The 144,179-nt window shown below is 39.3% G+C and overlaps 1 protein-coding gene and 1 long non-coding RNA gene across 4 annotated transcripts; one reads left to right on the plus strand and one right to left on the minus strand.

The window, feature by feature from the left end:
- Positions 1-27,931: 27,931 nt before the first annotated feature.
- polrmt (polymerase (RNA) mitochondrial (DNA directed)) lies at positions 27,932-116,136 on the minus strand. Of its 2 annotated transcripts, XM_061887929.1 has the most exons (21): positions 115,942-116,136; positions 114,918-115,016; positions 112,182-113,173; positions 110,258-110,391; positions 104,357-104,546; positions 98,893-99,042; positions 97,183-97,350; positions 96,912-97,082; positions 94,970-95,209; positions 90,366-91,151; positions 89,033-89,155; positions 87,137-87,259; positions 80,876-81,055; positions 80,118-80,204; positions 73,732-73,845; positions 58,795-58,847; positions 52,868-52,966; positions 50,191-50,263; positions 44,189-44,280; positions 40,474-40,547; positions 27,932-29,100 (listed from the first exon to the last, which is right to left on the minus strand). In XM_061887929.1, exons 1-21 carry the CDS (start codon positions 116,096-116,098, stop codon positions 29,051-29,053), a joined length of 4,155 nt encoding a protein of 1,384 aa, XP_061743913.1. In that variant the 5' UTR covers positions 116,099-116,136; the 3' UTR covers positions 27,932-29,050. The 2 variants fall into 2 exon arrangements, with proteins under 2 accessions (XP_061743913.1, XP_061743914.1); XM_061887930.1 differs by lacking the exons at positions 27,932-29,100; positions 40,474-40,547; positions 44,189-44,280; ... (4 more) ...; positions 80,118-80,204; positions 80,876-81,055 and adding an exon at positions 86,442-86,549.
- On the plus strand, positions 79,939-113,318 carry LOC133543390 (uncharacterized). 2 transcript variants are annotated; one of them, XR_009804369.1, is made up of 4 exons: positions 79,939-80,177; positions 107,932-108,264; positions 110,788-110,882; positions 112,164-113,318. It is a non-coding gene; the product is annotated as an uncharacterized LOC133543390 (long non-coding RNA). The 2 variants fall into 2 exon arrangements; XR_009804370.1 differs by lacking the exon at positions 107,932-108,264 and having other exon boundaries at positions 112,164-112,316; positions 113,045-113,318.
- Positions 116,137-144,179: the final 28,043 nt, after the last annotated feature.

Consider the following 144,179-nt stretch of genomic DNA (forward strand, 5'->3'; position numbering starts at 1 on the left):
CCTGCACCTATATTTATTTATTTTCCTTCTCCTATGATGGTTGTTTAGTCCAGAGCAGAGCTAAAAGGTCAGTTAGTATTGGAATTCAATCAGGAGGCTGGCCAGTTCATGTTTGCTGGAATCACAAGTAGGCATTGGCCAATTTGTCAAACAGTTTCTCTTTATTAAGGAGTACATATCCACCATGATACAAGTACAATTTACAAGAATAATGTCTGAAATTCTGAATGTTAGAACACAATTGTGTTTTTATTTTTTCTATGAAAGTTAATACGTTAATAATGTGATTAATCACAAAACATTATCATGAATAAACACAGATTAATCATGCATTTTATTTTGCTCGAACATTCTCCTCTACCTTAAAGGCGGAGCAAGTTACTGCGGACAGTGTTTGGGTCAACGCATACGTCGGTGGAAAGATCTCAATATCCTTTAAAACAGGAGTCTCAGACACGCGGCCCGCGAGACGTTATTTTGCGGCCCCCACCTTAATAAGAAAGTTTAATGTTAGTTCGGCCCGCAAGTTTTATATGAATGGCGCTTGACTGCGTTGTTATTTGGGTCCAAAATGGCTCTTTCAACGTTCTGGGTAGCCCACCCCTGCATTAGTGGAAAAGCGGCAAATGAGTGAAAGCGACGTTGCCATGGAGACGAGGGTTTTCTTACGTGCCTGGCTGCAGTCGCACCGTGACACCTGTCCGTCAGTGATAACAGTCCCCGATAACTTGGACTTTTTATTGTTTAATTTGCATTGCCTCACACGATCAACACTCCGGGAGGAGTTTGCAAATTTTTTTTTAAAGAAATCTTTTCTTGCGGCCCAGCCTCAGCCAGACTTTGCATCCAGTGGCCCCCAGGTAAATTGAGTTTGAGAACCCTGCTTTAAAAAGTGACAATTTTCTTGTCAAATCCCGACGTTATACTTAAAAAAATATTTTTTTTTTTAAAGAATTGTATCAAGATGTTATTATTTTTTTAAACAATATGGAAATATTAAGACATTTTCTTACAATTCTATGACCTCTCAGAGTACTAAAACATTTGTTTCTCCAATATTACAACCTACAGTCGATTTTTCCATACATGCAAGATATTTGGAAGAATGGAGATAGTTTCTTTCTAAAGAATATTTATTTCCTGATTACAATTTTTTATTTTTTTTTTCCTGAAATGTTTTGACATTCTAAAAAATCAAGACTTCCTGGTAAAATATACAAAATATTTCCCACATGATATTGGTTTTATTCTGGTCAAATCATGACTTCTGGTATGAAAAGCTTATACTTGTAAAATGACAACATTTTTCTTATTTGTGTCAATTAAATACTTCATTCTATTATCCTTTAAAAAGTGCCAATTGTCTTGTTAAATTTTGACATTATACTTAAAATTCATTAAAAAAACAAAAACCAATGATATCAAGAAGTTATTTAAAACATTTTAAACAGTCTGGAAATATTAAGACATTTTCAAACGATTCTATCACCTCTCAGAATACTAAAACTTTTTTTTTTTTCTGCAATATTACAACCTACAGTCGATTATTCCATACATGCAAGATATTTGGAAGAATCGAAATACCGTTTCTTTCTTAATATATTTATTTCCTGATTAAAATAATTATTTTAATTTTTTTCCTGAAATGTTATGACATTCTAAAAAAATCAAGATTTCTTGGTAAAATATACCAAATATTTCCCACACGATATTGGTTTTATTTTGGTCAAATCATGACTTCTGCTATTAAAAGCTTATCCTTGTAAACTGACAACATTTTTCTTAATTGGTTTCATTTTAATACTTCATTCTAATCTAATACCAAGAAATTATTGTAAAATGACACCTTTTTTTGACTACGAAACAATACATTTTAAATCTAACTTATGATTAAACATAAAAAATTCCAACCGGTTATGGTATTTTTGGAGCAGCTTTGCTAATAAAACAACTGACCACAGGTATTATTTTTTGTTATTGCTGAGTTTTTTTCATGCCCTGGTGATCATGTTTAGTTTGGCTATGTTCTGTTTGGTTTTTGCACTCGGCCAGTTCCTGTTTTTTCACTCCCTGCTTTGTTTCCATGACAACCCCTCAGTTTTCACCTGTCCTCATGTCACGCACATGATTCATTTGGACTCGCGCACCTGTCGTTAATCACGTCATCTCTATTTAAGCATGTAGTTGCCAGGCATTCAGCCTGGCGACATCACCCGCTACACACCCTTATTCATGCTGATGATCCATGCTGCGCTTTTTCATGCTCGTTTCTCGTTCCAAGTACGTTTTCTTTATTCATGCCATGGTTTGCAAGTTTTGTTTTATGTCCATAGTTCTGCCTTTGTGCGAGTTTTTGTTTTCTTAGCCAAGTTTTGAACCTCTGCTGAGAGCGCCTTTCGTTTGTTCCTTTTTTTCGAGTTAAGATTCAAATCCTGTTTTTACCTTCACGCCGTGGCCGATCCAGTCGCTTTGCACCACGGGAAAACTATTAGCACTAAAGTCCACGCCATGAGTTTTTTCTTTTAATTGTGGCTCCAACGCTCTGACCTTCTACCAATAACACAAATAATCCAACATTTTTTTATCAAAAAATACTCAGTGGTCTTGTGGTTGGAGTGTCCGGTTGCGAGTTAAAAAAATTCACTATTCACGTATAGTCCTACCTAAGACTATAAAAATGGGACTCATTATCTCCCTGCTTGACACTCAATTGGGGGTTAAATCACCAAAAATGATTCCCGGGCGCAGCCACCACTGCTCCCCTCACCTCCCAGAGGGTGGAAGAAGGGGATGGGTCAAATGCAATGGTTAAAGGCCTACTGAAACCCACTACTACCGACTACACAGTCTGATAGTTTATATACCAATGCTGAAATATTAACATTGCAACACATGCCAATACGGCCTTTTTAGTTGACTAAATTGCAATTTAAAATTTCCCGCGAGGTTTCCTGTTGAAAACGTCGCAGAATGATTACGCTTATGTTGACGCGTGCTTGTGATGTTATTGGTAGGAGCTGACATTTCAGCCCAGCACAACTCACAGCTAAAAGTCGTCTCTTTTCATCGCATAATTACACAGTATTTTGGACTTTTGTGTTGCTGAATCTTTTGCAATTTTTTCAATTAATAATGGAGACTATAAAGAAGGATGCTGTTGGTGGAAAGCGGTGGATTGCAGCTGCCTTTAGCAACCGAAACACAGCCGGTGTTTCTTTGTTTGTTGTGAAGCTTTAACACAGAGCGGTCAAGCAAACATGTTTCTCTACGTCAACCAGCAAGTTTTTGGATGGGAAAATTGTGATATTAAGTCGGCTCTTACCGGAGACTTGAGTGGATTATGCGACGTCCTCCTGCAGCTGTCAAAAAGGCAGCTGTGATCTTGGCTTCTCTCAGAGACACTGGCGTTAACACCGCAGCCCTCCGACTTTCAGGTATGACTTTATAATCTCACTAAAACACAATTACCACAATAGTCAGATAAGGGATTTTCCAGAATTCTTCTAGTAAATGTGTCTAATAAAATCTGAATCGCTCACACTGCCGTCGCCTTGAGCCGTCGCCTTTTCATTTTTAATTTTTTTTTAGTACTTTGCTCTAACTTTCCTCATCCACAAATCTTTCATCCTCGCTGAAATTAATGGGGAAATCGTCGCTTTCTCTGTCCGAATTGTTCATGCTGCTGGTGGCTATTATTATAAACAATGTGAGGAGCCCTACAACCCGTGATGTCACACGCACATCGTCTGCTACTTCCAGTACAGGCAAGGCTTTTTTATTAGCGACCAAAAGTTGTGAACTTTATCGTCGATGTTCTCTACTAAATCCTTTCAGCAAAAATATGGCGATATGACCAAGTATGACACATAGAATGGACCTGTTATCCCCATTTAAATAAGAAAATCTCATTTCAGTTGGCCTTTAAGTTCACCACACCTAGTGTGTGTGACAGTCATTGGTACTTCAACTTTAACATAAAGTGTTTCTTAACAAGGTTTACTTAGCAGTATTTTTTTTTGACAATTGGCATTAAGTAGATATGTAGTAAGTAAGTTGTAACTTAGTCATTACAAAGCACTGCTCGTTGAAGCTGTCAAAATGAAAACAATTCTAAAACTGCACCATCAAACTGTAATTCCACTGTAAATTATTTTTCATCACCGGCACTCTGGCCTGGACTGTAAACACATAATCGGCTCTGCATGCGCTATACGGTCATTAATGGCCCCAATCGTCGGGTGGGACGCCAACCTTTTTCTCTCTGCTCTCTGGGATCTAACGTTCCATTCCCCTCATCTCCCTAATGCCTCCACCATTCCTGGCTAATGAGAGGAGAAAATGGAATCTCTCGGGTCTGTTTGGGACTCTTATTATTCGCCTGCTATTGGATTTTCTTATTCAGTGCCAATAACAACATTTTCAACAATGGGATTTTTTTTTTCCATTCTTTTGTTTTTGTTTTCTACCTAGAGACGTTCAAAACAGGACAAAGTGGAGTTTTTTCCTCCCCTCTCTGGATTAGTTTTTGAGGCCAGTTGTGTGTTTTTGTTTATGCCCAAATTATACCCTGCGGAACTTATTTGGGTGCCGAAAAATAATTGGTGAGTGGTATATTAATGTGTTGTTTACTAATCTTAACAAAGTAGGGCAATAGAAAGCGGGTGGATCAATAACACCGGGAAAATTGCTTTTACAATAATAACAAACATCCAACAAATCATTTTGCAATTTTGATATTAAACATATAAAACCAAAGATTTGATTTTTAAATATAATTCTTTTTATTTTAAGATATGATTGTCAGCATTGCCAATAAATCAGCAAAAATAACACAAACAAATCCGAAACCTTTCAAACCTACAGTCGTGGTCAAAAGTTTACATACACTTGTAAGGAACATAATGTCATGGCTGTCTTGAGTTTCCAATCATTTCTACAACTCTTATTTTTGTGTGATAGAGTGATTGGAGCAAATGCTTGTTTGTCACAAAAAACATTCTTGAAGTTGGGTACTTTAATGAATGTATTATGAAAAAGTGACCAAATCTGCTGGATCAAAAGTATACATACAGCAATGTTAATATTTGGTTACATGTCCCTTGGTAAGTTTCACTGTAATAAAGTGCTTTTGGTAGCCATCCAAAAGCTTCTGGTTGAATATTTGACCACTTCTCTTAAAAAAATTGGTGCAGTTCAGATAAATTTGTAAGTTTTCTGACATAGACTTGTTTCTTCAGCATTATCCAAATTTTCTCAATGGGGTTTAAGTCAGGACTTTGGAAGGCCATTCTAAAACCTTAATTGTAGCCTGATTTAACCATTCCTTTACCATTTTTAAAGTGTGCTTGAGGTCATTGTCCTGTTGAAACACCCAACTGCGCCCAAGACCCAACCTCCGGGCTGATGATTTTAAGTTGTCCTGAAGAATTTGGAGGTATTCCCATTTACTCTCTGTAAGGCACCAGTTCCATTGGCAGAAAAACAGGCCCAGAGCATAATACTACCACCACCATGCTTGACGGTAGGTGTGGTGTTCCTGGGATTAAAGGCCTCACCTTTTTTCCTCCTAACATATTGTTGGGTATTGTGGCCAAACAGCTCAATTTTTGTTCCATCTGACCACAGACTTTTCCTCCAGGTCTTTGTCCGTGTGATCAGCAGCAAACTTTAAACGAGCCTTAAGGTGTCACTTCTGGAGCAAGGGCTTCCTTCTTGCATGGTAGTAGCATAGTAGATAGATAGTACTTTATTGAAAATTAAAATTTCCAGCAGCAGTGTACAAAGTTGAGATCGAATTTAAAAAGTAAATGATGGGGGGTATAAATGAAAACAAAATAGAAAAATATTACAATAAGAATAAAAATAAAAAGCAACAATGAGAGGAGTTGTACAGTCTAATGGCGTGTGGGACCAAGGAGTTTTTGAGTCTATTAGTCCTGCACTTGGGATGAAGCAGTCTAGCACTGAACAGGCTCCTCTGGCTACTGATAACGCTATGCAGAGGGTGACTGGCATCATCCAGGATGCTCAACAGTTTGTCCACAGTCCTCTTCTCTGCCACCGTCACCAGTGAGTCTAGTTTTATTCCTGATCAGTTTCTCCAGTCTGGAGCTGTCCTTCATATTGATGTACCCCCCCCCCCCCCCCCCCCCCCAGCACTCTACAATGTAATACAGGTAGCCTCTCAATCCAAGGTGATGCAAAACCCGCTTGACTGTGGACGCTGACACCTGTGTTCCAGCAGCTTCCAATTCATTAAGGACCTGCTTTTTGGTGGTTCTCGTTGACTCTTGATCATCCTGACCAATTTTCCTCTGAGCAGTAGGTGATTGCTTGCATTTTCTTCCTGATCGTGGCAGTGACAAAAAACTGTGCCTTGCACTTTATATTTACAATTGTAAGCACAGTTGCTCTTGGGACCTTAAGCTGCTTTGAAATGGCTCCAAGTGACTTTCCTGACTCGTTCAAGTCAATGATTTGTTTTTTCCAGATATGTGCGGAGTCTAATGCATACTTGCCAACCTTGAGACCTCCGATTTCGGGAGGAGGGGGGTGGGGGGGTGGTCGGGGATGGGGCAGAGGCGTGGTTGAGAGGGGTGGCGTATAATTCACCAACTCGAGTATTTCTTATATATATATATATATATATATATATATATATATAATATATATATATATATATATATATATATATATATATATATGTGTGTGTGTGTGTGTGTGTGTGTGTGTGTGTGTGTGTGTGAAATACTTGACTTTCAGTGAATTCTAGCTATATATATATCTATTTTATTATATATATAAATAAAATAAATAGTTGAATTTACGACGGGACCTATCAAATACACAGTAATAAAAACACAGTTGTTCTACTAACTGTACTGTGCTTGCTGGTTACAAAAAAAACAACACTTTTCACTATTTGAATAACCTTTGTTCTGCCATTTGCGTATTGCCGAGCGATCTCCGAATCCGGTAACATCCTTTACGCAGTTCACGGATTTGTTGTAGACATCCGCAAATGAGAAGGGGATGTTGCTTCCAGCTATCAGCATAGCCATCTTTGTCTCAGCATAAGGTACACCATCGGGTCTCCATTTTGCGAGGTGGGCCATAATACTGGGTGTGAACGAAGCTGCGCTGCGGACACTTTGTGCTTCGCTGACTGACCGTTCATGGCTGAGTATATCCGTTCGAGCCGCCGTGTTCAATGGAGAAGTCTGTTCTACAAAATTTACAGGCAACATACCCCTTCCCCTTCTAACTCTCCTGGATAAACTGAAATTCTTGTTTCCAATCGTTCTGGAAATTGCAAGCGTATTTCTTCATTGTGCTTGTCGACGGTGTAATATATTGGGTTGGAGTAAATAACCAAGCGACGTGATGAAGTTACATCTCTTTACTGTGGGCTTCAGAACAGACTCCCTAATGCATGTTCCTTGGACTGCACTTAAATGTAGAATATATTTACATTCTATTCTATGTACAGTAAATGACAGTATTGTCCTGTTTAAGAGGGTCACAACATTGAGTCAGGTCTGTATGGAGCTGGAGGGGGCGTGGCCTCTAGCTCCGCCTGAATTTCGGGAGATTTTTGGGTGAAAATTTGTCTCGGGAGGTTTTTGGGAGAGGCGCTGAATCCCGGGAGTCTCCCGGAAAATCCGTGAGGGTTGGCAAGTATGGTCTAAAGACTGCATCACATGAGCCCTATTTAAATGGGCTCAGAGAAGTCAACAGATGTCCTCAATCATAATCACTCACATAAAGATAAGAGGCCATGCCATGAAGCTAATTTGATTTGATTGTAACTTTTCTACATCACCAAAGTTGATGATGTATGCTTGCTGTATGTATACTTTTGACCAAGCAGATTTGCTCACATTTTCAGTAGACCCATAATAAATTCATAAAAGAACCAAATTTAATGAATATTTTTTGTGACCAAATATGTGCTCTAATCACCAAAAAATAAGAGTTGTAGAAATGATTGGAACCTCAAGACAGCCATGACATTATGTTCTTTACAAGTGTATGTAAACTTTTGACCGCGACTGTATTTTCTGTTACTTTTATACAGCCTTGAAAGGATGAAGGCAATAGCATAAAGTTGTCACTTTTGAAGGTTAAAAATCCAAAATCCTTCCATGTTGTGCACATTTTGGTTCACTTTCTACGGCAAAATCAAAACTATTTTGACCAAGGATGGATGGATGAATGGATGGATGGGTGCACAAAGCATTGTGACGGTGTTACACACAAGGGCTGCGGTGTGGAATTTAGAAGTAGCTCTCTTTATGCCGTACATTGCATGTGCCAAGTACCGCAATACATACGTTTGTGTTTATTTAGCTACACTTGATTTATGATTACATATTTAATGTCACCAATGGATATCATGTACTGTGCATACCTAGTGCCTAGCATATACTGTAGTGTAATCCCCACATAATATTACCCTGTGTGTGGTTGTGGCTGTACAACTAATGTATTGCCAGTTCCAGTATAATATCTACCCTATCAGTGCTCTATATAACTCTGTGGCAGAGGATCAAATGAAAAAAAAAATAATAATAATAATGCAATGTTTTAAGTACGGAGTCATTTCCAATGTGAGTTAGTTAGCAAGTTGGAAAAAGCACAACAAAATGTGATCAGAGTTTTCATAGAGAAGCAAAACTTTTTTTGATCCAATAAAGGAAAGTGATGGTAAATTCCTTGTATCTTTTTTGATTCATGCATGGACCTTTTTCTTAGACTGGTTTGACATCATTTCATTAGGGCAGGGGGGCCAAACGTGGTTTTAATGAGGGCCGCGTAACAGTAATGGCTAGAGATGTCCGATAATGGCTTTTTTGTCGATATCCGATATTGACCAACTCTTAATTACTGATTCCGTTATTTAACAGTCGTGGAATTAACACATTATTATGCCTAATTTTGTTATGATGCCCCGCTGGATGCATTAAACAATGTAACTGTCATGCCTGTTAATCTGGGTTTTATGTTTGATCATGTTATGTTTTGTTTTTGGACTTTTGTTTCCCGTTTTCTAGTTTTGTTGGTCTCCATAGTTACTCATTAGTTTCCACCTGGTCTCCAAGTCACGCCCCTGCTATCAGTCTCACACCTGTTTGTAATCATCAACACAGTCATTATTTATACCAGTCTGTTTCTGTCCTCGTCCTGGGAACTTTGCTATTGCCTATTTACTGATGCTTTTGCCTGCATACGGCTGCACATCCTTCATGCCCTCGATCACCTGCCACGCACCTTGCTGTTCATGCCTCTTGTTTTTGTCACAGTAAGTGTTTTGTTTTAGTTGTTTATAGCCATGCCTTCGTGCTGTTTTTGTTTATAGTTTGTTGTTATTCATGCCATTGAGCAAGTGTTTTGGTTTCACGTTTATAGTTATAGCCTAGTGTTGTACCTCCTTGTGAGCGCCCTTTGTTTTGCCTTTTTTTGTATTTAGTGTTTAATGAATTAAACACGTACTTACACTCACGTCTCGCTCGTGCAAATCATCCTTTGCGTGGAGGAAGCCAAACAAATCCAAGTCATAGTCCTGACAGTAACAAGGTTATCCAAAATAAATCAACAGAAGTTATGGAAAAAAATGCCAACGTGGGACTACCATATTTATTATTGAAGTCACAAAGTGCATTATTTTTTTTAACATGCCTCAAAACAGCAGCTTGGAATTTGGCACAAGCTCTTCCTGAGAGAGCATGAGGAGGTTGAGGTTGGGGGTGAGGGGGGTAGCGGGAGAGTATATTCTAGCGTCCTGGAAGAGTTAGTGCTGCAAGGGGTTCGGTTGTGTTTATGTTGTGTTACGGTGCGGATGTTCTCCCGAAATGTGTTTGTCATTCTTGTTTGGTGTGGGTTCACTGTGTGGCGCATATTTGGAACATTGTTAAAGTTGTTTATACGGCCATCCTCAGTGTGACCTGTATGGGTGTTAACCAAGTATGACTTGCATTCACTTATGTGTGTGAAAAGCCGTAGATATTAGGTGATTGGGCCGGCACCCAAAGGCAGTGCCTTTAAGGTTTATTGGCACTCTGTACTTCTCCCTACATCCGTGTACCACTACGATACAGATCATTTCTGAAATTACATTTTGAAGCATTTACCGGCCGATAATATCGCCCATAATAATATAATAGCCCACGGGTGAGGTCACACACTAATGTTGGTCGAGAAGGCCTGGCTCTCAGTCTCCGTTCTAATTCATTGTTTGTCTATGTTTTAGTTTTTTCCTCTGCATTTGTCCGCTTCCTCTGTGTTTAGTATCTCCTGTCTTTAGTTCCTGTCTAGTGCTCTTAATTTGTCAGCTTCCTGTCTTGTTCCCTGAGTGCTGTGTTCCTCCTCAGCTGCGGCTGATGGGCACCTGGTCACACCCGTTGCCAATCAGCCCGCTCCTATTTGTACCTGCTTTGTCTTGTATCAGTTGTGGGATCGTTGTATTGTCATTCGAACTTGTCGTTGCCATATGTTGCTCTTGTCGTGTCTGTGATTCTTTTCAGCTATTACCTGTCGTGCTACATTTTGTCCTGGTCGTCGTAGCGGTAAGCTGTTCTTGTTAAACATTATTTATTTCCAGTTTTTCTGTTTGCTATCCTCTAGCTTCCATGCTAACGTTCCTTTTTGTTTTCTAGCTTCCAGTGCTAGCTCCCTTATTTTGTTATTCCGCCCACGTGCGTACGTTTTGTTTGTTCTTGTTCTATTATTTATATTAAATAATGTCTTCATATTCTATGCCTGCCTCCGTCTCTGCATCTAGGGGTTCAACAACAAATAACCCTGAAAGTCTTCCTTTAATACGAGCAATTTGATCTCCCACCTCTTCAAGAATCATAAAGAGATACACGATGAATACAAGCGGAAGATGGATGAAAAGCAAAGACTGAAAAAAAGTAATCGCTTAAATATGTTGGATTAAATATGGCAGTGCCATGATGGCATTTTTTTCCATAACTTGAGTTTATTTATTTTGGAAAACTTTGTTACATTGTTTAATGCATCCCAACAAAATTATGCATAATAATGTGTTAATTCCAAGACTGTATACATCATTATTGTTTGATATCGGAATCACAAAAATCAAGAGTTGAACAATATTGGAATTTCGGATATCGGCAAAAAAGCCATTATTGGACATGTCTAATCCAAGTATATTTATTTTTTTGGACAAATTATTTAAAAAAAACATTTTACTTACTTGGTAAACACGGTTTTGTAACCTGTGAACTGTTTTGTTAAGGTGTTGTTATTATTATACTAAATAATACAATGCAGAAATCATTTTAAATCGAGAACTGTGTGGAATCGAGTATCAATGAGTCAGATCCTCACCCCAAGAATCGGAATCGAATGACGCGGTGCCCAAAGATTCAGACAAATAACAATTGAATATTTGTTGCATGAGCAGATATCAGCATTCAAAACGTACAAAATTTCCTGTATTGCATACATTTCTTTCTGTCAAAATGGAAACAATGAAAACATTTAGTAAGAAAGATGACGTATCTACATTACTCCCAAGCACAACCACAGTCTGGTGTGCTGTGGGAGATTATCTATTTTCACCTATTTGGGTTAAAAATATTTTTTGCAAACCAGTAATTATAATCCGCAAATAATGTGCCGTTGTTGAGTGTCTGTAATGTCTAGATGTCGGCAGACTTACCACGTTTTCTCTTCCATATCACTAGGTGGCCGCTGGTAGCTAATTGCTATGTAGATGTCGAAAACAGCGGGAGGCAGTGTGAAGGTAAAAAGGTGTCTAATGCTTAAACCAAAAATAACCAAAAGGTGAGTGCCCCTAAGAAAAGGCATTGAAGTCTGGATAAGGCTATGCTAAACGAAACTAAAACTGAACTGGCTACAAAAACAGAATGCTGGACGACAGCAAAGACTTACTGTGGCGCAAACAGGACGTCCGCAATGTACATCCGAACATGACGTGACAATCAACAATGTCCCAGCAAAGAAGGATGAAAACAAGGGAAATATTCTTGATTGCTAAAACAAAGCAGGTGTGGGGAATAGCGGTCAAGGAAGATATGAAACTGCTACAGGAAAATACAGACAAAAGGGAAAAATATTGTGACACACACACACTCCGTGCTTCTTTCTGCTGCGGGAGCGCGCAGAAGCTCCGCTGGAAACACCAGACACGCCCCCGCGCTCATCCGCCGGTGACAATCAACGTCTGACACACCTGGCATTGATGAAGGACGGCAGTATAAAGACGGTAGACGCTGACTCATCGACGTCGGAATGTAAATCTACTACCCGTAAGCTGCACGTCTCTCACTACCTCCCGATCTCGCTCATTGCCTGTTTCCTTGAGCCTTTTGTTCCCTGATCCTTGTATCTCCCGCTCTTCCCACGGCGCTCGTGTCACTACTACTGTTTCCCTCCTGAACCTGGTTTGCCTACCACGATCCTTGACCCTGCTTTTGGACTTTCGGACTCTCTCTCTCCTGCCTTTGACCCCCGCTAGGACCTTGGACTTCCCCTGGCTTCTTCACCCACAGATTTGGACGCTGAACATCCAACACGCACCTCAACAAACCTCCCGGTATTTACATATGGTAATTCCACACATAGTCGTTCATGCAGACACATAGTAACATACACACTCCACGTAATCATCAAGTATTCAATAAACCAGTAGAACTTGACATCCCGTTGCTGTGCCGTCTCCTTCCCCAGTAAAACATAACAAAAAAGCCACCAAAAATAGGAACGCAAGACCAGAACTAAAAACAAGACACACAGGAAAACAGCAAAACACTCAAAATAAGTCACAGGGTGATGTGACAGGTTGTGACAGTCCACCTACTTTGAGACAAGAGCTATTTTGATGCTTGCTTGGTTATGCTTTAAAGGCCTACTGAAACCCACTACTACACACCACGGAGTCTGATAGTTTATATATCAATGATGAAATATTAACATTGCAACACATGCCGATACGGCTGATTTAGTTTACTAAATTACAATTTGAAATTTCCCGCCGAGTTTCCTGTTGAAAACGTCGCGGAATGATGACGTGTATGATGATGCGTGTTTGTGACTTTATTGGTGGGAGGGGACATATTAGCCCAGCACCACTTACAGCTAAAAGTCGTCTCTTTTCATCGCGCAATTACACAGTATTTTAGACATCTGTATTGCTGAATCTTTTGCAATTTGTTCAATTACTAATGGAGAAGTCAAAGTAGAAAGATGGAGGTGGGAAGCTTTAGCCTTTAGCCACACAAACACACAGTGTTTCCTTGTTTTAAATTCCTGGAGGTGAAGCTTTACCATGGATCAGAGCGGTCAAGTGAACATGGATCCCGACCACTTGTCAACCGACAGGTTGCGGTGAGAAAATTGTGGTAAAGAGTCGCCTCTTACCGGAGATCAGCGGAGCTTGCACCGTCCATGCAGCTGCCGTGACTTCCCCCAGAGACTGGCGTCAACACACCCGTGGACACACCCCTCCGACTATCAGGTACTATTTAACTCACTAAAACACTCGCAACACAATAGAAAGATAATGGATTTCCCAGAATTATCTTTGTAAATGTTTCTAAAAACATCTGTATCGCTCCCAATGCAATCGCCTTTTTTTTTTTTTTTCCTAGTCCTTCACTATCAATATCCTCATCCACGAATCTTTCATCCTCGCTCAAATTAATGGGGAATTTGTTGTTTTCTCAGTCCGAATAGCTCTTGATGCTGGAGGCTCCCATTAAAAACAATGTGAGGATGTGAGGAGCCCTCACACTGGTAACGTCATCGTCTGCTACTTCCGGTAAAGACAAGGCTTTTTTATTAGCGACCAAAAGTTGCGAACTTTATCGTCGATGTTCTCTACTAAACCTTTTCAGCAAAAATATGGCAATATCGCGAAATGATCAAGTATGACACATACAATGGACCTGCTATCCCCATTTAAATAAGAAAATCTAATTTCAGTAGGCCTTTAAAGTCATATCCAACAATTGCAACGACTTTTTACTGTCAATATCGGCTGCTGAGTTTCATTTTTTTATGTTTTTTTGCTGGTGGTGTGGGGATAGGTTGATTGGCAACACTAAATTGGCCCTAGTGTGTGAATGTGAGTGTGAATGTTGTCTGTCTATCTGTGTTGGCCCTGCGATGAGATGGCGACTTGTCCAGGGTGTACCCCGCCTTCCGCCCGATTGTAGCTGAGATAGGCGCCAGCGCCCCCCGCGACCCCGAAAGGGAATAAGCGGTAGAAAATGGATGGATGGATGGGTGTGCCACCGCATTTTTTTAATGAAAAAAATGTGCCTTCGCTCAAAAAAAGGTTGAAAAACACTGGTATCGCTCATAAGTATTGAGGAGCCCCAGTCACGTAGTGTCCAAATACCTTTGCCCAAAACGTTGCACAATAAATAAACTTGACGTGTGTCCTTGTGTGGTGCAGCATGATACCTGCTCCCCATCACCAGCATGTTCAAGTCCCCCAGAGACGTTCCATTACGGGCACTGGCTACCTGGTACTGGAAGCAGACATCCTTGGAATCACCCCAGAGACCCGCACCCGAACAGAGCTGTCCAGTTACAAGCAGAAGCAATTTGCAGACACGCACGCACGCACGCACGCACGCACGCACGCACGCACGCACGCACGCACGCACGCACACACACACACACACACACACACACACACACACACACACAAAGATAGAGAGAGACAAACGCAAGAAGGCAGCCCATATAGTGTGCGTGCATCGCTTTCACTTCATCCTGTTAAAGTGTTCAATAAAGCATGTTGGAACCAATTTCCTCCCATCTTCCTCCAATGTGACTCAAAGACAACCCCCCCAGGCCCACTACCACCAATTCTTGGTGTTTAGTGGTGGCCCTGCAGTGGGGAAGCTATAAGTAGTCCCAAGTTGGGCTACACCAACCTTTTTAAAACCAAGAGCTACTTCTTGGGTACTGATTAATGCGGAGGGCTACCAGTTTGATACACACTTAAATAAATTGCCAGAAATAGCAAATTTGCTCAATTTACCTTTAACTCTATGTTATTATTAATAATTAATCATATTTATCTTTGTGGAAACACTGATCATCTTAATGATTCCTCACAATAAATAAATATATTTTGATGACATGTTTTAAATAGGTTAAAATCCAATCTGCACTTTGTTAGAATATATAACAAATTGGACAAAGCTATATTTCTAACAAAGACTAATCATTATTTCTTCTAGATTTTCCAGAACAATTTATTTTAAAGAAATTCAAAAGACTTTGAAATAAGATTTAAATTTGATTCTACAGATTTTCTAGATTTGCCAGAATATTTTTTTTGAATTTTAATCATAAGTTTGAAGAAATATTACACAAATTTTGTTCGTCAAAAAAACAGAAGCTAAAATGAAGAATTTACATAAAATGTATTTATTATTCTTTACAAAAAAAATAAAAATACTTGAACATTGATTTAAATTGTCAGGAAAGAAAAGGAAGGAATTTAAAAGGTAAACAAGGTAAAAAAGTATATGTGTTTAAAAATCCTGAAATAATTTTTAAGGTTGTATTTTTTCTCTAAAATTGTCTTTCTGAAAGTTATAAGAAGCAAAGTAAAAAAATGAATGAATTTATTTAAACAAGTGAAGACCAAGTCTTTAAAATATTTTCTTGGATTTTCAAATTCTATTTGAGTTTTGTCTCTCTTAGAATTAAAAATGTCGAGCAAAGCGAGACCAGCTTGCTAGTAAATAAATACAATTTAAAAACTAGAGGCAGCTCACTGGTAAGTGCTGCTTTTTGAGCTATTTTTAGAACAGGCCAGGGGGATACTCATCTGGTCCTTACGGGGTACCTGGTGCCCGCTGGCACCGCGCTGGTGACCCCTGGGCTACGTGATATGCAAGTGACTCCTTGGAAACGACAAGCAGTGTCCCTTGCATGTTATAAAAGGCACGATAATAATAAAAACATTACCATTATTATTCATCAGCGTAATAATCACGTGTTTTCTTTTCCTCATTCTCAATTGTTTGTTTAAATATTAACAGTATCATGTACTTGATTTACTGAGCTGAAGTTTTTTTCTATTGGTTTTTAGGTACTTGTATTAGTTTATAATTTAGTGTTGTATGTGTTTATTATAACTTTTACAAGTTATAATATATATTACAAGTTATTAATATGATTAGACAAGAGGTAGAACATAAATGAATGGTAAATGTTCATAGTAATAACTTTGCTTTAATAAAAAAAAATACTGTTTTAATACTTATTTTCAATTAGATATATTGTTTGCTAGTCTATATATATATATATATATATATATATATATATACCTATACATATGTATATACACATACATATTATATATATATAATACAAATGTATTACATATATAATATATACATATATACAGTATATTATATACATCCATCCATCCATCCATTTTCTACCGCTTATTCCCTTTCAGGGTCGCGGGGGGCGCTGGCGCCTATCTCAGCTACAATCGGGCGGAAGGCAGGGTACACCCTGGACAAGTCGCCACCTCATCGCAGGGCCAACACAGATAGACAGACAACATTCACACTCACATTCACACACTAGGGCCAATTTAGTGTTGCCAATCAACCTATCCCCAGGTGCATGTCTTTGGAAGTGGGAGGAAGCCGGAGTACCCGGAGGGAACCCACGCATTCACGGGGAGAACATGCAAACTCCACACAGAAAGATCCCAAGCCTGGATTTGAACCCAGGACTGCAGGAACTTCGTATTGTGAGGCAGACGCACTAACCCCTCTGCCACCGTGAAGCCCTATATACATATATTTACATATTACATACACATACAAATATATATATTACATATATAATGTATACATATTACATATATACATATTACATACATTTTTGTATAACATACATATATACATATTACATACACATATATATTACATATTACATACATATATATATATGACACACATAAATGCATGGTAAATGGGTTGTATTTGTATAGCCCTTTTCTACCCCTTTTTAAAGGAGCCCAAAGCGCTTTGACAATATTTCCACGTTCGCACATTCACACACTTATGGCGTATGTATTACACACATATATATAAATATACGTATATATATATATGTATATATATATATAAATATATATATATATAACATACATATACATATATATATGTATGTAATATATATATATATAATATATACATACACACACACACACATATATATATATATATATATATATATATATATATATATATACATATATCAATCAATCAATCAATCAATGTTTGCTTATATAGCCCTAAATCACTAGTGTCTCAAAGGGCTGCACAAACCACCACGACATCCTCGGTAGGCCCACACAAGGGCAAGGAAAACTCACACCCAGTGGGACGTCGGTGACAATGATGACTATGAGAACCTTAGAGAGGAGGAAAGCAATGGATGTCGAGCGGATCTAACATGATACTGTGAAAGTTCAATCCACAATGGATCCAACACAGTCGCGAGAGTCCAGTCCAAAGAGGATCCAAGACACAGCAGCGAGAGTCCCGTTCACAGCGGAGCCAGCAGGAAACCATCCCAAGCGTAGGCGGACCAGCAGCGCAGAGATGTCCCCAGCCGATACACAGGCGAGCAGTACATGGCCACCGGATCGGACCGGACCCCCTCCACACGGGAGAGTGGGACATTGAAGAAAAAGAAAAGAAACGGCAGATCAGCTGGTCTAAAAAGGGAGTCTATTTAAAGGCTAGAGTATACAAATGAGTTTTAAGGTGAGACTTAAATGCTTCTACTGAGGTGGCATCGCGAACTGTTACCGGGAGGGCATTCCAGAGTACTGGAGCCCGAACGGAAAATGCTCTATAGCCCGCAGACTTTTTTTGGGCTTTGGGAATCACTAATAAGCCGGAGTCCTTTGAACGCAGATTTCTTGCCGGGACATATGGTACAATACAATCGGCAAGATAAGATGGAGCTAGACCGTGTAGTATTTTATACGTAAGTAGTAAAACCTTAAAGTCACATCTTAAGTGCACAGGAAGCCAGTGCAGGTGAGCCAGTACAGGCGTAATGTGATCAAACTTTCTTGTTCTTGTCAAAAGTCTAGCAGCCGCATTTTGTACCAACTGTAATCTTTTAATGCTAGACATGGGGAGACCCGAAAATAATACGTTACAGTAGTCGAGGCGAGACGTAACAAACGCATGGATAATGATCTCAGCGTATACATATATATTTATATATATATATATATATATATATATATAAATATATATATTAAATGTGTGTATGTATCCCCACAAGCATGTGGGGATGCACATATATATATATATATATATACATATATATATATATATATATACATTAGGTCAGAAAAAACACAAAGGCTATATCATCCCCACAAGCCTGCTTCACAGGTTTCCTTGCTCGTCAAGGGATTTTATTGACGTGTCAGTATATAAGGTACATTACATGGGGGTGTGGCCATTGTTGCGCAATAGCGCCTTGCCTCTGTGTTTTTAATCAGTTTCCGTTGAGTGGGCAGGTAATCCTTTGTCTGCAATTGCAGCTGTCTGTGGGGTTAGAGTCGTTAACGGTTGCTTGTCTCTGAGAGCGCAGGATCTTTTTGTTGTGTATGGAAAGAAATCTGAGCTTTGCATGACCATGGATAGCCCCGTGGTTAAGACTGCTGACTTGGACTGAGAGTTACTGTGTTTAATCCCCACTCAAATTGACAGCATATTTTTCACCTAATCATACTTGATTACATTTGTGTATTGAACACAATCATTTCATTGCAAGATTCAGGATAGACCAGGTGTTAAGCCTGCTGACTGGGAATGAAGGGTACTCTGTTCATCCCCTACTTTAGTTGACAGCGTTTTTTTCCACCTCATACTTTACTGAGCCAGGAGTCCTCAATTGCATTTGTGTATGGAACACAATCCAGCATTTGCAGGACTCAAGATAGGCCAGGGCTTAAGACTGCTGACTGGGAATGAAAAGCACTGGGTTCAAACCCCACACTGGTTGGTGGAAGTTTGTTTTACCTCATCATACTTTACTGAGCCAGGAGTCCTCAATTACTTGTGTGTATGAAAAACAACGTGCTCTCCACAAGATTCAGGATGGCTCAGTGGTTAAGACTGCTCACATAGATTGAGAGGTACTGGTTTCAAACCCCACTCTGGTTGGTGATATATTGTTTTACCTCATCATACTTTACTGAACCAGGAGTCCTTGATTACATTTGTATATGAAACACAATCCAAATTTTAGAGGTCTCAGGATAGACCAGTGGTTAAGACTGCTGACTGGATACGAAAGGTACTGGGTTCAAGCCCCACACTGGTTGATGTTGTAGTGTTTTACCTCATCATACTTTACTGAGCCAAGAGTCCACGGTTACATTTGTGTATGAAAAACAATATGACCTCCACAAGATTCAGGATAGTTCGGTGGTTAAGACTGCTGACATGTAACGAGAGGTACTGGTTTCAAACCCCACTCTGGTTGAAGATATATTTTTTAACCTCATCATACTTTATTGAACCAGGAGTCCTCGATTACATTTGTCTATGAAAAAAAAGACATCTCTCCAAGACACAGGATAGCCCAGTGGTTAAGACTGTTAACTTAAGTTGTAAGGTGTGGGGTTCGAATCCTGGTGGGGTTGACATGTAGTTTGCAAAACATCCCGGAGGCTTCAAGGTGATATATATTGTGACTTTCCCATGTAATGTTAAAATAATATAATACTTTTTTTTAATCCAATTAATCTACTTTCTTTTTATTGTACCCAGGAGAGGTCATTGGTCGATGCTCTTTACTATTAACTTTTTACTCCTATTCCCACCCACCTCAGGAATTACACTCACTCGCACACACTCATTCATTCTCACACACGCGCGCGCACACACACACACACTTATTCTCACACACTCGCAGGTAACCTCTGAGGTGTCATCATTGACTATTTGACAATTTATTTTTTGATTATTATTATCTTTAGTATTGACTTATTTTTTCAACGATATGTTACTTAAACAACTAGAACATAACATTACTCTGTGTGGGGGAGAAGAAACAACCCACAGTGTATGTCGTTTTAACGCCATACAGCCAAATTACTGATTCCATGCAGGGGTATTGAACTCAGTACCCCTGTATTAGGAGCCCACAGTGCTGACCATTGAGCTATCCTGGGTCTCATTAAGGTATGGTTTTCGCTCATATACAAATGTTATCAGTGAACTATGATTTCGTCCAAACAAAAAACAACATCTTCCATATTATGAATTTGAACCCAGTACTAATGCATGAGAGGCAGGTGTCTTAACCATTAAGGTGCCCTGGGTCTTGTAGAGGTAAGATTTTAACAGTAATTTGTTACACCACTATCATACTTTACTGAGACAGTAGTCCTTGATTACATGTGTGTATGGGACACAATCTTATCTTCACAAGACCCAGGATAGACCAGGGGTTAAGCCTGCTTACTCGGAATGGTAGGTACTGCGTTCAAATCTCTCTCTGGCTGCTGATATTTTTTTTACACCTCATAATACTTTACTGAACCAGGAGTCCTCAATTACATTTGTGTATGGAACACAATCTTTTATTCAAAAGACCCAGGATAGACCAGGAGTTAAGACTGCTGACTGGGAATGAAAGGTACTGTGTTCGATCCCCACTTTAGTTGACAGTGTTTTTGTTCACCTCATCATACTTTACTGAATCAGGAGTCCTCAATTTCATTTATGTATAGAACACAATCTACTTTTCACAAGATCCAGAATACACCATGGTTTAAGACTGCTGACTGGGAATGAACGGTACTGGGTTCAAGCCCCACTCTGGTTGGTGGAATTTAGTTTTACCTCATCATACTTTACTGAACCATGAGTCCTCGATAACATTTGTGTATGAGAAAAAATGTATGCCTTCACAAGACCCAGGAGAGACCTGTGGCTAAGACTGTTGAATTAGAATGAAAGGTACTGGGGTCAAATTGGGTGTGTTTGGAAAGAAATGTGCACGTTGCAAGATGATGGATAGCCTAGTGGTTAAGACTGCTGGTTTGGACTGAGAGTTACTGTGTTCAATCCCCACTCAAATTGACAGCATGTTTTATCATCTCATCATTCTTTACTGAACCAGGAGTCCTCGATTACATTTGTGTATGGAACACAATCCAACCATTACAGGACCTGGGCTAGAACAGGGGTTAAGACTGCTGACTGGGAATGAAAAGTACTGGGTTAAAACCCTATACTGGTTGATGGTATATTGTTTTACCTCATCATACTTTATTGAGCCAGGAGTCCTCGATTACATTTGTGTATGAAAAACAATGTGGTCGCCCCAAGTTTCAGGAGGGCTCAGTGGTTAAGACTGCTGACATAGAATGAGAGGTACTGGGTTCAAACCCCATTCTGGTTGATGATATATTGTTTTACCTCATCATACGTTACTGAACCAGGAGTCCTTGATTACACTTTCATATGGAACACAATCCAGGAGTTGCAGAACCCAGGATAGGCAAGAGGTTAAGACTCCTGACTGGGAATGAAAGGCACTGGTTTCAACCCCACACTAGTTGATGTAGTAGTGTTTTACCTCATCATACTTTACTGAGCCAGGAATCCTTGATTACATTTGTGTACGAAAAACAATATGGTGTCCACAAGTTTCAGGGTAGTCCAGTGGTCAAGACTGCTGACATGAAAAGAGAGGTACCGGGTTCAAAGCCCACTCTGGTTGAAGATACATTTTTTAACCTCATTATACTTTATTGAGCCAGGAGTCCTCGATTACATTTGTGCATGAAAAAAAAAGACATCTCTCCAAGACACAGGATAGACCAGTGGTTAAGACTGCTGACTGGATACGAAAGGTAGTGGGTTCAAACCCCACACTGGTTGATGTTGTAGTGTTTTACCTCAACATACTTTACTGAGCCAGGAGTCCACTGTTACATTTGTGTAGGAAAAACAATATGACTTCCACAAGATTCAGGATAGTTCAGTGGTTAAGACTGCTGACATGTAACAAGAGGTACTGGTTTCAAACCCCACTCTGGTTGAAGATATATTTTTTAACCTCATCATACTTTATTGAACCAGGAGTCCTCGATTACATTTGTGCATGAAAAAAAAAGACATCTCTCCAAGACACAGGATAGCCCAGTGGTTAAGACTGTTGACTCAAGTTGTAAGGTGTGGGGTTCGAATCCTGGTGGGGTTGACATGTAGTTTGCAAAACATCCTGTAGGCTTCAAGGTGATATATATTGTGACTTTCGCATGTAATGTTAAAATAATATAATACTTTTTTTTTTATCCAATTAATATATATATTTTTTTTATTGTACCCAGGAGAGGTCATTGGTCGACGCTCTTTACTATTAACTTTTTACTCCTATTCCCACCCACCTCAGGAATTACACTCACTCGCACACACTCATTCATTCTCACACAGGCGCACACACACACACACACACACACACACATTCTCACACACTCGCAGGAAACCCCTGAGGTGTCATCATTGACTATTTGACAATTTATTTTTTGATTATTATTACCTTTAGTGTTGACTTAATTTTTCAACGATATGTTACTTAAACAACTAGCACATAACATTACTCTGTGTGGGGGAGAAGAAACAACCCACAGTGTATGTCGTTTTAACGCCATACAGCCAAATTACTGATTCCATGCAGGGGTATTGAACTCAGTACCCCTATATTAAGAGCCCACAGTGCTGACCATTGAGCTATCCTGGGTCCCATTTAGATTTGGTTTTCGCTCATATACAAATATTATCAGTGAACTATGATTTTGTCGAATCAAAAAACATCTTCCATGTTATGGATTTCAACCCAGTATTAATGCATGAGAGGCAGGACACTTAACCATTAAGGTGCCCTGGGTCTTATAGAGGTAAGATTTTAACAGTAATTTGTTACACTACTATTATACTTTACTGAGACAGTAGTCCTCAATTACATGTGTGTATGGAACACAATCTCATCATCACGAGACCCAGGATAGACTAGGGGTTAAGCCTGCTCACTCAGAATTCCAGGTAGTGGGTTCAAGTCCCTCTCTGGCTGCTGTAATTTTTTTCCCACCTCATCATACTTTACTGAACCAGGAGTCCTCGATTACATTTCTGTATGGAACACATTCTTTTGTTCAAAAGACCCAGGATAGACCAGGGGGTAAGACTGCTGACTGGGACTGAGAGGTACTGTGTTCGATCCTCACTTTAGTTGACAGTGTTTTTGTCCACCTCATCATACTTTACTGAATCAGGAGTCCTCGATTTTATTTACGTATAGAACAAAATCTTTTCTTTTCACAAGACCCAGGAGAGACCAAGATTTAAGACTGCTGATTGGGAATGAATGGTACTGGTTTCAAGCCCCACTCTGGTTGGTGGAATTTTGTTTTACCTCATCATACTTTACTGAACCATGAGTCCTCGATAACATTTGTGTATGAGAAAAAAATTATGCTTTCACAAGACCCAGCATAGACCTGTGGCTAAAACTGTTGAATTAGAATGAAAGGTACTGGGGTCAAACTGGGTGTGTTTGGAAAGAAATGTGGGCTTTGCAAGACGATGGATAGCCTAGTGGTTAAGACTGCTGACTTGAACTGATAGTTACTGTGTTCAATCCCCATTCAAATTGACAACATGTTTTATCATCTCATCATTCTTTACTGAACCAGGAGTCCTCGATCACATTTGTGTATGGAACACAATCCAACCTTTGAGAACCTGGGCTAGAACAGGCGTTAAGACTGCTGACTGGGAATGAAAAGTACTGGGTTCAAACCCTATACTGGTTGATGATATATTTTTTAACCTCATCATACTTTACTGAGCCAGAAGTCCTCGATTACATTTGTGTATGAAAAAAAAAGCCATTTCTCCAAGACCCAGGATAGCCCAGTGGTTAAGACTGTTGACTCAAGTTGTAAGGCGTGGGGTTCGAATCCTGGTGCGCTTGACATGTAGTTTGCAAAACAGCCTGGAGGCTTCAAGGTGATATATATTGTGACTTTCCCATGTAATGTTAAAATAATATAATAGCCTTTTTTTTAATCCAAATTTTTTTTTTTTTTATTGTACCCAACGATATGTTACTTAAACAACTAGCACATAACATAACTCTGTGTGGGGGAGAAGAAACAACCCACAGTAATAATAATAATGGATTAGATTTATATCGCGCTTTTCTATTGTTAGATACTCAAAGCGCTCACAGAGAAGTGGGAACCTATCATTCATTCACACCTGGTGGTGGTAAGCTACATATGTAGCCACAGCTGCCCTGGGGTAGACTGACGGAAGCATGGCTGCCAGTTTGCGCCTACGGCCCCTCCGACCACCACCAATCATTCATTCATCATTCATTCACCAGTGTGAGCGGCACCGGGGGCAAAGGGTGAAGTGTCCTGCCCAAGGACAAACTGGGGTGTGTTTGGAAAGAAATCTGAGCTTTGCAAGAAGATGGATAGCCTAGTTGTTAAGACTGCTGACTTGGACTGAGAGTTACTGTATTCAATCCCCACTCAAATTGACAGCATATTTTATCACCTCATCATTCTTTACTGAACCAGGAGTCCTTGATTACATTTGTGTATGGAAAACAATCATTTCATGGCAAGACCCAGGATAGACCAGGTGTTAAGACTGCTGACTGGGAATGAAAGGTACTCTGTTCGATCACCACTTTAGTTGACAGCATTTTTTTCCACTTGTACTTGAATCAAAAAAATGTTCACAGGGGGTACATCACTGAAAAAAGGTTGAGAACCACTGCTTGAAAACATAAGCTGTGGGCCACAAATGGCTTCCAGGGTACACTTTTGACACCCTTGCTATAGGTAATAAAAAATAGAATCTGATAAATCTATGGGTAAAAAGGAGAGCCTGGTGACGCATGTGCATTTATCATAACTCCTTTGCTCTCTCTGTCTCTGCCCCTCCCTCACGAATGCTGCCGCATGCACAATTTGTTTTGTTATTAACCCCTTCTTAACCCTGAACGTACATTGAAAATACACGCAACCCTAACTTAAAATGCCGGACATTTGAGGCATTTAAGAAACTCCACCTGGACAGCTCCGCAAAAGAGGACATATCCGGTGAAAAGAGGAGGTATAGTCAGTCTATCGTAGCCCGGTCGCTGCTAGCATGCCGTGTGTTGCCTCGGTGTGTATTGTTTACACAACGTGCGGTACGCTAGTTAATATGTCCGTGTGGAAACTCGTTCGGTACACCTCCGAGCTAAACCGAAACCCCCCGCACCTGAACGGTTCACTACAAATACTGTTACACCACTAATATATACACATATATACATATATATATGTATATATATATATATATATATATATATATATATATATATATATATATATATATATATACATATTATATATATATATATATATGTATATATATATACATATATATGTATATATATATATATTCGTATATTTATGAATATACGAACCCTGTTTCCATATGAGTTGGGAAATTGTGTTAGATGTACATATAAACAGAATACAATGATTTGCAAATCATTTTCAACCCATATTCAGTTGAATATGCTACAAAGACAACATATTTGATGTTCAAACTGATAAACATTATTTTTTTTGTGTGCAAATAATCATTAACTTTAGAATTTGATGCCAGCAACACGTGACAAAGAAGTTGGGAAAGGTGGCAATGAATACTGATAAAGTTAAGGAATGCTCAGCAAACACTTATTTGGAACATCCCACAGGTGTGCAGGCTAGTTGGGAACAGGTGGGTTTTATGATTGGGTATAAAAACAGCTTCCCAGAAAATGCTCAGTCTTTCACAAGAAAGAATGGGGCGAGGTACACCCCTTTGTCTAAAACTGCGTGAGCAAATAGTCAAACAGTTTAAAAACAACATTTCTCAAAATGCAATTGCAAGAAATTTAGGGATTTCAACATCTACAGTCCATAATATCATCAAAAAGTTCAGAGAATCTGGAGAAATCACTCCACGCAAGCGGCATGACCGGAAACCAACATTGAATGACCGTGACCTTTGATCCCTCAGACGGCACTGTATCAAAAACCGACATCAATCTCTAAAGGATATCACCACAGGGGCTCAGGAACATTTCAGAAACCCACTGTCACTAAATACAGTTCATTGCTACATCTGTAATTGCAAGTTAAAGCTCTACTATGCAAAGCGAAAGCCATCCAGAACAACATCCAGAAACGCCGCCAGCTTCTCTGGACCCGAGATCATCTAAGATGGACTGATGCAAAGTGTTCTGTGGTCTGAGGAGTCCACATTTCAAATTGTTTTTGGAAATATTCAACATCGTGTCATCTGGACCAAAGGGGAAGCGTACCATCCAGACTGTTATCGACGCAAAGTTTAAAATCCAGCATCTGTGATGGTATGGGGGTGCATTAGTGCTCAAGGCATGGGTAACTTACACATCTGTGAGGGCACCATTAATGCTGAAAGGTACATACAGGTTTTGGAACAACATATGCTGCCATCTAAGCACCGTCTTTTTCATGGGCGCCCCTGCTTATTTCAGCAAGACAATGCCAAGCCACATTCAGCACATGTTACAACAGCGTGGCTTCGTTAAAAAAAGAGTGCGGGTACTTTCCTGGCCCGCCTGCAGTCCAGACCTGTATCCCATCGAAAATGTGTGGCGCATTATGAAGCGTAAAATACGACAGCGGAGACCCCGGACTGTTGAACGACTGAAGCTCTACGTAAAACAAGACTGGGAAAGAATTCCACTTTTAAAGCTTCAACAATTACTTTCTTCAGTTTCCAAACGTTTATAGAGTGTTGTTAAAAGAGAAGGTGTGAACATGCCCTTTCCCAACTACTTTGGCACGTGTTGCAGCCATGAAATTCTAAGGTAATTATTATTTGCAAAAAAAAAATATATATATATATTAGTTTGAACATCAAATATGTTGTCTTTGTAGCATATTCAAATGAATCTGGGTTGAAAAGGATTTGCAAATCATTGTATTCCGTTTATATTTACATCTAACACAATTTCCCAACTCATATGGAAACGGGGTTTGTACATAAATATGTATATACACATATATATATATACTGTAAGTATGTATACACATATATATGTTTATAATGTATGTATATACATATAAATGTATATATGTATATACATATTTACGGAACAACACAGGTCCTTCATACCGACAGCCATCAGACTGTATAGTGCATATGTTCCTTCTTGACTGCACTTAAATGTAGAATATATTTATATTATTCATATATTATATATGTATATGTCATATATTATTTATTATTATTATTGTTTATTGTGAGCGAACTGTTGTGCTGAATTTCCCCCAGGGATCAATAAAGTACTTTCTATTCTATTCAATTCCATGTATGTGTATATATATACATATATATATACAGGGGTGCCGAAAAGGGGGCGGGGGGGTAAAGGAGACGGATTCTAGGGGCCCATGATGGAGGGGGGCCCAGAGAGGCCCCTAATGATGTTGAAATTATCTGTTGGGGCCCTGTAAAGATTATTTTCATGGGGCCCAAAATCCCAAGCGGCGCCCATGTGTATATATATATATATATATATATATATATATATATGTGTATATATATATGTGTATATATATATATATATATATATATATATATATATATATATATATATATATATATATATATATATATATGTATATATATATATATATATATATATATATATATATATATATATATATATATATATATATATATATACAGACACACATACATATATATACATATATTAATATAGGTATTTTATATTATTAAAAACAAGTTACAAAACAATGTTATTACTAAAGAACATTTAATCATATTAGTATTAGTTCTTTTTTAAAAAAAAAAACACATTTTTAAATGACTTACATCCACTTGCATGTGAAAATACATGCAAAAATCCAAAATACGTTACATATCATATTCGTCAGTATGCATTGAGTTTTGATAATTTGTTTAACTAATAATCTAAAGAAATAGCGCAGAGAAGCACTTTTTCCCCAAAAAATACATTCTTCTTTTAATACAGCGAGCTGACACAATAAAACAATGGCTTTTAAATGTATAGATACACTGCGCCGTTAAAGGCTGCAAAAAGTCCTTTCTGGCACTCAAACTTTTCAGTACTCCACTTGACAACAATGATAGAAAGATGATGTTTAAATATGAGGTAAGACATGGTTGTGGTGGACTACTGCTCTTTATAAACTATAAGGGGCGTCTCCATGTGTTTAATGATCTCACATCATTGTCACTCAGCCAGCTTTGTTTTGGCCACGCTTACTAGACACGATTGTGCTATTTTTAAAAGCTCCGTACGGCAAAAAAGACGTGGGCTGATTGTAAAAAAGCCTCTTCAGAGATCTTGATAGTGTTCCATTTACCACATGTTTTACTTTGAAGAGCATTTTCGGTTTTATGTATTTTAAGATGGTTGTCAAGTGTTGCGAGAGTGAGGCATTCCAGAGATGTTTTGGAGGAGACCCCCTGACCAGTCTAACTCTCTTTCCTCCTCCTAGTTCTCAGCCAGCATTCTGCTTCCAACCACTCATGGTGATGATGATGATGGAGGCAAGCCAGCTCCCTGCGGGAGTCCTCACATACCTGCCCTTGCTTCTCTCACACACACACAGCAAATCAGAGGCACTCATGCATTCACACTCGCGGAGGAACACGAATGAACAGGGTTTGTTAGACGAACAACTTATTTTCCCTGATTCAAGTCTTTTTAAGTGCTCAGCCTCTCTCTTGGAAATGAGCCCTACAATCAGGGAAGTTCTCAGGGACGCCTAAAAACGTCTTTTTAAACAGGGGGTGGTGGTGGTGGTGGGTGTTGCTTCGATGTGCTGACCCGTAAGGAAGATGGCACCCGAGGAGATGAAGCTCAGTCAATCTTCTCCACCGTGAGGCACTCAGCTGAAGAAGTACGTGGATTCTTTGACTTGGTCGAGATCTAGGTCCCCTGGATAGAAAAAAAAGAGAGAGGGATGGAGACGCAGCTGGTTTACATGTGTGAAGATGAGCCAAAATGGCTAAATTACTACTTAATAACCACGAATGTCTGCTTCATTCACTAACAGTAGGGGTGTAACGGTACGTGTATTTGTATTGAACCGTTTCGGTACAGGGGTTTCGGTTCGGTACGAGGGTGTATCGAACGAGTTTGTATTCTAAAGTCTGAACAAGCTGCTCTGCTTTCTGCCTCTGTCCGAGCAGTGAGCACACAGCATTGTCCGGCCCACACAACCATCTGATTGGTTACATACAAAGCCAATCAGCAGTGCGTATTCAGAGCGATTTAACAGCCAATCAGCAGTGCGTATTCCGAACGCATGTTGTAAATGCTTCATTGTCGAGCAGATATGTGCGTTCAGCAGCGGACATCGTACCCTCCCCAAATGTTAAAAAACACTTTCCAGTCACAACTATTACAAACATCACTATGAGCCCGTTGACCTTCTAGAAACTTAAACTGCAGCTCAGCTCGCTCACAGTTCTGGCTTGAGGTGATGTGAAGGCTAATTAGCTTTTAGCGTTACGTTAGCTCATTTTGCTGTGTGTGTGTGTGTGTGTGTGTTAGGGGCAGCAAAGCCCTGTCTGTCTGTTATTTCACATGAACTAACATGAACTCCATAGATTTCAGGGATGAGTAGTCTCTCCTATTGCAATTGTACTATTTTTCAGCTATAGTTACATTAATCAGTATTGTAGCAGACTAGTTTTGAATGGCAGGGTGCCTGCTATCACATTTTGACAAATATATAACATTTACATAATAAAAGTCAACTACAGGCTTTCCAAATGCTGTAATAAATTAAGCATGATGAGTTGACTTGAAACTGTTTAATGTTGCACTTTTTATATGTAGAAGAAAGGTTTTTGTCATTTTATTTAATCAAAGCAACAACTTGAGGCAGTTTAATGTGGATTAACGAGGGCAGAATTATTATAGTGTTCCCAATGTTAAAAGGATGAAGCCATTGTTTACAAATTGGGTAAATAACCAAAAAATTTATATTTGCTTGTTTTCTCACTGTACCAAAAATGAACCGAACTGTGACCTCTAAACCGAGGTACGTACCGAACCGAAATTTTTGTGTACCGTTACACCCCTAACAGTGTTACAAAAAGACATAAATTAGAATAATAATTTTGGCTATAGAGAACACACAAACCCTTTATCTATTGACTCAAAAATATTTAAAATCAAACAGCTAAAATGATGTACAAAGCATGTAAAATGTACAACAATTCTTCTCAACGAAAGAGGAGAAATATAACCTTAGAGAAAAATCTAATTTAAAACATTTGTATGCTTGTACAACACTTAAAACCTTTAGCATACCGTATTTCCTTGAATTGCCGCCGGGCATATAGTATGCGCCTGCCTTGAATTACTGCTGGGTCAAACTCGCTTCGCAAAATAATTAGCGCATGCTTAGTATTACCGCCTGCTCAAACTTGTGACGTGACAAGTGACACTTCCCCTGTCATCATTTTCAAAATGGAGGAGGCTGATTTTAATACCGGTAATTTGAAATCGCATAAAGGGAAGAAGATTAAGAGCTATTCAGTAGGATTTAAGGTCCAAGCTATTGATATGCTAAAAAGAACTGTAAGCAGCTATGTTTTAATATAGCTGTGGAGAGGTGGAGCCGACGGTCCGACAGACAGGCAGGGCACGCTGGAGCCCGGCCCAAGATGGAGGCGTCGGCGAGCGAGCGGAGAGGAGGAGCGGAAGAGCGACCTGGATTGAGGTTTTATTGAAAAATAAACAAAGTCAAACTGCTCAAGCCATGTCCTTCCTTGGTGGTCCGGGGAACCCGCAAGAGGACGGCTTGAGACCGTCACAATACCGTAGCTGCGTGTGTCAAATATGAGTCATTAAATGACTCCCGCCTCCTGGTGGTAGAGGGCGCTGGTGATCCTTCTTGCGACTACTCGGCTGTAGAAGAAGTGACAATGAGTGACGTGAAATGTGCTGGGACGGATATGACGCGGCGGGTGCACGATGGACCTTTTAGGATGTAACACCTATGCTGGCTAGCTATGTAAACAACCGGGCTGAAATAAAGCATGTTCCATTCCTAAATACCCAGTGTATCATTTATACAATAACACTTCCTGGTGGCAGCGGTGGGATAAAGAGATCACCAACGGAGCAGAACAGGAGGGGGAGTTGTCCGAGGTTAATTTTGTCGTCGCCCTCGCACTTGAGGAGCCGAGCTAATTGATAGCAGCTGTCTGAGAGCAGTTTTCTAAACTGGACTTTCAATCAAAGCAGGAGGTAATAAAGGAAGATCTCCATCAAGACAGAGAGACTTTTAAAACTGAAGAAAGATAAGGAAGACTTCTATAAACAAGTTATCGATGCTTTTGATCAGAAGGAGCTGGCCTGGATTTCATTTATAAGTAAAGGTAAGACCATAATAACGTTTATTTTTTAATTAAATGTGCTTTTCATGATCGTAGCCTTACACCACACTCAAATTTTTACTGCATGCCTTTGGTAAGTGCCGGAGTGAGAAGAGGTCTTAAAATAAATAGCGCATGCTTACTTTTAACACATGCCTTTGGTAAGCACAGGAGTGAGAAGAGGTTTTAAATTAATTAGTGCCCCGGCGACAATTTAAGGAAATACGGTATCTGTATGTGGAACTAAAGTATGGAATGGATCAAGCAAAGAAATCAAACAAATATGATGATATTATTCAGTTTAAAAGACTGTTCAAACTTCAAGTGTTCACAAAGTACACAGAACTCAGTGGGCTTGTGGTTAGAGTATCCGCCCTGAGATCGGTAGGTCGTGAGTTCAAACTCTGGCCGAGTCATACCAAAGGGAGCTGCCAAGCAAGGCCCTAACCAGGACCCATCAGGAGATAGGGTGAAGTGTCTTGCTCAAGGACAAAACGGACATGACGAGGTTGAACCAGGAACCCTCAGGTTGTTGGCACGGCCACTCCACCAACCGCGCCACGCCGTCCCCAAACAGTTCTTCAGTGTTCGCTCTTACAATAACAATGTCGCTACAGCTTGGTTACTTGCAGGCTACAGAGCGTAAATTAATTATTCCATTCATCCATGTTGTTGGTGGTTTTTGAATGCATTTTCAGAGTGATTAAAAGGCAGAATATAATACTCCCATTAGCTGCATAACTAGCCACCTAAAATGGACAAGTTAGAGTGCAAAAAGCAAACAAAATAAACAACATTTGTCTTGATGTCTCTCATGAGGATTGTGAACAACAGGCAATAGAGATGTCCGATATTAACGGACTGCCGATATTATCGGCCGATAAATGCTTTAAAATGTAATATTTTGGAAATTATCGGTATCTGTTTCAAAAAGAAAAATTCATGACTTTTTAAAACGCTGCTGTACGGAGTGGTACATGGACGTAGGGAGAAGCACAGAGCAGTTGCGTCTCCCAGTCATACTTGCCAACCCTCCTGATTGTCCCGGGAGACTCCCGAATTTCAGTGCCCCTCCCGAATTTCTCCTGATTTCCACCCAGACAACAATATTAGGGGCATGCCTTAAAGGCAATGCTTTTGCGTGCCGGCCCAATCACATAATATCTACGGCTTTTCACACACACACACACACAAGTGAATGCAAGTCATACTTGGTTAACAGCCATACAGGTCACACTGAGGATGGCCGTATAAACAACTTTAACACTGTTAAAAATATGCGCCATACTGTGAACCCCCACCAAACAAAAATGACAAACACATTTCGGGAGAACATCAGCACAGTGACACAACATAAACACAACAGAACAAAGACCAAGATTCCATTGCAGCACTAACTCTTCCGGGACACTACAATATACTAACCCCCCCAACCCCGCCCACCTCAACCTCCTCATGCTCTCTCAGGGAGAGCATGTCCCAAATTCCAAGCTGCTGTTTTGAGGCATGTTAAAAAAAAAAAATGCATTTTTTGACTTTAATAATACATATGGCAGTGCTATGTTGGCATTTTTTTCCATAACGTGAGTTGATTTATTTTGGAAAACCTTGTTACATTGTTTATTGCATCCAGCAGGATATCACAACAAAATTCAGCATAACAATGTGTTAATTGCACGACTGTATATATTGGTATCAGTTGATATCGGAATCGGTGATTAAGAGTTGGACAATATCGGAATATCGTCAAAAAAGCCGTTATCGGACATCTCTAATAGGCAACATAAAAAAAGGGCAGTTCCCCTTTGAGTTCTGCTGTATATTTGTATATAATCTAGATTTTCAAGCACCATTAATTCTGTTTAAGGTTTTTTTACACACAGTTTCATACAAAATGGAGTTGAACTGATTCTGGTGTGCTTAGGATTCAGGCACACTTGTGACATCAAAGACTCTATTTGCAGCCTCAACACTCGGGATCCCATTGAAAATTCTGATGACCTCCCCCTTTCTTGGATTAACCGCAGTAAAAAGAAGAACAATAACATCAGTAGCCGTCACAGTGAAGATTAAAAGGATTTGGCTTACGATCCATTGAGTTGTGCGCGTTATTAAACACACCTGACTTGGGCCACGTAAGCCGATTATGTAGCGGAGGGACACAATTAACAGCAATCACTTTCGAGCAGCCAGCTGTCGGTGCTGAGCTGGCGTTAAGTTAGTTTAGCGCAGAGATGGAATGGAAGGAGGAGGGCGGCTGGAATATTGCGTTAGAAGACCTCCATCTACCTGACTTGACAGGGACACGTGCCTGTGCCTTCACCATGGCAACCATCACTCAGAGGGAGTCAAAGGAAAACATATCAATCTGTAGACGTGCGCACGCTGGTGTTGGACAATCCATTCATTGACTTTTCAGAGAAGTTCGTTGCTCATGTGGAAATATGGTCCATGTAATGTTTGGATCAATCCTGTGTAGGTGTTACTCCTTCAAGTATGAAAGGAACAATGGATTTAGGTTGCTTGCAATTTATTAAGGTCCTGTCTAGACAGGCGGCCATAGCACTCAAAACGGGGGGGATTTTCAGCTTAAGCCTGTTAGTAAATTGCCTTTGCATGCTGAAAAGTTCATTAGCATATGTAATTTTTGATTATGTTCTTTAATACATCTCTTTGCCCGAGTCATCTCTCCACATATTTGCTTTCTTGGGTGTTTTGTTTGCTTCTGCTCTTCTAATACCGTATTTTCAGCACTATAAGGCGCACCGGATTATAAGGCACACCTTCAATGAATGGCCTATTTTAAAACGTTGTTCATATATAAGGCGCACCGCATTATAAGGCGCATAGAATAGACGCTACAGTACTCCCGTCCAAAGGGAAAACCTAGTAACTCACTTCTAGCTGATTTTGAGAAAACAAAGGAAAACCAATCTATCTTGATGCTGTCTTACAAAGATCTACAAAGTCATCAAACGTATAGATGTTTTCTTGAGCTTTCATTTTCGTGCCGATTGAGCCATGGATTGAATCTGCTCTCATGAACGTGTGCCCTTTCTCCAGATATTTCATCCCAATCTCGGGTGGGCCCCATTCTGCGTTTGCACATTGGGCAAGAGCCGTGTACAGCGTCCAGTTTTTATTTTGACCTCCACAGTTATCTGCCCAAAAGAGTATGCAAGGAGAAGAATCAAGAACAATAGATTTAATGAAGGTGCTTGCAACGTCCTGGGCCAATCTTGCAAATATCCCCTCGTGCCATAATATCACGTAATCAGGTTGACCGTCGGCCCCGCATTCGTGCAAATGTCTCATTAAAGACAATAAGGCGACTGACAAAGAAGCTCCGATTGGTCCCTTGAGATACTAGGTTTTTCTGTTGTATCTACGCGGTTATGTGGTAGTTGCTAGGTCCTGCCATGCGCGTAACAGCTTACTTACGGAGCAAATTACAATTTCGCATACACTAATGTAAAGCATATCACCTAGGAACTCCAAAATTATTATCAGCTCAGTTTTGACCAAAATTGAGTTACTGGGTTTTGCCTTTGGACAGGAGAGCAGAGGCTGGGGTTATATTATGCATCCATTAGATCAGGCTTGGGCAATTATTTTGACTCGGGGGCCACATTTAGAGAAACAAAATGTGTCTGGAGGCTGGTATATCTATTTTTAGGAACACTAAAACGAAACCTCACAATATTGTCTGATTGAATGCGAAAAACGTTATGACAGAGCGCCTTAAAAATTTAATGGAATTTTTTAAATGTTTCTATGAACGATAAAACACTGAATATTGACAATATATGAACGTCACACCCCCTTTCGATCGACACATTTTACTATCAAGTAAAACACAACAAAAATGCAACAAACAGTAAAATATGAACACAAAGGGGACAAAATAAACCCACTTACAATCTAATATATCACTAAGCTTTAGAACTTTATTGTGAAAATCTCCTTCTGCGTCTTTGGAAACGCTTCCTAACCACATTGTTTGGTGCAGGGGTCGGGAACCTTTTTGGTTGAGAGAGCCATACAACCCAAATATTTTCAAAATTATTTCCGTGAGAGCCATATAATATATTTTTTAAGACTGAATACAACTAAATGCGTGCGTTTTTAAGTAAGACCAACATTTTTAGAGTATAATGGGTCTCTTATTCTTTTTAATAACATTGTTATTCTGAAGCTAACCAACAATAAATAAAATACCTCTTACCATTAAAGCGACTTCTTGAACAGGTGCGGTAGGAACCGGATGGATGGATTAAAATGCATGAAAATGTTTTATATTTTGAACGTTATTTTTAACACTGTGATTACCAGCGGAATTATTTATTACTTATCGTGTTAAGCAATGTCAGCTAATATTTATCTGAGAGCCTGGTGCAGTCATCAAAAGAGCCACATCTGGCTCTAGAGCTATAGGTTCCCTACCCCTGGTTTGGTGCCTCGTCAGCACTGCTGCGACGTAGATTCCCATAGTAACTCATTAGATGACCATAGTAACTATTTAGATTACCATAGTAACTGGTATATCATCCATAATCACATATTCCAACCATTAAAATAATTTGGTATAGTTGAAGACTTAGAAAACATGACTGCACATCATAATGGCAGCTACACTTTCCATCCTAAACATATAAAACAATTATTTGGGAATGTCCGGCGGGCCAGATTGAAAAGCTTAACGGGCCGCATGTGGCCCCCGGGCCTTAATTTGCCCAAGTCTGCATTAGATGGAGCTGCGCTTAAGGGAATATCAACAAAACAGTCAGATAGGTCAGTCCAACTTTATTAATAGATTACAAACCAGCAGTCTGACAACTCTGTTCACTCCCAAAATGAATAAACAGCTGTTTTATAAACTTTTCCTGAGGTAAAGTCAGTGATGTGGTATTTAGTTTATCTTTTAACAACAGCAAGGTATAACATGTATTGAAAAAAGCACCACCTTTAAATGAGTTAATGTTAAATTCGCTTGCTAGCGCTGTTGCCTTCATTCGAATAGTGATTGTACGGACACTTCTACTTGCTGCTTTATGTTCAAAAACCCACTGTTCGAGTTTGTCCTCCAACTGTAGCCATCTCGCTTTGTTCCCTCCGAAACTCTGTTTAGTCTTCTTGACTTGGTGCAGGTCATCTTGTTGCTTCCTCCACTTCCGCACCATTGATTCGTTAATGTTGAATTCTCTCGCTGCTGCTCTATTCCCGTATTCTACTGTTTAACTGATCGCCTTGAGTATAAACTCTGCGTTGTAAGCGTGTCTCTTAATAGGAGCCCTTTTGGGGTCTTTACATACACACACAAATGGAAATGAAACAGCACGCCTCGCGCAGTCATACATCCCAGCATGCACCGCGTGCTTCGTCCTCTGCGGGGGAAAATGAAGTCGGCGGCTGCTTACAGTAGTTGCGAGACCTGTTATGGCTCAATATTGGTCCATATACAAGGTGCACCGGATTATAAGGCTCACAGTCAGCTTTTGAGAAAATTGGAGGTTTTTAGGTGCGCCTTATAGTTCGGAAAATACTGTATGTATCTTTAAGTGTCTTGAAAAGGGGTCTATAAATTGAGCGAATGCTTTATTTTCATCTTGTTAACATTTTTTATTTTGTAATAGTTGGCTTGTACTTGTGAATGTGAATAATTTCAACTTAAAACCTCATGAGTTATTGTCTTTTGGGTTAGGGTTTGTTTTAGGTGCTGTTAAGTTTAGCCCAGAGATATTCAACTAAATGTTTTAGGGGCCGCATTTGAAGAATTCTAAGGACCAAAGGACTGGACTTCTCCCTTCACTGTTTTTCTTATTTTGAAAGTCTGGAGAACCAGCTTCCTTTACAGCAGACATTTATTTTTGTCTATTTATTTTGTCAGAGTTGCAGGCACTCTGCTGTTCTTAAGGCAGGACCGCTACGCTTAGGTTTTTCACCAGGAGCACCAGTGCTACTAAATGAAAAAACTTAATAGCACAGAAACTTTTTTGATAGCACAGTAAAAAATTAGGAGCAATGAAATGTCAAAACATCACAATTTCACAACACTTAAACAACATACAAAAGCGCACTCACACATATAAACATAATGTCATCACAAGGCCTATATTGAAACCCTCAGTTAAACAGAGAATATATCTAAACTGTGCTATTTATTAATTTATTTATTAATTTATTTAATTTTCCTGAAGGAACTCTCCTGAAGGAATCAATAAAGTGCTATCTATCTATCTAGTGCTGTCCATAACACGAGTGTAGAGCTGGGTGATATTTTTACCGTAAACTGAGGTTGGACCAAATTAAACCCAAATATGTGTGTCGAGTTGTTGTATTAAAACAACTAATTAACATGAGTAACTTTTTTGAAATGTTAACATTTCATGTGATGCACATAAAAAAATATTACAAAGGGTCATAATATGATTTTTTTCTACATTACATTTGTGAAAATTTTGCATAGATTGTTTTACAGCCCATCTCCAAGACACTTTCTGACCATCTTTTTAGGATGCGCCGTTTTGTAGGCGGTCTTATTCATGTGCCTCCACTTTGATTGTGACTTCTCCCTGTCAGCCATGTTGTAGTTTTTATCACTTTAATATGGAGTCTAAGTACAGATATAAGTTAGAACTATATGCTACTTAAGATTAGTAATAGCAACAGCGGAGGATGCATGTGCATGTATGAGCCAGTCAGCCCCAAAACAAGAGAGAAAAAAAAAGTAACTTACTGACTACAGTGTCTGACTAAAATAGTGGATTTGCCCAAAGCTCTTTGGGTAATTCTCTACCAGATTAGGATATATACATTGATGTAACTAATTATCTCCCCCATGCCTTGATTTTAAATGTATAAGGTGTTTTGAGATAATAAAAATTAAAAAGACTTGAAAGTATTATTGGACTATGGTCCATCCAGACCCACACCTCCTGCCACCTAAACTGTTCTTTTCCCCTCGGCCATCAGGCACATGAACAATAACAAGATCTGATAGCTCAGTTACAGCTCTTTTTATATGTGTTTTATGTTGCACGATTGCACCAAGAAAAAATCCTAGTTTGTGAACCCATTCTCAAACAATGGCAATAAAAACTATTTTGATTCTGATTATTACAAAATTGAAATATAATCTTCAATATTCTTTAAAAGTAACATTTATGTATTTTATACTTCAGATAAAACCCCCCACAAAAGAACGAAATACGAGATAAAGTGCCTGGTTTAAGTGGACATGTCAAGCAGCAACTTGAAAATGTTTGACCTTAATAACGGTGTTTTTATATGTTAACATTATTGTAAAACAAAGGCACAAACATTTTAGCCGGTAACACCAACCTGCCATCTGCTTAATGATGCCGTGTGATAATATTGGCACTGCAGCTGAACACTTACAGTTCTTCTTGTGCAAAGTAGTTGTGACAGGGAAGCTCACACCACATGTCAATTATTTCCATCAGCTTTTTATATCAGGTTTTTATTTCGGTTGCAAATGTGATGGGACACCACGTTAGTAATAGCACACCACTTTTATTTTCATGTGGGACACAACAGAAAAAATAAGCTGGCAGTGAGCTTTTTTGCTGCTGTGAGCATTGTAGCGCATCGCTTAACACACTTCTCACAGTGGAGTTTGTGTCAAGTTTTCTGGTGGTGAAAAAACGTTGTCTTATACTGACTGACCAGTTCTTCCAACCATGAGCCTGATTTACATAAGCTTTATGTGTTTTAAAACACGAGCAAATGTGGTAGCACGTGCAAAACTGATCTACTAAACGTGTGCAAAGTGGATTGTGTCTCTTAATGGAGCAGACCCCTAAAAAAGCAAAACTGCACATTTCAGAGTAGCCTTTTATCATGGGCAGTCTAAGGCACACCTGTGGAATAATCATGCTGTTTAATCAGCATCTTGATATGCCACACCTGTGAGGTGGGATGGATTATGTTGACAATGAATAAATGCTCACTAACACAGATTTAGACAGATTTGTGAAGAATATTTGAGAGGATTAGGTCTTTTATGTATATAGTAAATGTTTTTTTATATCTTTGAGTTTTAGTCACGAAAAATGGGAGCAAAAATGAAAGTGTTGCGTTTATACTTTTGTTCAGTATATGAAAAAGCCCCACTATGGGCATGGAGGAGGAAGAAGAGGCACATATAAAGCTCTGAAGCATACACAGCGAGATCATTGAAATTCCGTGTCAATCACCTGTCCATTTGGTTATAATTATGGCTTAAGTTTATTTTGAACATGCTATACAGATGCATGAAAATTTTACTCTTTGTTGATCAATTTTGAATGGATTTATTTTGGGAGCAAAATGCAAATTAAAAGGGTTACAATCTGTATTCGCAGGTGTGCTCCTTTTTTAAATACTTGCACAACCTTTTTTTAGTCGCAATTGCAAGTAAATTGCTCGCACTGTAGAGCCATGTAAGGACCAATTTGCAGAAAAAGGTAATATCATCAATGACAGCACTCAAGTGTCCCTAAGTGAAGCAGTTTGGGTCTCTAGAGAAAATTTAATTAAATTCCCACTTCACTTTTTAAGAATCAGCTGAAAAAATGTGAGTCTCACACAAGGGTTTTGAATTTAACCCGTTGAAATGATGAAAAAGAGAGGACCTGAAATGGAACTTAGAGGACCACCACTAATATAAATAAAGTAGTTGAACAAAAAACTATTGACTACATCTGAACTACAGCAACATTTTAGTTACATAAATCACATCACAAAAAAAATGTGGAACTGGCAAAAAGGAGAGGCCTAAAGGGGTGTTTTGAGGAACCCGTCAGTTAACTACTTTGTGAGTTTGGACCCCTGTGTTTTATGTTTGCATGCAAGGTTAAAAAGGACATGTGAATGCTTTCCCAACCAATTACGACAAACACAACACTGATTGTTAACTAACCTGTCTGAGGCACGTTGGCTAGCAGCAGCATGAGCTTCTGGTACTCCAGATACTTGTTATTGCTGGTGTCAGGTCTGCAAACAGATGGAGATAAAATTCAAAGTTCAAAAAAACAAGTTAAAACTTATTAAAGTGTAGACCTGCTATCTTGCAAAGTACACGTACAATTGACTGGCAAAAAAAAACAAAACACATCCAATAAGCAGAAAAAAGAATGCCCTCAGTGAAGTTTTTGTCTCTTTGCAGTACAAGTAAGGGTGCAGGCTATAGTGTAAAGACCGTGTGTCCAATTATCTCACAGAAAAACAAGATGAGTAGAAAGGTGCCTTAGGGTAGAAAAACAGAGAAAAAACTGAGGGAAACAATACAGGCCCAGCTAATATACAGAATGCTTTATATCTTATACATTTAAAATGTATACAGATTGGTAAATTGGAAATTAATACCTCTAGGCAAAGTTAGGCTACATTCACACTGCAGGGTCAAATGTCAAATTCTCTATAGTGGATTACATTACAAAAAAAAACATGCGCATTCTAATGGGAATGCCATCTGACCCGCATGTGGATATGACGTCATGACGTCGCGCAAACTGTCATTATTTACGGAAGTAAACATGGCTTCCAGTTTAGTCGGTCTCAGGACTGGCGCATTTGTGGCAATTTTAAGGATTTTGTTCAATCAAACTCCACATTTTCGGAACCAAAGTACTGCGTGTAAAAGATTAAGAAGGAAGAAGACACGTATTTTGGCTCTGGCAGTGTTACGAGATATTTTGCTTTGATTTCTGTTTTAAGAGAGTGTCTGTGTCGGCTAGCAGGAGTGGTACAACTATTATATGAGTTCCTCAAACAGTATTTCCATTTGTTTTCTGCACTGCAGTCAACTAATTATTTTGTAACCGTCTATTTTGGCGAATAATTATGAGGCTTATCGCCTTGTGATGAGGTTCAGGTCGGATGAATGCGACCTGGGCAAGAGAGCGTTCACATCGAAGACGCATTGCATATATGTTCGATTTATCTCCATATACAAATGAAACCTGGGTCAGATATAAAAAAATTGGAATTGCACTGTTCACACTCACATGAAAAAAATCTGATACAAGTCACATACGGGGCTTCACGGTGGCAGAGGGGTTAGTGCGTCTGCCTCACATTACGAAGGTCCTGAGTAGTCCTGGGTTCAATTCCAGGCTCGGGATCTTTCTGTGTGGAGTTTGCATGTCCTCCCCGTGAAAGCGTGGGTTCCCTCCGGGTACCCCGGCTTCCTCCCACTTCCAAAGACATGCACCTGGGGATATGTTTATTGGCAACACTAAATCGGCCCTAGTGTGTGAATGTGAGTGTGAATGTTGTCTCTCTATCTGTGTTGGCCCTGCGATGAGGTGGAAACTTGTCCAGGGTGTACCCCGCCTTCCGCCCGATTGTAGCTGAGATAGGCTCCGGCGCCCCCTCGCGACCCCAAAGGGAATAAGCGGTAGAAAATGGATGATGGATTGATGGAAGTCACATACGGCCCAAAAAAATTGGAATTGATTTGCAGCGTAAACAAGGCCTTTATCTATAGTATTCAACATTCTTATTTAACAATAATTGTGCAATAAGAGAACGCATTAAAAAATAATAATAATGTAAAAACAACACACTATTATATAAATTATGATAGTCAATAAATCAAATCATTAATCACTGGACAGTTGAGGAGCCATTTTGGTTCATTGTTGCAAATTAATCCCATTCATTGAGTCTTCATTTTTGTCACTGTGTGAATAAAAATTATATTAAAATCATACACATTAATTATTCAGGATTATTATCATTATTATTCCAAAAAATGGAAAATGGAATTGTACTTTAAGGTAAACGTGGCCATGGATGAAGTGCCGGCTGTCCAGAGTCGGGACTCGGGGTGGACCGCTCGCCTGTGCATTGGTTGGGGACATCTCTGCGCTGCTGACCCGTCTCCGCTCGGGATGGTCTCCTGCTGGCCCCACTATGGACAGGACTCTCACTATTATGTTCAATCCACAATGGACTGGACTCTCACTATTATGTTAGAGCCACTATGGACTGGACTTTCACAATATTATGTCAGACCCACTCGACATCCATTGCATCCGGTCTCCTCTAGAGGGGGAAGGGGTTACCCACATTTGCGGTCCTCTCCAAGGTTTTCTCATAGTCATTCTCATCAACATCCCACTGGGTTGTGAGCTTTTCCTTGCTCTTATCTGGGTGCTGAACCGAGGATGTCGTTGTGGCTTGTGCAGCCCTTTGAGACACTTGTGATTTAGGGCTATATAAATAAACATTGATTGATTGATTGATTGATTGATAAACGAAAATTGCTAGTTAAATAAAAATACATACGGCATCTTTGGAAACTGGAAATGGCCATCTACTTGATGAAGTAGATGGAGGAAAATGCAATGACTGGAAGGAACTTTGAACACGGATGACTCGATGTTTGTATATACATATACATACTGTATACATTCATCCATCCATCTTCTACCGCTTCTATACATATATATATATATATATATATATATATATATATATACACACACATATGTGTATATATATATATATTTACACATAAATATGTATACACACACATACACACACACACACACATATATATACATATATATATATGTATATATATATATATATATATATATATATATATATGCACACACAGGACTGTCTCAGAAAATTAGAATATTGTGATAAAGTCCTTTATTTTCTGTAATGCAACTAAAAACATGAAAATGTCATACATTCCGGATTCATTACACATCAACTGAAATATTGCAAGCCTTTTATTATTTTATTATTGCTGATTATGGCATACAGCTTAAGAAAACTCAAAAATCCTATCTCCAAAAATTTGAATATTTCCTCAGACCAAGTAAAAATGAAAGATTTATAACAGCAAAACAAAATCAAACATTTGAAAATGTCAATTAATGCACTCAGTACTTGATTGGGAATCCTTTTGCATGGATTACTGCATCAATGCGGCGTGGCATGGAGGCAATCGGCCTGTGGCATTGCTGAGGTGTTATGGATGCCCAGGATGCTTCAATAGTGGCCTTCAGCTCATTTGCATTATTGGGTCTGGTGTCTTTCAGCTTCTCCTTAACAATATCCCACAAATTCTCTATGGGGTTTAGGTCAGGAGAGTTGGCAGGCCAATCGAGGACAGTAATACCACGGTCAGTACACCAGTTACTGCTGGTTTTGGCACTGTGAGCAGGTGCCAGATCATACTGGAAAATTAAATCATCATCTCTTTCATGCCACGCCGTATTGATGCAGTAATCTGTGCAAAAGGATTCCCAACCAAGTACTGAGTGCATTAATTGACATTTTCAAATGTTTGATTTTGTCTTGCTGTTATACATTTTTTTTTTTTACTTGGTCTGAGGAAATATTCAGATTTTTTGAGATAGGATTTATGAGTTTTCTTAAGCTGTATGCCATAATCAGCAATATTAAAATAATAAAAGGCTTGCAATATTTCAGTTGATGTGTAATGAATCCAGAATGTATGACATTTTCATGTTTTTAGTTGCATTACAGAAAATAAAGGACTTTATCACAATATTCTAATTTTCTCAGACAGTCTATATATATATACATATATATATATGTACATATATATTCCAAAAGTATTTTTTGTATTCTGACTTTGAGGAATGACTTACGGAAGGTTAGTGCAGTAAATGTGGAGCAGGAAGTCGGACAACTCCTGGAGGATGGGCTGACTGTGCAGTGCAACAAACTGCTCTCGGCAGACCTATCGGGGTGGAGACAGATGGTTAAAGATATTTCATTTAAAAGTAATCAGTAATTCAACTGCTATTCATTGATGAAGACCAAATAGCAGCAATACCACTCAACACACATATTTATGTATAGTTTTCACACAGATGAACACCTACTGCAATCAATCTTAGAGTCTCAACAGCACAGAACCTTACACCAAACATTATTGAAGTTGTGTCCAAGAATCATACTTGGAAAAATATAGTTGGAAGGGGTTTTACTGGACTGCAAACATCACATATTGGCAGCTCTATAACTGCATAGTTGATAAAATAAAGTAAAAATAAAAGTTTTACTCCTGACTTGTCACTATGAGGGCAAGCTACTTGGAAAATGCAGTAAGCTATGCTACAAGTTACTCTCGATTAAATGTAGCTAAGCTACAGGGGAAGCTATCCCCTGTACTAATGTCAAGTATCAAAGAAGAGAAGAATAAGTGATTGTTACATTTTAACAGAAGTGTAGATAGAACATGTTGAAACAGAAAATAACTAGATATTAACAGTAATTGTAACAAGCTACAGGGCAAAAGTAGCTTGCTCCATCAAAGCTACATTTAATGGCATTATATCTCTGAGACCACATGAATAATATTAATGTTAAATAAGGATCCATTACTATTAACTATCTGTCATTTAGCTGGGTACATACTACCACGAGGGTCCCTGAACCCCACTGTATGTATTCATTTAGTTTGCCTTTTCTTTGGCCGACCCCTATAATGTTTTTCATTGTCTCTACCGACAGTTGGTGACTTGTCCAGGGTGTACGCCGCCTTCCGCCCAATTGTGGCTGAGATAGGCACCAGCGCCCCCCGCGACCCCAAAGGGAATAAGCGGTAAAAAATGGATAGATGGATGGATCTACCGACAGTAAAACAACAAAACAAACAGCCTATATCTACATCATATCTTGACAAAAATATAAACAATGGCTTGTGTGTTGTTTGGGAACAGTTGCTAATGGTTATGTGCAGTAAAATTATTCATGAACTTAACTCACCTTAATAGTTGTTCCTAACTTTGTGTTGGACGTCTTAGATGAAAAGAGCAGTTATGATTTTGGTTTACAAGTAAAAAACTAGGGGCGGCATAGCTCGGTTGGTAGAGTGGCCGTGCCAGCAACTTGAGGGTTGCAGGTTCGATTCCCGCTTCCGCCATCCTAGTCACTGCCGTTGTGTCCTTGGGCAAGACACTTTACCCACCTGCACCAGTGCCACCCACACTGGTTTAAATGTAACTTAGATATTGGGTTTCACTATGTAAAGCGCTTTGAGTCCCTTGAGAAAAGCGCTATACAAATATAATTCACTTCACCTCACAACTAAAAACTAAGGTTTTCATTATTTTCTCTAAAAGCATATAATTGTCTAAATATGGCCAAAGACACGCATTATTGCGGGTTTCCTGCGTGTCATCTTCATCATTAAAGGAGAAATCTAATATAGAATAGAAAAGAATAGAATTTATTGTCATTATATCTGCATATAACGAGATCAAAGACTCTAACTTAAGGTGCCGTAGTGGAAACAAATATGGGGTAAAATAAATAACACAAGAGGTAATAAAGGAAAAAACTAACAATTTAAATAAACAGACTACTATCCAATAAAAATAATAAGCAATCTGTACAATATACAAAACACTAGAGAAATACAAAATACTGTACAATATACAGAACAAGACAAGAGTACCGAAGTAATAAATAACAATCAGTGTCGGACGTATGGCACTCGAAGAGTACTATTGCACAGTAGGATATTAGGGCAGGATATTGTATACGGGTGAATTATTATTATTATAAGCTAGAATTCAACATGGTGACAGCTCTGGGAAAGAAGCTGTCTCTGAGCCTGTTTGTTCTGGCTCTGATGCACCTGTAGCGCCTGCCTGATGGTAGCAGGTCAAACAGGTGGAAGCCAGGGTGTGTGCTGTCTATGGTGATGTTTTTTGCTTTCTTGAGGCAACGGGAGTCGTGTAAATCTTTCAGGGAGGGCAGGGGACAGCCAATGATTTTTTTGTGCAGACTTTATGACCCTCTGAATATGCGGGAGTGAATCAATTTTCTATTTCAAGTATGTTACTTTTGTTTGAGTCGTCAGCTTGAAGCGTCCCTCTGTCTCCGACTCCCTCGTCGTCGTGTGACATGAGTGCGTGTCTGTTATTATATGGTTCCTGATTTTGATGTCCCGCCTTATCAGTCGGTAACGTTTCTCCCTAGCCTTAGTCAGTTATGACTAATCACACGAACACCAACCAATCATCATGGATTTTTTCCGTATGTATGGATGTTCTCATTCATCCATATTTTCTCCACATTTTTTTGCAGTCCATTTTCTCTCTTTGTAGCTTGTAGCTTTGATGTAAGCTATCTCGTTACACGGGTCTAAAACTAGCTAAAATACAGGAAAAGCTATTCGTTAAAAAAGTAGCTAAGCTACTGCCTAGCTACTGGAAAATGTAGTTAAACTACTTGGCTTAGTTACATGTAGCTTGTTCCTGCCCATCACTGTAATAACGTCACATGGAAAAATGGAATACAATCTTTCATTAACAAAACAGAGATCTAATTTGCGACTTTTTCTACCTCAGAAAAAGGCTACACTTCTTAAATAAACACATAAGTGTGGCAGTGATTGGATAGCTTGTGAGGTATTTTGCTCTGGTAACAGCACTTATAAGACATGGAACTAAATAGAGGAAGTAAAAGTTTTGTATGTGAACCTGCAGAAGAATCATTCCCTTTGCTAGAGGAGAGCTACACATCTGGCGAGTCCTGGTGCGTGCTGTGTCAAAATTTTGGGGGATTGGCTCATCATCTAGAGCAGGGGTGCCCATTACGTCGATCGCGATCGACTGGTCGATCTTGGAGGGTGTGTCAGTCGATCTCAAGCCAGGCATTAAAAAATATACATAAAAATGAGCAATCATCAATCATACCAAGACTTCACTTTTGTCAGTTGTTTGACATTCTCGGCACCCGAGGATCTTGTGAGATGACGCTGGCGGCTGCAAGCTCATATTTAAGAAAAAAATCACTAACAGGGCGGACGCAGAGAAACACATTTTATTTCTAGAGACTCCGTACCTACTGTCAAAACTCTAAAGACCGACTGCACAGTTCCTGTCTTCACCATAAAAGACCTGTTTCATCCTGCCTGTGCTAACAAAATAAGAGTCTCAGAAAGCTAGCGTGCACAAGCTAGCAAGCTACGGAGTTTGATGCCAAAGTATTTCTCCCCCACCCTCAGCGACCGCTTTCTCACTTGCTTGCCCACCCGCACTCTCACTGACGTCACTCACCTGCTGCCAGACATTAAAGGGCCACACACATATGCTACTCTCAAAGTGTTTAAAAATGCGGACGTTATCAGCACCACTGTCTAATTCCAATCAATGCAAGTCATCAGAATCAACTACACCAACTTATATTCTTGTCTTCATGAAAGAAAGGAATCTATGTGTGTTAAACATGCTTGTATTATCATTAAACACCATTAACTTGTTAACAAAAATGTCTCTTTCATAAATAAATAAATATAAATTATAAATAGGAATGAGGTAGATCTCCTCGACTTGGTCAATTGAAAAGTAGCTCGCCTGCAGAAAAAGTGTGAGCGCCCCTGATCTAGAGGTTAATGGCTGACGATTAAAATGCAAGATGGATAGTCAAATCAGACACCTCCAAATCAAATGGTCTACTCTTTAATCAGGTTAATCACGCTTCTGCATTTTGGATAATCACAGTTAATTACTTGTGTGCATAATTTAAATCAACTTTAAAAACGACCCAAATATTTGGACACATGCATTTCTATTGTCGGAATGTCATAAATGAACATTTTTCAAATGTTTTACTTGGGTGCATGTCATTTATTTGTGAAAAACTTGCAAAATATTTCATCTTAATTCCTGATTGGGTGTATCTTCAAGTACACCCAAACAAATTTGCCAACAGTTGAAGTCTCCTCGCTTCTCTTTGCACTAACTTTTGCGGTTAAGGTAAAGAAGTAGCATGTGCAGTCAAAAGAAATTGTGCGATTAATCTGCGTATATATATGATTAAAGCGAAAATATTGTGAGATTAATGACAAGAGTTAACGCGTTAATTTAACAGCCCAGATATACATATATGAAATATACAGTAAATCTACACATACACGCACACAGTGACATCACATGGACAAAAATTAGACCTTCTGGAGGAAGGTTCTGTGTTCAAATGAAACAAAAATTGAGCTGTTTGACCACAGTACCCAGCAATATGTTTGGAGGAGAAAATGTGAGGCCTTTAATCCCAGGAACACCAAGCCTACCGTCAAGCATGGTGATGGTAGTATTATGCTATGGGCCTGTTTTTATGCCAATGGAACTGGTGCTTTACAGAGAGTAAATGGGACAATGAAAAGGGAAGATTACTTCCAAATTCTTCAGGACAACCTAAAATCATCTTCCCGGAGGTTGGGTCTTGGGCACAGTTGGGTGTTCCAACAGGACAACTACCCCAAACACACGTCAAAAGTGTTAAAGGAAAGGCTAAATAAGGCTAGAATTAGGGTTTTGGAATGGCCTTTGCAAAGTCCTGACTTAAAAGTGTGGACAATGCTGAAGAAACAAGTCCATGTCAGAAAACCAACAAATTTAGCTGAACTGCACCAATTTTGTCAAGAGAAGTGGTCAAAAATGCAACAACAAGCTTGCCAGAAGCCTGTTGATGGCTACCAAAAGCGCCTTATCGCAGTGGAACTTGCCAAGTGACATGTAACCAAATATTTACATTGCTGTATGTATACTTTTGACCCAGCAGAATTGGTCACATTTTCAGTACTCATAATAAATTCAGAAAAGAACCAAACTTGATAAATGTTTTTGTGACCAAAAAGTATGTGCTCCAATCACTCTATCACCCAAAAAAATAAAGAGTTGTAAAAATTATGGGAAACTCAAGACAGCCATGACTGTTCTTTACAAGTGGTACTTTTGACCACAACTGTATATACATACACATATATAGGTATGTATGTAAGTAAGTGTGTATATATATATATATATATATATATATATATATACACACACACACACACACACACACACACACACACACACACACACACACACACACACACACACACACACACACACACACACACACACACACACACACACGGCTACAGTTTGAAAAAAAACAACAAAGCAATACAATTTTCAGAAAAGCATTTCTGATTCTGGATTTATCCACCCATCTATTTTCTACCGCTTGTCACTTTCAATTCAATGATTTTGGCACTGGCGTTAACCTATGTAACAAGCCACCAGAAAAAAAGCAGTGAATGCTGTATTCTGTATTTTACAAATGAAGGCCATATCTGCTTTTGTGGCATGTTTTTAATGTTTTGGCATGGTTAGAGCAAACAAAATCTGTCATTTTGCCCATAAGTGTCACTGATTTAAAGTGGAGTGGAGTTAGATGTTACTGCTGCTTCAAAGCAATCAATAAAAAACTGTAAAAGCCTTTTCTGGCTGCAAGTTCAATTACCTGTGTAATACGGTGGGCGGACCTTCATGTATCAAGAGACAAGGATTATGTGAGAGGATAATTGTACCCAATGGGGATTGCTTGGTTGACTTGGTCCAGATCGTGTGACTATATTAGGAGCTAAATGCTTAAAATCATGATACCGTATGCAGTTACTTTCAATGGCTTTTTTTTTTTTTAATCACAGGCGACAAACGTGAAACAGATGAGAAAAGGGCAGAAACAGAATATCTGTATTTTTATAAACACATTATTCTTTGGTTCCATTTGAAAACATAAGTGGGGAAAAAAAGAGAGTTTAAAGCAGAAAATGCAAAGTAAAAGGTTTCTAAGTGAAAATCAATACCTTGTTCATGGTGTCCACCGTGAGGGCATGTGTCCAGAAACAGTCATGGACTGAGACGAATGTCAAACCGTAACTTTGAGGTGGAGAGATAAGAAAAAACAATAAGGGTTAAAAATAACTTGCATTATTGGCTGCATTTAGTCAAATAAAACCCAATGAAGACATCACACACGCTTAAACAAAAAGAAGGTTGTATTTAGAGTCACAAATTAGTAAAATAAGTAAATAAAGTAGCATTTTATTTTTTTAATGTTTAAAGACATGAAAGCACGTGACAATCTAATTGTCCTCAATATACAAGCAGTGCTGCTTTTAGACATCTTGTACTGAAAACCCATTTTGTTGTACTTTTAGGTGTTATTCGTTCGTGAATACCTCAACCTTTCAGTCGTTAGATCAAATTTGATGGTCTAATGTTTAACAATGTAGAACAGTGGTTCCCAAAGTGTGCGGTACCGCCCCCAGGGGCGGTGGAAAGATCTGGGGGGGCGGTGAAGAAGAAGGGGGCAGTAGGGGGGCGGCAGTCCGAAGTCCAAGTCAGAAGTTCGAACGTTTGTTTGACGATTTGTACACAACACGTGCAGCAGGACGAGTCAGTGGACGACGCATCAGGGTCCGGTTACCACACGCCAACATCATATTTAGTAGAACGGGGCTTCAGTGCAGTCGCCTTGCTTCTTTCCAAGCAAAGAAACCGACTGAAAATTAGGAATTCACTGGGGAGCCAAGGGGGCGCCAGCCTGCAAAAGTTTGGGAACCATTGATGTAGAACAAACAAAAATACAACTAAACTAAGGTAATAACAGGGTTACACACACACACACACACACACGCACACGCACACGCACACGCACACGCACACGCACACACACACACACACACACAAAACCATCGTTTAAAGGCCTACTGAAACCCACTACTACCGACCTCGCAGTCTGATAGTTTATATATCAATGATGAAATCTTAACATTGCAACACATGCCAATACGGCCGGTTTAGTTTACTAAATTGCAATTTTAAATTTCCCGCAAAGTGTCCTGTTGAAAACGTCGCGGAATGATGACGCTCATGTTGACGCGTGCTTGTGACGTTATTGGTTGTAGCGGACATTTTATCCCAACACCACTCACGTCTAAAAGTCGTCTGCTTTAATAGCATAATTACACAGTATTCTGGACATCTGTGTTGCTGAATTGTTTGCAATTTGTTCAATTAATAATGGATACTACCAAGAAGGAAAGCGGTGTATTTCGGCCGGCTGTAGCAAGACAAACACAGCCGGTGTTTCTTTGTTTGTTGTGAAGCTTTAATATGGAACAGAGCGGTCAAGCGAACATGGTTCTCTACCACATATTCAACCAGCAGGTTTCGGTGAGAAAATTGCGGTAATAAGTTGGCTCTTACCGTAAACATGAGCGGAGCTTGTGTCATTCTTCTTCTGTCAAAGAGGCAGCTGCGACTTTCTTGGCTCCTCCATGGCTTCCATCAGAGACACTGGCGGTCACCACACCCCTCCGCCTTTCAGGTATGACTTTATAATCTCACTAAAACACTAGTAACATAATCAGATAAGGGATTTTCCACAATTATCCTCGTACATGGGTCTAATAAGATCTGAATCGCTCCTGCCCTCGTCTTTTTTTTCTCTCTAGTCTTTCACTCTCACTTTACTCATCCACAAATCTTTCATCCTTGCTCCAATTAATGGGGAAATTGTCGCTTTCTCGGTCAGAATCGCCCGCGCTGCTGGTGGCTATGATTGTAATCAATTTGCGGATTTGAGGATCCCTCACACCGGTGACGTCACACGCACATCGTCTGCTACTTCCGGTACAGGCAAGGCTTTTTTATTAGCGACCAAAAGTTGCGAACTTTATCGTTGATGTTCTCTACTAAATCCTTTCAGCAAAAATATGGCAATATCGCGAAATTATCAAGTATGACACATAAAATGGATCTGCTATCCCCGTTTGAATAAGAAAATCTCATTTCAGTAGGCCTTTAAATTTTGGTTTAAGACCCCCTAGCCCCTCCATCCGCGGGCGCAACGCGACCTAGTACGCATCCGCGGAAAATGGCAGACGCGCATATAGTATGTCATAGTCATCTCTGCTTGGGAATAAAATTGGTGGTTGTACTTGACGCCCACAACTGCTGACCGTTCGTTTAGCGGCTACTTCATAGCTTCACAGTAGTTATGGAGTACAAAATTAGACGTTGAGTAATTGCTTGACATACATCATGGACAGTAACTGATACGGTCTGCATTGCCAGTCCAAATGCATTAGCTGTTTTCCCTAGTCTTCCCTCGTCGGCCAGGTAATACAAAGCACATTTTTTTTTCACATTCTGTCTCTCACAGTTGAAATGTACCTATGATGAAAATTACAGACCTCTGTCATCATTTTAAGTGGGAGAACTTGCACAATCGGTGGCTGACTAAATACTTTTTTGCCCCACTATATGTACGTGTGATATCTTAGTTTTTTATTTTCGTTTAATTTGCAGCAGTTTGAAAAAAAAAAAAAAACGTTCGTATTGTCATTGCAGGGTCTTATGTGTAGAATTGTAAAAATACAGAAAAAAATGGATGTATGGTGTTTCCATTAGCCACAGTATCGATACACCTAAATGGTGCTTGGGGTGGCGAAGAACGTCGCTGTGTTGCATGTTTACCTGTAGCAGTGAAGAGCCGTCAACATCATGTGGGTGGAGTCGAGGGAGTGGATGAAGTTTGGTGGGAAGGCATTCTTCTGTTTCATTGTGTCCGGCTTTCTGAGACAAACAAACGAAGAAAAATATATAAACATGTGTCATACTTGAGTTTGCCGTTCCTATTTTTGTATTTGTTTGGGTCCACGTGCTGAAAGAAAGGATTTTCAGCATAGTGCTGATGATATCAACCATTACCATTAGTTTGGTATCCACATAGTGCATGAGCAGATAAAATAAGATATATATATAAATATATATATTTTTTTACAACACGCCTATACATTTAAATAAATTAACCTAAGTAAATTGAAAGAGGAAATGTACTTGTTTTAAATTTTAAAATGATTAAATATTCACACTTTGATTTGTGTAATTTACTTGCATGTCATTTGTTAATAAAGAATGTGTTTTCTTTTAAGTCTTGACATGTCTTCAAATGAATTGTAATTACAATTAAAAAAAGACACAGAATCCTAAATGTAATTAATTAGACGCATATCTAACAGAAGTCAAATAACGGGAAGTAAAACAAGAAGAAAAAATTAAGTCGGTTTTTCTATTTACACATTTTGGAGTTATTCTTTGGAAGTTTGTGTCCATTAATAAAGAGTTAAAGGTACACCATTGTCTTACTAAAACTAAGAATAACAATACAGGTATGTAACCTAGCCCTCGGTTAAGTTTATCCTAAATTAACCAGAGTGTATCAATACTTTGGTATATATTGTGCATATATTACATATATCGTGGAAATGGAGCTCCTTCAGCAATGATGCATTGCATTACAGCAAATATTCTGAAATATATGCAACCCATCCACTTTCAAGCTTGAGTTTCAACATTGATGCTGCGCTGTAGCACTATGCATTAGATGTCAAGACAATAAGGATGTGAGAGGAGGCAGCCGTCAGTCCTTGTCATCTTTTTCTCCAGAGTGCTCATTCCATCTTGCCTTCTCTACTGTCGGCTTGAGACCTGCATTCACCTTTATCATCCTTCTTTGGTGTCAACAAACACATCACTCTTACATCCCTAAGGTCAGATATCACCTATTGAGATGAACTGACACTCAGGATGTGCAGACCTCCATACATGAAAAAAAGATCAGCATCACCCTTCACAAACACTTATCTACTGCATACATCGGATTTTTCTCATTAAGACTCATGGATGCATCATATAAATTGGTGCAGCTCAATAAATTATGTAATATCTTGAGTTGAGTTGAGTTTGAGTTTATTTCGGACATGCAAGCATACACCATGATACATCACAATTTCCAGTTTTTCTTTTCAACATGTTCAAAAAGGAGTACAAAGAAGCAGAGCTTAATTATTCCTACCCCTTTTCTTTTACATGACAGTTGCTAAAACTTTTGTTCACTTCCTGTTCTCAATGTATTCACAATATACTCCATAAGTGATCACAATAAAAATAAATAAATAAATAATTGGTGAATAAGTTTTATTCCATACGATGAGATAAGTAAGATTATTTTGAGAAGATAAGATTATTTTATCTTGGCAAAGTTATTTGATTCAGTAGCTCAATTAAATTCAAATAACCGTCCATCTACAACTCCAAATACAGTATCGTAAAATTTTAAAAACTGACAAAAGTTGAATATTGTAAAATACTGTTTTGTGCTTAAATTAACAAATTAATAGCAACAATGTTCAATGTCTCTCATTAAAACACTTCACTCGCAGTCCCTTAGTGTCAAAGCAAACATTCAACAGTTAAATTCCATGACTTATGGGCCAGACCCAAAACACTACTTGATGTATATGCAGTTAAATGTGTCCTTTTGTCTGAGTTCCTGCACGCAAGAAGAGGGCCAGGTTTCCCTGTCCAGAAGTTGCACAACCTCGACGATCCATAGTTTTTCCATCTCTGTGCAACCAAAATCAGTAACAGGTCCTGCTCCCTAACCCTGGCCAGAATGGGGAATATTAGGCTAAGGGGGGGTAACCAAAAACAGCAACACATTTGACCCCAGTAAGTGCATCAAGGTTAAACAGGGAGAATTGGTACCTATTGCTACAGAGCACCAATGGTGTTCAGCAGTCTGACAGTTTCCGGAAAGAAGCTGTTTCTCAATCAGGTGGTCCTACTCTGGATGCTCCGCAAAGGGTTTGTAGGGTTGGTGAAATCCTTGGTGATATGGAGAGCCTTATTTCTGCATCTGTTTATGAAGATGTTTGTGGTGCTGGGAAGGCTGCTACCGACTATCCTTTAAGCAGCTTTCACCACTCCCTGCAGTGCCTTCCTCTCTTCAGCCATGCTGCTACTGTGCCACACATGCTGGTGCTTAGGGTGCGCTACACCACATATACAAGCTCCTAGGGATGGAACTCACTAGTCCAGCATGCCGCAGATTCCTAAGGAAGTATAGACTTGTGCGCCTTCTTGAGCAGACAGGAGGTCTTATGGCTCCAAATGAGGTCCATGGATAGATGAACCTTAAAATACCTGAAGCTGGAGACTATTTCCACATCTGTTGCTCCGATATGCAGGGTAGAAATGGAGTGTCTGACCTTTCTGGAGAATACCACCGTCTTCTTTGTCTTTTTTTTTTTTTTTACATTGTACTTTTGCACCAATGCACCAGATGTTGTAACTACGTTGTGTACTTGGACACATTGTTGTCTTTGATTCATCCCACAACTGCTGTGTCTTCACAATATAACAGCTGGGGTGTTTAGCAGTGCAGTCATAGGTCAGCAGTGTGAAGCAGAGGGGCCTCAGGCACATTTCCCTAAGGGGAGCCAGTATTGAGGGTGGTGGAAAAAAGGACAATGTTGTAGATCATGAAAGTTGGTCAGGATGACCAGAACCCAGTTCCCCAATGTTTCCAGCTTTTTTGCTCTCCAGGTGGGTGTGGGCTGTGTGGTCCACTGATGAGATGGGGTCACCAACCTTTGTTGACATAATTACAGAGACCAACTCCACGTATTTTCCTCGATTGGGGTTTCAGTCAAACCAGTAAAGCTGTAGTCCAGCAATTAGGAAACCGGAGTCTGTCATACTGTCCTTAAACCACATTTCCCGTTTCCTTGAAACACTGTCTCAGGCGTAATAAGCCAATTTTGTGAGGAGTAAACATTGGCTTGGAATAGTGACTGGATCAGTGGTACAGATCTCATTCTGCAGGGCAAAATTTGGAGTTCCTGAGTCCATCTGCTTTTTCATTCCTTCTGGGATGTCTGCTTGATAGGAGTGTCAATTAATTTAAAACACAAACAGACTGAGCTCTGTGTATGACCCCTGTAAGATGGGTGGAATCCACTTTGCTTGGCAGAAGAATATTGGGGGAGGCTGACACTGACTAGCATTTACGATAAAGATTATATTGTAGAGGTTCAGCTAGCCCCAATTCACCAATCTAATGAATCTCCAATTTAGAGCAGCCTTTGGTAGGATGAATTGATTAACGTGGACCCCGACTTAAACAAGTTGAAAAACTTATTCGGGTGTTACCATTTAGTGGTCAATTGTACGGAATATGTACTGTACTGTGCAATCTACTAATAAAAGTATCAATCAATCAATCAATCAATGCTCGTACAGTGACGGCTCATCTCATTTATATACACCGGTAAAACTAAAGGATACTGTTTTGATTGTAGCTGAGCTGGAGAAAGTCATTTGTCATCATACAGGTACCTGTTTCTTCTGTAACTTGGGTGCCAGGCCACTGGATGCCTAGTTTGAAATTAGCCTTTTAAAAACATAATACAGATAGTTGTTTTGTGGGGATACGGCCTGGTGGGCATGGATGGGTCAGCAAAGGTCTATAGTTGTTTTGTGGGGATACGGCCTGGTGGGCATGGATGGGTCAGCAAAGGTCATTCATTGCATGTTGTGGAGGTCAGAAATGGCGTCACATCTGCATCCTCAACTCCCGGGACCACATCAAGAAGGTCTTTGAAGAGGACGGGCATGTCTGAGAATTTATTGTCCATCATTGCTGCCCAGCTCTTGGTAGTTCACAGAGGTTGGGTGGGGCCTGAGCAGATATGGGTCGTGACTACTGGACACAGCCACTCTGAGCCTTCTTTGCAGTAGCTTTCCTGGCAGTGAAACACAGTGAGGACATGACTGCGGTCCGCCAGCTATGCCTAAGCATGTTTAGTACCCATGTAAGCTATGGACATAGGGTTAGGGTCCTTGCCTGAGATGTATGCTCCATATGAATCAGGGCACAGGCGGGATGAAACCTCTTTAGTCTTTGAGCTTGGTTCTTTAGTAGAGACTAGAGATGCGCGGATAGGCAATTATATCATCCGCAACCGCATCACTAAAGTCGTCATCCACCCGCCATCCACCCGAACCAACATTTTATCAGAACCGCAACCGCCAGCCACCCGCCCGTAGTTATATATCCGGAGTCTGCGACTTTTACCACTAAAAGAGCTAGTTTGACCCGTGTCACAAAGTGAGCGGGGGTGTATAATATAGTTAGGAAGTGTCATGGATGCAAAGGATTCTGGGTAGTTGTTGTGTTGCATTTATGTTGTGTTACTGTGAGGATGTTCTCCCAAAATGTGTTTGTCATTCTTGTTTGGTGTGGCTTCACAGTGTGGCCCATATTAGTAAGAGTGTTAAAATTGTTTTTATCACAACCATTAGTGTACTCTGTATCACCCGGTATGCCTTGCAGTCGTGTGCGTGTGTCAATGGAGGCCACACACAACATATTGCTGGACTTGCAAGTAAATTGTACATGTTGTAGAAGGCGTCTAAGGCAAAGGCTTCATAGCACGCCCTAATGCTTATTAACTGGGTGACTGCCGGCAGACATACTTGAGTAGGTTTACGTCAACTAACGTCTTCTTCGCTTTGTGACACGGGTCCAAAATGGCTCTTTGAACGGTAAAAGTTACCGATCTCTGAACCATGTATATCATATATTTCCAAATGGTTCAACCACCACCCGCCCGAATCTAATTAAAATCTATTTTTTCGTCATGTCACCCGCCCGACCCGTGGATAAACTCCGCGAATGAGACCGCAAACCATGCATCTCTAGTAGAGACCAAAGCTGCCGACATGACACTGGTGGGTTGACGGCCCATGCTAGCTTAGCGCACAGAAGTCTATACGTGTTAACAGAACGCCATCATTAACAATTAACGTTAACAATCACATGCTTACTGAAACCGACAAGGTCACCTTGACAAAAAACCTCTCAGCTGTAATGTTACACTCGGCTTATCTGCACTGATAAATAAATACAGAGTAGCTAAAGAGAGGAAACCTGTCACAACACAGCCGCCGCACCAAGACCAGTGAACGAAACAATGTAATAAAGAGAAATCAGTCGTTCGTAACTAAAGTAGGTAACTTTGTTTGAAAATTTACCTTCAGGGCTTGTCTTTGAACAGTTCAACACTGCCCAATGTTAGTTGGGACCAGCAAAAGGAGCTCAGTGTATTTCCCACATTGGAAAGAGAGCGAGAATCATTTGGAAGGACGGCTATGCCATTCACATGTCTGTTATCCTGATAGAAATTGTGTCATTGGAAATTTTTTAATGATAGACACTCATGTTGATATTCCATACTGAAACAATGAAATGATTTTAATGATAGACACTCATGTTGATATTCCATACTGAAACAATGAAATGAGTTTAGAAAATGAACCAAACAGCCTAATAATGCACTTAACGCTGCTCATCCCACAAATGCGGATTCCTTTAAGAAGGGTACCATTTAAAACAGAAAAAAACAAAAAGGTAATTTGTCTAGCAATGTCTTCAAGTAAGCATTACCTGGAAGCATAGCAAACACACCTTTCAAAACATTTTCTGTTGTTTTTTAAAGTAGCCTTTTTGTAATCCAAATTTAATGAGTCAACAAAGCAACAGAGGAAAAAAACCTTACTGTTTGGTGTCATGGTTGATCTGAACGTTGAGGTGTTGTATGGTGCTCCTCAGCTGGAGGAAAAAAAGAAATAACTCGTTTTAGGGCGTATCCATCATGCTGGGATTAGACTCAAGAACCATGTCAACGCCATGCTGGTGTTGACCTTTGCCTTTTTGATATTACACAACTAAATACTGTCCATGAAGTCTTAGGTCATGGTCACTAACCCTGTTTGGTGAAGTCAAAGCCACTGTGACCTTTGCCCTCCCAATTGAGTCTGAGTTTTGCACAATGACTTAATTAGTCATTTTCACGTAGTATTTTGCTAAATGGCATGAGACTGATGGTCTCAAGGATCAGAATAAATAATTTCAGACAAGTTTTTTTGTAACTAATGGAGCAAGTAAAACTGGAATAAACTCAGTAGAACACATGTTTACACAAAGGTAAAATTGTTAAGAAAAATCTAAAAAGAACTGTCAAACACTGTGGTAGACCAGTTTCTGTAATTGGCGGTGCACACCTTAACAAGAACAAGGCAGTAAAGGGTAACGTATGATTGAAACTGCAAAGCCAGACACAAACCTAAAGTTGTGAAATATCTCCTGCTAACAGCAAAGTGTTAAAATTGAAATGTAATGTAAGTTAATAAAACATTAGATAATAAAGATAGGCTCCAGCACCCCCCGCAACCCCAAAAGGGCCAAGCGGTAGGAAATGGATGGATGGATGGACAAAGCAGTATCATTTGCGTTTCTTTTGCGTCATCGTGCCTCAAATGACAAAATAGTGATGATACACTCCTCTGTCAAAAATATTTTGTTTGCAAGCCACTTTCTAATTTCATGGAGAATAAGAAAGAGATTACTGTGATGCGAACAAATGAGAAAAAAATTGACCCTTGATAAATAAGACGATCCATCTTTTTCAAGAGCATTTTAGACAAACTCAAAGACAAAGTTAATAAGTTAAATAATCATGTTTTAATACGATTACAATATACATTTCTTAATTGCTAACAAGCGTTGAAAACTTTTATTAGTGGATCTCTGTGTTGCAAATGCATCCCTCGAGTTGGTATTTGTGAATCTGAGGACGAAAAGCTCTGACATGCTTAGGAAAAAAGTCGTTTGGTACCACCTGTTTTGTTTTGCTTGTATAAAATTATATTCTGCAAATGTAAGACTACATATTTTTCAGAATGTGTACGTTTGTCTTATAGTCGGATCAATATGGTAGCCTACTATTCAGAAATGGCACCAAACTAAGTGGTTCTTGCTTGGTGCACAACAAAAAAAAAAACATCTGGCTTTTGCATCCGGACACAATAGCTAGCAGTTCATTTGCCAACTCATTTTAACGATAACAACAGCAACCTTTTAGAGGCAGTTGTTCCTCGCGGGAAGATATGACGTGCTGAGCTAATCTCCCAAACCTCTAGAGCGCATACGGTCCACGATGGCGAGCCATCTGTGGCATCACAGTGTCCCGACCCTTTGGAATCTCGCCAGGGTGGAAACAACAGGCTACTATCAGCATGGAGATACCGGCGGTAAATGCAACACTGCCATCTATTCGATGTGAGCTCATTGCTAGTTTGTTTACCCTGACTTGTGTTCCCAAATAAGAATGGGGAATTTGGCACTGACAGAATGTGGCTTTAATGGAAGAGATTGTTGCTGGTAAGATAGTCACATTTACACAACCCAAAACCAGTGAAGTTGGCACGTTGTGTAAATCGTAAATAAAAACAAAATACAATGATTTGCAAATCCTTTTTTAACTTATCCATCCATCCATTTTCTACCGCTTATTCCCTTTCGGGGTCGCGGGGGGCGCTGGCGCCTATCTCAGCTACAATCGGGCGGAAGGCAGGGTACACCCTGGACAAGTCGCCACCTCATCACTTATATTAAATTTAATAGACTGCAAAGACAAGATATGTAATGTTCGAAGTGGAAAACTTTATTTTGTGCAAATATTAGCTCACTTGGAATTTTATGCCTGCAACATGAATCAGAAAAGCTGGCACAAGTGGCAAAAAAAGACTGAGAAAGTTGAGGAATGCTCATCAAACATGTATTTGGAAAATCCCACAGGTAAACAGGCTAATTGGTAACAGGTGGGTGCCATGTTTGGGAATAAAAGCAGCTTCCATGAAATGCTCAGTCATTCACAAACAAGGATGGGGCGAGGGTCGCCACTTTGTGAACAAATGCGTGAGAAAATTGTCAAACAGTTTAAGAAAAACATTTCTCAACGAGCTGTTGCAAGGAATTTAAGGATTGCACCATCTACGGTCCGTTATATCATCAAAAGCTTCAGATAATCTGGAGAAATCACTGCATGTAAGCGGCATGCCCGTGACCTTGGATCCCTCAGGTGGTACTGCATCAAAAAAACGACATCAGTGTGTAAAGGATATCACCACACTAGCTCAGGAAGACTTCTGAAAACAACTGTCATTAATTACAGTCTGGCGCTACATCTGTAAGTGCAAGTTAAAACTCTACTCCGCAAAGCAAAAGCCATTTATCAACAACACCCAGAAATGCCGCCGGGTTTGCTGGGCCTGAGCTCATCTAAGATGGACTGACGCAAAATGGAAAATTGTGCTGTGGTCTGACGAGTCCACATTTCAAATTGTTTTCGGAAACTGTGGACGTTGTGTCCTCTGGACCATAGAGGAAAAGAACCGTCCGGATTGTTATAGGCGCAAAGTTCAAAAGCTAGCATCTGTGATGTATGGGGGTGTATTAGTGCCCAAGGCATGGGTAACTTACACATCTGTGAAGAAACCATTAATGCTGAAAGGTACATACAGGTTTTGGAGCAACATATGTTGCCATCTGAGCAACATTATCCTGCTTATTTCAGCAAAACAATGCCAATCCATGTGTTACAACAGCGTGGCTTCATAATAAAAGAGTGCGGGTACTAGACTGGCCTGCCTGTAGTCCAGACCTGTCTCCCATTGAAAATGTGTGGCGCAATATGAAGCCTAAAATATCACAACAGACACTTCGGACTGTTGAACAACTTAAACTGAATAACAAGCAACAGTGGGAAATAATTCAACCTGCAAAGCTTAAAAAAATCGGTCTCCTCAGTTCCCAAATGTTTATTAAGTGTTGTTAAAAGGAAAGGTCATGTAACACAGTGGTAAAAATTCCCCTGTGCCTACTTTTTTGCACGGTGTTGCTGCCATTAAATTCTAAGTTAATGATTATTTGCAAAAAAATAAAAACTAAGTTTCTCAGTTTGAACAATAAATGTATTGTCTTTGTAGTTTATTCAATTGAATATACGTTGAAAAGGATTTGTAAATAATTGTATTCTGTTTTTATTTATGATTTACACAACGTGCCACCTTCACTGGTTTTGCACATAGTCACCTGACTTTTGTTTGGCATAGAATAAGTAGGGCTTTATTTGCTTTCAATTTCTTAATATACTGTGCTAATGTGAAGCTCCTTTTATTATGTCTGCACTATAGAACGAATGCTAAAGCTCATTAAAGTGCACAACTCTCCAGCGAGCTCCTGCAGAGTTTAGCAACCCAACATCGAAAGGGAATTAAGGATTTTATTCTCATTCACAAGGATGGTTTTTGGAGGGATATAAGGTCAGTTACTTAAACACTCAAGCCCTTATGGTGATTTAATTATTACCCTCGTTGATGTTATTTAAACCAGCATTGACAAAAAGTGCCAGACTGAAAATTGGGCAATAAAGGGCTTTAGCAAGAACAATGACAAATTTGACATTTGAAATAGTTCTGTTCACACAGATGGTGTGCTTAATTAATGAATCTTTGTTTGAAAAGTCTCTTTGAGTTTTGATTAATTTTGCTATGCTGTTTTGTCAGTTAAGGCATAAAAATAATGTCATAATTCTGCGTAAAAGAAAATAAAGAAAACATATTTGTTATTTAGACACACATGTCTATAGATACATGCTAAAATAATAATGTACTAATGCTGTGCAACTAATTTTAGCTGAAATTAAAAGGGACCTATGATTATTTGTGTTTTTTTCTCACCTAACTACCTACTCAGTGGCCTAGTGGTTAGTGTCCGCCCTGAGATCGGTAGGCTGTGAGTTCATACCAAAGATTATAAAAATGGGACCCATTGCCTCCCTGCTTGGCACTCAGCATCAAGGGTTGGAATTGGGGGTTAAATCAACAAAAATGATTCCCAGGCTCGTCCACCGCTACTGCCCACTGCTCCTCTCACTTCCCAGGGGGTGATAAAGGGGATGGGTCAAATGCAAAGGACAAATTTCACCACACCTAGTGTGTGACAATCATTGGTACTTTAACTTTAACTTACCTTTAACAAACGTTGTTACAATGTTGGATGCTCGTGTTAAAAAATACTAAAAAATCAAATCACAAGTTTCATGCATTTGGGTATGGGTTTGCACAGTTTTGGATACCTCTGCCTGCAGGGTTTTGCAGTCTGGCTGTGTCGTGACATCACAGTAAGGTCGGAAGTACCTATTTGGACATTACGTAAAGCTACCAGCCAGAGGGGGAGGTGAGTTTGAGAAAACACAAGAGAAGGTAGGATAAAGTGTTATTTTCATCTAGGCATAAGAACAATAACGCCATCTTGTGACATGTCGTGATGTAAATGCAGGTAGAAGCAGCTTTTTTAATGCAGTTATCTGTATCGATCAGAGAGTGTGCAGGTGTACTTAATTTTTTGACCAAGTTAATCCATAAAATATTTATAAAGTACATTTTTGTCCGTGCCTGGACAAAATGCTGTTTAGTTTGTTTTCAAAATATACATGGTGTCCAAAAAGTCTCTTTACAATTTTAAGAATTTAGTACAAAGGCAGTTGACAAGATTTGTTGACTAGATTTGTTGTAATGCAATCGATGGCTGTCAAAGTTGTTGTTGTTTGTTTTTGTTTTACCTGATGTAATACAACTCTATATGGGCACCACTAGTTCAGAATCAAAATTACATTTATTGGCCAAGTATGTACTACACAAGAAATTTGGTACTGGCATATCAAGACAACAGTCGATTTTTTTCTCTGTTCGCTGTAGCAAAGCCTAATCAATGGCGGCAAATGAATGGCTTTCAACCAACCATTTTGCAGCAAGATGGTGCACCACTAAATTCGGGACTGCATGTTCGTCAATTCCCCAATCAAACATTCCCAGACCGGTGGATTGGAAGAGATGGCCATGACCACCACATTCACCAGATATCACTCCCTTGGACTCCTTTCTAAGGAGTTATTTGAAAAATGTTGTATATCGAACAAAGATACGGGAAATTACTGACTTGAAGCACAGGATTTCTGATGCCATTGCCACTATTGATGAGGCAACGCAAAAGCAAACATGGCAAGAAATTGAGTACCGTGTTGATGTGCTTTGTGCAACTAGTGGTGCCCATATAGAGGTGTATTTAATGACGTAAAAAAAAGAACCTTGACGATTACTGATTACATCACAACAAATCTAGGTAACAAATCTTGTAAACTGCCTTTGTAATATTTTTTTTTAATTGTAAAGAGATTTTATGGAAAACCTCTATATTTAAAAGTGTACATTTTAGAAGATAAATTAAGATACTTAAGGATAAGGCATGTCTTAATTTGCAATCTGTGAACACATGCACAAACAAATCTCTTGTAGATAGACTAAAAAACGGTTTGTTCATGTGACCATAGAGCAAAATGTATGCAAAATTTACACCAAAGTACATCAAGTGCATATTATTTAGACCAGTGGTTCTCAACCTTTTTTCAGTGAAGTACCCCCTGTGAACATTTTTTTAATTCAAGTACCCCCTAATCAGAGCAAAGCATTTTTGGTTGAAAAAAAGAGACAAAGAAGTAAAATACAGCACTATGTAATCAGTTTCTGATTTATTCAATTGTATAACAGAGCAAAATATTGCTCATTTGTAGTGGTCTTTCTTGAACTATTTGGAAAAAAAGATATAAATAAACTAGTGATTCAATTATAAATAAAAATTTCTACACATAGAAGTAATCATCAACTCAAAGTGCCCTCTTTGGGGATTGTAATAGAGATCCATCTGGATTCATGAACTTAATTAAACATTTCTTCACAAAAAAATAAATCTTTAACATCAATATTTATGGAACATGTCCACAAAAAATTTAGCTGTCAACACTGAATATTGCATTGTTGCATTTCTTTTCACAGTTTATGAACTTAGATTCATATTTTGTTGCAGTATTATTCAATAAATATATTTATAAAATATTTTTGAATTGTTGCTATTTTTAGAATATTTTTTAAAAATCTCACGTACCTTTTGGCATATTTTCAAGTACCCCCAGGGGTACGAGTACCCCCATTTGAGAACTACTGATCTATACCATAAGTACCACTTCAGCACCGGTCAAAAAGGCACAGAAAAGACTCCACTTCCTTCGTGTACTACGAAGGAACAAACTTAAGGTGAAACTACAGGTATCGGGCCACCGTAGAATCAGTGCTGACAACTGCGTAACTGTGTGGTTTGCTGCCTGCTCTGCTGCAGACTGGAAGGCCCTGCAGCGGATTACCAGGACAGCGGAGGAGATAATCGGCCGCCGTCTGCCCTCCCTAGAGGATATTGCTCGATCTTACCACCTTGAAAGAACAAATACAATACTAGCACAAAACTCTCACCCTGGTTAGCACTCGTCCAACCTGCTGCCATGAGGGAAGAAATTTTGGTCGCACAATAGCAGGACAAAGAGAGCTAAAAACTGTTTTTACCCGTGGGGCTTAGGATATTGAATCCGTCTCAATAGTTTAGGTCTATACTGTTTTTCACTGTTGCACTGTTTGTACTGGTATCTATGTATTTATATTTAACATATTGTTGTTTGTCTTGTATTTCAACTGCACCAAACAGACTTGTCATGTTTGATAACAATAAAGTGTTATTTTCTATTCTAAATGTAGATCCTCATATTCTCATTGAATGACGACGTAGACCGACCTTGGACTAACCACACTCAGTGAGGAAACAGGCTCAATTAAATATTGGGCTTATTGCTACAGTATACAGCACAAAACTTGTAGTTTAACTTTTGTTTATATACATTACACTTACTTTTGTTATCTGCTGTCCTGACAAGATGCCTACCTAGTGTGTGTTGGCTACTGTTGCGAAATTGGCAAGTCAGAACTGGCGTGAATAGTCACTAACTTGTTTCCGGGGTGCGCCAAACTGGGAGCATGATTACGAAATAACAATTGGCATTTTTTGGACACGTCACAAAAATTATTACAAAAATAATCGGCTCTGTTGGCATGGCCACTTACACCAGGTAAAAATATGACTATGGGACAAAGTACGTCCCTCCACAGCACAATAGGGAACACATACTTGTGTTTCTTAATACGGGACAATTCCGTTTTTCAAAGGATTATTGGCAACTTCTATGGACACAAACAGTTAACAGCATGTGGCGGACACAATCTTTTTCACATGATTTGGCCAAGAATGTGTGTGGTCGATCAATTGGAGCACCACGAAATGCATCTTTTTCTCTCAGTGCGGCCATCTTTTCTTGATGCATCTACGCAAAGTACTGTACGTGACATGGACATATTTGCGCCATCATTGACATCAACAAAGTCGATGAATCTTCTCAGCCCTAGAAAATATTCACCGTTATTAAATAACTAAATTAGTTACTGCCATTACATTTTCTTCGACAGCCCGAGTATTTATATCCCATGGGTTTGTGGTAGTCCAGTTCAAGGGTTTGTGCTTTGCTTTACATGCCAACCAACAGGTTAACTTTTCCCTCAGCCTTTCTTCTGTCACTCACACACTAATGACCTGAAGAGATGCAGCTCCAACACAGAAAACCGATCTCCAAGGTTGTTAGCAAGTTAGCAAATTACACAGTGATTTGAAGATAATGGCAATGAATTAAGCAAAGTTATCAAAAAACTGCTGTATCTCAAACTGTTAAAGGGGACCATTATCACAATTTTAAAAGGGTTAAAAACAATAAAAATCAGTTCCCAGTGGCTTGTTGTATTTTTTGAAGTTTTTTTCAAAATTTTACCGGTCCCGGAATATCCCTAAATAAAGCTTTAAAGTGCTTGATTTTCGCTATTTTCGAAACCACTATCCATTTTCCTGTGACGTCACACAGTGCTGCCAATGTAAACAAACAATGGGAATACCACAGCAAGATATAGTGACATTAGCTCGGATTCAGACTCGGATTTCAGCGGCTTAAGCGATTCAACAGATTACGCATGTATTGAAACAGATGGTTGGAGTATGAAAGTATTGAAGAAGAAACTGAAGCTATTGAGCGAACAGCTATTGACGCTTTTCATGGCCATAGTATGGCCGATTAGCTGCGTTAGCATCGCCGGTATATATTGACGCTTACATAGGTCTGGTGATAATGTTCCCCTTTAACGATATTTTAAATATAATTTTAATACAAAACATTTAGTCCTCAAAAATACTTTTTACAAAATAGGTCTTAAAAAAATAGGTTGCTTTTGAAAGGGAATAAGCGGTAGAAAATGGATGGATATATTTGCATCAATATGGCACAGTTTGAATTGAATAATTTTTTAATGAGCCAGAGCATATCAGATAAAAAACACTCTTTTTTTTATTATTGTCAAATATGTTCTAGATGGCATCCTTAACATAAATCCAACAAAAATATAACAAACTGCGTGAAGAAAGGCCAGAGTATTACAGAATTAGTCTGACAGGTTTTTACATGGATTAAAGTCAATCACAGCCACATTCAGTGAGCCGCTAAGCAACTCACTTTGATGGGTCTGGTCGATAGCTTGAAGGTCGCAGTTGGATGAATGACATAATCAGATGTTTATCAAGAAACAATTTTAAAATAGAGTAAAAAGCCTATTAGTTTCTGCCATGGTTGCTATCTCGTACATCAACGCTTTAGGAGGATTGTGTCCGTCATGCTCACGGCTTTATGTACTAGCAAGAAAGCAATGAAGGCTGCCTTTGGTCTGACGAATGGAATGCCAGGTGATAATAGAGGTCATCAGTGTACCGGGTACATTGTAATATATGCCCTGTTTATAAGAACGCAAGTATGCATGATCTGTGTTTGAGACCTGACTTGAACACGGGGGGTTGAAGAATGAGACCGAGGCTAACCTAAAAGAGAGGTCCTGCGGTCAATGCAGATGCACGTCTACAAAAGCCATCAGTAACCACATACCAAGAAGAGAGGTGCCCCCATTTACCACATACAGGTAATAATAATCAATCCTCAATGGTCACCTGATGTTGGACCTCTTTGTAGACACACATGCTTTAACCACACTCTCCGCGACCTTTTCCAACACATTCTCTTGACCAAACTTTCAAACCTCTAGGGCTCGTCCTTGAAACGCCAGCCGAATTTATTATTATTTCACCTCAAAATGCCACGAGATTCTGCAAGATCAACGGAACGCGGTGTTACCCTTGGGAACGGCTCGCTCCTGTTGCGACGCCAAAGGAGGCAGAGAGGGCATCTCCACGACATTTAGAGTCACACCTCCCCCTGCAATTTGAATTCATAAACTCCCTCACTCAAACATGCTGCTTCTACACAAAGTCAAAAGGATATGCAGAAAAATGAGAGACAAGACAATTATTCACCATCGCATTTTTTTATCAGTCCAGAATTTGAGGAACTTGCGTGAAAATGTATCTGCAATCTGAATGAACTTTGATTATAAAGTGCCCAAAATAAAAGGCTGGAGACCTGTTCGTCTATTTACTTTCTCCAGCTTAAGCTGGCCCTGGCCCCAATTTATTACCTCTAGCACTGGTTATTGTCATGGTCTGAGGCACTTTGTCGTCAAAGTAAAGGTCCATCTTTCCAAAAAAAAAAAAATACAAATGGCACAGCAGTTAGCCGGCTAACCAACCCAAGAGATACAAACAGAAGTAAGGCAATCTGCATTGTTTTCATCACTTTTGTTAACAATTTTGACTTTTTGGACATTTTAATTTCTACTGTAAACATGCAGAGTATGTATTTGCAGAAATTACATGGTGTAATCTTCCAAAGATGAATAATTTTGAAGAGAACCCAGCCACAAATGTAAACTTTGATGATTTAGAAAAACATTCTAATATATATGCAGGGCGAAGAGTTGTACTGTAGCCTAGAACCATATTTTCTTTAAATATACACACACTAAACTTTTGGCAGCAATTTATATCTAACATGGCCAATCTCTTTTAAAAAAAAAGGGTAAATCTTTCCTCAGAGTATACAGCACAGTTGGAGTCTTCTCTACTCCTTAAAAAGATATTTCAAGCAGTGCATTTGGTGGAGTTAGAGACGATGATTACTTTCTCACCGCTGGAGCTACAAATAAGTTAATTTAATTTGGCTGAAGTTAGCTTATAGGTTTTGAGCATTATGTATATCTTAGCGTTTTTAAGATGCTGTACCACTTTTGAAGATTGATGCCTCACAGGAGAGATCTGTTAAACAATTTGAAAACCTTGTCTTCAAACATAATTGGATGCCAAAAGGTCTGTCAATTTCCTTTGGTTGTTTGTAGGTTAGGTTGGTCAAACAATGAATTGATTGTCTTTCAGCAGAATTATATTGTATTCTACTTGTAAAAAATTAACTTATGTATGTGGAGACTGAATAAACCATTAATATGTTTAAAAAATAATGAATATCAATAAACCATACCTTGAATTTTGAAACAACTACTACATTATCACTATAATCATCAGATTCAAGGAGCAGAGTTTCAAAACGGGCATCTGAATGCATGACTGTGTGTGATTGACTCTGGCTGCCAATTCATAGGGCATGCATTCTAAGAAACACCCAGCGGGAGTCCACAGTGTGAGAGAGTCCTCTGGAACATTTACTGTAAATAAATCACTAAAACTGCATTATTTAGAGACATTTTTTAATCACCTCACAATGCTCATCTTTTGAGAAATGATGTGCAATAATTAAGAGCCCATGGAAATTACAATGAAGAACCTCAAGTAACCTTTATGCGTCTGGCCTTGTCCAGGACTTTAAATCACGATCCGGCTGTCACGTTACTGAGTGACAAATCTAGTCAAATCCTGACCATCCAGCTGAGGACTTTATGCCGACATTAATTAAGAGTCAGATTTGACTGTACCCTCACTTAGGAGGGCAGAGTAAAAAATAAACAACGAATGTGAGCCGGAGTGAGCTCTGATCCGATTAGAGCCGCCCAATCCTGTTAGGAAGCCACCCTGATGTAGGTTCATGCTCCATGCAACGACTCCGTCCTCCATCAGCCATGTGGTTAGATTTGAAATTGTCCGAATATTGACGCGATGCTGTGTCATGCAACGACTGTCCCAACCCTTATTGGTTTTCTAACAGTGTGCCGACCTCTCATCTAGCAATTCTACCCCGCGTCTAATTACTAATGACCCCCCCGACAACACAGTGGCCTTGGATTTAAAAGGCATGGAGGAGAATGGGAGACTGAATTCAATCTCTCTATGCATTGACCTTTCTGGAAGCTCGTTTCATTTTTGTTGTCCAACGATGCAACTGGATTATAGTATTATCGCAGTGGATGAAGAAAATCATCTGGGAAGCTAGAATCTACTGTACCTCATACATAAAGTCGACACTTCATCTGTGCACGAGTCAATACTAAGGCTTCAAAAAGCTTATCAGCCTCCTTGTTCACGCTGGACATTAAACGAAGCAGGCCCAATCAAGGTGGAATGCAAAGGATGAGGGACGCGTCCTCGGGGGACTCACCATCTGTCAGCGCCGCTATTTGCACCTGCTTATGGAGGTGTCACTCCTCTTCAAAAGAAACCCTTTGCTTGATGTCATATTTAAGAGAGAGGACAGCATACATGGCTTTCTTATGGCCTTGCTGCCTGCATGTATTTGGCATCTGCCATATGTCTCCCATTTATTTAGCTTATAAGCCTGAGGTTGCAATCTTTCAGGCTTTTTCCAAATTATGTAACACGCGCTAACACAATCTATGTTCTTTCCATCTTGAGAGCTTGTAATTAGTCTGCCAAAATTAGGACAAACAATACAATGAGTTTAAACAACATTAGCAATTATAAACACACACTTCCCGGTGTGCTATCTACAGACATGCTGGCACGCTGACATTTATCTCTCAGACGCGGCGGTGTCAGGATCTCCATAGTGACAAACAACTTTAATGATGTTGTTGAGCTCCGTTACTGTTAGGTCCACTCAAACTAATCGCACAACACCATCAGCGCTGTCTAGCCGGAACACGTGTCCCTGCAAACTTGCAAAGCATCCAGCTCTTTAAGCAACACTAGCGGATACCGGATCAGACTAACGTGCAGTTACAAACCATACTTGGCAAAAGATGCTGAAAACTACTGAAAGATGATTAAATGAAAACAGAAAAAAATTAATAAACCCATTATGACATGGGAGCATAGCAACACTGATCAAGTGACACAAGCAAACAGTAAAACCACTATTTGTTTGCAGATTTGTGTTACTATTTTTTAGGCGAAAGTAGGGCTCGGCGATTTATCGAATATACTCGATATATCGCGGGTTTGTCTCTGTGCGATATCGAAAATGACTATCGTGATATTCGAGTGTACGTTCTTAGGCAGTTGCTTTTAGCTGCGGACATTATACTACAGGCTTTTCTCACTCTTTCTTGTCTCAACTTCTCACAGAGACATAAAACAAGCGCACCTTCTTACATACGTCACATACTGTCGGGCGTGGCTAACGTTAGCTGTTGTCCTATCGAAGTGTTGCGAATGGTAATACGGGAGAAAGAAGGTGCGAATCTGGTAACAAATGAAGGAAGAATTAATTCTCAAGAAAAACAGCAAAGAGTCCATCGTCTGGTGGTGGTTTGGCTTCAAGCGGGAAGATGTTGAACAGACAACCGTTCTGCACAGAAAGTACACTTTAATTTAGAGTTTTGATATGTCATCCTAGTGACATCATGCACATAAGTACATGCATAGCTTGTTTTTAATTGTCTCTGCCAATTTGCACTTTCTGTTTTGGAAATTACATGAATGAATGTATATATTTGAATGAATGTATATATTTGTGAACGCTCTGACGTGGGAAAGGGGTAGGATTAAATAAGCTTTGCTTCTTCCTACTCTTTTTCGGACATGATGTATTGTAAAATGATATGAAATTGCCTGATGTATAATGTAGGTATGTCATGTTCGAAATAAACTAAGAAAGAAAGAAGAATGTTTGTGGCATTGCTTAATAACTGTTAAAAAAATACAGTATTGATGATTGACTTAGTTGTGATTTCCTTCTCTGCATGAAAGTTAAAAATTAGCATATATTAATGCAGCATGGACAAGAATACAATATCATACTGGTGTGATTATATGCATCAAGTGTTAATTCAAGGCTAAGGCAAATTATCGAGTTATATATCGTGTATTGTGACATGGCCTAAAAATATTGAGATATTAATAAAAGGTCATATCACCCATCCCTAGGAGAAAGGAACCTAGTATGCACTGTCTTGACTAAAGAAGCCTAATTCCCTGACAGCAGCAACACAGTACAACTATATCCAAAGTTGAATGACTCGACATCAGCACTTTGCTGACTTTTGACCTCACACCTATTTTGGGTCAAAATCTAAAGTATCCAGGAATGACAACACGTGGCATCATTCAAGCTTGCTTTCATAGACAGGATAGGCCTGATCTTCTAAAATGTTTGCGTCTGCTAAACTTGATAGTGTTCGCAAAGCTGATCTACTAAGGTCATGAGCGGAGGACTGCTTCTCTTGAGTGAGCAAAACAAAGAGCGCATTCATTTAGCATCCCTCTTCATGAATATGCAGGATAGAGTATATACTGATCATCAGAACGCCTACCCTACCAGGTAGAAAATATGCAAATATAATTATTCAGCATGTACAATGTAATTTGTTAAGCTGAAACTGTTCTGCGAGACCTATTTTGAATGTTTATTTAGCACATCTGCAAAGTACTTGCAAACTTACACAGTTACGCATACGGTGTGAGAAAGAAAGGGATTGCTCTGCAAAAACAACTGGACAGGATATCCTTCGCCATACATGTGTGTGAACTGTCAAAAAAAAATAAAAAAATTGGGCATCTATTCAGCAATATCATTTTATAATTTAATATGTGCTGGGTGATTTATGGCCTGATTAAAACTAATTCAACAGGTGCAGACTTTGGTCTCTGCAAGTGTTTGTTTGTTCTTTTAGGAAAAATATTATTATATCTTCTAAATGAAAATACTTACATTTGGTTAATTGCAGACACATGAATACACTGCGGTTTTGTGATGGTTCACCGCCTGCCCGCATAGCGCATCATCAGCGTACTTAAAATAGTTTCTGTTGTCATATATGTCTTACATAGTTCAACATTGCAAAATGCAGAGGCTGGAGAGCACAATAACATGGATGTGGAGGTAAATAAGTGTTTCCATGGGCTCATAATGACGGTAGAACAGGCAACAACCTCATTAAAATAAAGTGGTATGCACCAGTTATCAATTGGACACAGAGTTTTAATAGATCACACGCCCTCTAATAGTATATGCATATTTATAGTTTGCACACGCTGTTTAGATTAACAAAGCCCTGACTGCATTTAGTACAGCCCTCGAAAAAAGGCTAATAATATCACATTTGAAATGATATTGGACTCCACATTTTGGCAGTGCCCACAATTCAATGGACTCTTTGCCAAAGCAGAGCGAGGGAAGCAAGAAGCTGGCCATGGATTGGATACGGGACGATTTTAGTGGTTTAAACTTGAATCTATGTTCTTTTCTTTTCATAAACAGTGCCAATAATGTCTTTTTTTCAAAGCATTTTGCTATTTTTTCCCCCTGACAAACGACATGCTTCAGTCTAGAGAGATAGTTGTTCACATTTATAAACTCTGGCCTTTCGTTAGGTTTGCTTACCACTTGGGTACGTGCTCGGTGGTAGGGCTGGATAATGGGCAAACCCAGGGGCGTCACCCACTGGACGCTGTGACCCGTCTTGGAGATTAGCCTGGCGCTTTCTGTCAGCCAGTCCTGCGTCAGAAAAAGGTAGACATTCAAATAATTAAGATTAGACCTGTCAGACAAGTTAAAATAAATGTAAATATGTTCTAGCAATTAAAAGAAATCAAAAAAATATTCTACAAATTCAAAAGCCTTAACAATAAATACAACAATAACAATACATGTTATTTATACAGCTTTTGTATGAACTGCAAATAGTAATGCCAATAACACAATGTTAACGAACATTAGAAGTATTTAAAATACATATTTCTCTTATCCGCAAATAGGACCACGCAACAAAAAAAGAATAGTGTATACTCCTACAAGAATAAAGTAATATTACCGGTATTTGAAAAAAAACATGTAATATAAGATTAAAGCTGTATTTATATTAGAATTGCGTCATATACTTATGAGAATAAACCTCTAATATTAGGATTTCTTTTTTTACCTTGCATAATTGTACAATAATAATGTTGAAATTTTAACGAGTGAATGTTCAATACTTCCGGACTAGTCTCCAGATATTTGAAGTGACTATTGCTGTCAAGTTTAACACGTTAATGCATGCGATTAATCACAAATAATTATCACACCATTTATGTATCAATGCAGGTTAATCACACAATTTATTTTGAGCGCATATGCTCCTTTACTTTATCTGCAGATGGTTACCTGAAAGGCAGTGTGGGTTGTTACACGGTCAACGATCAGGTCGATGCATACAGTACGCCAGTACAAAGATGTTTCATATTAGTAGGTGTTATACAAATCTACAAACGCTGTTTCCATATGAGTTGGGAAATTGTGTTAGATGTAAATATAAACGGAATACAATGATTTTCAAATCCTTTTCAACCCATATTCAATTGAATGCACTACAAAGACAAGATATTTGATGTTCAAACTCATAAACTTTATTTTTTTTTTTTTGCAAATAATAATTAACTTAGAATTTCATGGCTGCAACACGTGCCAAAGTAGTTGGGAAAGGGCATGTTCACCACTGTGTTACATCACCTTTTCTTTTAACAACACTCAATAAACGTTTGGGAACTGAGGAAACTAATTGTTGAAACTTTGAAAGAGAAATTCTTCCCCATTCTTGTTTTATGTAGAGCTTAAGTCGTTCAATAGTCCGGGTTCTACGCTGTCGTATTTTACGCTTCATAATGCGCCACACATTTTCAATGGGAGACAGGTCTGGACTGCAGGCGGGCCAGGAAAGTACCCGCACTCATTTTTACAAAGCCACGCTATTGTAACACGTGCTGGATGTGGCTTGGCATTATCTTGCTGAAATAAGCAGGGGCGTCCATGAAAAAGACGGCGCTTAGATGGCAGCATATGTTGTTCCAAAACCTGTATGTACCTTTCAGCATTAATGGTGCCTTCACAGTTGTGTAAGTTACCCATGCCTTGGGCACTAATGCACCCCCTTACCATCACAGATGCTGGCTTTTAAACTTTGCGTCAATAAAAGTCTGATGGTTCACTCCCCTTTTGGTCCGGGTGACACAATATCGAATATTTCCAAAAACAATCTGAAATGTGGACTCGTCAAACCACAGAACACTTTTTCACTTTGCATCAGTCCATCTTAGATGATCTCGAACCCAGAGAAGCCGGCGGCATTTCTGGATGTTGTTGATAAATGGCTTTCGCCTTGCATAGTAGAGATTTAACTTGCACTTACAGATGTAGCGACAAACTGTATTTAGTGACAGTGGTTTTCTGAAGTGTTCCTGAGCCAATGTGGTGATATCCTTTAGAGATTGATGTTGGTTTTTGATACAGTGCCGTCTGAGGGATCGAAGGTCACGGTCATTCAATGTTGGTTTTCGGCCATACCGCTTACGTGGAGTGATTTCTCCAGATTCTCTAAACCTTTTGATGATATTATAGACTGTAGATGTTGAAATCCCTAAATTTCTTGCTATTGCACTTTGAGAAAAGTTGTTCTTAAACTGTTTGACTATTTGCTCACGCAGTTGTGGACAAAGGGGTGTACCTCGCCCCATCCTTTCTTGTGAAAGACTGAGCATTTTTGGGAAGCTGTTTTTATACCCAATCATGTCACCCACCTGTTCCCAATTAGCCCACACACCTGTGGGATGTTCCAAATAAGTGTTTGATGAGCATTCCTCAACTTTATCAATATTTATTGCCACCTTTCCCAACTTCTTTGTCACGTGTTGCTGGCATCAAATTCTAAAGTTAATGATTATTTGCAAAAAAAACAAAAACAATGTTTATCAGTTTGAACATCAATTATGTTGTCTTTGTAGCATATTCAACTGAATATGGGTTGAAAATGATGTGCAAATCATTGTATTCCGTTTATATTTACATCTAACACAATTTCCCAACTCATATGGAAACAGGGCACCTTTTTGGTGCAAGAAAATGTTGCTGGCTTTGTTAAGAAACAGGTGAGGAATTGCGGCAAATACTGCAAAGTGCTTTTTATAAAACTCCCAATTGAGCTTCAAGAATAAAAGCCAGAGTAATGCCACAAGTTCGTCCACATACGGCTGTAAGGAAGATGGATGAGGCCCCGTCTTCCCTGTTCACTTCTTATATCTTTGTCTGAGCCCGCAACAGTGACAAGGAGATAGCCGGGGAGTGACGGATGGACTAACTAGATAGTTAGAGACTGACTGATCAATGAGTGGATTGAAAAGAGGCGGTACAAGGAGTAGAGTGTGCTGAGAATAAATGGAAGTCTTCAATGAAGGAAAGAGGTCAGCAACGGGATTGATCGTATATATACAGGAAGTGTCAGGCTGTTGGCGCCACTGTGGCGCGGCAGTGAATTCTTTATCTCATACCAGGGCTGTCCCCACATGTTCCCTAAAGGAAGAGTGCTAGAGCGGAGGGCGCTCGGTCTATTAACGTGCCGGGCCCTGCTGTTCTTGTGAAGATAATGCACACAATGCCCCCGCCAGGTGAATATCCCGATGCTATAAATGGAACCTATGTGATGAATGTATGCCGTAGGCAGTTTTTCATCACCTTATGGTGCCAGGGTGTAGTCATTAATAAGTAGGAAAAATCTCTCTCTATACTGCGGGTTACTCATCACAAGTTGGCTATGGTGTATTGTGTGAACTACGATCAAATCTCAATTCCAATTACATTATATTGATTAGACCACAATGTATATCAGGCATTCGCCAATTGTTTATGATACCGTATAGGTTAAACAAAACAATTAGATGTCAATAATAAGGTAAGCTCAACTGTGTAATTTGCACTGCTGCCAAAAGTATGCTCCAGAATAATGTAAAGCCGCTGGGAGTTAATGCTGGACTTCCTAGCATGCCTTGCATTACTCTTGCAAACATATAGTCGTTACAGTGTAAAGCATATTTCAACGAGACCCAGAGGACCATGTACATCGTCCCACCCTGTCTAAAGGACTCTGTTATTGTCCCACTTCCGAAAAAAACTCCAGTTCACAGCCTGAATGATTACCGTCCAGTGGCACTTACACCAATCATTATGAAGTGCTTTGAAACTCTGGTTTGGGGGCACATCACCTCAAATCTGTCACTTGCATTGGACTCCCACCAGTTTGCGTACAGGGCAAACAGATCTACAGAGGATGCTATCGCAACAGCCCTCCACACTGCTCTGAGCCACCTAGAGCAGCAGGGAGCTATGCAAGGCTACTTTTTGTTGATTTTAGCTCTGCGTTCAACACCATCCTCCCCGATGACTGGTGCCCAAACTGACGAGGCTGGGACTGTCTTCCTCCATCTGCCACTGGATCCTGGACTTCCTGACAAATCACTCTCAGAGGGTGAGAGTAGGCTCTTACCTCTCAGCATTCATCAGCATCAGCACCGGCTCTCCCCAGGGCTGCGTGCTAAGCCCCCTACTCTACACCCTCTACACTCATGACTACACCCCTGCCCATGCCAGCAATACCACCATTAAATTTGCAGACGACACCACAGTAGTTGGACTCATTTCTGAGAGGGATGAGTCTGCCTACAGAAATGAAGTGGAGTGGCTGACTGGGTGGTGCAGGGAAAACAACCTGGTCCTTAACACCGCCAAGACGAAGGAGCTGATCATGGATTTTCGGAAGAAAAAAACAATAAACATCTAACCATCTAACCACATAAATGGGGACTAAGTGGAAAGGGTCTCTAACTTCAGGTTCCTGGGCATCCAGATCGAGGAAGACCTGTCGTGGAGTATGAACACCTCAGTGACTATCAAAAAGGCACAGCAAAGACTTTACTTTCTGAGACTCCTCAAAAAGAACAATCTGTCTCAAAAACTGCTTGTGTCCTTCTATCACTGCTCAATAGAGAGTGTGCTGACATACTGCATGTGTGTATGGTATGCCAGCTGCACGGTAGCAGAGAGAAATGCACTTCAGAGGGTCATAAAAACTGCCATGAAGATCACTGGCTGCTCTCTTACCTCCGTAGATGAACTGTAGAGTGCCAGGTGCCTCAAAAAGGCCTAAAACATCATAGAGGACCCATCTCACCCTGGACATAAACTTTTTGAACTTAAGTCCTCAGGCAGGAGATACAGGAAAATAAAATGCCGGAAAAAACGTTTCAAAAACACTTTTTTACCAGAGAGCAATAGTGTCGCTGAACACAAGATAACAATAATGACTGTGCATGTGAGCTGTATGCTTGGTATTTTTATGTATTTTTATCTATTTATCTATGTTCTTATGTTTTTATGTATGATTTTGCACTAAATTAGTTTGCATACAATTTTGTTGTACAATGACAATTAATATATATTCTATTCTATTGTATTTTGTCGATCCTGAGCTTGTTCTAAAAATTGCACACTTAGCAGTGAGTTACATCTAAAATTGTATTGTATTGTGTTGCAATTTCTTTTAATCACACTTGCATTGATGTATAGTTGAAAATGACAAAAAATTTTCAATACATATAAACTCTCTGACGAGTTGATCATGTAAAATATATTTGGGCTTTTATGTTGTTTGAAGAGGAGTGGCGTTATGTCCAACAGTTCCTAATAGCAGCGGCCCCTTTACACGCTGGCCAAAGTGCCTCCTGCACATGTCATAATACTGTCATGCCTAAACTAAAACTACCGGTAATATCAACTCAGTAATATTTAATACCTTGTACAAACATAGAAATTAAGATTTTATTTTTTAATTTGTGAAAATTTAACATGGTGATTTCGCACTAAATGTTGTAGAAAAACATGTAGATTTAATGTAAAATCCAACAATTGCAATTATTGATTAAAAAAAACTATTGCATGTTGAAACTGTTCTGTATATCTTGCCAGATGTTTCTTCAGAAAATTATCTAAAATTTGACAAAAACTACAGAAACAAGGACTGAATCAAATGTGGCATAAGTGACAGTATCCCTCTGCAAACACAAAGTTTTTTCTTTTACTTCATTTTTGCTTTCTTTAGTTTAGTATGTACCGGTTAATTTTTTTGTTATATTTTTTCAGCAGTTAGGACTAAGTTACTTAAGCTAATCTTTACAGTTAATAAAGGTTTTAAGATACATACAAACAAATTAATTTAGAAAAAATTGAAGGTCAACCAGCAGTATCAAAGCATTCAATTTTGTAGGTTTTTCTATAACTCTGCAACAAATCTACAAAAAATGTCATAAATGAATCAAAATGTTAAATTGTAACACCATTTTGGTCCATGATGTTACCTCAAGTCTTGGTATAACAAACAAAAACATATTAACATTATCCAAATAAAACTGACCTTTGTTTTGCACATAAAAACTACAGTTTCCTCAGGGTTCTCCGCTATTAAACAGTTGATGTCCACAAGATGCCCTTAGAGACTTTTTCCATCTCAATTATTTGTAGTTGCTAGGTAACAAAAAATATCTGCAGTCATTTACAAGCACTATTTATTTGTGTACTTAAGGTTAACTTACTAGGGAGTGAAAAGACACTGAACTTAGATCCCAACACTCTGTGGTGGCAACCCTTCAAAGTGAGTGCATAAACAAATGTGCTTTAATAACAGCCATGACAAGTTTCCTCTCTGTCTTTGTTGTGGAATGTTGATGTCCTAAGTCTTGCCTCTTCTAGCTGGAGAAGGGTTTCACTAACAAAACTGGCAGTGATCCAAATAGCTACACGGTCTTTGATTGACAATAGTCACGCTGAGTCCAGTTCGTGGTAGTTTATAAGGTTAAAACAAGATTACCGGAACCTTAAGAAGTAATATTGTAGTCTGGTTTAAGGGACGTGAGTTTATTGAATGGCAGTGAAGACTTCAATGAAGACTTTAGTGGAAAAACACCCACCTGAATCTCTCTGGTTCCTGTAAACATCTCCTTAAGGCCACTGAACACTTGACGAACCAGGTAATGAGACGCCTCCCACACATACATCTGAAATACACACATTGAATTGTAATATGACATATCATTTACTAAAAGTAACTGGTAAATAGGTAGTGCAGAATTCAGGCTAATATGAAACTGTGTTCTAATCTCCCATCGAGCATGCTGTCATCAGTCCAAAAATAATCCCAAATGAAGCAATTAGGGACTTGAAGCAAAAGTCACATACTGTAATAATATATGCACTGATCATGTGGTCATCTAGATCCTATCAGCACTTAGAATATCAGCCCTTTGTGTCCAGACATCCATTTGCCTCTAAAAATACTGCCACAGCATAGTATCACATATCTGTTGTCTGTACCCTCCAGATACAACCATACAAATATTATATTTCATCGCATTATGACTGGGAATACAGTAAGCTGCTGTCTTGTGCATCACTGGTGTCAAGGTGAAAGCGACTGGACTGTCTTTGGGTGCATGACCTAACGTGATGAAATTACAGTCAGATACTGTCATCTGAGAGATAAATATGTGCACACGTATGCAAAAGGCAGCAGGCTAAAGGAGAAGGTAGAAAGGGCTTCATACCTTCCAGAGACTATACATGCCATATGAAGTGCCCCATATACAGCGGAGGAGATCCTGTGCTATAAATAAACTCAAGTGCAGCATGCGGGGAAAACCCCACCTTCCTCCTTCGCTGGATGCTGTACCTTAGGGAACTCATCAATCTCCTTCAGCCGCTTCTCGATCTGAAGCCTTCCCCCGTAACGCGTGACCCCGTACACCACGGTCATCACTGTCTGTTTGACCACCTTCCTACTGATGAAACCCTCCAGGATCTGGGCGATCTTTAGGCCATTCTCAGCATCCCGGGCTCGGAACTCCTCCACCTTCAACACAATAGGATGCTAGGTAAAAACATAATCACTGCCTGATGTGCCACATGTACAATACATAATTCACATGTATCATCTTCGCAAGGGACAATACTATACAAAAAAAACAATACTTGAATATGCTTTAAAGTAGTCATTGTACAGCTTGTAATGCAGTACAGATTTACTATCTACTGTATTTTTGGGACTATAGGTAGCAGTTTTTTTCATAATTTGGCCGGGGGTGCGACTTATACTCAGGAGCAACTTATGTGTGAAATTATTAACACATTACCGTAAAATATCAAATAATATTATTTAGCTCATTCACGTAAGAGACTAGACGTATAAGATTTCATCGGATTAAGCAATTAGGAGTGACAGATTGTTTGGTAAACGTATAGCATGTTCTATATGTTGTAGCTATTTGAATTACTCTTATGTTAACATACCAGGCACCTTCTCTGTTGGTTATTATGCGTCATTCGGTCTGTTGTTCACTATTTTCTTTATTTTTTCTAATTGCCTTTCAAAAGTCTATTCTTGGTGTTGGGTTTAATCAAATACATTTCCCCAAAAAATGCGACTTAAACTCCAGTGCGACTTATATATGTTTTTTTCCTTCTTTATTATGCATTTTCCGCAGGTGCGACTTATACTCCGGAGCGACTTATACTCCGAAAATTGCGGTGCTTAAAATGACGAAACACAGTCATTGTTGACAAAATAGCCACCAACTACACAGGTGAGCACGAATATGATTGCTTCGACAGTACAGCATAATGGTGATAGCGGCATGATACGTGACTGTTCGAATGCCGCTGGCGCTGTGGAACCGTGGTTCTGTGAGGGGAAAATGAATTCTAACACGTGTAGTGTAAGATAACAATTGTGCTCACACTAACTATTGACACTCTGGATAACATGTGTCTACCTGTCAACATTTTTATTTGAAAATAGGGATAATGGTCCACAAAATAATGTAATACTGTCCTGTCCTTGGGATATGAACGGGTTACATTTCTAGAAAGTGATATACTGTAAGTAAACTTTTACAGTGTTGGTCAGATCGTATAGCTATCTAAAATATACATAAAGTAACTCTCAAGTCTCTCAACTTGTACACAGAACACATGAAGGACATTCAAATTTAATTAAATAATAAAATGAGAGAACAACTTCTTATGAGAGCTACTTTTCTGAGATGATTATTTATATCCAACTTTGTCTCTCTCACTGTCACGTCACACATTACATAAATATTACAGCGCTTCAAAGTCAACCACACAGGTGTCACAATAAAAACGCTGCGTGCTACATCCTGCCCGAATGCATTGGAATACTGGCAAATAACAATATTATTATTTATAAGACATACAAAAATAATAATGAAATAAGAGGGCTTACAGTTACACTTTTATTCCTCTGGTTGATATGCAGTTGTGTCTACTCTCTTTAATCCCTTTGTCTTTCAGGCGTCCGTGCCAACCTTTTTAAAATATTGACCCAGGCTAGTCAGAAAGAATAACCTCCTCTTCTCCTCCCAGATCTTGTAACAGCACGGAATCAATGACCACTCAAGCATTTATGAAGATGAATACCAGTGTTGTAAAGTAACAAAGTACATACAGTATGCTGCGCTACTGTATTTAAGTATAACATTTACATATCTTTTCTTTATTCTATTACTCATATTTCTCACAACTTTATCTGTTCCAACATAAAATGGATACTTTTACTCTGATACATTTCCCTGAACCACAATCATAACTCATTACTCCAAAATAAAAGTTGAGTTGGTGATGGTATGCCTGTTTGTTGACATAGCCACGCTAATCACAAAGAAGAAGATGCCCTGCTTATAACTATGATATTGGTTGATATGCAAATTTGGGTATTGAGATTGGATCAGGTTTAAAAAAATGTGGAATAGTGCAGCCCAAGTGATAATACACATTGTTTAAATACTTTTGCTTTTGAAACTTTAGTACAATAAATATAAATGGGTTGTACTTGTATAGCGCTTTTCTACCTTCAAGGTACTCAAAGCGCTTTGACATTACTTCCACATTTACCCATTCACACACACATTCACACACTGATGGAGGGAGCTGCCATGCAAGGCGCCAACCAGCACCCATCAGGTGCAAGGGTGAAGTGTCTTGCTCAGGACACAACGGACGTGATGAGGTTGGTACTAGGTGGGAATTGAACCAGGGACCCTCGGGTTGCGCACGGCCACTCTCCCACTGCCCCACGCCGTCAAAAACTTGTCAAAAACTTTGAGTCTTTTACTTAAATAATATTGTAAAACATTGTTTATCTTCTCAGAGCTTTTAATTTTGACTGCCATGACACACAGCTACTTTGTGGAGACATAAAGTCTACCTGTAGTTGTAAAACTGCTGGCGCTGTCTGACTTGATGTAGTGAGCAGCGGCAGCCTGTCACACACAACTGTCACTTTCCTCCGCAGGCTGTAACTAAAAGCAAATCTTTTTTGTTAAAGGCCCATTAATCTGGTCACTACAGTGTGCAAATATATTAAAAGTGTAATCAACCTAACATTTCACAACCCTCCTGAAGTAAGACACCTCTCAGAGGCAGGATGTGTTATGCCAATGGTTTCCAGGTGTTACCAAGTGGACTGACTCTAAAGCAGGGGTCACCAACGCGGTGCCCGCGGGCACCCGGTCGCCCGTAAGGACCAGATGAGTCGGCCGCTGGCCTGTTCTAAAAATAGCTCAAATAGCAGCACTTACCAGTGAGCTGCCTCTATTTTTTAGATTTTATTTATTTACTAGCAAGCCGGTCTCGCTTTGCTCGACATTTTTAATTCTAAGAGAGACAAAACTCAAATAGAATTTGTTTAAATAAATTAATTTATCTTTTTACTTTGCTTCTTATAGCTTTCAGAAAGACAATTTTAGAGAAAAAATACAACCTTAAAAACGATTTTAGGATTTTTAAACACATATACACTTTTACCTTTTAAATTCCTTCCTCTTCTTTCCTGACAATTTAAATCAATGTTCAAGTAAATATTTTTTTTTTTTATTATGAAGAATAATAAATACATTTTAATTACATTTTTCATTTTAGCTTCTGTTTTTTCGACGAAGACTATTTGTGAAATATTTCTTCAAACTTATGATTTAAATTCAAAAAAATTATTCTGGCATATCTAGAAAATCTGTAGAATCAAATTTAAATCTTATTTTAAAGTCGTTTGAATTTCTTTTCAAATATTTGTTCTGGAAAATCTAGAAGAAATAATGATTTGTCTTTGTTAGAAATTTAGCTTGGTCCAATTTGTTTTATATTCTAACAGAGTGCAGATTGGAATTTAACCTATTTAAAACATGTCATCAAAATTCTAAAATTAATCTTAATCAGGAAAAATTACTATTGATGTTCTCTAAATTATTTTTTTAATTTTTTCAAAAAGATCCGAATTAGCTAGTATTTCTCGGAATGACAGATAGAAATACCCATTTTTTTTAATTTATTTATCTGTTTCTATATATATTTATTGTGAGAAATCATTAAGACGATCAGTGTTTCCACAAAGATAAATATCATTGATTATTAATAATAACATAAAGTTAAAGGTAAATTGAGCAAATTAATTATTTCTGGCAATTTATTTAAGTGTGTATCAAACTGGTAGCCCTTCGCATTAATCAGTACCCAAGAAGTAGCTCTTGGTTTCAAAAAGGTTGGTGACCCCTGCTCTAAAGTATATCCCAGTTTAATTTTTATAGGATTTGTCCCATGAGAAAACATAGGGTCTAAGATCTAAACACCACACACTAAACAGCGTGTGCAATCTATAAAATAGCATGTACTATTAGGGAACATGTTGCGTGCGATATACTAACACTGTACAATTGACAAGTTGTGCAGACCGCCTTATTTAAATGAGGATTTTGCGTGTACTATACAAGGCATCATCACCGAAACACTCATTTACTGCACATTCATGTTATGCTCCTACCTGTAGCGTTTTGTTATGTTTTCAAACATGCAGAAGACATGGAGGCTATTACTTTTTATGGGCATTTAGAAGCATCTACATCTACAATGAAACCACTTTTCTTTTTTTATAAAAAATATTTACTTAAGGAAGGTTATTTGCATTGCATCCAATCATTATTTTAAAAATGTTTTTTAATAATATATGTTCTATATGAAAAAAACGAATGCCATTAAAAAATACTAAAGGACACAGAAAAGCATCAACTGAATTTGTTTTAATCAGTCCTTTAAGTTCTCTGGCAGTCATAAAATTACAAAATGATGTTCCTGAATAGCCAATACGTCTAATATTTTTTGTCCTAAGCAACACTTCAATCTTGCTCCTGATGGGTGCTGGTTAGCGCCTTGCATGGCAGCTGCCTCCATCAGTGTGTGAATGGGTAAATGTGGAAGTAGTGTCAAAGCGCTTTGAGTACCAATTGAAGGTAGAAAAGCGCTATACAACTACAACCCATTTATCATTTATCTCAGACCGTCAAAAATGTTGCCACACACATGCAGGACAGAGGACTTTCGTCTGTCCATCGTCTATGCAGCGCGAGAACTGATCCTGCAGCTGTGTGTGGAACTGTCAGTGTGCGCATCCTTCTCACAGGTGCTAAATAAAACGTTAAATAGTGCTTGCAAAGCGCTGATGAGTGTTGAGGAATCACATTGTGTGTGCCAAATAATTCTATTTGCATATTCTCCTCCCAGTATTGTGGGTGTTCTGATGATTAGCATATATTTAGGATATTATTGAAGAAAGAGACACTAAATGGATTGCAAGCCTTATTCTGTTCACTTAAAGGCCTACTGAAATGAGATTTTCTTATTTAAACGGGGATAGCAGGTCCATTCTATGTGTCATAATTGAATATTTCGGGATATTGCCATATTTTTGCTGAAAGGATTTAGTAGAGAACATCCACGATAAAGTTCGCAACTTTCGGTGCTAAGAAAAAAGCCTTGCCTCTACCGGAAGTCGCAGACGATGACGTCACATGTTGATGGCCCTCACATATTCACATTGATTTTATTGGGAGCCTCCAACAAAAAGTGCTATTCGGACCGAGAAAACGACAATTTCCCCATTAATGTGAGCGAGGATGAAAGATTCGTGTTTGAGGATATTGATAGCGACGGACTAGAAAAAAAAATGAATAAAAAAAAAAAAATGAACGCGATTGCATTGGAACGAATTCTGATGTTTTTAGACACATTTACTAGGATAATTATGGGACATCCCTTATCTTTCTATTGTGTTGTTAGTGTTTTAGTGAGTTTAACAGTACCTGATAGTCGGAGGGGTGTGTCCACGGGTGTGTTGAAGCGCAGTGTCTCAGGAAAGTCGACGGCAGCTTTATGGGTGGCACAAGCTCAGCTGATATCCGGTAAGAAGCGACTTTTTACCACAATTTTCTCACCGAAACCTGCTGGTTGACATTCGGTTGGGATCCATGCTCGCTGTGATCCATAGTAAAGTTTCACCTCTGTGAATTTTAAACAAGGAATCACCGTGTGTTTGTGTGGCTAAAGGCTAAAGCTTCCCAACTCCATCTTTCTACTTTGACTTCTCCAATATTAATTGAACAAATTGCAAAGGATTCAGCAACACGGATGTCCAAAATACTGTGTAATTATGCCGTTAAAGCAGACAACTTTTAGCTGTGTGTGTGCGCAGTGCTCATATTCCCTAACAGCCCATGACGTCAAGCGTACACGTCATCATTACGCGACGTTTTCAAGAAAAAACTCCCGGGAAATTTTAAATTGCAATTTAGTTAACTAAAAAGGCCGTATTGGCATGTGTTGCAATGTTAATATTTCATCATTGATATATAAACTATCAGACTGCGTGGTGGGTAGTAGTGGGTTTCAGTAGGGCTTTAACAGACCTTTAATAGATCAGCTTTGCGTGTCCTATCAAGTTTGCTCGTCTTTTAGTACATGTGAACCTTTTGTAAATCATGCCCAAACTGTATTGTAACAAAATGGTGGTTGGAATGGAAAGAGTTTACTGTATTGACTTTACCTAATGTTGTGAGCCATGGTTTGTGTATGTACGGTATGGGCTGACCTGCTGTGCTACTCCACTGTACACGTCCTGCGGTACGTCGCAAGGCACAAGGTTGACCGACGTGGCGCCGATAATGTCTCGACCGAGGGCGGCGTAGTGCTGGAGACCGTTGCAGGAGCCATCCTAGAGAGAAAGAAGAAGGGTGCAAGGAGATAAAAGCAGCAATGTGGTTGAAAGGAGACATGGGTGGCAGAGGGGAGCAAGGCAATTAAAAGAATGTGCGATGTGTCACGAAGATAAATAAATAAGAGGAGCAGCAAAACCAAGAAATGGTCAAAGTTGTTTACTCAGTTTTCAACAAAATGAAAAAATACTTTACAATAATAAAGTATACAGCATCTGACTTAAATTTATGACAATGTCATTAGGCTAAAATCTAGACTGGATGGTGCATAAATCAGCGTGATAGAACGACCCCTCAAGACAATTAACAGAGGACCAGCTTTTCATTTATTATTCTAATCACTTTAATTAATTCATAGTAATCCTCCGTAGAACATGAAGCACTGAGTGAGCGTTCTCAATGAGACCGTGTGTACATACAGTAGCATGAATATTGCTGCAACGCTTGTGGTCATGTTGCTGTCCTGACTGCAAAATACATCACATTTCCTTCAGGCTACTCATGTTCCATAGTATATATATATATATATATATATATATATATATATATATATATATATATATATATATATATATATATATATATATATATATATACTATGGAACTAGTAAAGCTATATATATATATATATATATATATATATATATATATATATATATATACATACATATACACCAAAAGCGCCATATTGCAGTGAAACTCGCCAAGGGACATGTAACCAAATATTATCATTGCTGTATGTATACTTTTGACCCAGCAGATTTGGTCACATTTTCAGTAGACCCATAATAAATTAATCAAAGAACCAAACTTCATTAATGTTTTTTGTGACCAACAAGTATGTGCTCCAATCACTCTATCACAAAAAAATTAAAGTTTTAGAAAATATTGGAAACTCAAGACAGCCATGAAATTATGTATTTACAACGGCATGGCGCAGAGGAAGAGTGGCCGTGCGCAACCCGAGGGTCCCTGGTTCAATCCCTACCTAGTACCAACCTCGTCAAGTCCATTGTGTCCTTGAGCAAGACACTTTACCCTTGCTCCTGATGGGTGCTGGTTAGCGCCTTGCATGGCAGCTCCCTCCATCAGTGTGTGAATGTGTGTGTGAATGGGTGAATGTGGAAGTAGTGTCAAAGCGCTTTGAGCACCTTAAAGGTAGAAAAGCGCTATACAAGTACAACCCATTTATCATTTACAAGTGTATGTAAAGTTTTGACCACGTCTGTATGGCAATCACATCCTTTTTGGCAAAATCAGCTGATACTGATAGGTGGCTAATCGATCGGCACATTCCCAATTTCAATTATATTATTTAATATTATACCTTTTTTCACATTTTACATTTTCTATTGTTATTATTATTATTTTATTTTACAAATTATTTCAACTTTTAAGTATAATTTTATTTGGCAACAAAAAAAAAAACAATAAAAATGGTTCAAGATGGTTCAGGTGGTCTTTGGATTTAACAATAACCCGGTAAAAGTTCAGTTTAGACCCATGAATGGCAATGCAATTCAATATTAGTCGCTATTAACTGGATTCATGACCGTGCACTTGTAAAAGTTAATTACTGCATAAGCTGCCTATTCATCGTGCGACTGACAATGACATATAGTATTACACTTAATCTACAAATAACACTCAAGAAGGTAAAAAAGTACAAGAACATGAGCAACAACATAACAGTTAAAGTACATATGCCATTCCCACTAATTAAGATCATTGAATAGACCCATTTAAGGATATTTATTGAACATTAATGGTACCTGCTGCACAGGGAAATGAGAGATGAACTGCGCAGGGTCTGGAGATCTCACGGCTTTGGCGATCTCCATGCAGCAGGCAAGCGTTTGCCATAGCTCATCTGCATTCATCCACCATTTCTTGCCCTGAGAAGACAAACACAAGCACACAGCGTGTTACCCTGCATATCCTGCATTCTAAACAATAAAAAGTTAGTTAGTTCTGTTATTAATTTTTCATTTGATCAAAAGTGGAACCTCATAATAAAAAATTGTAAGCGTTTACAGTTTGGTATCAATTTGCAGAAAACAGCTTTGAGGTCAAAGAACAATTATATACAATATGATGGACTAATAGTGCAGTGGTTCACTATTTTTTACACTTGTGTGACAGTCAATTTTCATTATGTTCTGTGACGCAACTGTTAATATGCCGTCCTCATTCATCAGAGTTAACTTTGTTTCACTGTTTAAATACAGTACTACAGTGCTAAAGTTAGTTTTACATTTGTATAGTAATAATAGTGTTTAGAGTAATGTTCTGAGACAATTTGTAAAGCTTCTCACTCCACACTCCATTAACGTTCAGAATGATTACCGTATTTTTCGGACTATAAATCGTAGTTTTTTTCATAGTTTGGCCGGGGGTGCGACTTATACTCAGGAGCGATTTATGTGTGAAATTATTAACACATTACCGTAAAATATCAAATAATATTATTTAGCTCATTCACGTAAGAGACTAGACGTATAAGATTTCATCGGATTTAGCAATTCGGAGTGACAGATTGTTTGGTAAACGTATAGCATGTTCTATATGTTATAGTTATTTGAATGACTCTTACCATGATATGTTACGTTAACATACCAAGCACCTTCTCAGTTGGTTATTTATGCGTCATAAAACGTACACTTATTCAGCCTGTTGTTCACTATTCTTTATTTATTTGAAATTGCCTTTCAAATGTCTATTTTTGGTGTTGTGTTTTATCAAATACATTTCCCCCAAAAATGCGACTTCTACTCCAGTGCGATTTATTTATGTTTTTTTCCTTCTTAATTATGTATTTTCGGCAAGTGCGACTTATACTCCGAAAAATATGGTAACTTATTTTGACCCCTGTGTGGAAGTTAATATTCTTATGTGTTTGCTTGAACCTAAATCACTAAAGGATTCTGATGGTGGCAGTTAGACCCTAGATTATTTCTGTTAATTAAATCCTGTGGGGTTCCACTGTATTCTGGAGTCTTTGAAAAAAGGTCATGCAGCAGTATGCATTATTTGAGGGATTAAAAAGCACACAAATACTCTGCAAACAGTGCCATCAATTATAAATAATAATAAAAATAGACAAACATTCAAGGGGTTGTCAGCAGAGTCTAGTATGTCCTCCATGATAGAGTTGGCATACTCCAGCCTTCCTTGCAGCGAGCTCTTCTTCTTTAACCCTGTCAGATTGACTAAGTGGATCTTGAGCCAGTCCAGACCCTTTGGTCCGAGTGGCTTCCCCTCTGCAAACAGCAGCACAGACCGGGTCACATCGTTTCCAAGGTGATTAAAGTACGGAGGAACCGGGTAAGTGCGTCCACGGAAATCCATGTTATGCGGGAACCAGAAGACCTCGTCTCTAATGTGGTTTGCGATGGATAGTTTATATAGAGCGTCCATGCGCAAGCTGTGCATTTCCCTGCATTTTTTTCTGGCATTGACCACTTCCCTTTTCAAGTGGGCCTTCTCGCTGACAGTGTACGAGGCGTCCCGGGGGTTGAAGTGGGTTACTTTGGGGGCTTCTGACAGAGGAGGAGGGATGTCTAACTTGTCGTTACCCCGATCATTAAAGATGGAGATGATTATGTCCAAGAGAGGTTTGTTAATCTTCCAGGCGCAGTTACCCAGCTGGTTAAGGGAGTCCAGAACCGCATGGAGGTTCTGGCAACGCTCCAGCAACTCGTAATGCTGGGTCGCCCCGTCAATCGTGCGCATCAGCTTGGTGGGTGTCATCAGATAAGCACCTAACCGGGCCGAGGTCCAGGGCACGGGAGGGCAGCGCATGGGCATTACGAAGGAGTCAAAGGTCAAATGAGTCTCTGTGGCTTCTTGTTGCATCTGGGTCAGAATGGGGTGGGGCTTAATGAAGCCAACCTAGGGGGAAAATACAAGTTTAATACATTTTGCGACAGTCGAATCAACTACAGTAGGTCCTCTATTGTACAAAAATGTACTGATATGTGTGCTTAAAGCCTGTGTATGACCATCAAACACAGACACGTTACCACTTCTGTTCTGAAAGCTACCCTAGATGTGCCAGCCTGTACATACATCCACCGCTGCAGGGGGGGAAAGCCTTAGCTACACATCTTAATATTAAGCCTGGAGCCACAATATCTCCATATCACACACTAAACCATGTTGTAGTTTTTAGCGCTTCCATATTGAATCTGCCAGATATAAGTTTGAACTATACGCCCACTTTATTACGAAAGGCAACAGCGGAGGATGCATGTGCATGTACGAGCCAGTCTGCCCCGCAACGAGAGGATAGAGAAAAATAAGGAACTTATTGACTCCAATGGCACACAAATCTCTGAATAAATCTCTAACATACGGTAGAGATTGGATATATTCGCTAACGTCTCTGATTGGAAAAACGTCACAAATGGGGCAAAATCCAAACAGCTCATTTGGAGGAAGTATGGAGAAAGGCAAGATTGTTTTATAAATATCCCTGCAATGGTTTTGTTTCAAATGTTTCTGACTTATGGACAAAAACAGGTACCAACAGGTAAGAAAAGTTGGTTTCTCATAATAGACCCCCTTTAAGTAAAATAAATGTCAGGTACTTAAAGGGGAACTGCACTTTTTTTAGAATTTTGCCTATCATTTACAATCATTATAAAAGACTTGATGACGGACGGATTTTTTTTTTATTGCATTAAAAATTCGTAAATAAAAGTCTGCTTACAGCAGAGCCAATGGGTATTACTATTCCGCCCATAAAATCAGGTAAATAACCATTAAAAAAGCGCCAACACTACTCAATTTACATTTTGTGACTTGAATATTAACCAAGTAGTAGTGATATTGTTATTATTAGCGCTAACATGGACAAATGGCGCCGATATTCGCCTCGGTCGCAGTGATCACTTCCGTGTCTCTGGAGGGGCGTGGCCTGCGGGCCTGCAGCAAAGCTGGGTGTGCCAGGACCGGCTTCGAAATCAGCGACAGGTGCGTAGACGACCCACCTGGGCCTTGTTATTTAGTCATTACTTATTGTGTAATGCAGTGTAAGCTCAGATTTATCCGAGAGCCAGATGCAGTCATCAAAATAGCCATAGGTTCCCTACCCCTGAACTAGATACTCAAAGCGCTCACAGAGAAGTGAGAACCTAACATTCATTCACTCCACATTCACACATTGGTGGTGGCAGGGTACATTTGTAGCCACAACTGCCCTGGGGTAGACGGAAGGAAGAATTGAATACATCCAGCATTAAGGCTAGAGTTTGGGCAATACAATTTAATACACTTTTGTGAGAACTCAGATGTATTATAGGACCTTTAAAAGTATCGACCAAAGAAATCGACCAATAAAACATGTTTTGTAATGATTTACATTAGCAATTAAAAGGCTGGTGTGTTGAATTACAAGCAAACACCTCTTTCCATAGCAAACAATACACAATAGTTTTGAAGAAAGGGTTACTGTGTTATATAAATACAGCATGAGACCTAAAGAGAAGCTTCATGGAGAAATACAGCAACCTGAAAGCAAGAATAAATAAGCCCAGCATTGCTTTGCACGACATGCTGTGTGATAAAGTCATTAGGAAGCTCCCCTGATGAGCTCACCTCCACAGAGAGAAAGAGCAAAGAGTTGAGGGAGAGGAGTCACAGCAAAGGCAGGGATATGGCAAGAACGCTCTAGTAAATCTCAAGGTGAAAGTTCTGTTATCACTCAAGTTAAATGACATCAATTCCCCCAACTTTTCTCTTTCCCTTAGACATGGTCACTCATCGGCTGCGGAGTACGGTGGCAGCCAATCAGCGAGCCAATTAAAAGGCATGCTTAAAAAAAGGGATTAGCCTGGATTCTTTTCATCGCACTCCACCGTTCTCTAAGCCCGAATCGCGCGGGAGGGAAAGCGTTTTTATAATTTGCCCTCACGGGAGCGCTGCCCTGGTTCAGAGGATACAGAAGGTGACAGAAAAAGCCATGGGTAAGTGTTTTTAGATGTTTTCAATCATCATTAATCTGTGAAAACGTCAATCTCATATTCACGGTATTGGCATTATAATCAATTCTGTCAATTGTGTTGAGGAAAAATGCGAGTGCAGTACTCGGGTCCAACCAGCAGAAGACTACTAGTTGGCTGTAAAAAGAGTTTGAACTACATCCATGCGAAACTCATCTACAGCAAAACTCCTTATTGCATTATTCTAACACTCGAAGGAAACAGGAATTCTGAAAATTTTGAGGGATTATCCAAAGCGATTAAAAACTGTGATCGATTATGTGTTACGGTTGTTCATCAAGGATATGACGTCAAAGGCACACTTTTAATCCTTTAAATACTCACGCTTTTATTGAGAATGCTTACAAAAAAGTTATTCAATATATTTTGTACTATTCTGAAGTGTTCAAATATCAACCCATAAATTCAAATTTCACATAATTACCTTATAGTGGAATACGTAAATGAGCAAGTAGAGCAAAATAAAATGACAGCAGTGTGCCGTTTTAGTCCAGTAGAGATGAGATCATCACAACAAGCTGGAGTTATTATTGCTACTCTTCCTATTAAACTTGTATTTTTCTTAAATAAACACTGTCAACAAGGAATGCCCAAAATGTGGGCCAAAGGCCTTTTTTTTTAAGTGGCCAACGGCTTGTTGTAAGAATAAAATTGGTTATTAAAAGATGTACTATTATTTTCTTCTATAATACAGTTTATACAGTATATTGTCCAATGCTGAAATGATGTGTGCATCTTTAACACATACATTATGTTTTACATTTATTTCCCTTACTGTACTGTAAATGAAAAGAAACAATTGTTCTTCATGTCTATGTACTTTTTTGCCAGTCTCAATGTGAAATGGGTCTTAAATTAGATTTATTATGGTCTAGAAGAGTCTTAAAAACCTGAGCTACAAAATAAATAACAGGTTACAAAGTTTACAAGTACCGTATTTTTCGGAGTATAAGTCGCACCTGCCGAAAATGCATAATAAAGAAGGAAAAAACATATATAAGTCGCACTGAAGTATAAGTCGTATTTTTGGGGGAAATTTACTTGATAAAACCCAACACCAAGAATAGACATTTAAAAGGCAATTTAAAATAAATAAAGAATAGTGAACAATAGGCTGAATAAGTGTACGTTATATGACGCATGAATAACCAACTGAGAAAGTGCCTGGTATGTTAACGTAACATATTAGGGTAAGAGTCATTCAAATAACTATAACATATAGAACATGCTATACGTTAACCAAACAATCTGTCACTCCTAATTGCTAAATTCGATGAAATCTTATACGTCTAGTCTCTTACGTGAATGAGCTAAATAATATTATTTGATATTTTACGGTAATGTGTTAATAATTTCACACATAAGTCGCTCCTGGGTATAAGTCACACCCCCGGCCAAACTATGAAAAAAACTGTGACTTATAGACCTAAAAATACAGTGTATCGGATTTCGGTATAGGCTAATAATCAAGGGCAACGGAAGTGAAAAAGTTGGGAAACCCCCCTTATTTTGCAACCATTTCAAAATGGGTCAGGCATCAAGTTTGGCAACATATTCAAAAATATGTCAGTATTGTACTATTTTTAGTAGTATGTTACAGTGCATTAGTTTGAGTGAAAGCATACAAAATTCTGCTGAAAACAGGCTCTTGGTTGAGACGTTCATACATACATACATACACAACATACATTCATTACATACAATTACCTGTCGGGTGCTGCGAAAGGTGTACATGTGGTAAAGGATGGGGATTCGCTTACTGACGTGGGCCGGGTTCAGGATGTCGCTATTGATTTTTAAGGTCTTGACCATTAAGTCCAACATGTACGTTCCCAGCTCCAGAATGACCGTTTGTGGCCAGCTGGATTCACAGCCATGCAGTGTGGGCCCGGAAGGGTATTCAGCCTCCAGCTTGCTCCACTGCTCCCTGGGAAGAACGTTGAACACCTGGTCGGAGGGGTCAATAACAGTCCTGGATTAAAATAATGTCATTAATGTTAATATTACATATACTATTATATTTCAGTTGCATGGTTTCATTGCTTCAAAATATAAAAGCTTAAATAATAAAAACAAATAGTTTTGACGCTCCAAATTAAGTCCTTGATTTAATTAATTGTTGAGTCTTCTGTAGTCTACCCAGTGTACGGTTTACTAATTAGTCCCGTGTCAAAATACATTAGCATGGTTGAAAGCAACCCCTGACATAGTTTTTTTTTTATTAACTCCAATTGATGGCCGTAGCTGCATTTGAATTATTATGCGTGATCAGCATCCAGCAGTTTTATCTACCTCTGCATGAGTTATTAAATATTTTTCTCACTACTCAGCTGTTGGCATGAAACTCATGCGTATTACACTTTCTGTAATGTGGTTTACAATGAACTCATTTTCAATTCAATTCCACTTTCTCATGCAGAACAAATCATGATTTAAGTTAAACACGACGAGTTGAGTTTATACCTATTTTGGTTTCACCCCCGTGCGTCGGTAAGGTTGGCGGGGTTGGGGGTGCGGGGGTGTAAAATATATTCAGGAATTGTCATGGATACAAAGGATTCTGGGTATTTGTTGTGTTGCGTTTATGTTGTCTTACTGTGAGGATGTTCTCCCGAAATGTGTTTGTCAATCTTGTTGGGTGTGGCTTCACAGCGTAGCGCATATTAGTAAGTGTTAAAGTTGTTTATATCACAACCATCAGTGTACTCTGTATCACCCAGTATGCCTTTCAATCTTGAATGTGTAATTGCGGAAGCTGCACATAACATGTTGCCGGACCAACAATCGGTTCGTACATGTTGTTGAAGGTGTCTAAGGCAATGGCTTCACAGCACGCCCATATTCTTGTCATCAGGATGAACGCAATTGGATAGTCGCGGGAACGTTAGCGGCTCCCATTGTCTTCATTACTCTGTGAAGCAGGTTTAAATAGCTCTTTGAGTAGTAAAAGCGGACAACCTCTGATGTATTTCAGCGGGTGGTTGGCGGGCGGGTACGGTCCTGATAAAATGTTGGTTCGGGTGGACGGCGGGTGGATGACGACTTTGGTTCTGCGGATGCGGATGATATAATTGCCTATCCGCGCATCTCTAGTACCTGTGATGAAAATTACAGACATCTGTCATCATTTTAAGTGGGAAAACTTGCACAATCGGTGGCTGACTAAATACTTTTTTGCCCCACTGTACATATATATATATATATATATATATACGTATACATATATGTATAAGAAAATGAATGGATGGATGGATGGATGCTATATATATCCATTTTATACCGCATACATATATATACATATACATATACATATATATATATATATATATATATATATATATATACATACATACATATATATATATATGTACATACATACATACATACATATATATACATATATATATGTACATACATACATATATATAAATATATATATACATACATACATACATATAAATATATATATGTACATACATACATACATACATACATATATATACATACATATATGTATATATATATATATATGCAGGTGCTAGCAAAACATACCATACATGAACTATGAATGCTTCCACCCGGCATCTTCCAACTTTTTATGATCATGTAGTTACACCATAAAGTTGTTTCAAGATATTTTTTTGTTTACCTTGGTATCTTTGGCCAGCAGGTCTATGTAAGTGTTGTAAATATTGCCCAACTTTTCCAACACCTCGCTGCGGTGCTTCTGAAGGACCGAGTACTTTGTGTAGACCCGGGTGCCCAGACCTTTGGCTAAAATTAGCAAGGACTCTCCGCTGGGAGGAATGCTGGCGATACTCTGGTAGAAGAAAACATCAAAAGACGAAAACACGCTTGAGTCAACTAATCAGGACTGTGTTTTAACCTCTGTCATTTCATTGAGCCGCAGGCTGCATTACCTGTATCATGATGTCAACATACGCGCTGTCCTCCATCACGCAGAAGTAGGGATAAAGATTAAGTTTGAAACCCTTGGTGTTGGTTTTGGCCTGGAGCATTTTGCCTTCTCTCCAGGCCTGGAGGAGGACCTTGCGCCAATTAGCCCGCTGCTCCACCAGCAGTGCCCTCTGAAAGGACGACAAAGCTTGTTTCCCACTTTACATTACATTACATTCACAACGGACCTTGCCTTTGTTTGGGAAGTTACATATTGTTAAACTTCCCAGTTTCTTTGCATTTAGCATACGTTTTGTTTCATCGGCAAGCTTTTTTATTTCTCCTTCTAAAAAACTTTTTGTCGTTCACCTGATTTAATGGTCACCTTAAAGTATGTAAACTGGGATGTATTTGGTAGACTATTACTGCGTTGTAATTATGTGAATTGTATACTGTAAAACCTTATTTCTCCCTCTTGAATACTACTGTGCAAGGCTCAAGAATTACTCCCTTGTAAAATAACCTATGTTCTAAATCAGCAGTTCCCATGCCAAACAACTAACTCCAAAATGTAATGTAAAATATGATCGGTAATAAAGCAAACATTTTTGTTTCATCCTTGTAGCTAGTTTGAGTGTGGTCATTTTCAATAAAAAAAGTTACAGACATTAAGACTTGAAGAAAAAGACACAATCTAGCTGAAGGGGTGACTGTGTGGCTGTCGTCTCTCCGGGGCCCTCTTTTACAATACATTATTATTCCGCCCCGCCTGCATGTCTGTAAATGCTTCCTGGCCACCGGGGACTCTCGGCCTACTCGCTTCCCACATAGCCCATCTGCAGGGGCAGACGAGCCAGCCTGGTTTGTAAATGCCATTGTTAAAAAGGGGCAAGACAGAATTTTTTTTTTCTCCCAGCAGTCTGGCAATATTGTTATAATTTGCATTTGAATTTTGTCCCTTTGATGTAGCTCAAAAAGGTAAGGACATTTTTATAAACAGGAGGCAGTGAAGCCGCACGAATAAAACATCTTGTTGAATTAAAACATTTGTGACAGAGTCCATCAAACATAAGCATCAATATCTTTCTTTGTACATGTATTTTTTGTTTTACTTTATGATAATCAGATCTATGTAGGTCAGGTACCCTTTTTAATATATGATAAGATGTCATTACTCAGTCACCTCTAGTTAATTCCCAAATTATTCATATGCAGACCAAACCTTTTTTGTCCAGTCCAGCCACTCAGGCAAATCATATTGTTGATCTGGACTGTATCTGCGGTACAGATACAAAAGACAAGTGTGGGATACTTCTCTTGTTGTCTTATATGTATTTGATGTTATTAAATTGATTTAATTAATAACAACCGAAAAACTGTGACTGACGCTAAAAAGACCATAGAGACCAGCCAGTGCCATATTTTGAGTTAACATGCATTTCGATTTGTTGTGTCTGCATATGATGTGTATTAAGTATGTTATTATATTATTATGGTTATCACACAATGTCTTAAGTCCAGTGTCACTTTTAGCAACCCATTTAACCAATAACAAAATCACATTTGGCAAAGATATGATGAATAATTCAGGGTTTAACTGTATGCATAATTGTTGCCTGTATTTTCGGTTCCTGGAGCAGGGTTTGTCAAAAAATATAAACATTTCTAGGCTGTAAACACAGATAAGCCACGGGATAAATTGGCATAAATAGTAATAAGAAGATGTTTCATACCATTTTGGCCATGTTTTCTGTGATGGGTTTGTCCGCCTCCACAGAGTCAATAGTGACAGTGCATGCCTGCTCCACGCTGAGCTGGAATTTGAAACGTTCCTGGAGCTCCTCCCGAGTGAAATCAAGCTTTGGGTATTGGTGATTATACCTCTGAAATACACAAAGTAAAATTAATTTGATAGCTGCATGTCTTTAGAGAGCAAGAAGTAAAGAAAAATAGCAGAAAAAGGAAATCCAAAATCTCTTAGGACTCAACTCTGTGAGTTGAATGTAAATCAAACTGCATTTATATGAATGTTATCTATTTAACATTATATGTGACACCGGCAGGCCGTGTTCTAATAAGCTATGTGCCCCTGCCACCAACATAGACTGCAAGGCGAGAGTGTTTGCTATTCCGCTATCTAGTGAGCCAGTTTATTTGGGCAGCCGTTAAGTCGCTAATGACGTCAGTTCTAAATTATGAAACACAAAAACCTCCAGTGAGTCAATAGAAAGCATAATGAAATAAACCCCGAAAATAGGGTGTAAGGATGGAGACTAAAAATACAACACTTGGAAGGAATAGCTGTTAAAGGAAGAAAATTGGAGGGAAAGGGCAAAGACGTGAAAAAAGGGAGCAACCTGAGCTTCTTGGACGCTATTCAAAATCGCTATACTCTAGTTTGTTCACTCACTGAGCATTATCAGTCCTAAAACTGTAAAGGCTGCTACATGAAGCATTTGATCCTCCTCCGTTACGGCTGTTTAAGGAGGCTAACTCAACTAAACCAGTATCTCTTAGGGCTCTGGTTCACTCTTCCTTCCACTCTTCTCCTTCAGCTTTTAGAAAAATCCAATCGTTAAAACTTCATTCAGAATTTGGGTTCAGTTTAAGCACTATTTTGGATTACAGACAATTTCTAGTCTTGCACCCACACTGTCAATACTGCTTTCCCTACCTTCCTGGTTAATAGTGCCTTTTTAAGATGGTCAAGTCTGGGGATCAACAACATTAAAAACGTATACATTGACAAACCTTTTGCCTTTTTCCAGCAACTTTGTGATGCATTCTCGCTCCCCTTTTTTTTTCTGAAATCTACACATTCGCAGTTTGTTCGTAATACTTTCCCTGCATTTCCAGATTTACCGACTGACACAGTCGGTAAATCATATTGTATATATTATAGGTGTTACTGACACCGCTTCCAACTTTAAAAGGACCAATTACAAGTATTTATAACCAACATTTTATTTTATGTCCCGAGTCTATTTAATGAGGTGACTTTGGTAGGATGATTTACGATTGTCCCGATCTGAGGATAGCTGGACAGAAATTTAAAGTAGAGTTCATAAGTCCTCTAATTGTGCTAGACACAGCCTTATTCAATGTAATCTAATACAAAACCCAAAACCAGTGAAGTTGGCAAGTTGTGCAGATCGTAAATAAAAACAGAATACAATGATTTGCAAATCCTTTTTAACCTTTATTCAATTGAATAGACTGCAAAGACAGGATACTTAACGTACAAACTGTTATTTTTTGCAAATATTAGCTCATTTGGAATTTGATGCCTGCAATATGTTTCAAAACAACTGACACAAGTGGCAAAAAAGACAGAGAGTTGAGGAACGCTTATCAAACACTTATCTGGAACATCCAACGGGAGAACAGGCTGATTGGGAACAGGTGGGTGCCATGACGGGGTATAAAAGCAGCTTCCATGAAAAGCTCAGTCATTCACAAACAAGGATGGGGCGAAGGTCACCACTTTGTGAACAAATGCGTGAGAAAATTGTCGAACAGTTCAAAAACAACATTTCCCAAGGAGATATTGTAAGGAATTTAGAGATTTCACAATCTACGGTGCGTAATATCATCCAAAGGTCCAGAGAATCTGGAGAAATCACTGCACGTAAACAGCAATGCTGAAAACCAACATTGAATGCCCGTGACCTTCAATCCCTCAGGTGGTACTGCATCAAAAAGCGGCATTAGTGTATAAAGGTTATCACTACATGGGCTCCGGAACACTTCAGAAAACCACTGTCAGTAAGTACAGTTTGTCGCTACATTTGTAAGTGCAAGTTAAAACTCTACTATGCAAAGCGAAAGCCATTTATCAACAACACCCAGAAACGCTGCCAGATTCGCTGGGCCCGAGCTCATCTAACATGGATTGATGCAGAGTGGAAAAGTGTTCTGTGGTCTGACGAGTCCACATTTCAAATTGTTTTCTGAAAACTGTGAGCGTCGTGTCCTCCGGAGGAAAATTACCATTTCGACTGTTATAGGCGCAAAGTTCAAAAGCCAGCATCTGTGATGGTATGGGGGTTTAGAAGGCTGAAAGGTACATACAGGTTTTGGAGCAACATATGTTGCCATCCAAGCAACGTCTTTTTCATGGATGCCCCTACTTATTTCAGCAAGACAATGCCAAGCCACATTCTGGATGTGTTACAACAGCGTGGCTTCGTAGTAAAAGAGTGCGGGTACTAGACTGGCCTGCTTGTAGTCCAGACCGGTCTTCCGTTGAAAATGTGTGGCGCATTATGAAGCGTAACATACGACAACAGAGATCTGGACTTGAGCTGTACATCAAGCAAGAATGGGAAAGAATTCCACCAGAAATGCTTCAAAAATTGTTTTTTCTCCATTCCCAAACGTTTACAGAGTGTTTTTAAAAGGAAAGGCGATGTGACATAGTGGTAAAAATGCCCCTGTGCCAACTTGTGTTGCTGCCATTAAATTCTAAGTTAATGAGTATTTGCAAAAAAAAAAAAATGTTTCTCAGTTCCAACATTAAATATTTTGTCTTTGCAGTCTATTCAACTATATATACGTAAGTATATAAGTTTAAAAGGATTTTGAAATCATTGTAATCTGTTTTCATTTAGGATTTACACAACGTGCCAACTTCACTGATTTAGGGTTTTGTAAATCGTACTTATTATAGCAAGGTATAACCTTGGTATAACCTAGCTAAGATGTAAGGAATAATATCTGTATCGTGTTATCGGTGCCAACTGATAACAGTCCATCCCTGAACAGTATAGGACGGAAATTTTTAACACTTTGTCTGTGGTTACTAGCGAAAGGATTGAACCACTATTTGGGTAGCACCTCAGTCCTCTACCTTTACAAATAAAAAAAATCTTGTAGCATTTACTACTTTATTAGCTAGAAAACTCATTGTGTTAAATTTGAAGGCAACGGCGCCTTCCTTCCACACCCACTGGATTAAAGATGTTCTCTGTATTTTCTTAAATTGGAAAAGATTTGGCTGACATTGGATGGTTGTTCTGCAAAGTTTCAAGAACTGTGGGGTGCCATTCTGAGCTATGTAGGAAAAACTGATCTCCAAATCAACCCTAATTGAAAAAAGCGGTAGAAAGTAGATGGATGGAATCACAATTGAAATGTAGGTGGTTGATGGGTCCTTTATGTGCTTGTGGGTTAAAATGTCTCTAAGGCAGGGGTGACAAACGTAAAGCCCGCTCGCAAAATGAGTTTGCTAAGTATACAAAAGAGCTGCAAATTTTTAATGACATAAACTGTTCTAAATGTGTCCAATGGATGTCCCAATAGCAGTTTAAGTGTAACACACATCACACTGTTTAAAGATGACATGTCAGGAATGTCACTTTAAGCGCCCTCTGGATTGGCTGCTGCTACTCCATTCTGCACAGGTGCAAGCAATTAGCTGCTTTTGTTGTGGCTGGCCTCAGCCTAATGCTGTAGCAACGTAAAATACATTTTATATTGTAAATTATCCACTCAACAGATAAAAAAACGTAACAGTAAGAAGCAAAGACTTAAGTCAACATGACCATTATCTTGGTAGTTAAAATTCCGTGTAGCTTCATTGTCAAAATGTGTGTTTCTGCATTTGTTGTTTGTTCTATTTTGTTTAATGCTTAAATCTACCATGCTCACATTGGTTAAAATTGTAGTTATGTTACCTTTAATTCGGCTACATAGTGTCACTTTGACAGTTATTTTGATTATGTTAAAATTGTAATATCTAAATGATGATAGATGAATGTGTTGTGGAGGTTGTGGATGTCACCAATGTGGCGGTTTGAGAAAACCCTTGGTTGCTTTTCCAAAGACTTCAATGGTGAACTGCCAACATGACAATGCTAAGAAGGAAGTGCTTGAAGTTTAATGGCTTTGTAAAAAACTGAGACAAAGTCTCAGTTCATTGTATTCTTCATGGTGTTTTAAAACAGCACCAATTTCAATTTTTAAGTGTTTTGCCATGAGGATTATTTGAAATGTGTACATTTTCACTTGTAGTTGCTTGTTCTATTTTTGGCCAAAGTAAGACAGACAAAACAGTTTTGAAGTTGTCTTTATTTTTGAATTATTATGCCATGATTTTCCAGCCCGGTCTGTGTGGGAATAGATTATCCTCCATTTGGACCCTGAACTAAAATGAGTTTGACACCCTTGCTCTAAGGTCAAACAGGAATGCATCTGTCTATGGTTTCTTACTTTATTTATTATATATTTTTTAGTATCATATATGTTTTTTTATATTACATAGGCTCCTAACATGCAACTCAAGAGATTTCATGTCTTCTTTTGATATAATTTTGCTGATTATTGCTGTCAGCTTTTTGACCTTATATTGAAAATCTCCGAAAATGTGGTGTTTTCAAGGACTGTATGCTATTTTCATCAAAATAACAAAGGCAAGACATATCTTACTTTGCATTTAAATACTTTATATCACATATTAGTTTCATTGCTGGCATGAGTTGACTTTTGCACGATATACTAAGAGTTTGGGTTTCACCTGTATAAATGACAAATCAAATTAATTCATGAAAAATTACCATACTTTTTCACCCTTATTTAAAACTCTTGTCGGAAAATATTCTCACTTAAAGTTTGAGTTTTTTATTTAATTCAATAGTGCTTATTACTTTCTTTATCAAAGTTCTGTCATTTGTGACTTCCTTTGGCTACATGGAATTTTTCTTTGCAGTCGTACTCAAAAAAAGCACAGAGACTGAGTAACCAATGCATGGGATTCTTTGTTTGAGCACCTGATTCCGCGGACTGGTATAGGGGGCCAGCAAACTAGATTGTTATGTGTAAAGTTTGACTGTAGGATAACCTTGACGGTGCACGAAAACTGGAGCGAACTTTTGGCAAAAATACAAAAGGTTGGGTATATAAGACGAGAACTGAGTTATCACTGTATCTGTTAGGGCTCACACTCGTTTTGAAAAAACAGACTTTCAATAGCATATTTTATGACATTCTCTACTCTTTGTACTGTCATAACCAAAGTGAGCTCAACATGTTTGAAAATATTTTTTTAAGAATTTGGTCAAACCTTGAAGTGTTATACTTTGAAACCAACGTTTATTTATTGAAGTGGCATCATTGGAACTTGAAACTACTATTTGAGGGAATTCTATATATCGTCGGGGCTAACAACTGCCAACACAGCCCAAACTACGAGTTTGGTACCTTTTTGTAGAAGTCTTCAACCAACGACGAATAGCTTTGGATTGCGGGGAGGACAGGGGTAGTAGGCTGGTAGTCGGGGTGAATGGTGTGTACTGCTTTCAGCACCATGTCCCTTTCATCAAGCTGGAAAACACACTGGCTGAAGATGTCGTCCAAAGAGAAGCCGTCTTCCTTCATGTGGCTCAAGCACCTGTACAAACACACACACAGAGGCTGCGATGCTTCTTATGCCAACCTAATTCATTCTTTTGGCCTCTAAGTTACAGGCTATCAATGATTTGTGCTTGCACGGGCCTCTGGGACAAATGGATGCTGGCGACATTAGTCAAATGTTTATTCAAAGAGAATTTGGAGGTCTACTGGAGAGAGCACCGGCTCTCTGACTGAACTGCATAATGCAGGTAATGCCAACATGTGTACGGCATACAAATGAGATGTGGAATCAGATAATTATTTTGTGATGCAAAATAATAACCAAAAAGCTCTAGTGCAGCCATCACCAAATGGCAGACCATGGGAATGGATTTTCCTGAATGGACCCCAATTAAAGTCAATGGAAATATAATAGGGCTGCAAGTATTGATTATTTAAATAATCAATTAGTTTGATTAATCGAGTAATTGGAGAAAAACACACTTTTAGCCTCAATGTCTATTTTAGGTGAAAATACTTGAAATAAACAAAACATGTTCTGCTTAAATCAATACACATCATCAACTTTTATATTGCACTCTTAACAAAATATATTCACTGTTTGCTGCCACACAGATCCCTGCACCCACACACCACCACGCTCATGTGCACTTTATTGCAGTAGGAGCGCAGAAACAAGGGCCGCATATTTAAAGTTCCGAGCACTCTATGTGGTCCGGATTTTATTAATTTGTATTAGTTACACAAATTAAATAATTCATCTAAGCAACATGATATAAATCAAATCCTTTCTCTCATCATATTGATCGGTTTAATTGTTGCAGTCCTAACATATAATATAATAATTACAGATTAGAACATTGCTTCTAGACCGTTGTAGATGGCAGGGATTAGGGGTGTGGGGAAAAATCGATTAGAATACGAATCGAATACATTGTGCGATTCAAAATTGATTTTCATTTTTTAAAAATCGATATAGATATATTTTTTTTAATCAATCCAACAAACCACTACACAGCAATACCATAACAATGCAATCCAATTCTAAAACCAAACCTGACCCAGCAACACTCAGAATTGCAATAAACAGAGCATTTGAAAAGACACAAACACGACACTGAACAAACCAAAAGTAGTGAAACAAAAATTAATATTATCAACAACAGTATCAATATTAGTTATAATTTCAGCATAGCAGTGATTAAAAATCCCTCATTGACATTAACATTAGACATTTATAAAAATTAAAAAAAGAACACTATTGTCACAGTGGCTTACACTTGCATCGCATTTTATATGCTTGACAACACACTGTGTCCAATGTTTTCACAAAGATAAAATAAGTAGTATTTTTGGTTCTTTTAATTGTTAAAACAAATTTACATTATTGCAATCAGTTGATAAAACATTGTCCTTTACAATTATAAAAGCTTTTTTTTTTTTTAAATCTACAACTCTGCTTGCATGTCAGCGGACTGGGGTAGATCCTGCTGAAATCCTATGTATTGAATGAATACAGAATCGTTTTGAATCAGAAAAATATCGTTTTTGAATCGAGAATCGAATCGAAAAAAATCGATATATTATCTACTGGTGACCCCAAGAATCGATATTGAATCGAATCGTGGGACACCTAAAGATTTGCAGCCCTAGTAGGAATGTTCCGATCAGGGTTTTATGTTGCCGATTCTGATCATCAAGAGCAGAGATCGGTCGATACCAATCACATGTATTAACTGTCAATATTTTCACTGACATTATTACGATATCACCACCATATTACATACAATTGTTTTAACAAAACAAAGTCAATAATAGACAATAAGTAGACATAAGCAAATATTACTCTATTACTCAGTAATATCCTTTCATTTTTGCCCTCAAAGTCCTTCTGTCTCCAGGGAGTTATTCCCCGAGTTTTTAAACATTAACAAAAAAAGACTACAAATTATTGAGAAAATTAAAAAAGCTATCTCATTACTCTTGGTCTGTTTACGCCACTGCTACAACACAAACAAAAAAATGTAAAACTTTAACATTAGATTTATTGTTGCAGCTTGATGCAGCTATTCAGATGGGACTGTAATGATTCATCTATTAAATTTGATTAGAATTAAGCTTTGATTTGTTTTATGTTGCTTTAATGAGAAAAATAGAGCACAGAGAAGAGGTACACCTGTGGTAATGTGCTTACTATATAACACGCTGCAAGTTTTATGGTCTGTGTGTGTGTGGTATGAACAGCAGAGAGGCGAGGAAGAAAAGGACAAAAGAAAGCAAAGGGCCCAAAGAAGATTAGAGAAGTTTTTTGCGATTAATTAAAACTGAAAAAGACATATGTGGTGAAATGTTTGCATTGTCAAATTGAGCTGGCATTTCACAATATCACTTTATCGCTGATGCAACACGTAACGAGAAAGTATCCTGCACATAAAAGAGCAGCAAAGCAGAAACAAGGTAAAGGTATTTTGGTAGCTAACGACATATTTATCATGTTTGACTTGCAAAACAAATGTTTTATTTAAACATATGTAAGGACATGTTAGCATTTTCAGTTTTTAATGCTAACGTGTGGTTTTCCAGAAATCCAACAGTACTCCATCATATTTATATTTTTTCAAAAGTGTATGTGTTAAATTGTTAAAACACTGCCATTCAATTTATCCTACTTGATTATAGAATGTTTTAGTTAAATTTGGTTCTTTATTTATTTTCTATGACCTGGTTTTAGGCTAGTTTTTTTTTTAAGCTTTTTAACTTTAAATAAGTATTACTCAGTATTATGATGGTAAATGTGAATTGTCAATGGTATGTATGTGCATTTATAAGTAGAAAGAAAAGAGGTCATCAGAAATATCCTTGTTTACGTTCAACTATATTCCCTTCAGGACAATTCGAAGCTATAACCTGTTAAATGAATCGAACAAATTAATCGATAGATTACTCGATTACTGAAATAACCAATAGCTGCAACCTTAATGCAAAGTGCTGCATGTGTATCGTTCTAACCATAGATGACAATTCACAGTGCAGCTCACACTGGTGTATGTACTGTATGTGCATGAATGTCTACTGATTGTCTGAAGGGCAGTAGGCGCAAACTGGCAGCCAAGCCTCCATCAGTCTACCCCAAGGCAGCTGTGCCTACAAATATAGCTTACCACCACCATTTTGTGAGCGTGGAGTGAATAAATGATGGGTTCTCACTTCTCTGTGCGCACTTTGAATGTCTAGTGTATAGAAAAGCGCTATATAAATCTAATCCATTGTTATTATTATTAAATATTCATTTAAATCATATAGAAGCACTTTGTGAGATGTACTTCCTATTATTCAAAGACATTTGGTTCTGTTTTCTCTAGATCACAATGGAAGTAAATGTCTGTCCATTCCATTCATTTTCTACTGCTTATCCCTTACAGGGGTCGCGGGTGTGCTGGAGCCTATCCCAGCTGCACACGGGCAAAAGGTGGGGTACACCTTGGACAAGTCGCCACCTCATCTCAGGGCCAACACAGATAGACAGACAACATTCACGCTCACATTCACACACTAGGGCCAATTCAGTGTTGCCAGGCAACCCAAGTGCATGTATTTGGAGGTTGGAGGAAGCCGGGGTACATGGAAGGAACCCATGCAGTCACGGGGAGAACATGCAAACTCCACACAGATAAATCCCGAGCCCTGGACCTGACCCGGGAACTTAGTATTGTGAGGCACACGTACTAACCCCTGTCCCACCATGCTGCCCGGAGGTAAATGTCATTGTGTTAAATCAAAACAAATATTATTGAAAAAATTGGGAGATTTAATTTGATATTCATACGGGCAAGCTTGTTTGATTTGATATGAGGTTTGTACCTTTGCAGAAGATTTTCATAAACGGCCCTTAATCAATTTTAATTGCAAAACCCTTTCTCCAATGTGATACAAATCTAGGTTATCATAAACGATTGAACGTGTCCAATCAAAAGATAAACAGACAAAGTATCTGGATGATGAAACGTATGTTTTTTGCACATGTTCAAACAAGTATCTTATTCCAGTAAACTCAGTAAAAACTCTTTCATGCCCTCAGTAAATTGTAAGAAGCAAGAATTTCAGGTCAGATTTGGAATGAAAGGAGGACTATGAAGCACTAACACCTTTTTACATACGGTATTCAAGGAGATATTCATCACAGGCATGTTGGACAAAGAATTTACATTTGCTGTTTTTGGTGTGGGCAAATGAGCAAGCCTCGAAACAAAAACGGGTTCAGTCCACCAGCTCGTCAGTATGTTCCAGAGGAACGAAAATATGACAAGAGAGGATGAACGATGGGAGTGTAATGAGCCTGGTGACTTGCTCTTGCGGCATCCCAGGGAGCAAAAACCTCGAGAGGAAGGGGAAAGGGATAAGCGAGGGCGTGTGAGAGTCACAATGACAGTAAAACAGGCAAAGGGTTGTTTTAAACAACATTGAGCTATCAAAGTAGTGCAATATAGATGTGGCTAAAAGTTCTACTGCAGTGTATGCAGGTGGGAAGGTCATGGTTGAGATGGAGACTATCCCGGTTGACTTTGGGTGATTCTGGTCTCCACTGGTCACCAATCAGAGGGCACATAAAGACTAAAGCAGTGTTTTTCATCTTTTCTGAGCCGAGGCACATTTTTTTCCATTTAAAAAATCCCGAGGCACACCACTAGCAGAAAATATTAAAACATGAAACTCAGTAGCCGATATTGACGGTAAAAAGTTGTTCTCGCAATTGTTGGATATGAATTCAAACCATGCCCAAGCATGCATCACTATAGCTCTTGTCTCAAAGTAGGTGTACTGTTACAACCTCTCACATCACACAGTGACTTATTTTGAGGTTTTTGGTGTTCTCCAGTTTGTAGTGTTTTGGTTCTTGTCTTGCGCTTCTATTTTGGTGTTGATTGTCATGTAAGGATGTACTTTGTGGACGCCGTCTGCTCCACACGCTGTAAGTCTTTGCTGTCGTCCAGCATTCTGTTTTGGTTATTTTGCAGCCAATCAGTTTTAGTTTTGTTCTGCATAGCCATCCCTAAGTTTCAATGCATTTTGTTGGGACGGCATAGTGCAGTTGGGAGAGTGGCTGTGCCAGCAACCTGAGGGGTTCCTGATTCAATCCCCAACTTCTACCAACCTCGTCACGTCTGTTGTGTCCTTGAGCAAGACACTTCACCCTTGCTTCTGATGGGTCATGTTTAGGGCCTTGCATGGCAGCTCCCGCCATCAGTGTGTGGAAATAGTCTCTAAGCGCTTTGATTACCTTGAAGGTAGGAAAGTGCTATACAAGTATAACCCATTTACTATTTGTTTATTTTTGGTTTAAGCATTATACCTTTTTACCTCCACTCTGCCTCCCGCTGTCGCCTGCATATTGTGATCACGACAAACCATGTTCCCAACGTCTACAAAGTGATTAGCTACCTGCTCCCACCAACTGATACGGAAGAGTATTACACGGTTACACTGCCGAGCTCTAACCAGCACAGACAATCAACAACGGCATATTTGCCGATTATAAATACTGGTTTGCAAAAAATATTTTTAACCCAATTAAGTGAAATTACATAATCTCCCATGGCACACCAGACTGTATTTCTCTGCACAGTGGTTGAAAAACACTGGACTAAAGTAAGGTGCCATCTGTGACCATGAAGATAGCATGACCCCTGCTGGTAGGCTTCATTACTGCGCCACATCAACCCTGTGATGTTTCTGTCAGTGTGTCCGTACCTCGAAATAAGTTGAGGAGGACAGTTAGCACTCCGGCCCATGCACTCCAGAGCAGCACTATAGGACACAGTATTCGGTCGCAGACCCGCCTCCTGTAGGAGAATAAACAAGCGACCAATCGGATTCAAGATGCCCTAGAATGGGGAAAAAAAGGAGAAAACTTACTCAACTCAGCGCCATTCTCACGGGGCAATAAAAAAACAATGAAAAGTGGATGTACTTTGGAGCAGTCAGCGTTCCCTTTGTATTGCGGTGTATATTTACTATGCACTAAAAATTAGTCAACACAACCATTATCACTAGTGAGTTCCAAGATAACTGTCTCGCCCGGTGCTGCATGAATGCCACAGGTACAGCGGAGATGCGACTAATTGAGGGGAAACGTACAGTGACATCATCCCTTTGGAAACTTTTTTTCCAATTTTTGCAGTTTTCTTACATAATAAACTAGCCTAAACACACTTCCGGGGTGTCAGGTGTCTTTCTGAGGATGATGAATGCGATGGAGTGACCAAGTGTGTCTTTTCCAGACCTGAACCTAATTGAGCACTGGTGGAAGGAGGGACAAGGACTGCAAGCTGTCCAACATCCACCAGGAGGATTAAGGCAGTGCTTGGTGACAATGGTGCTCACACTAAATCTTCCCACATTAGTCACAAGTTGGACTTAATTGTTGTTGCCAGCTATTTAAAGGCCTACTGAAACCAACTACTACCGACCACGCAGTCTGATAGTTTATAGATCAATGATGAAATATTAACATTGCAACACATCCTAATACGGCCGGTTTAGTTTACTAAATTACAATTTTAAATTTCCCGCGGAGTTTCTTGTTTAAAACGTCACGGAAGGATGACGCGTATGATGACGTGTGTTTGTGACGTTATTGGTTGGAGGGGACATTTTAGCTCAGCACCACTTACGGCTAAAGGTCGTCTCTTTTCATCGCATACATTACACAGTAATTTGGACATCAGTGTTGCTAAATCTTTTGCAATTTGTCCAATTAATAATGGAGATTATAAAGAACAATGCTGTTGGTGGAAAGCGGTGGATTGCAGGTGTATTTAGCACCGAGACACAGCCGGTGTTTCTTTGTTTGTTGTGAAGCTTTAGCACAGAGCGGTCAAGCGAACATGTTTCTCTACGTCAACCAGCATGTTTTTGGATGGGAAAATTGTGATATATATCTTACCGGAGACATCAGTGGATTATGCGTCTTCCTGCACTAGCTGTCAAAAAAGGCAGCTGTGAGCTTGGCTCCTCGGCTTCTCTCTGAGACACTGGCGTGTTCACCGCAGCCATCTGACTTTGAGGTATGTCTTTACAATCTCACTAAAACACTATTAAAACAATAAGCAGATAAGGGATCTTCCAGAATTATCCTAGTAAATGTGTGTAATTACATCTGAAACGCTCACACGGCCGTCGTCCGGAGCCGTCGCTTTTCACTTTTTTTTTTTTTCTACTAGTCCTTCCCTATCAATACCCTCGGGGGAAATTAATGGGGAAATTGTCCCTTTCTTGGTCCGAATTACTATACTGCTGGTGGCTCACATTATAAACAATGTGAGGATGTGAGGAGCCCTCACACCGGTGACGTCACGCGCAAATACTTCCGATAAAGGCAAGGCTTTTTTATTAGCGACCAAAAGTTGCAAACTTTATCGTCGATGTTCTCTACTAAATCCTTTCAGCAAAAATATGGCAATATCGCGAGATGATCAAGTATGACACCTGCTATCCCTGTTTAAATAAGAAAATCTCATTTCAGTAGGCCTTTAAACAACGGCTGCTGTGTGTTGACTCATTTTCAGTAGCTCGTAAATCCATGTACACAGACCACACACAAATATAAACAAGTTTCATTTGTGTATCGTCCCTTGAAAATATTTCTATATTACAGAATGACTTATCAACAGACCTTCTTGGCCCAGACTCGCATCATGATGTTGTAGACGTCTGTGTTGAGAAGTTCTCGTCGACTCCTAAGTCTGTGCTGCCTGAGAAGGAAATGCTGCGCCAAGTCAATGTTCCCCGCAAACACACACGCCTCCAGGTAAGACACGATGCTGGAGCGGAGGTTCCTCGAAGGTAATTCTGCAACCTGCCGAAGTCCCTCCGTTTGACTTAAATAAGACAAATGGTGTACTTTCTGGCTAAGTTTCCTTTCCAGCTCCTTCACCCATGCGAGCTCCTTTGCTGTGAATTGGGGTTTTGCACTAGGGTCTTCTTTCTTGGACTCCTTTTTTTTGGGTTTCTGTTTTTTTTGTGATGCTGATTTTGTGATGATGGTCCCTGCTGTAGCAGCAGAAATCTTGACGGGTGAAACACCAGCACTAATCTTATCAGACCTTATGTTCATGTCGCTCTTTGAAGTTGATATTGTTTTAAAAGTTGTTTGACAAGGGACTTTGACTTCTTTCTGAGACTGTTTTTTTTTGCTACTGTGTTTTGTTTGTGTTGATGATTTTGATTCTGTGATAATAGTCTCTTTTGTAGCAGCAGAAGTATTGATGGGCGAAACAACAGTACTAATCTTATCAGACCTTATGACCGTGTTGTTATTTGGAGATGATATTGTTTTAAAAGATGTGGCAGGATGTCTATGTTTGACTTGACTCTTTAGTTGTTTTTCTTTCGGTTTCTCTGTGACATTCTTCTTCAATTTTTGGTTGAGAGTGTTCCGTGTCCTCAGTTCGTTCTTCCTTTCCCGAGTTAACTTCTCCATCCAGCGACTGGGCTGGGATTTTTGTGCCAATTTGGAGATGTCAGCCTTCTCCACAGGTGTGTTCTTAGAATGTTCACCAGAGAAGATGCGCCTCGCGGAAGAGGGGACTTGAAGCACATCCACTTTTGATTTTTGTACATCAAGAATGCCATCATATTGAAGTTGCTGGATCCTGGCCTCCAGCACTGAAGAAGATAAACAAGTAACAAAATTACTCACGATTAAAACAAGTAATTGCATCTGTGTCAGCATAATAGTTCCACGTGTTTAAATTCAGGGGTAATTACTCGCATCTTAAAACTCATTTGTATACACAAGCCTTTAAATAAAGCCCCCTTTTAGACCAGTTGATCTGCCGTGTCTTTTCTGCTCTTCCCCCCTCTCCAATTAGGTGATCACAGATGTTGCGCTAGCTGTTCAAAGTCCCCATTCAAGATGATCTCCTGCTGGCCCCACTATGGACTGGACTCTCACATTATTAACAAGATCAATGTTTTTCAACCATTTTTGAGCCAGGGCACATTTTTTACATAAAAAAAAATACATAGGCACACCACCAGCAGAAAAGGTTAAAAAATTATTTTGAGTTGGTTGTTGTTTCCCGTGTGTCGTGCTTTAGTTCCTGTCTTGCGCTGTTATTTTAGTGACCCTTCCTGTTTTGTTGGTGTTCCTTTGAGTGCTATTGCCCGCACCTGCTTTGATTTCGCAATCAAAACTATTTAAGTAGTGCGTACGCTGTCCTTCTTTGTGGGGACATTGTTGATTGTCATGTCATGTACGTATGTGGCTTTGTGGATGCCGTCTTTGCTTCACACACTGCAAGTTTTTGCTGTCTTCCAGCATTCTGTTTCTGGTGACTTTGTAGCCAGTTCAGTTTTACTTTAGTTTTACATAGCCATCCCTATGCTTCAGTGCCTTTTCCCAGTGGGACTTGCCTTTTGTTAATTTTTAGTTTAAGCGTCACATACCTTTTTACCTTCACGCTATGCATATTGGGATCACTACAAACCATTATCGACGCGTTCCGACATCTACAAAGCAATTAACTACTTGGTGCCACCTACTGATGTGGAGTATTACATGATTACCCTGCCAAGCTCTACACAGCACAGGCACTAGACAACGGCACACTGTTATGATTATTGATTTGCAAAAAATATTTTTTGGACCAATTAGGTTGCATAATTTCCCACAGCACACCAAACAATATCTCATGACACACTAGTTCCCATCCTCACCTATGATCATGAGCTTTGGGTTATGACCGAAAGGACGAGATCATGGGTACGAGCGGCCGAATTGAGTTTCCTTCGCCGGGTGGCGGGGCTCTCCTTTAGAGATAGGGTGAGAAGCTCTGCCATCCGGGAGGAGCTCATAGTAAAGCCGCGGCTCCTCCACATCGAGAGGAGCCAGATGATTTGGTTCGGGCATCTGGTCAGGATGCCACCGAACGCCTCCCTAGGGAGGTATTTCGGGCACGTCCGACCGGTAGGAGACCACGGGGAAGACCCAGGACACGTTGGGAAGACTATGTCTCCCGGCTGGCCTGGGAACGTCTCGGGATTTCCTGGGAAGAGCTGGATGAAGTGGCTGGGGAGAGGAGAGTCTGGGCTTCCCTGCTTAGGCTGCTGCCCCCGCGACCCGACCTCGGATAAGCGGAAGAAGATGGCATAGTGGTTGAAAGTTGAACATCACTGAACTAGATCCACGCGACGTCCATTGCATCGATCGCCCAGGGGGCGGAGCAGGGGTCCCTACAGCTGCGGTCCCCTCCAAGGTTTCCCATTGTATCCCATCGGTTTGAGTTTTTTCTTGCCCTGATGTGGGATCTGAGCCATTGTGTCTTGTGCAGCCCTTTGAGACACTTGTGATTTATAGCTATATAAATAAACTTTGATTGATAACTAATTCATAAATAATATGGCTTACCATTTAACAGCTGAGACTGTTTCAGCACACGTTTCTCTGCATCCTCTGTCTTCTGGGCCGACATTGAAACGTTTTTTCTGTGAAGATGCAAACGGTTGTCTGGAAATGAAGGGCAAAAAAAAAACATGTTACAGTCTCAAATCTAAAGCTTGGTTGTATGCAACGAACACAGTCCATGGGCATTTAAAGCAAACTACTCGTGTTGGCTACTCGGATGAGAGGCAAAAGTATTCTAAGACAATCCGAACAGTCCAGTTGCAATCGATTGAATGACCTGACGGTGTTGTAAGCATTTCACCAATTTCGCACACTTTGCAAATTATATGTCATTTCCATTGTGCGCATTTTGCATATCGCGAGACGAGATTTTGTTTGAAAATGGCGCGACCGTGCAAATGGATGGTTTGAGGACGGCTGAAGAAGAATTTGCGGAATTCTGCACAGAAAGCTACATCGAACAGAAGAAGAACAGCAAAACATTCTCCCAACACTGCGTAGATGGCATCAAGGGTCAAGGTTAGGGTTAGTAGCCAGAACTTCCAACACAATCAATATATAGCTGGAAGCAATTTCCAAAATTGCCAAAAAGATTGTGCATTATACAAATTGCGCCCATTGATTTGCAAAATGTGCACCACACATTATTCAAATATATAGCTGGAAGCAATTTGCAAAAGGATTGTGCATTATACAAATTTGCAATTCCTCCCATTGGTATTGTGGCTATTACAACATTCAGTGAGATGTTGTTTTTTAGTGTCATTCAACCAAAGAAAAAAAAATGAATAGCAACTCCATTCATCCATCCATTTCTACCGCTTGTCACTTTTTGGGGTCGCAGGGGTCGCTGGAGCCTATCTCAGCTGCATTCGGGCGGAACTAACACAGCAAAAAAAAAAAAAAAAAACTTGCACAAAGGGAAAAGAGTCAATGTTCAGCTCAACTGAGTAAACTAAACAGCTTATTAATAATATATTTAAGCCACAGACAAGCTGGAAAACCACTTCAACGTCCTTCGTATCACCTGATAATCGTCTAATTGCGCCGCTTCTCGTCACCAGACATCGCTGACAGCATTCCGCAAGCAAAGTGTACCGATGAAGAAATTTAACAGAATGACTAACTCTTAAAAGTGTCATGTTCATGTTGACATGCATGAACCGCATTTTACACCAGGACATTAGGTCGCCATTTTCAATGAGACCAAGCCAGTCGCATAGAGGAGCTATCGTTCGAAAGACAATGCTAGAAGAATAAAGATAAATCGAGCAGGTAGTTAGGAAAAAAAAAATACTTTCGGCCAACTGAAAAAATACATGATTGCGAAAATGATGTGAATATCATCTGTGTGCGTTTTTTGAGGCCATTATTTAAAAATGTAGACGTTCTATTTATTTCTTTTAGAGCGGCCAAGAGTTACTGTACCAAATTTAAACAACAGATGGCAGTGTCGCCATAGTCAATGGTGAGTGAATGATAGCAGAATTGGCGGTCACTGTTACATGTAACATATGATCAGAGGTGGGTAGAGTAGCCAGAAATTGTACTCAAGTAAGAGTACTGTTACTTTCGAGATTTATTACTCAAGCAAAAGTAAGGAGTAGTCACCCAAATATTTACTTGAGTAAAAGTAAAAAGTATGTTGTGAAAAAACTACTCAAGTACTGAGTAACTGATGAGTAACCTGATTACAGCAACAAATAATGCACAAAAACATAAACATAGCAATGAGCAAATTCAGAGCCAGGAATATCTCTTAAGCAACTAAAACAATAATAAATATTAAATAATAGTACATTAAAATACAATTTAAAAAATGGCACATTGAGCCACAATAACTTAACAGCACCATAGCCTCAGTAGGCATTTATTGATTTGATTGATTGATTAGAACTTGTATTAGTAGATTGTACAGTACAGTACATAATCCGTACAATTGACCACTAAATGGTAACACCCCAATAAGTTTTTCAACGTTTATCAATTACTTAGTAAATGACCAAGTCGAGGTGATCTACCTCATATATACATATACAAACACACACATATCATTTATACTCACACATATCATACATACACCCACACATCATTTATACACACACAAATCATATATATATATATATATATATATATATATATATATATATATATATAGATACATACATTTATATATACAGTATATCATTTATATTTATTTATTTTGCCGTTTTTGTTCACATGTTGAAGGTGTTTTAATGAATATACAAGCATGTTTAACTTATAGATTCCTATCTTTCATGAAGACAAGAATATAAATTGGTGTATTACCTGATTCTGATGACTTGCAATGATTGGACTCAGACGTCCACGTTTTCAAATGGAGAAGAAAAAAGTTCCTCTTTTCTGTTAAATACCACATGAAAGTCGTTGGTTTTTGGCATCTTATTTGTCCAGCTTCCATATTCGTTTTTATACACTTTACAAGAAATACACCAGCGCCCCCCGCGACCCCAAAAGGGAATAAGCGGTAGAAAATGGATGGATGGACATTGGCGGCAAACTCCGGAGTTTGCTGGCTTGTTTGCGCTGGCTTTCGGAGACTCTTATTTTGTTAGCGCAGGTGGGATGCAGCGGCGCTTTTATTGTGAAGACAGGAACTGTGCGATCAGTCTTTAGGCTTTTGACGGGAAGTACGGTTGAAATAAAAAGTGGCCTTTTTCCTTTACACTTTTTATTGATTGATTGAAACTTTTATTATTAGATTGCGCAGTACAGTACATATTCCGTACAATTGACCACTAAATGGTAACACCCCAATACGTTTTTCAACTTGTATAAATTGGGTCATGTGACCGCCTGGCTCTGTTTGATTGGTCCAACGTCACCAGTGACTGCATGTGATTGGTGGAACCCAGGCATGCGTAGATTCTACTTTGAAGCTGTCATTAACCAAAACAAACATTAATAGATCGATAAAAAAAAAGTAGCAAGTAGCGAGCTGAATGTAGATAAATGGAACGGAGTAAAAGTAGCGTTTCTTCTCTATAAATATACTCAAGTAAAAGTTATATATATATATATATATATATATATATATATATATATATATATATATATATATATATATATATATATATATATATATATATATATATATATATATATATATATATATATATATATATATATATAATACAACACATGATACAAATGGACTAGACTAGAATAAACCTTAAAAAGTACCAAAATCGGCATATTGAAGTATCAGCTTAAACAATCTGGAACACCAGAATATTAATGGACATACTACACTTTGCTATAAAAAAATGAGTGGGTGACTGTACAAAATAAATACATGTATAATAAGTATTATTATTACGCAGATAAATGGTTAATATACATGCATGCATAATAAATATACTGATAAATTAAAGTGCAACTGTATATTATTACATTTGTACTATACTGTGTATGCAGATGTGAATGGCGAATGTGAATGTGTGTTACTTAATAAATGATGTAAATGAAAGAATGGATTCATTTATTAAAAACAACTCACTTTACCGGTGATTAACTTACTTTTGATATTGTGCTTACTTTAGTTTATTAAATTTAGTTTAGTAAATATGAGTGTCCTTCTCTGTAATGCGGCACAATGCTTCACCACTACAGTCTGCAATAAAAACAGCATTGATCGTGCATGATGTAGTAATTTCTAACAATTGTATAACTGTGGGCCCTGACTCCTTTTTTTGTCATGTTTGGCCTAAATCTGTGTGTTGAGTCACAGACTCCTTAGACTTTTTATAAACCAGAAATATTCACATAAAACACTATAATTGTACAACCAAATATTGATTTAAGAACAAATCTGCTTAAAAAGTACTCTAGGTTAGTCACATAACAAATATTAATAAACGGCAATTTAAAAATGTATAAAAAACAAAACAATACTTCATTTTCTGGAAACATGTATCATATTACTCACAGACCCCTTGTAAGTCAGAGTTAATAAACCCTGGCTGAATAAAAAAAACAATCCAACATTTTGAGTATTTCTAGTTTACAGTTTTCTTCCTTTTTGCTTACACACAATTTTACTACCTGTGTGTCTTTTTTCAAAAGCATTTACACACTTTTCCAAACTCCACATTCTATTTTCTTAATTCCTAGATGATTTTCAAAATGACACACGTCGGTCAAAACATATGCCCATTCATCAAAATAAAGCAAGCATTTGTAAAAATGCAGTTTTAGTGTCATCTCACTCACACAGACTTCAAATGATAAGACACTATTGGAGTGAGTTACCCAGAACAGTGATAAGTACACACACATTTGTAAAAAACCCTATTTTACTATAAAAAAAAATCACATGTTTGGGGCATTTTGCCAAACCCTTTTAGCATATGTGACGAATGATTACTGTTACTTGAGAAGATATATAGGCAAATCTATAGCAATCGTCATTGTTTACTTTGAAGTGGGCCTATATGTAAGGACCTAAAGAAAAGTAAAAATATCCTGTAATCTTTTCAAGAACTGCTCAACACATACTTGCCAATCCTCCCGGATTTCCGGGAAACTCACGAAATTCAGCGCCTCTCCCGAAAATCTAACGAAATTCTCCCGAAATTCAGCCCGAGCTGGAGGCCCCACCCCCTCCAAATCAAACATGCACAGTTCGAAGCTTGAAAAGGAGAATTGCAGGCGGATCTGACGGCATTTAAAGTCATTTTTAAAAACGACTGCTAATCTTCCTCCTTTTCGACCGGACGATCGCGGAGAATTAAAGTAGAAACACTCCGGAGACTAAAGTTCATTAAGAGGGGCGGACTCACCGGCTCTCAGCCATGTTTCCGTCACACAGATGAAGTCAATTCCGCGGGAAGTGAAGAAATCCTTCAGGATAAACGTTTTGTTCGTCAAAGATCTTGCGTTCACAAGACCGAACCTGGCGGGGGCCAGCACGTCCAAGGGCGCAGCTAATCCAGTTGGGGCCCGACACACAGCCTGCAGGTGGCGGGGGAGAGGAGCCACGAGGCGGTAAAGGAAGGCAGGAATCCAGCCAGGTGAAAAAGTTGACTGGGACGTCGAAAAACCAATGTCGAAGTTGATCACAGTGGGAGAGGGGGAAAAGATCCAACAGTGAGCTGACAGAGACGAAAATAGACGCAAACAACACAAAAACGAACAGAGCTGACAGCGAGAGACGCCAGGCCAAAGCACATACTGGCGCCATCTTCTGGAAACTTGGAAGGGAAAAGTAAGTGTTCTTGTTTTTTTTTTTAGTAACCATCAAGCACAGTACAGTTAGTAGAACAACTGTGTTTTTATTACTGTGTATTCGATAGGTGCCGTCTGAAATTCAACAATTTATTTTATTTATATATATATATATATATATATATATAATAAAAAAAATAATTCAATGAAAGTCGAGTATTTCATACAAAATATATATATATATATATATATATGTATATATATATATATATATATATATATATATACATATATATATATATATATATATATATATATATATATATATATATATATATATATATATATATATATATATATATATATGAAATACTCGAGTTGATGAATTGGCTGTAAATATAGTCCTCCCCTCTTAACCACAACCCCCGCCCCACCCCCAACCACGCCCCCCACCCCCCACCTCCCGAAATCGGAGGTCTCAAGGTTGGCAAGTATGGCTCAACAATGATGCAGCAAACTGCAAATAGTTATTTTTACCACAATCAGGTAAAGTAACATATCACAGTAGTCAACAATGACATGCAGTACAAATACAAATCTGAGACGAATAAAAAGGTTTGAACAAAAATCTGGAGATAAATAAAAAAATTACAGCATAGAGTAGAGGCTACATTTGCAGACTCAGGCAACAGCAAGGTTTAAAAAAAAATCTGGGGATAAAGATGTGTGTATCACAATCCTGGTGTGTGAAAAGGGGTGTACCACAATCGTTATCTGTGTGCAAGATGTGAAGATGTGTGTATCACAATCCTTAAATGTGTGCAAGATGAGAAGGTGTAAAGCATTGTGTGTGTAATCCATCCATCAATTTTCTACCGCTTGTCCCTTTCAGGGTTGCGGGGGGTGCAGGAGCCTATCCCAGCTGCATTCGGGCGGAAGGCGGTGTAGACCCTGGACAAGTCGCCACCTCATCGCAGGTCCAACACGGATAGACAGACAACATTCACACTCACATTCACACACTAGGGCAAATTTAGTGTTGCCAATCAACTTATCCAATATTTAGCAAAAACTGTGAAGCAGAGTCTATGCCTATCCATCCATCCATCCATTTTCTACCACTTATTCCCTTCGGGGTTGCGGGGGGGCGCTGGAGCCTATCTCAGCTACAATCCTGCAGAAGGCAGTGTACACCCTGGACAAGTCACCACCTCATCCCAGGGCATAATGTTAGGCAAATCTGCACAGTGGTTCCTATGTAAAGTGCTTTGAGTCATTAGAGAAAAAGCGCTATATAAATATAATTCACTTCACTTCACTACTGTGTGTAGACTTTTGTTAACGGTGAGAAAATGTAAAATTCAGTGTGCAAGCAATTGGAAAAAACTGTACTCACTTATTCCGTCTCTGCTATGTCAGTGTGGACTTGTGTCACTTTGTACCAGTGAACAGTGGACTCCTGTCATTCTGTATAAACCAAGTGGGGACTAGCAAAACAAGGAAATAAGATGCTCTAAAATAATCACACACACAAAAAAAAAAAAAATTCAGGACAAAAACCAACAACACCCAGAAAATATCATGCAAATACACGATAAGGGATTTTTTTTTTTTTTTTTTTTTTTTTACTCGAGCGCTTTAATCACTGTGGGAAGAAAAACCTACAGTGGCTCAGCAACTTAGGATACCGCGTTTTTTTGGGGGGAGGTTTTTTGCATTGGAAATTGGTTGGAAACATCCCACAGCTCAACTCAAGTGTGACTCAGCACAGTAAAGCAAAAGTGAATTCATCTCATTCACGTCCTGTATACTCTCTGACCCCCGCCAGTCGCCCTCCCTCTTGTCATGCATCCATAAAGCATTCTTAAACACTTTAGCGCTCCTTTGTGTCTCGCTAGGCTGGAGGTTAACACAAGCGCTACTTGACAGAAAGAGAAAAGGTCCAGGAGGGCAATGGGGGCTTAGGTCCTGAGAGGGAAATGAGGTCCTGGCAGTACATCTTTTCTCAGCGGAGGGCAGCGACTCAGAGCACAGCGGTGGGTGTCTGCCGCTGAGCCCTAGGTGAGGAATCGGGTGGTGTTTGTTGCCACGGTTCACGAGCGAGGAACCCCCCTTTGCTCCCCCCACCCGTCCAACCCACCACCTCTTTGACAGCCTCGTTTGATGTGGTCGGCCCCTGTCGGTGGCTGGCTCTTTGCACTGGTGTGACAGTCATTGCCGGGTGAGTGACTGTCAATGCCCAGGCCAACAAAAGAGGAGAAGACAAGCATTCATGGGGCCTGATAATGGCCGGGATAGGACAAGACTGCCATTCTGGTACACTTTGATCGTGTGGATTCTTGTGCACACCTTTGTAGGGGCTCCTTATTTGTTTAACAGATGGAGAGAGGGTTCCCTTTGAAACCGCTTCACCTGGCCACAGTAACATGATGGAGACGATGTTAAAGGCCTCCGCTATGTGTTTGTGTGCGGGCGTGACGCCGGCACCACTTACATGGAGTCACTGACCTTTGTCATGTGGACAGAAGCGCTAACGACCCTGTTATTCTTCACTTTAGATGATATCCGGGACAGAGAAGGGTTGAGTTCAGAGGTGAATTGTAAACGTTGTCCAACAAATAAAGCTCAGATTGACTGACGCATGCCTGTGAACGGCAGCTTTGTTACATGAATTCCATTGTGTATGAACAGCACCGACACGGAATTAGGGGGTGGACAAAGTTGACCTGAGGTAGTAGGAGTCAGGACACCACCTATAAAGTAAAGTAAGGATATTCCAACGGTACGAAGCTTGTTGCTGTCAGGAAAGGTTGGCGACGAACCCAAAGATGCAGAATTGGCAGGAAAACATGATTTTAATGTCCAAACGAATATGCAGGAAAAGAGGAACCAGGAACAAGGCAAACTGGAAACAGGATACAAAATACTAGGAACCAGGAGAGACACAAAACTGCAAACTGCTGGCAATACTCCAGCACTGACTGGAGGGCGAGGCAGGTATAAATAGTTAACCTGACTCTCGCCAGACCCTTGTAGTTCGCTGAGCTCCACATACGGATCTGGGCTCGAAGGCATTGTGTTGTGAACTCCTTCAAGATAGCAAAAAAAAAATTAACCAATCAGGATCGCCAGGCGAGATTTCATAGATGTGACGTAGCGCCGAAGCGACTGTTTGATTCAAACAACAATGGCGGCACGCAGCCCTCGCTGCGTCGTGTGCTGACATTGATTCTATCGAATATTAGTTCTTTCAACGGTTTTGAGGGCATTTATGGTGGCAAGGATGTTTTGGCTCTTCTTCCGACCGGGTTTGGGTTTCCCAGCGTCGCTCTCATCAGCATCACGGGTTGATTTCAAAGTGAGTGGTTGAAGTAACACATCATTCAAGATAGCGGGCAAGTGGTTTATCCAATCATATACAATTATTTTTTTTACCATGCCCCGCTTTCTGAAATACATCTCCTACTGAGAACTTTCAAATCCGTGTGTGGAGCTCATCGAACTACAAGGATCTGGCGAAAGTCAGGTTAATAAATAGTAGCCTGATTGGCAATTGCCACTAGGTGTGCCAGGCTCCCAATCAGGTACAGGTGAGGGAAACGAGCGCTTGGGGAAATAAAACACAAACAGAAGAAAACCCAAACATAACCAAACTGTCAGTGACAAGCCTGACAGTTGCTGTCCGACAAAGTATTTTACGAGCCACACCAGACGTTGACGCCAACACGCCACGCATCTAAGTACAGTGGTGCGTCGACTTACGGGTGTTTTGAGATAAGAGCTGTCTCCCCGCAAATTGTTTAAGTTGTGAGCAAATATTTGAGTTACAAGCATCCCACTGCAAGTTGAAAGTAAGTTCCACCCAAAGCATTTGTTTTCACTAGCAATAACTTAATTTAGCATAGCTTTATTTTCCAGTTGATGGAATGGAGAAAGCGAGTGTAAAGGGCCCCAGGAGTCGTTGAAATCTGCCCGGAGTTCCTGAGGGCTCTGAATGCTGCGGGGCTGTTGTGTTTCACAAGGCTTTGCAGAATTGCATGGACTTTGGGTGCGGTGCCTCTGGATTGGGAGACCGGGGTGGTGGTTCCTCTCTTTAAGAAAGGGAACCAAAGGGTGTGTTCCAACTATTGCGGGATCACACTCCTCACCCTTTCTGGTAAGGTACGTTCAGGTGTACCAGAGAGGAGCTTATGCAGGATAGTCCAACCTCGGATTCAGAAGGAGCAGTTTGGTTTTCGTCCTTGTTGTGGAACTGTGCACCAGCTCTTGGCAGGGTCCTTGAGGGTACATGGGAGTTTGCCCAACCAGTTTACTCCTTTGAGGACTTTGAGAAAGCATTTGACTGTGTCCCTTGGGATATCCTGGTGGAAAGGTTATGAACAAGCAAACTGCATATTTGTGGCAAACTGCTTCCTTTATGATCGGTTTCAAAGATTGGTCCGTATTATTATGTTGGACCTATTTTCAGTGAGTGTTAGAATCCGCCAGGGCTGCCCTTGGTCACCAATTCTGTTCATAACTTTTTTGGACAGAATTTATAGGCCCAGTCAGGGTGTTGAGTGGATTTGGTTTTGTGGCTGCAGGATTAGGTCTCTGCTTTGTGCAGATGCTCTGGGCCTGCTGGCTTCATATAGCCAGGATATTCAGCTCTCACTTGAACGTTTTTCACCAGAGTGTGAAGCAACTGGGAGGAAAACCAGCACCCCCAAGTCCGAGCTCATAATTCTTATCCGTAAAAGGTTGGAGTGCCATCTGATCCTTCCAAAGTGGAGGAGTTCAACTACCCCAGGAGTCTTGTTCAGTGAGGTAAGAGTGGATCTTAAGATCGACAGGTGGATGGTCGTGGCGTCTGCAGTGATGCAGACTCTTTATTGGTCCGTCGTGGTGAAGAAGGAGCTCAGATGAAAGGCAAAGTATTCAATCTATCGATCACGCTACTCTCCTAATCTTAGAGTAACCTTAGACTTTAGTCAGTGCTCCTTCACATTGAAATGAGCCGGATGAGGTGGTTTGGTCATCTGGTCAGGATGCCCCCTGGTAGGAGGCCACGGGGAAGACCCAGGAGACATCGGAGAGACAGCTGGCCTGGGAATGCCTTGGTATCCCCTGTAAAGAGCTGGACGAAGTTGCTGGGGAAAGGGAAGTCTGGATTTCTTTACTTAACTTGCTGCTCCAGCGACCCAACATTGGATAAGCGGAAGGATATGGATGGATGGTCTTTTATTACTGACATATTTAAATGAAAGAAAGCAATTTTTCAAATCCTCACAATCCTCATAGAGGTTGTGGCCATAAACAACCACACATCATTTATGGTACAGTATACCACAGGTACCCAATGGTTTGATTGCCACATGCCATGTTGCTGTGTAAAGTGCACACAGTTGTGGCAATATCCCGCCTTGCTGGGCTCTGTAGGAAAGGTCTTAGGTAAATATGTGGCTCGGATGTGTCAATTTTGAGGCATTGCCCTGTTTGAAAGGTCATTGATAGACGCATGAGGCGCGTTCACACCCTTTTTTTGCAATCTTGTCAACAATTGTTGGTGTCCAACATGTATTTCTTACGCCACACCTGACATTGGCATCCTGACATTGCCCTGCCATTCTGTGAAAGCGCACACAATTTTCCCCAAAATTATATTTTGACATTTCGGTGGGATCTTTGTATATAATAGGCTACTATTTGTCTGTGTGGTCGTCTTTGGATTGTGTTTCCATGTGCCACATCTTTATCTGAGGTGAAACGTCTAAGGCCAGCTGGTACCTGTTAACTGATCGCCCTCAAATTTTAAGGGATTTTCGGATTGTATGAATGCCAAATATGGTGTGTTTTTAACCATTTGGCTTCCAGGGATAATTGCCCTGCATTACAGCAAGCTATCTATTGATTGTGATTGACGTCCCACCCAAGATGTTTGCGGTAGTGGAGGTTAAAGGTCAAATTAAGGGATGAATAGTGCTTGTTAGCATTCGCCAGTTGTACATTTGAACAGCTTTGACATATCCACTTGCTTTATAATATTTTGCCGGGTGTACTGATGTAGTTTTTCCCAATATATTATCAATGGAAGACTATTTTCCAGCTATCAAAATACAACACAAATAGCCATCATGAACTATTTCTCATCACAATGAACACTTGATGTCTGGAACCGTCCATTACAGCCAGACTGAATAAATATTCAGCCTTTTACTGGACTTCTGTGACTCACACTTCACTTAGTGGGGTTTCCCAACACACTTTCAAGAAGTGACTCATTTGAAATGACTAAAGATGTAATTCTAGTGTGTACGAGTGCCTCTTAATTGAAAACAATCATGTATCACTCAGAAATAAAGTGATGACGGGTCAAAGTCGGTGTTCAGCCATTAGTCTTATTGCTACTTTCGTGGTCAACTCTGGTCTTGTTCCGTGCAGGATGAAGACATGTAGATTATTGTATAAAGTGCCTTGTGTAAAGTATAATATTGTCCTAGTGTTGTCCCGATACCAATATTTTGGTACCGGTACCAGTACCAAAATTATTTCTATACTTTTCGGGATTACTCCACATAAAGGGGACCACAAAAAATTGCATTATTGGCTTTATTTTAACAAAATATGTTACGGTAGATTAAAGTTTGTCCTTAAATAAAGTCTTGAACATACAAGACAACTCGTCTTTTATTAGTAAGTAAGCAAACAAAGGCTCCTAATTTAGTCTGCTGACATATGCAGTAACATATTGTGTCATTTTACGTTCCATTTTTCTGTCCAAATTATCAAGAACAAGTGGTGAAAAATTAATAATGAATCTATTTGTTCATTTACTGATAATATAAAGTTAAAGTACCACTGATACTCACACACATACACAAGGTGTGGGGAAATTACCCTCTGCATTTGACCCATCCCCTTTTTCCACCTCCTGGGAGGTGAGGGGAGCAGTGAGCGGCAGCGGTGGCCGCGCTCAGGAATCTTTTTGGTAATTTAACCCTCAATTCCAACCCTTCTGACCGACCGGTACTTTTCAGAGGTAGTATATGATTCATTAGTATCGCGGTATTATACTAATACCGGTATGCCGTGCAACCCTAGTCCCTATTGATCCAAATGTAAGAAGAACCCAAATAGAAGACAACACCTGTGTTTTAACACACATTTTTGTACAAATGCTGTATAGTTTAAGACACAATCAGTTTGATGACTTTGCCTAATTGAAAAACATGATCTTAAAATTGTCAGGCTTGCCCCTGACAGTTTGTCTATGTTTTAGTTTTTTCCTCTGCATTTGTCTGTTTCCTGTGTTTAGTATTTCCTGTCTTTTAGTTCCTGTCAAGTGCTCTTAATTTGTCACCTTCCTGTCTTGTTCCCTCAGTGCTGTGTTCCTCCTCAGTGTGTTTAGTATTTCCTGTCCTTAGTTCCTGTCTAGTGCTCTTATTTTGTCAGCTTCCTGTCTTGTTCCCTGAGTGCTGTGTTCCCCCTGAACTGCGGCTGATTGGCATCTGGCCACACCTGTTGCCAATCAGCCGGCTCCTATTTGCACCTCATTTGTATTGTGTCAGTGGCTGGATCATTGTATTGTATTGTATTGTCGTTGCCACATGTCACTCTTGTGTCTTTGCTACCTGTCGTGTCTGGCATCATTTCAGCTATTACCTGTCGTGCTACATCTTGTCCTGGTCGTCGTAGCGGTAAGCTGTTTTTTTTAGCCATAGCTATTTCTAGTTTTTCTGTTTGTTATCCTCTAGCTTCCATGCTAAAGTTCCTTTTTGTTTCTTGTTAGCTTCTATGCTAAAGGCCTTTTGTTTTTTATCCGCCCACGTGCGCGCTTTTGGTTTGAACCTTTTGTTTGGTTTTGTCTTAGTATTTATATTGAAATCATGTTTGCTCACTCCATGCCTGCCTCCATCTCTGCATCTTGGGGTTCAACAACAAATACCCTTGACAACAATAGCCTCTTTACTTCCCTTCTGTTGTTTACTTACAACCTTTGAATAACTTTTGTTCTTTTGACTTTCGACATTCAACCCATGTGAGTACATAACCTCCTGGCAGAGATATTTGTTCAAAGTATAAATTAAATTGCCACAACTGTGCATTCATATTTGTTTTGTTCATCTGTCTCTTTCAAAACACTGCAAGATAGTTCACTCTTTGCATAGGAGTCAACCTCCCCTACCTCTTTAAGAGTCCTGTTGGGGATGGTGATAAGTTGGGAACAAAGTTATTTTCTTTTATAGAGTGACTTATATGTGTATAATTCAAACTTTCAAGGAATTTGCAACATTGTGATTGTGCCAATTCAAGCAATTCAGTTAGCAACTTTGTCCAATATCCACATCTTCCCACATGTTTTTACCAATCGTTCTGGCAGCACTCGAACACGCTCGTACACTGTCTAATCAAAACTCATGTTTGTTTCTTTTGCAAACAAACCAGGAATTATTGTACATTACTCAAAAAGCTTAGCGCTGTAGTCTGATGTCACGTCCGGAAGTCTGCTCGCTCTTGCTGCTGCTGGTTTGCTACTCAAAAGCTAAGTTCTATCTTTCAATCTGTGTGCTTCTAATAGTTTTACAGTTTTCGTTGATCCTTCTTCAACATATTCAGCAGCCTTATCCAACTTACAAAGCACCCACTCTCTGCTTCACCACCTCACTTTCAGCTAGCTAGTTGCTAAGCTAGCAAAGCTAAGCTAGTCCCAGTTCGAAGCTACGGTGCTCCAAAGGCAACAAGAACTTGACTCTGTGGAAGAAACAAGGTGCGTATGGCTTTGTGGTCTTCGTGCACCTTACTCATAGATATGTTGGCTCTTTTAGAAGGACATGTTTGCTAGCGTTAGCTGCAGCGAGCTTACTACCCTACAAGTGGCCTACAAGCCACGGTGAACCGGTTGAGACGCATAACAGATTTAGGCCTTTAGCTAGTCCTACACCCCATTCTACCAGACACCACACCTTAGTCATAGGGGACTCCATCACCCGGAACATACATCTTAGTAACCCAGCCATAATGAAGTGTATTCCCGGGGTCTGAGCACCCGACATTGAAGTTAATCTTAGGGAGCTGACTCACAACAGGCCTAGTAAACCTGTACGTCAGGCTAATCACACCACTAGCTACTCGAACACAGTTGTACACATCGGCTCCACTGACACTATGATGCGACTATCAGAGATTGCAAAGAAGAACATAGCTAGGACTTGTAATCTTGCTAGAAATATGTCTCAGCATCGAGTACTTGTCTCGGGCCCCCTGCCTGTGAGAGGTAATGATGAGAGATATAGCAGATTAGTGGACCATGAGGTGCGGGCATAGTCAAAATGACACTGTATGAGGGCACCGGCAAGGGTCTTAAGTGTATCACCCTTGATAAACGCGTAGACAGCTGGAATGCAAATGACGACTAAACTTTAAATTTTCCATCAAGTATATAGTGATAGTTTCGTAACTTATATATACGCTCTTACCACAGCTAAAACTAATTACTACTCCAATCTCATAAGTCTCAATAAAAACAATCCTAAATATGTTTTTAATACAGTAGCATCAGTAACCCAACAAGGGACTTTTCCCAGTAGCTCCACCGACTCGGCTGATGACTTTATGCAATTCTTTACTAAGAACATTGAACTCATTAGACAGGAGATTAAAGATAGGGAGTCACAGCTCCAATCGGTTTCTACTAACACGGATAAGAATGTATGTACGGCGGATATAGAGCTCCAAAATAATTTATTTTAATGAAATGTGTTGTGACATACATCAATCAATTAATCAATGTTTATTTATATAGCCCTATATCACAAATGTCTCAAAGGGCTGTACAAACCACTACGACATTTTCGGAAGAACCCACAGAAGGGCAAGGAAAACTCACACCCAGTGGGACGCCAGTGACAATGATGACTATGAGAAACATTGGAGAGGACCTCCCCCCATCTAGGGGACCGAAAGCCGGCACCATCAATTTAACATATATTTGCAGTACATTCTCCATGGAGAAGCACTGTTAAAACATAAAAGGAGAATGTCTGTAACTTGTTGGTGATAGAGCAGGCAGCAAACAATAACCCTGGGATTTTACTAGATAACGTATTTCCTTGAATTGCCGCAGGGCATATAGTATGCACCTGCCTTGAATAACTGCCGGGTCAAACTCGCTTCCCAAAATAATTAGCGCATGCTTAGTATTACTGCCTGGTCAAACTCGTGACATCACGAGTGACACTTCCCCTGTCATCATTTTCAAAATGGAGGAGGCTGATTTCAATACCGGTAATTTGAAATCTTAAGAGCTATTCATTAGGATTTAAGGTCCAAGCTTACATCACAATCAAATTTTTACTGCATGCCTTTGGTAAGTGCCGGAGTGAGAAGAGGTTTTAAATTAATTAGCGCAAGGAAATGTCACACCTGGGTGAAGTATTGTCTGGGTTTTGTTTGGTTTCATGTTGTCTTGTCATTTCCTGTTTTATTTTGAAAAGTTAACTCTCCCTCTCGTTTCAGGTCACTTGCCTTTCCTCCTGTTTCACTGGTCTGATGTCTCTCCTGATTGCCTGTGTCACCCTCCCTCATGTGTATAAATGTCTGGTCTTCCTCTTGACTTGTGCCAGAGTATATCGTCTCGCTACGTGCCTCCAGCCGTGTACCAAGTTTTGCTAAGTATTGCCTTGCCTTATTTATTGATTTCTTTGTTTCCTCTGAGAAAGAGTGATTTTGTTTGTTAAAGTTTTTTGGTCAAGAATGTTGTGTCTAATTCAGTGTTTTGCCTTCATTTTTCCCCCCTCCTCTTGGAGCGCTTTAGTTTGTAGTTTTCTCAGCTTTTTATAGCGCACTTTCTGTTAAAAAGTTATTGTCTCCTCTGCGTGAGTGATTTACCTTTTTTTTAGCTAATCATAGATTGTTGTTCTTTTGCTAGAAGATTTGTGTGTAATTTTGCTATTGCCCTTTTCCTCCCTATGGAGTGATTTTCTGTTTATTGCGTTTTGCCCATTTCTTTATCATAGATTCCATAGCCGCTTTGCTTTAATCACTCTGTTCAAAGAGATTCCAAAGAAAACGTAAAGCCTGTGTCAATTGTCCCCCTTCTGCACCTGAGTCCTCATTCTCGCCAAGGTTTAACAGGAAATACATTAGAGTTTCCAAAGGCTGTGCTGTGTGGTCTGCCAATACTCATCGGCTGCGTGTAGAGCGCCGAACAGCTCTGCTCTGCCATGCAGCATTAGTGACGAAACCGACACGATCTCACAGTAAAAAAACACATACACAGGCGTAAGACAATTGGCACAATTGATACTTTTTTTTTTTCCTGTCCAGCTACTCAGGCAAATCATAGTGTTGATGTAGATGCCCATATTGGCTGTACAAAAGTACGTTACCAAATAAAATCTTGTTGCCTCATTTGCATTTGACTTTATTAAACGGATTTATATTATTTGTTACAGCCGAGCGGGAGCAGGAGGGCATAGAAAGAGGAAAAAAAGGTGGACAGAGAGGGGAAATTGTGAGGACACAAAGGGGATAAATCAGAGAGACAACGACAACAGCAAGCACAACAATAACAGGGCAACATCAGCAAATAGGATATGTGCAAATATTAGGAGGTGACTTGTCCAGGGTGTAGCCCGCCTTCCGCCCGAATACAGCTGAAATAGGCTCAAACGATCCCAAAAGGGACAAGCAGTAGGAAATGGATGGATGGATGGATGGATGATGGTAAAAGTGATAGCAAAGAAGCAGTTAATGTGGAGTTAAAAACTCAGAAGTGTCAGTAATCCATGCCCTACATCAGTGGTTCTCAACCTTTTTTCAGTGATGTACCCCCTGTGAACATGTTTTTAATTCAAGTACCCCCTAATCAGAGCGAAACATTTTTGGTTAAAAAAAAAGAGATAAAGAAGTAAAATACAGCACTATGTCATCAGTTTCTGATTTATTAAATTGTATAACAGTGGAAAATATTGCTCATTTGTAGTGGTCTTCCTTGAACTATTTGGGAAAAAAATATATAAAAATAACTAAAAAACTTGTTGAAAAATAAACAAGTGATTCAATTATAAATAAAAATTTCTACACATAGAAGTAATCATCAACTTAAAGTGCCCTCTTTGGGGATTGCAACAGATATCCATCTGGATTCATGAAGTTAATTCTAAACATTTCTTCACAAAAAAAGAAATCTTTTACATCAATATTTATGGAATAAATCTAGCTGTCTACACTAAATCTTGCATTGTTGCATTTCTTTTCACAGTTAATGAACTTACATTCATATTTTGTTGAAGTATTATTCAATAAATATATTTATAAAGGATTTTTGAATTGTTGCTATTTTCCAATACATTTATTTCTAAAGGATTTTTGAATTGTTGCTATTTTTAGAATATTTAAAAAAAAATCTCACGTACCCCTTGGCATACCTTCAAGTACCCCCAGGGGTACGCGTACCCCCATTTGAGAACCACTGCTCTCATGGTCAAAATCATTGAAAACTACAATTCCCAGAATGCCAAGGTCAAATGGCCGCCAAATTACTGATTGAAGGGACCTGAAAAGGAAGGAGGTTCAGTCAGACTCATTCACCAAACAAGCTACATGCAAGGAAGAACAGCAAGCAGCCACAACCGCAAGATGTACTCGACAAGTTTCTCCAAACACACCATGCGGTAAAAGTAAACAGGCGCTAATAATTTTAAAACCTCTTCTCACTCCTGCGCTCACCAATGGCATGCAGTAAAAAATTGAGTGTGATATAAAAAAAAAAAAAATAAATAAAATAAAAAAAAATTAATAATTCCGCCGCGGCCCGGTGGTTGGAGACCACTGGTCTACAACATGTCATCGCAACCACCTTTACACCATGCTATCTGCGTGCCGGTCGGACGCATGCATATCGCTGCTTCTCATATGAGATTGCAATGCATACTTGGTCAACAGCCATACCTTTTACACTGATGGTTGTGATATAAACAACTTTAACACACTTACTAATATGCGCCACACTCTGTGAACCCACACCAAACACATTTCTGGAGAACATTGGCACTGTAACACATTATAAATGCAACATAAGAATTACCCAGAATTCCAATGCATCCATGACTCTTGGCTATATTATACACGCGCCCCCAACCCCGTCCACCTCAACCGGCGCATGGAGAGGGTGGGGGGTGGGGGGGGGGGTTGGTGGTGGTATTTGGTGCTAGCAGGGTGTATAATATAGCCAAGAGTCATGGATGCATTGGAATTCTGGTTAATTCTTATGTTGCGTTTATAATGTTTTACAGAGCCAATGTTCTCCGGAAATGTGTTTGGTGTGGGTTCACAGAGTGTAACGCATATTAGTAAGAGTGTTAGAGACAAGTTGTTTTATATCACAACCATCAGTGTGATCTGTATGGCTGTGGAACAAGACCCCTGGTTTACACATAGTAAAAGTAAAAAAAAAAAAACTCCGCCATTTTGGTAATGACAACACAACTTTGACCCGGCGGTAAAAGTAAGCATGCGCTAATAAATTTGAAGAGCGAGTTCGACCCGGCGGTAAAAGTAAGCATGCGCTAATAAATTTGGGGAGCGAGTTCGACCCGGTGGTAAAAGTAAGCATGCGCTAATAAATTTGGGGAGCGAGTTCGACCCGGCAGTAATTCAAGGCAGGCGCATATTACATGCCCGGCGGCTATTCAAGGAAATACGGTATTTGAAGATCATTTTCAACTGAAATTAAACCAACAACGCTTCAAGTTGGGAAATCAAATGTTGATCATTTGGAAATCGTGAGTTGTCCGGGGGTCCTTTTTGGAGTAGAAGAGTGGAACTAAACAGTTAGTGAAATAAATATCAATAATACAGAAATGACAATGAACATCATTACACTACAAAAGGAGCAATACAAATAGCACTATCAATAATGAATAATAATACTAATTACCTCTATTATCAACAATACAATTGTTCGAATGCAACAATGCATATATGTGATGATAACTTGAAATACTAAAGAAAGATAAATGGAGGGGAAGAAAGAGAAGCCAACTATATTAACCTTGTAGATTGTTATAGTAACAATAGGTTAAGCTTTGTCAGTGGGTCAGTTTACCCTAGGGCAGGGGTTGCAGGGGTCGGCAACCCAAAATGCTGGAAGAGACATATTGGACCACAAATACGAAAAAATGGAGCCGCAAAAAATTCAGAGACTTATATAAGTGTTATAATGAAGGCAACACATGATGTAAGTAGCTATATTAGCCTACTATCAAAATGACTTTAAAAGTCTTATATAAGTGTTATAATGAAGGCAACACATGATGTAAGTAGCTATATTAGCCTACTATCAAAATGACTTTAAAAGTCTTATATAAGTGTTATAATGAAGGCAACACATGATGCAAGTAGCTACATTAGACTACTATCAAAATGACTGTCATAGGCTGACGCAAATCTTCATTGACAGAAATGCTGAAATATAATATTTATTCTACACATTTTTACAACACTGGAAAACATTAGTAAAACTTCTCAAACGGTGAGATAACTCCTGGAAATGACTTTGAATGGCCAAAAGTATAGCTGTGTGTGTCCTACTTAAAGGAAACGATAATGGATTTATTATAATCTTTGATGGGTAACGTTTGCTCTGGTCTGGAACAACATGGCATACAAACAACTATCAGACATGCAGCCAATATTACGAACAGATAATGTGTCATGAAACATGGAAAAATAAACTAAATACACAGAGGACATAAGTAAATTTAAATGAGATATACCTACAAACGAGGCATGATGCAATATGTACATACAGCTAGCCGAAATAGCTTGTTAGCATCGATTAGCCTGCATTCATGCCTGATTAGTACTACAAGTAAATAACAACAACAAAGCTCACCTTTGTGCATTCACGCACAGCATAAAAAGTGTGGTGAACAAAGTGAGACAAAGGAGTGGTATAAAACACGACTTTCTGTGGCAGTGTCGGAGAAATATATACATGTAAACAACTGAAATGAGTATGACAAAACAGTGCTCGCCCATTACTCTCATCAGTGAAACATAAACACAAACCAATTAAACAGTGGGCTTTCAAACAATTAGGAAGGTTTGTGTCACGTTTGTCCTCCTACAGAAACTATATTAAAACGAAAAACATATTTTTCACCCCATTTTTTTTTCCATTTCCCAACTATTTTGGAAAAAGCTCCATGGAGCCACAAGGGTGCCACTAAAGAGCCACATGTGGCTCTAGAGCAGGGGCGCTCACACTTTTTCTGCAGGCGAGCTACTTTTCAATTGACCAGGTCGAGATCTACCTCATTCCTATTTATAATTTATATTTATTTATTTATGAAAGAGACATTTTTGTTAACAAGTTCATGGTGTTTAATGATAATACAAGCATGTTTAACACACATCGATTCCTTTCTTTCATGAAGACAAGAATATAAGTTGGTGTATTTGATTCTGATGACTTGCATTGACTGGAATTAGACAGTGGTGCTGATAACGTCCGCATTTTCAAATGGAGGGAAAAAAAAGTCCTCCTTTCTGTCCAATACCACATGAAAGTGGTTGGATTTGGCATCTCATTTGTCCAACTTGCATACTCGTTTTTAAACACTTTGTTATGAGAGTAGCATATGTGTGTGGCCCTTTAATGTCTGGCAGCAGGTGAGTGACGTCAGTGAGTGTGCGGGTGGGCAAGCAAGTGAGAAAGCGGTCGCTGAGGGCGGGGGAGAAATACATTGGCATCAAACTCCGTAGCTTACTAGCTTGTGCACGCTAGCTTTCTGAGACTCTTATTTTATTAGCACAGGCAGGATGAAACAGGTCTTTTATGGTGAAGACAGGAACTGTGCTGTCGGTCTTTAGAGTTTTGACAGTAGGTACGGATTCTCTAGAAATAAAATGTGTTTCTCTGCGTCCGCCCTGTTAGTGATTTTTTTCTTAAATATGAGCTTGCAGCAGCCAGCGTCATCCCACAAGACCCTCGAGTGCCGAGAATGTCAAACAACTGACGAAAGTGAAGTTTTGGTATGATTGATGATTGCTCATTTTTATGTCTATTTTTTAATGCCTGGCTTGAGATACTGACACACCCTCCGAGATCGACCAGTCGATCGCGATCGACGTAATGGGCACCCCTGCTCTAGAGCTGCGGGTTGCTGACCCCGCCCTAGGGCAACAACGCATAAGACAATTGGCACATTGGATAAATTCAACAACAAACTGGCAGAAGATCCAGCTGGTGAAGTAAAAGAGGGGTGGGATTGATTTGAGTCCTCTTTTTTCCTGATTTTTGTGCTTAAAACATAGGTAAGCAACCTATTATTAAAAGCGGCGCGTTAGTTTTTGTTTATGTGTTGTACTTCCGGTGCCGCTCTACATATATCTGTACAAAATTGCTATGGCTTCGGACCGATATGAGGCCTTGAATAATGACGCCACATTGAACGTGTGAGGTAATTGAGCCCCAAAATGTACTAATAAATGATTGTGTGAAATGTTTTTTTTTCTTTTGGCCTAGCAGCGTAGTCTAAGGGCTTGCTCACACTGGGACATTTGAACCGTGTCTTTCCCCCGCTGGCCCTCACTCATATTCCCATCTATAGCATTCATTATACAAGGTTGCATTTCTGCAACTTTCCTAACTTTGTGGCTGATTTTGATTTCATTAATTTTGATTATGCAAGGTGGCAGTTATCATAAACGTTGGTCAAGCAGCTGAAACACACAAAACTCGGCAGCAAAGCAAGCGACCGTGCAGAGGGACAAACAATTAATAAAAGGGTGCTGTTACGGAGAGATTGTCAGTGCCAGGCGGGGCAAGGGGGAGCGGTGCGGGGGGTTCAGGTTTCAGACCCTTTTTTCAGGACTTTGATGGTACAAAACAGGCCTCATTATGGAGATATTATCTCCTTTCATACACTTACAGAGCTGCTTGGATCCCTGCTGGGAAAAGATTAGGTTCGTCCACTTGAGAGCATCCTACTTGGGCGATCGGGCGGGTGTGGGAGGTGCTCAGATTTTGAAAAACCTAGAACCATCAGGTCCAAAAGAAGACGATTCTGTCATGAGCTGAATAGGAAGGGATGGTAAGAATGCAACAAATCATTTACTCTATTCTCAAGAGTATAAAACTTGTTTGGAGTAGTCTTTGACACAAGATAGGTACATTTGTATGCATTTTCTCAAATGTTGCTATTGAACTGAAGGAGAAATTTGTTTAGTTTGATGAAGTCCTACTCCCGGGATTTTGCATAATGTCGTGTTACAATGATCATCTGATTAAAAATTAAATCAAACTTTGCCAGCCATTGAGCTAAAAGCCACTGGCTGTCAACACATTGTCCAGCACAACTCTTAAGGTGATGGGAAATGAGGTTACCCCCAAAACACTTATCGCATGGCAACACTATACGGTAGAGATGCGCAGATAGGCAATTATATCATCCGCAACCGCATCACCAAAGTCGTCATCCACCCGCCGTCCACCCGAACCAACATTTTATCAGAACCGCAACCGCCCGCCACCCGCTCGATGAAATACTATAGAGGTCGGCCACCTTTAACACTCGAAGAGCTATTTAAACCCGTTTAACAGAGTAAAGAAGACAATGGGAGCCTCTAACGTTCTCGCGAATATCCAATGGTGTTCATCCTGATGACAAGAATAAGGGCGTGCTGTGAAGCCATTGCCTTTGACGCCTTCAACAACATGTACAAACCGATTGTTAGACCGGCAACATGTTGTATGCAGCTTCCGCAATCACACGTACAAGATTGAAAGGCATACTGGGTGATACAGAGTACACTGATGGTTGTGATATAAACAATTTTAACACTCTTACTAATACGCGCCACGCTGTGAAGCCACACCAAAAAAGAATGACAAACACATTTCGGGAGAACATCCTCACAGTAACACAACATAAACGCAATGCAACAAATACACAGAATCCTTTGCATCCGTGACACCCCTGAATATATTTTACACCCCATGCCCCCAACCCCGCCCACCTTACTGACGCACGGGGGGGGTTTGCTGCTAGCGGGGTGTATAAAATAGTCAGGAAGTGTCATGAATGCAAAAGATTCTGGGTATTTGTTATGTTGCGTTTATGTTGTGTTACTGTGAGGATGTTCTCCCAAAATGTGTTTGTCATTCTTGTTTGGTGTGGCTTCACAGCGTTGCGCATATTACTAAGAGTGTTAAAATGTGTTTATATCACAACCATTAGTGTACTCTGTGTCGCCCAGTATGCCTTGCAGTCGTGTGCGTGTGTCTGACAGACATAATGCTGGACTGACAAGCAGATCGTACCAGCTGTAGAAGGCGATGCAGCCAATGGCTCCATAGCACGCCCTAATACTTATTAATCGGGTGACTACCAGCAGTTATTCTAGAGAATGTTTACGTCTCCTATTGTTTTCTTCGCTTTGTGACACGGGTCCTTAATGGCTCTTTGAATGGTAAAGGATACCGATTCCTGAACCATGTATAACAAATGTTTCTGAATGGTTCAACCGCCACCCACCCGAATCTAATTAAAATCTATTTTTTCATCATGTCACCCGCCCGACCCGCGGTTTATCCGCGGACTCCGCGGATGAGACCGCAAACCGCGCATCTCTACTATACGGCATTCATTTCACTAACGACGTGTAACTTACTGGCTGTGTTTTCAGTAGCTTCTTTAACAGTACCCTTAAAGGGGAACATTATCACAATTTCAGAAGGGTTAAAACCAATAAAAATCAGTTCCCAGTGGCTTATTTTATTTTTCAAAGTTTTTTTCAAAATTTTACCCATCATGGAATATCCCGAAAAAAGGCTTTAAAGTGCCTGATTTTCACTATCTGTAAATCCACCCGTCCATTTTTGTGTGACGTCACATAGTGACGCCAATAAAAACAAACATGGTAGATAAAACAGCAAGATATAGCGACATTAGCTCGGATTCAGACTCGGATTTCAGCGGCTTAAGCGATTCAACAGATTACGCATGTATTGAAACGGATGGTTGGAGTGTGGAGGCAGATAGCGAAAACGAAATTGAAGAAGAAACTGAAGCTATTGAACGAATAGCTATTGAAGCTATTCGGCGATCACCTTCTAACCAACAATTGCATCTTTTGACCATTGCAACAACTTAAATCCGTTGATTGGTAAGTGTTTGTTTGGCATGAAATGTGGGTGGAGGGAAAGGCTGGATGCAAATATAGCTACAAATGTACATACAGCTAGCTTAAATAGCATGCTAGCATCGATTAGCTGGCAGTCATGCCGTGACCAAATATGTCTGATTAGCACATAAGTCAATAACATCAACAAAACTCACCTTTGTGATTTCGTTGACTTTATCGTTGGAAATGCATCTGCTTTGAGTGTCGCAGGATATCCACACATATCTGTGCCATCTGTCGTAGCATCGCTGTTGTCGGTAAAATGTGCAGAACAAACGAGGGACTTTCGCATCTTTTGACCACTGGTGTACTTGAATCCGTCGATTGGTATGTGTTTGTTTGGCATTAAATGTGGGTGGAGGGAAAGGCTGGATGCAAATATAGCTACAAATGAGGCATAACGATGCAATATGTACATACAGCTACCCTAAATAGCATGTTAGCATCTATTATAATGCCGTGCTAATCGATGCAAACTCAACTTGAATCCGTCCCTGATCGTGTTGTTAAACTATCCGACAACACACCGACGAGGCATGATGTCTCCAAGGTACGGAAAACAGTCAAAAAAACGGAAAATAACATAGCTGATTTGACTTGTGTGTGTAATGTGTTTGAGAAAATGGCGGATTGCTTCCCATTGTGACGTCGCGGGTAAAAGGTCATCGCTCCGACAGCGAACAATTGAAAGGCGTTTAAATCCCCAAATTCACCCTTTTAGAGTTCGAAAATTGGTTAAAAAAACATATGGTCTTTTTTCTGCAACATCAAGGTATATATTGACGCTTACATAGGTCTGGTGATAATGTTCCCCTTTAAAATTCCCCCCAGCTTTTTTTTGTGTCTGAATTAAGGAACACGAGCGCTTTGGAGGCAACATAACAGATGTAACAAAGGTTGTATGGCGCCTGCGTGAAAGCAGTGAATTTCCAGAGTTTGTTGCTGATCTAGTGACGCACGCAGATGACGTCATTTTAATACAGGATTTTAATATCCATATGAATGCCCCGTCAAACCCTCCGTGTGTGGCGCTCTAAACTATAATTGATAGCTGTGGTCTTACACAATTGATAAATGAACCCATGCATTGCAACGGTAATACAATAGACTTGGTCCCTTTCCAGGATATCACCATCTCCAAAGTTATGGTACTCCTAAAACCTGTCCGATCTTGGGTATTGTGGCCAAACAGCTCAATTTTTGTTTCATCTGACATCACATGGACAGACCATCTGGAGGAAAGTTCTGTGGTCGGATGAAACAAAAATGTAGCTGTTTGGTTACAATACCCAGCAATATGTTTGGAGGATAAAAGGCGAGGCCTTTAATCCCAGGAACACATTTTACCGTCAAGCATGGTGGTGGTAGTATTATGCTCTGGGCCTGTTTTTCTGCCATTGGAACTGGTGCTTTACAGAGAGTAAATTGGACAATGAAAAAGGAGGATTACCTCCAGATTATTCAGGACAACCTAAAATCATCAGCCCGGAGGTTGGGTCTTCGGCACAGTTGGGTGTTCCAACAGGACAATGACCCCAAACACATGTCAAAAGTGGTAAAGGAATGGCTAAATCAGGCTAGAATTAAGGTTTTAGAATGGCCTTCCCGTAGTCCTGACTTAAACGCGTGGACAATGCTGAAGAAAGAAGTCCATGTCAGAAAACCAACACATTTAGCTGAATTGCACCAATTTTGTCAAGAGGAGGGTTCAACAATTCAAGCAGAAGCTTGCCAGAAGCTTGTGGATGGCTACCAAAAGCACCTTATTGCAGTGAAACTTGCCAAGGGACATGTAACCAAATATTAACATTGCTGGATGTATACTTTGGACCCAGCAGATTTGGTCACATTTTCAGTAGACCCATAATAAATTCATAAAAAGAACCAAACTTCATCATTGTTTTTTGTGACCAACATGTATGTGCACCAATCACTGTATCACAAAAAAATAAGAGTTGTAGAAATGATTAGAAACGCAAGACAGCCATGACATTATGTTCTTTACAAGTGTATGTAAATGTTTGACCACAATTGGGTGCGTGTGTATATATTTGTGTGTATATATATATATATACATACATATAGACATACATATACACACACATATATATATATATATATATATATATATATATATATATATATATATATATATATATATATAAACATTTTGTCTAAAATGGGTTAACTACTATACCATACTAGACAGTTTTATTACCTGCAAGCATAATAATAGCGTGAGCTGATCAAAAGATCTTTGGCTTGTACTAAAGCCCCCAGCGCTTTTTAGAAGAGAGATTATTACTGGCCAGCCTCCGATGCAGACATGATCACATTTCATCTTATTTACCATTGATTTGAGCTAAATGACCATCTGTCTCCCAATGAACCTAAAGTAAGAAAGAAAGGAGGATAATGGACTTTAAGATCTTTTGAGCGAAAAACTGGAGTCCACGGAGAATACAAGGTGAAAGGATTCTGATGAGTCAGGAATTTATGTCTATTAACTACGAGACAAGCTATAGAAAGCATAGGCGCCGATCCCGTGGGTGCTTCGGGTCCCGAGCACCCACGTGGGATTAAGGCAATTTTTAATCTTTAAATTAATTTTTGAAAAATCATTCTTCTTTTTGTTAATAATTTTGGCGAGTTTTGTTCGTTTTACATAATAAAAACATCACAATTCAAACAAGTCTATAATTAACAAAGTCTAACCAATATTTCATAGTGCCCTGTAACAAACTAATCACACAATCAATCATCTTGACTATGAACACACTGCACACGAGCGAATGAAGGCCATACTTACTCAACAGCCATACATGTCACACTAAGGGTGGCAGTATGAACAATGCCAACACTGTCATAAATGTGTGCAATACAGTGAAACCACACTAAACAACAATGACTAACACATTTTTGAACAACATTTTCACCGCAACACAGCTAAAGCACTACAGAACAAATTCCCAGAATTACCATGAATTGATTAACGTGGACCCCGACTTAAACAAGTTGAAAAACTCATTCGGGTGTTACCATTTAGTGGTCAATTGTATGAAATATGTACTGAACGGTTCCAATCGACTAAAAAGTCTCAATCAATCAATCCCTGCAGCACCTACTATTCCGGGATGCTACAATGTAAACAAACACCATTTGTGGATCTACACCTAACATGCACTGTAATAATACCACGTACAATAGCGGAACTAGTCGATACTACTATGATTGCATCGATTTTTTTTAACATCACAGAATCTTCTTTGATTTAAAAAAAAATTATATTATGTTTATAAACTCAGGAAATATGTCCCTGGACACATGAGGACTTTGAATATGACCAATGCATGATCCTGTAACTACTTGGTATTGGATTAATACCTAAATGTGTGGTATCATCCAAAGTAATGTAAAGTATCAAACAAGAGAAGAATAAGTGATTATTACATTTAACAGAAATGATGACAGAACATTTGAAAAGAGAAAGTAAGCGGATTTCAACAAGTAGATTAATATTAATTTTCTACCTCTTGTCCTTCATAATGTTGACAAAATAATAGAATGATAAATGACACAATATGTTACGGCATATCAGCAGCTAAATTAGGAACCTTTGTTTGCTTACTTACTAATAAAAGACAAGTTGTCTTGCATGTTCACTATTTTATTTAAGGACACACCTGCAATAAGAAACATATGTTTGATGTACCCTAAGATTTTTAATTAAAATAAAGCCAATAATAAAAAATGTTGTGGTCCCCTTAATTTAGAAAAGTACCAAAAAGTGGGACGGTGTGGCGCAGTGGAGGAGTGGCCGTGCGCAACCCGAGCGTTCCCCACCTAGTACCAACCTCGTCACGTCCGTTGTGTCCTGAGCAAGACACTTCACCCTTGCTCCTGATGGGTGCTGGTTAGCACCTTGCATGGCAGCTCCCTCCATCAGTGTGTGAATGGGTAAATGTGGAAGTAGTCTAAAAGTGCTTTGAGTACCTTGAATGTAGAAAAGCGCTATACAAGTACAACCCATTTATCATTACCATTTAAGTACCAAAATACTTGGTACCAATACCAAAATATTGTTATCGGGACAACACTAATACACACACAACGAGTACCCACCATATTATTATTGTGTGTATATATATATATATATATATATATATAGAATGTTGTGTCGAGCAAAGAAATGCTAACCGAAGAACTGTAAATTGAACAGAGCTGAGTTTAATTAAAGGCAAAGGACTGCTTTTTGCTGTTGTTTTTGCGTGTCTGTGCTTTTTTTACGAAGGGACGACAGAGATGTGTGATGAGTGCAGCTTTGATGAGGAGCCTGGCGGGAACATGAGAACCGCTTCTTGTCGAACTGGCTTGAAGCGGATGGGGGGGGGTGGTGACCAGATGAGGTGGTGAGTTGTCTTTTTCTCATAGTATTATTTTTATGATGTCTTAAACAGAGACGAGGTAGACAAGCCGTCTAGGGAGTGCAAGGTGGTGTATGTGTGTATTGTCAACATGGAGGGGAGGGGACTGTCACCTATTTTCTGAGAGTAGCAGCCTCCAACTCCAAGAGTATGGCCTCGGGGTGCTGCTCAAAGGACGTCTATTAAAGGGCAGCTAATTGCCATCACTCACGTGAGCATCTTCTAACCCTGCAGCCACATAAAGGTTACACGCCTGTGAAAAAACTGAAGACTCGTGTCATTAGACATTAAATGAGGCCATGTTTTAGTTTGCAACAATATGATGCTTTGACACATTTGCACCCTATCCCAGAGGGACTGAATCCTCGGCAAAGTTGTACTGATGCTGCCGTTCAACATTAACCTCTTAAGGCCCGAGCTGTTTGTTTACAAACGTACATGCTTTCTTTTAATTTCTCTTTGC

This window comes from Nerophis ophidion, linkage group LG26 (genome assembly GCF_033978795.1).
Source record: "Nerophis ophidion isolate RoL-2023_Sa linkage group LG26, RoL_Noph_v1.0, whole genome shotgun sequence".
Classification (NCBI taxonomy): domain Eukaryota; kingdom Metazoa; phylum Chordata; class Actinopteri; order Syngnathiformes; family Syngnathidae; genus Nerophis; species Nerophis ophidion.

Bases quoted from the DNA above. Each gene is read 5' to 3' on its own strand.
- polrmt (XM_061887929.1), bottom strand. From the start codon at position 116,098: ATGTCCTGGTGTAAAATGCGGTTCATGCATGTCAACATGAACATGACA. The intron at 58,848-73,731 runs GTAAGCAAACCT...TTTTTCCTCCAG, and splicing joins ACCGAGCACGTACCCAAGTG to CTGAGGAGCACCATACAACA. The intron at 44,281-50,190 runs GTATTGATTTTC...CCACCCCGATAG, and splicing joins CGGTGGACACCATGAACAAG to GTCTGCCGAGAGCAGTTTGT.